Source organism: Triturus cristatus, chromosome 5_1 (assembly GCF_964204655.1).
Source record: "Triturus cristatus chromosome 5_1, aTriCri1.1, whole genome shotgun sequence".
Classification (NCBI taxonomy): domain Eukaryota; kingdom Metazoa; phylum Chordata; class Amphibia; order Caudata; family Salamandridae; genus Triturus; species Triturus cristatus.
Genome location: NC_140587.1, coordinates 24630637 through 24774815, shown reverse-complemented (window position 1 = coordinate 24774815; position 144179 = coordinate 24630637).

The following is a 144179-nucleotide window of genomic DNA, read 5'->3' as shown; positions in this document are numbered from 1 at the left end:
CATCAGCTCTACAACGTTGCATCATTAAAATTATATACTGTCCATATTTCTTTAAAAATGATAACATTTCTGATTTACATTGAGAACATTCCATGTTGTGATTTGCATCTTTAACTAATTTACTAAAAGTCACTGATTTACTCTCTGGTAATGTTAAATGTATGAACCTTTCAGAATCAACATTAGTGCTGCATGTGTTCATACAGTTTTCACAACAATGTTCCCATTTATAAGAGAAACCAAACATGTTTTCTATTTCTACCCCTTCATCTTCCAGTACCATAAGCATATACATTAAGAATTCCTGTGCATCTTGCTGGACATTTTGTGTAAACTGTCTACATCCAGAACATACATCTAAAAGATTTCTAACATCAGAAGAACTTTCTATTTTAGTTTTATCATTACTCAACTTCTCATAAAGGAAACTCAGCAGAGAACAAAATCTTTTTTCATGATTTAGTATTATCTGCTCTTGCAAACTTTCAAGATAGAATACAACATTCAGCACTACATTAGCGTAGCAGTTGACACCAGAGCTATTTTCAAAATGACAACCAACAACCTCTTCAAAATTGTACTTTTTCTTTTTGCTAGCAATCACATCACTCTCCTTTTGTTTTCTCTTCTGTACATCCTCATTACAGATATTCTCAATTCTCCTTTTCCGACAAACAAGAAGTTTTTCAAACACAGAATGCTGACCTAAATGAGGAGCATAGCTTCTTCTTAATCTATTATACTCCTTTACACAATTTGCATCAGCACTAACTTTTGAGTCATCAAAGTCTATCATGAATAAACCAGATACTTTTTTCACTTGTGACAAAGCAACATATGCCATACCTTCTTTAAACACACTAGATCCAATGTTTACAAAAGCACTATCTACAGTTAATCCTTGAGATTTGTGAATAGTTACAGCATATGCTAGAGAAAACGGAAACTGCTTCCTACGTACATATAAGTCTTTCACAAGCAAAAAACGAACTGAACAACGACTAATGTCTTTAACCTCTTCAATCTGATCAAATTTTATTTTTAAAAATTCAATTCCATCTTTTTTCTGGTTATTAACAAAACCCACAACTTTACCCATAGCTCCATTAACTAAACCTTTTTCTACATTCAAATTACGTCTTAAAATTACTCGACAGTTCATACATACATAAAGATTCTTTTCTAAACCAGCTGTTTTTGATATGTTTTTCTCTAGAGAATCCAATTTAGTTTTCAATTTGCCTGTCAATATAATAGTTATTCCTTCATGCTGTATTTTATCCACGGCTTCCATTTTCATAATCTCTTCATTTTCCAATTTCAAAAGTTCTTCATTGAATATAGAGCATTCATGTAGTGTTGGCATTAAGCAGATTACAGTATTTTTTACTGCAATTTCCTTGTATATTTTCTCTGGAACTATTTGATCTGTTGGAAACAAATTACATAGCAATCGACTCTGTAAAGCTTTTCTGCCATGTTCTGTGAGTAGTCCAATTCTGATATCTTTGAGAATACTTGCATAATCATCATCATTTGCTTGCCGCATATTGGTAATGAGTTCTTTGTACTCAAAGTATGACCAAATATTGACATTACCTATACTTCCTAATGACTTTTTCGTGTCTTCATGTGCAAGAGTATTAAATACTGGTTGTCCTTTAACTGGAGTGAGCTGCAGTAGATCCCCAAAAACTATAACATGTTTTCCTCCAAATAACACGTCATAGTCTGTCATTAGAATTTGCTGCATTCTTAAATGCACAAAGGCAAGCATTAAGTTTGATACCATGCTTACCTCATCAATAATGAGAACTTTCATTTTCTTCAACACTCTTGAAACTTCAAAACATGTTTCTCCTGTTAGCTTGTGGTATTCTATTTTGTTCTCATGCTCTACTGGTAACATTAGCAAACGATGTAAGGTAATTCCTTTTATGTTATATGCTGCTAACCCAGTTGGAGCAGTAACAACACAAGACAAAGTTGAATCAGTTTTTTTCTGTAGGTAACTTCTAATTACTTTAATTAAGAAACTTTTTCCAGTTCCAGCTTGTCCACTCACATACATTCTGATTGGTTCAAATGATGTGCATGAGCACTCTTTATTTTCATGTAGTAATCCATGATCAATTTGTTTGGTGACTTCTTCATAAATTTGTTGTTGTTCATCATTCAGTTGTTGTTCCAAAAATGGTAAGTCTATTAAATCTTCCTGAGCTTGATTCATAGCTGTTTCCACTTCAGTCATGGCTATTGCAGCTTCATTTTCTACGATTGGTTGTCCTAGGGGATCTTGACTGAGCGTACCAGAACTTTGACTGTCTTGAGAACTGTCTCTAGCTACTTCAGCTGCAATTGTAGCTTCTTGTTCAATTTCTTCATTTAACATTTGTACATAATTTGTGAAAGTACTGCATTCTATGCTATCTTTACATGCATTAAAGGAATCTTCATAGCTCTGAAAATCTCCAAGTAATTCATCCTCTAAACGCCATGGTTTAAACAGCTGTAAAAGTGCTAAGTAGTAAAATTCCTTTTTGTCAGTAGTGTCGCAACTCAGCTTTCTGTGATTAATCAAACTTCCTTTTGTTTGTTTCACCAAACATCCTTCCTCACCAATGACTTTATATTTTCCATTGTTGATGTCTTCTGTGGCATTCCGTGTAAAAATGTAGTTCTGCAGCATTTCATAGAGACACATGTTCTCAAGATGATGACTTCTGTTTGGGTAATATGTGTCCAACATATTTGTTTTCAAAATGTCTGAACTTTCTGGTTCGTTCTCTGCTAAATATTCAATTTCTCGAATAGATTTCAGTACCCGATTTCGCATTCCTGCAAGGCCTAAACTTACCCAAATTGTTCTTCTGGATTTGGAGTACAGACTTGCAGATGATAACCTATCTGAGCATTCGTATGACCCGAATTCTCGATGCGATAACATCTTTAAACTGAAACTGTATAACTTTTTACTGACATTCTTCTCGTGAGAAATCTCTTCCCACATTTCTTTCAATTCCGTTTTCTCAGATTTAGTGATGTAAGATTTGACATACCGAGCAACAGCAATAGAATTGTCAGCTACATACTGAATATCCATGTTAGCATTCCACATGGATAAAATTACTGGGTTGTAGTCATTTATATATTTTGACTCTTCTTTTCTTCTTAGGTTGTAGGTATTTTTCGGAGATTTTCTTGTAATGGTATGTCGCACAGCTGACATAAAACTGTTTACTCTTCCTTTTGAAAGAACAGGTCGTGGAAATCCAAATCGACATTTTGTGTAGAATTTATCTTTACTCTTGTACTTTCGTTGACAGTATTTTCCACACTGAGGTTCTGGACTTTTAAGAGTCCAGAGGTGTCAGGGAAACAACACCCAAAGACCCCTGAGTTCCTCCTGTCTCGGTGCACAAATAAACAGAGACACGGGCTTCTCGATGGTGGCGTCAAAGACCAAGGTTTATTTACTGCAGGGACACAGAAGTCATAGGAACCACACAGAGGCAGAATCCACGAGACTGTTCAAATTGCATTAAGTGGGTTGTTCTTTAAATACACGAAAAATGTCTTTAGGCAACATTACACAAATATTTCTCATGCCCAACCCGGTATCCCAAACAAACAGTAAATAGACATCAAACAATAATTATTCGTAGGATTTCGGTATTCGATCAGATTCCCCTGACAGTTTTCCATTCTTTGTCCGAACCTCCCCATCATAAAAATCGTAACCTCCCCATTGTAAAAGCCCAGAAGGAGAGGAGCAGAGCCAGGTGCAAAGGATTGAAAAGTAGGATAAGAGGTGTTTATGGATCATAAACGGGCATGGCTACCGTCTTCGGCCTTTCAATCAGAACAACGGACACGAGAACCAGTATAGCAGGACTGGCCTCAGGCAGGGGAGGCAGCTTGATTCTGCCTAGTCATGCAGCGTCAGCCTTTCTCGGGGCTCGAGCTTACGTGTCCTTAACAAGGTGACTCTGCCGGGGTCATCGTCCGTTCATTGACTATGTGAGGGCAAGAAACAAAATGGATGCCGTAACTAAAATGGATGCCATGACTTTACAACAGCATGCCCTATTTCTCAGTGAATTCATGCTAGTTGCGTAGCGAAAACACTGTTATGCATATAATGGATCATTTGCGGTTCATTGGTACCAAAATCGTGTCAGTACTACGATACCGATTTCACGGGTTCGGATCGCTACAGAACCTCAACACCGATGACTTTGGAAACGTAAAACTTGCTCTTTTACGTTTTTTTCTTCTGTGCTTTTAGGCATAGCACATGTTGCATATTTTTCAATGAAAGATAAAACTGCATTATCAGAATCTGTTCCAAATTTTGGGGCATCCTTGATCCACAACAGCATATGAATATGAGGAGCACCTCTTGCTTGGTACTCTTTTCTCCAAAATAAATCCACAACTTCTCCAAGAGGTGGATTTTTTTTTATTGCAGATGAAGGACATCATAGCCTCAAATCTATGATTGAAATATCTGCTAACATTAACCGGATCCAATGAGCACAATTCTCCTGCTGTCTTGTATTGGATGTTTTCAATATTTGAATTTGCCTCTCGAAGAAAATCCAGTAAATCATCCCAAGCGTACTCACCACAGCTTAGGGTAAGGAACCATGTAGGAGTTCCTAAATTCCGTAACATACATTTCAATTCTCCATGGCGTTGGTACCAATATTCATTAGTTCCACGCTGACAAGCCATCAGGTTAATCAATTGAGATTCCAAATTATCATCTCGCTGTTGCACTTTGTTCATAAAATCCTTTGCAGACACATTATGTAGATGTACTCCAGATGTACTCCAGTTTTTAAAATGTGATTTACTGCATAGGACAAGTCACTTTCAAAGAAAAGATGGAACAAATAAGGAATACTTTGATGAAATCTTGGATCTTCTGCATATAATCTTATAGTCCGATACTCAGAAGCAGGAATCTGTACTGGACGTTCATCATATCGTCCACCTTTTCCTGTAGGAAACAGCTGGGGAAAACAACGAGCTTCCAAGCTCTCCTCCCATACACTCAAGGGAGTTCCTTTTGCTTTTTTCATCTGAAACAGATCAATAGTGTTTCTCATAACTTCTTTTGAATGAAGAGGATGTATGCTGAAATGTTCATAAATTTCTTCTTCTTTTGACTTATTCACTTTTTCAATTTGCCCAGTTGGTATTTCTGTGTCTGCTAGTAAAACTTCTTCATCTTCATCCATATAAATTGATTCATAGTACTTATTATTTCTTTTCAGATATAAATTTGCTCTTTGTACTTTTCGTACATCTACTAGCTCCTGCCAAATTTTCTTATTCTTTGTAGGTACACCATTAACCAGAATAACTAATGGTTCAGTTTCCAAACTATCTGCATCAATTGTTTCAATATTTTTTTTCAAATCTAATGGCAAATAGACAACTCTTCCTTTTAAACCTCTTTGTAAATCTGAAGGAGGTAATTTACCTGTTTTGTGCTCCATACAAACTATAGTCTGAAAAGGATGGACACATTGAATGAGTATAGACTCATACGTATTTAAATCACTAAGTTCTGCAGGAATATCAACCAATTCTAAATTATTATGTACAGCTCTAGCTGGCATTTTATTTTCTTCTAACTTGTTATAACAGTATTTACAAATACGCTGATCTTCACCCAAATCAAAACAATTTTCCAGATACAAATATGTAGCAAAATCCTTCCACTCATAATTATTTTCTTTTTCACTTTTTTTATAGAGATCAACATTCCTTCTTTGAGTTTTATAATGGCTTCTCCGGCAACAAATACAAGTAAAATTTGGTCTTTCATTGGAGAATATAGTAAATTTTGTCATTTGATCTTCAAAATATTTACTAACAGTGGGTTCTACATTCTCTTCCACATTTTCTTCAATAACTGTGTCATTTCCTGCACTTTCTTGTTCTGCACCAAAGTAACAAAACTCAATATCATCAGTAACCTTCTCTACATCTGATACAGATCCACGAAACAGAGCACTATTCAACTCATTTAACTTTAGTGCTGGACTTTTAGCAAAATACAATCTTCTCACAAACTTTCTCATTTCTGTATGATGTACTGCCAGCATCCTAAAATGGTGAAAAACACTTTGATAAATTTTCCTAGAAAGACAAGCCAGAGAATGTTCTTGCAAACCAGTATTCTTTCTCACTCTGCATGGATCTAGTCTTTGAAGCACCTTAATCTTCTGTTTAACACTTTATTTACTATATTCTCTTAGAAAGTCACGTAATTTATCAATAGATTCTTGTCGTACAGTACAAATACTACTACAATTCCAAGTGTACACTGGGGCTTCAGGACGTTTCCCCATAACCTCATCAGCCGACACTTCTTCCTCATTTCTTGGAACCATTTTCTCCTTTTCCATTACACAACCATCTTTAACTTCATAACTTCGACCACTGGTGTCAACTGCATGCAGCAAACTATTACTTTGAAGATAACTCTCTTCATTAAAAGATGGTTCAGTACTTGAACTATGCTTCCATTCTCCTAAGAACACATTACAAAAGTTATTTTTTTCACTACTTTTCTCCTTTTGCTTTTTGACTTCATTACATTGACTATTTTATCTAATGTACAGATCCTGTTCAATATTAAAATGAATAGTTTTCTTTTTAATTCCAAAGCCTTTGCAACAATTGATTCAATATGTTTCTTTTTCTTATAAAATATTGCTTTCTTCCTATATTTTTTCACATCCTTTAGCAAATTGAAACATTTTTTTACTAATGTTTTGAAATTCTGTTTTTCTTTTTAAGTCATTCTTTCTTGCTTTTGATTGTACATTAGCATTTAGTAATTTATTTCTATTGTCCTGTTGTTTTCTTCTTGAAACACTATTTGCAGTGGATATACTTTCTACATTTTTTCTATGTTTGAGGATATTTTTTAAAAATCCTTAGTCTACTTACTAGAAGACTTTTTCTTTTTTCCAACATGAGGTTCTTCAACTAATTTCTGTTGTCCAGTTGTCTTCAAATATGGATGTTTTTGCTGTTCTTTTCTCTTTCTTGATTTTATAGGCATGTTTAATTTATTTCTGTGTTGTTCAGCAATACCTAAAGGAAACTAAAAAAAAAAAAATACCTTTATGTAATTTAAATATATTACTATATTTTTTTTGAGCTTTTCAAATCCTATTATATGAGCTGCCCCTTTCCTACGAGTGCAAGTCTTACAGAACAAGAGCAACACAAATTAAATTTCTGACAACAATTCCTGTGTGCACACAGACTCATGGTGTGATTCTAGGCAGAAAACGATATTTGATTGGCAATTTCAAAGCACATTTACTACTGTGGTAGAGCAAGTGATAATTACTGTAACAGCCTGACACATTTTCCTTATAGTTTAGAGAGGCAGAAAAGAGCACATGTCCTAACAGCTACTTGAGACCATGAGCATGTGGAACCTGGGTGAGTGATTAGACTAGAGCAAAGGAAATGAGCCTTGGTGATGTTGAATGTGTTAGCGTTACACACTGCTATCTAAAATACCACACAGTGCTGAATAGTAAGAATGGGAATGCAGGAGAAGCAGCTGGCTGTGTGCTAAGAGTGTGTTTCTGGAGACTGTCTATTGTCAGGTGCAAGAGAGATCTGCATGGACGCTTGCACAACTGCATGAAGACTGCGGAGATGTATATAAGATCACCTGTGGTAAGGGTTAATTGGGCTTATGAACATGTAGGAACTACCTCACCCATAGCAGGAGTGGAAGGAAAAGCTACCCTGTTGTTTTCAAATGTGTTAGCATTTGCCTCTCATCTGTGAGATGGTGATGTGTGCTGTATGCTAACCATCACAGTTCAAGAAAACAAGCTGCCCCTTTCCTACGAGTGCAAGTCTTACAGAACAAGAGCAACACAAATTAAATCTCTGACAACAATTCCTGTGTGCACACAGACTCATGGTGTGATTCTAGGCAGAAAACGATATTTGATTGGCAATTTCAAAGCACAATTACTACTGTGGTAGAGCAAGTGATAATTACAATAACAGCCTGACACATTTTCCTTATACTTTAGAGAGGCAGAAAAGAGCACATGTCCTAACAGCTACGGGAGACCATGAGCATGTGGAACCTGGGTGAGTGATTAGACTAGAGCAAAGGAAATGAGCCTTGGTGACGTTGAATGTGTTAGCGTTACACACTGCTATCTGAAATACCACACAGTGCTGAATAGTAAGCATGGGAGTGCAGGAGAAAAAGCTGGCTGTGTGCTAAGAGTGTGTTTCTGGAGACTGTGTATTGTCAGGTGCAAGAGAGAACTGCATGAACGCTTGCACAACTGCATGAAGACTGCACAGATGTATGTAAGATCACCTGTGGTAATGGTTAATTGGAGTTTTGAACATGTAGGAACTACCTCACCCATTGCAGGAGTGGAAGGAAAATCTACCCTGTTGTTTTCAAATGTGTTAGAATTTGCCTCTCATCTGTGAGATGGTGATGTGTGCTGTATGCTAACCATCACAATTCAAGAAAACAAGCTGCCCCTTTCCTATGAGTGCAAGTCTTACAGAACAAGAGCAACACAAATTAAATCTCTGACAACAATTCCTGTGTGCACACAGACTCATGGTGTGATTCTAGGCAGAAAACGATATTTGATTGGCAATTTCAAAGCACATTTACTACTGTGGTAGAGCAAGTGATAATTACAGTAACAGCCTGACACATTTTCCTTATACTTTAGAGAGGCAGAAAAGAGCACATGTCCTAACAGCTACTTGAGACCATGAGCATGTGGAACCTGGGTGAGTGATTAGACTAGAGCAAAGGAAATGAGCCTTGGTGATGTTGAATGTGTTAGCGTTACACACTGCTATCTAAAATACCACACAGTGCTGAATAGTAAGCATGGGAATGCAGGAGAAGCAGCTGGCTGTGTGCTAAGAGTGTGTTTCTGGAGACTGTCTATTGTCAGGTGCAAGAGAGATCTGCATGAACGCTTGCACAACTGCATGAAGACTGCGGAGATTTATATAAGATCACCTGTGGTAAGGGTTAACTGGGCTTATGAACATGTAGGAACTACCTCACCCATAGCAGGAGTGGAAGGAAAATCTACCCTGTTGTTTTCAAATGTGTTAGAATTTGCCTCTCATCTGTGAGATGGTGATGTGTGCTGTATGCTAACCATCACAATTCAAGAAAACAAGCTGTCCCTTTCCTACGAGTGCAAGTCTTACAGAACAAGAGCAACACTGAATTAAATCTCTGACAACAATACCTGTGTGCACACAGACTCATGGTGTGATTCTAGGCAGAAAACAATATTTGATTGGCAATCTCAAAGCACATTTACTACTGTGGTAGAGCAAGTGATAAATACTGTAACAGCCTGACACATTTTCCTTCTAGTTTAGAGAGGCAGAAAAGAGCACATGTCCTAACAGCTACTTGAGACCATGAGCATGTGGAACCTGGGTGAGTGATTAGACTAGAGCAAAAGAAATGAGCCTTGGTGATGTTGAATGTGTTAGCGTTACACACTGCTATCTGAAATACCACACAGTGCTGAATAGTAAGCATGGGAGTGCAGGAGAAACAGCTGCCTGTGTGCTAAGAGTGTGTTTCTGGAGACTGTGTATTGTCAGGTGCAAGAGAGATCTGCATGGACGCTTACACAACTGCATGAAGACTGCAGAGATGTATGTAAGATTACCTGTGGTAAGGGTTAATTGGAATTTTGAACATGTAGGAACTACCTCACCCATTGCAGGAGTGGAAGGAAAATCTACCCTGTTGTTTTCAAATGTGTTACCAGTTGCCTCTCATCTGTGAGATAGTGATTTGTGCTGAATGCTAACCATCACAGTTCAAGAAAACAAGCTGCCCCTTTCCTATGAGTGCAAGTCTTACAGAACAAGAGCAACACAAATTAAATCTCTGACAACAATTCCTGTGTGCACACAGACTCATGGTGTGATTCTAGGCAGAAAACGATATTTGATTGGCAATTTCAAAGCACATTTACTACTGTGGTAGAGCAAGTGATAATTACTGTAACAGCCTGACACATTTTACTTATAGTTTAGAGAGGCAGAAAAGAGCACATGTCCTAACAGCTACTTGAGACCATGAGCATGTGGAACCTGGGTGAGTGATTAGACTAGAGCAAAGGAAATGAGCCTTGGTGATGTTGAATGTGTTAGCGTTACACACTGCTATCTAAAATACCACACAGTGCTGAATAGTAAGAATGGGAATGCAGGAGAAGCAGCTGGCTGTGTGCTAAGAGTGTGTTTCTGGAGACTGTCTATTGTCAGGTGCAAGAGAGATCTGCATGGACGCTTGCACAACTGCATGAAGACTGCGGAGATGTATATAAGATCACCTGTGGTAAGGGTTAATTGGGCTTATGAACATGTAGGAACTACCTCACCCATAGCAGGAGTGGAAGGAAAATCTACCCTGTTGTTTTCAAATGTGTTAGCATTTGCCTCTCATCTGTGAGATGGTGATGTGTGCTGTATGCTAACCATCACAGTTCAAGAAAACAAGCTGCCCCTTTCCTACGAGTGCAAGTCTTACAGAACAAGAGCAACTCAAATTAAATCTCTGACAACAATTCCTGTGTGCACACAGACTCATGGTGTGATTCTAGGCAGAAAACGATATTTGATTGGCAATTTCAAAGCACAATTACTACTGTGGTAGAGCAAGTGATAATTACAGTAACAGCCTGACACATTTTCCTTATACTTTAGAGAGGCAGAAAAGAGCACATGTCCTAACAGCTACTTGAGACCATGAGCATGTGGAACCTGGGTGAGTGATTAGACTAGAGCAAAGGAAATGAGCCTTGGTGACGTTGAATGTGTTAGCGTTACACACTGCTATCTGAAATACCACACAGTGCTGAATAGTAAGCATGGGAGTGCAGAAGAAAAAGCTGGCTGTGTGCTAAGAGTGTGTTTCTGGAGACTGTGTATTGTCAGGTGCAAGAGAGAACTGCATGAACGCTTGCACAACTGCATGAAGACTGCACAGATGTATGTAAGATCACCTGTGGTAATGGTTAATTGGAGTTTTGAACATGTAGGAACTACCTCACCCATTGCAGGAGTGGAAGGAAAATCTACCCTGTTGTTTTCAAATGTGTTAGAATTTGCCTCTCATCTGTGAGATGGTGATGTGTGCTGTATGCTAACCATCACAATTCAAGAAAACAAGCTGCCCCTTTCCTATGAGTGCAAGTCTTACAGAACAAGAGCAACACAAATTAAATCTCTGTCAACAATTCCTGTGTGCACACAGATTCATGGTGTGATTCTAGGGAGAAAACGATATTTGATTGGCAATTTCAAAGCACATTTACTACTGTGGTAGAGCAAGTGATAATTACAGTAACAGCCTGACACATTTTCCTTATACTTTAGAGAGGCAGAAAAGAGCACATGTCCTAACAGCTACTTGAGACCATGAGCATGTGGAACCTGGGTGAGTGATTAGACTAGAGCAAAGGAAATGAGCCTTGGTGATGTTGAATGTGTTAACGTTACACACTGCTATCTAAAATACCACACAGTGCTGAATAGTAAGCATGGGAATGCTGGAGAAGCAGCTGGCTGTGTGCTAAGAGTGTGTTTCTGGAGACTGTCTATTGTCAGGTGCAAGAGAGATCTGCATGAACGCTTGCACAACTGCATGAAGACTGCGGAGATGTATATAAGATCACCTGTGGTAAGGGTTAATTGGGCTTATGAACATGTAGGAACTACCTCACCCATAGCAGGAGTGGAAGGAAAATCTACCCTGTTGTTTTCAAATGTGTTAGAATTTGCCTCTCATCTGTGAGATGGTGATGTGTGCTGTATGCTAACCATCACAATTCAAGAAAGCAAGCTGCCCCTTTCCTACGAGTGCAAGTCTTACAGAACAAGAGCAACACTGAATTAAATCTCTGACAACAATTCCTGTGTGCACACAGACTCATGGTGTGATTCTAGGCAGAAAACAATATTTGATTGGCAATCTCAAAGCACATTTACTACTGTGGTAGAGCAAGTGATAAATACTGTAACAGCCTGACACATTTTCCTTCTAGTTTAGAGAGGCAGAAAAGAGCACATGTCCTAACAGCTACTTGAGACCATGAGAATGTGGAACCTGAGTGAGTGATTAGACTAGAGCAAAAGAAATGAGCCTTGGTGATGTTGAATGTGTTAGCGTTACACACTGCTATCTAAAATACCACACAGTGCTGAATAGTAAGCATGGGAATGCTGGAGAAGCAGCTGGCTGTGTGCTAAGAGTGTGTTTCTGGAGACTGTCTATTGTCAGGTGCAAGAGAGATCTGCATGGACGCTTGCACAACTGCATGAAGACTGCGGAGATGTATATAAGATCACCTGTGGTAAGGGTTAATTGGGCTTATGAACATGTAGGAACTACCTCACCCATAGCAGGAGTGGAAGGAAAAGCTACCCTGTTGTTTTCAAATGTGTTAGCATTTGCCTCTCATCTGTGAGATGGTGATGTGTGCTGTATGCTAACCATCACAGTTCAAGAAAACAAGCTGCCCCTTTCCTACGAGTGCAAGTCTTACAGAACAAGAGCAACACAAATTAAATCTCTGACAACAATTCCTGTGTGCACACAGACTCATGGTGTGATTCTAGGCAGAAAACGATATTTGATTGGCAATTTCAAAGCACAATTACTACTGTGGTAGAGCAAGTGATAATTACAATAACAGCCTGACACATTTTCCTTATACTTTAGAGAGGCAGAAAAGAGCACATGTCCTAACAGCTACTTGAGACCATGAGCATGTGGAACCTGGGTGAGTGATTAGACTAGAGCAAAGGAAATGAGCCTTGGTGACGTTGAATGTGTTAGCGTTACACACTGCTATCTGAAATACCACACAGTGCTGAATAGTAAGCATGGGAGTGCAGGAGAAAAAGCTGGCTGTGTGCTAAGAGTGTGTTTCTGGAGACTGTGTATTGTCAGGTGCAAGAGAGAACTGCATGAACGCTTGCACAACTGCATGAAGACTGCACAGATGTATGTAAGATCACCTGTGGTAATGGTTAATTGGAGTTTTGAACATGTAGGAACTACCTCACCCATTGCAGGAGTGGAAGGAAAATCTACCCTGTTGTTTTCAAATGTGTTAGAATTTGCCTCTCATCTGTGAGATGGTGATGTGTGCTGTATGCTAACCATCACAATTCAAGAAAACAAGCTGCCCCTTTCCTATGAGTGCAAGTCTTACAGAACAAGAGCAACACAAATTAAATCTCTGACAACAATTCCTGTGTGCACACAGACTCATGGTGTGATTCTAGGCAGAAAACGATATTTGATTGGCAATTTCAAAGCACATTTACTACTGTGGTAGAGCAAGTGATAATTACAGTAACAGCCTGACACATTTTCCTTATACTTTAGAGAGGCAGAAAAGAGCACATGTCCTAACAGCTACTTGAGACCATGAGCATGTGGAACCTGGGTGAGTGATTAGACTAGAGCAAAGGAAATGAGCCTTGGTGATGTTGAATGTGTTAGCGTTACACACTGCTATCTAAAATACCACACAGTGCTGAATAGTAAGCATGGGAATGCAGGAGAAGCAGCTGGCTGTGTGCTAAGAGTGTGTTTCTGGAGACTGTCTATTGTCAGGTGCAAGAGAGATCTGCATGAACGCTTGCACAACTGCATGAAGACTGCGGAGATTTATATAAGATCACCTGTGGTAAGGGTTAACTGGGCTTATGAACATGTAGGAACTACCTCACCCATAGCAGGAGTGGAAGGAAAATCTACCCTGTTGTTTTCAAATGTGTTAGAATTTGCCTCTCATCTGTGAGATGGTGATGTGTGCTGTATGCTAACCATCACAATTCAAGAAAACAAGCTGTCCCTTTCCTACGAGTGCAAGTCTTACAGAACAAGAGCAACACTGAATTAAATCTCTGACAACAATACCTGTGTGCACACAGACTCATGGTGTGATTCTAGGCAGAAAACAATATTTGATTGGCAATCTCAAAGCACATTTACTACTGTGGTAGAGCAAGTGATAAATACTGTAACAGCCTGACACATTTTCCTTCTAGTTTAGAGAGGCAGAAAAGAGCACATGTCCTAACAGCTACTTGAGACCATGAGCATGTGGAACCTGGGTGAGTGATTAGACTAGAGCAAAAGAAATGAGCCTTGGTGATGTTGAATGTGTTAGCGTTACACACTGCTATCTGAAATACCACACAGTGCTGAATAGTAAGCATGGGAGTGCAGGAGAAACAGCTGCCTGTGTGCTAAGAGTGTGTTTCTGGAGACTGTGTATTGTCAGGTGCAAGAGAGATCTGCATGGACGCTTACACAACTGCATGAAGACTGCAGAGATGTATGTAAGATTACCTGTGGTAAGGGTTAATTGGAATTTTGAACATGTAGGAACTACCTCACCCATTGCAGGAGTGGAAGGAAAATCTACCCTGTTGTTTTCAAATGTGTTACCAGTTGCCTCTCATCTGTGAGATAGTGATTTGTGCTGAATGCTAACCATCACAGTTCAAGAAAACAAGCTGCCCCTTTCCTATGAGTGCAAGTCTTACAGAACAAGAGCAACACAAATTAAATCTCTGACAACAATTCCTGTGTGCACACAGACTCATGGTGTGATTCTAGGCAGAAAACGATATTTGATTGGCAATTTCAAAGCACATTTACTACTGTGGTAGAGCAAGTGATAATTACTGTAACAGCCTGACACATTTTACTTATAGTTTAGAGAGGCAGAAAAGAGCACATGTCCTAACAGCTACTTGAGACCATGAGCATGTGGAACCTGGGTGAGTGATTAGACTAGAGCAAAGGAAATGAGCCTTGGTGATGTTGAATGTGTTAGCGTTACACACTGCTATCTAAAATACCACACAGTGCTGAATAGTAAGAATGGGAATGCAGGAGAAGCAGCTGGCTGTGTGCTAAGAGTGTGTTTCTGGAGACTGTCTATTGTCAGGTGCAAGAGAGATCTGCATGGACGCTTGCACAACTGCATGAAGACTGCGGAGATGTATATAAGATCACCTGTGGTAAGGGTTAATTGGGCTTATGAACATGTAGGAACTACCTCACCCATAGCAGGAGTGGAAGGAAAATCTACCCTGTTGTTTTCAAATGTGTTAGCATTTGCCTCTCATCTGTGAGATGGTGATGTGTGCTGTATGCTAACCATCACAGTTCAAGAAAACAAGCTGCCCCTTTCCTACGAGTGCAAGTCTTACAGAACAAGAGCAACACAAATTAAATCTCTGACAACAATTCCTGTGTGCACACAGACTCATGGTGTGATTCTAGGCAGAAAACGATATTTGATTGGCAATTTCAGAGCACAATTACTACTGTGGTAGAGCAAGTGATAATTACAGTAACAGCCTGACACATTTTCCTTATACTTTAGAGAGGCAGAAAAGAGCACATGTCCTAACAGCTACTTGAGACCATGAGCATGTGGAACCTGGGTGAGTGATTAGACTAGAGCAAAGGAAATGAGCCTTGGTGACGTTGAATGTGTTAGCGTTACACACTGCTATCTGAAATACCACACAGTGCTGAATAGTAAGCATGGGAGTGCAGAAGAAAAAGCTGGCTGTGTGCTAAGAGTGTGTTTCTGGAGACTGTGTATTGTCAGGTGCAAGAGAGAACTGCATGAACGCTTGCACAACTGCATGAAGACTGCACAGATGTATGTAAGATCACCTGTGGTAATGGTTAATTGGAGTTTTGAACATGTAGGAACTACCTCACCCATTGCAGGAGTGGAAGGAAAATCTACCCTGTTGTTTTCAAATGTGTTAGAATTTGCCTCTCATCTGTGAGATGGTGATGTGTGCTGTATGCTAACCATCACAATTCAAGAAAACAAGCTGCCCCGTTCCTATGAGTGCAAGTCTTACAGAACAAGAGCAACACAAATTAAATCTCTGACAACAATTCCTTTGTGCACACAGATTCATGGTGTGATTCTAGGGAGAAAACGATATTTGATTGGCAATTTCAAAGCACATTTACTACTGTGGTAGAGCAAGTGATAATTACAGTAACAGCCTGACACATTTTCCTTATACCTTAGAGAGGCAGAAAAGAGCACATGTCCTAACAGCTACTTGAGACCATGAGCATGTGGAACCTGGGTGAGTGATTAGACTAGAGCAAAGGAAATGAGCCTTGGTGATGTTGAATGTGTTAACGTTACACACTGCTATCTAAAATACCACACAGTGCTGAATAGTAAGCATGGGAATGCTGGAGAAGCAGCTGGCTGTGTGCTAAGAGTGTGTTTCTGGAGACTGTCTATTGTCAGGTGCAAGAGAGATCTGCATGAACGCTTGCACAACTGCATGAAGACTGCGGAGATGTATATAAGATCACCTGTGGTAAGGGTTAATTGGGCTTATGAACATGTAGGAACTACCTCACCCATAGCAGGAGTGGAAGGAAAATCTACCCTGTTGTTTTCAAATGTGTTAGAATTTGCCTCTCATCTGTGAGATGGTGATGTGTGCTGTATGCTAACCATCACAATTCAAGAAAGCAAGCTGCCCCTTTCCTACGAGTGCAAGTCTTACAGAACAAGAGCAACACTGAATTAAATCTCTGACAACAATTCCTGTGTGCACACAGACTCATGGTGTGATTCTAGGCAGAAAACAATATTTGATTGGCAATCTCAAAGCACATTTACTACTGTGGTAGAGCAAGTGATAAATACTGTAACAGCCTGACACATTGCCCTTCTAGTTTAGAGAGGCAGAAAAGAGCACATGTCCTAACAGCTACTTGAGACCATGAGAATGTGGAACCTGAGTGAGTGATTAGACTAGAGCAAAAGAAATGAGCCTTGGTGATGTTGAATGTGTTAGCGTTACACACTGCTATCTGAAATACCACACAGTGCTGAATAGTAAGCATGGGAGTGCAGGAGAAACAGCTGCCTGTGTGCTAAGAGTGTGTTTCTGGAGACTGTGTATTGTCAGGTGCAAGAGAGATCTGCATGGACGCTTGCACAACTGCATGAAGACTGCAGAGATGTATGTAAGATTACCTGTGGTAAGGGTTAATTGGAATTTTGAACATGTAGGAACTACCTCACCCATTGCAGGAGTAGAAGGAAAATCTACCCTGTTGTTTTCAAATGTGTTACCAGTTGCCTCTCATCTGTGAGATAGTGATTTGTGCTGAATGCTAACCATCACAGTTCAAGAAAACAAGCTGCCCCTTTCCTACGAGTGCAAGTCTTACAGAACAAGAGCAACACAAATTAAATCTCTGACAACAATTCCTGTGTGCACACAGACTCATGGTGTGATTCTAGGCAGAAAACGATATTTGATTGGCAATTTCAAAGCACATTTACTACTGTGGTAGAGCAAGTGATAATTACTGTAACAGCCTGACACATTTTCCTTATAGTTTAGAGAGGCAGAAAAGAGCACATGTCCTAACAGCTACTTGAGACCATGAGCATGTGGAACCTGGGTGAGTGATTAGACTAGAGCAAAGGAAATGAGCCTTGGTGATGTTGAATGTGTTAGCGTTACACACTGCTATCTGAAATACCACACAGTGCTGAATAGTAAGCGTGGGAGTGCAGGAGAAGCAGCTGGCTGTGTGCTAAGAGTGTGTTTCTGGAGACTGTGTATTGCCAGGTGCAAGAGAGATCTGCATGGACGCTTGCACAACTGCATGAAGACTGCAGAGATGTATGTAAGATCACCTGTGGTAAGGGTTAATTGGAGTTTTGAACATGTAGGAACTACCTCACCCATTGCAGGAGTGGAAGGAAAATCTACCCTGTTGTTTTCAAATGTGTTAGCATTTGTCTCTCATCTATGAGATAGTGATTTGTGCTGAATGCTAACCATCACAGTTTAAGAAAACAAGCTGCCCCTTTCCTACGAGTGCAAGTCTTACAGAACAAGAGCAACACGAATTCAATCTCTGACAACAATTCCTGTGTGCACACATACTCATGATGTGATTCTAGGCACAAAACAGTATTCCTGGGTGATACCAGTACACCTTAGCTTATGGTGAAGACATACTCCATAATATCTTACAAGTTCAAGGCAGTTAAATATCTTCCAAAACATAAAATGTAAAACACAACTGTAAAAGAAGAAACACATTTCTATTATTTATATCAAAATACACCACATACAACCACTCTCAAATTCATAACTCACATTTAAAAGTAGTTAGTTGAGAAAGAAATGTGCCACTCACACAGCAGATTATCAGAGCCAGAATCTCTGAGCTGGAGTCCAAAACCACTAAATGGCAACATTTCCCTTTCTTTTTTCACAGACATACATGTTAACTTCAAATCACATTGCTTCCCACATTTTTTTAAATGGAAACACACATTTCTGTTGGTTGCAAATTTCAACCCTTTCCAAATGATTCCTACCCCCAACATGACTTCTGCCTGCTACCATAGCAACAGATCATGGAACACTGGTGTGAGCAGAGAGGTCAGAAGTTCAGCACACAAAACTTCTAATCCAAAGAGCAAGAGTGCTTGACTTTTCAAACCTAACAGCATATCCAAAGTAATCTTCTGTGGGAACACATTTCTCTGAACCAAAACAAAACATGCTTTTAAAACATACAGCCTGGTTTTTAGTGTTGAATGGTCTGAAACAGCTAATGAGCTCTTTTTATTAAAAACAATGTATGTAAGCCTCCATTTTACAACTATCTTTCTTTTCATATTGCCATTCTACTGAAAGACACCTTCTGAGTGCATCCAGATCTCCTTGAAAGATGTTCACAGTGTGGATTGTAGGTCATAGCTATGTCTACTGGAGTGAAAAGTATGCAGAAAAAAGAGGTATTGTGAAAGACCTTGCTTTGCCAAATGTAGACATTAAATGGATTGGTCAGAGAGGGTTAAAGTGACACCAATTAATGCCTTTGGTGAAATCCTTTCTACATCTCCCACAGCCTGACCTTATAATTGTGCACTGTGGTGGAAATGACCTAGGCACTTTAACTGGGGTTGGTCTGGAAATGCTTGTTAAGGACACCTTTGTGCAATTGATGTCACTTTTCCCACAAACTACCTTTGTATATTCTAATATATGCCAAAGGCAAAAGTGGAACTGGTCCAACCAATATTGTCCGCAGTTTGAGAAAGCAAAAAAGCACGTCAATAAGTCTGTTTCTGCTTTCCTCAGAGACTATGGTATGGGTTCTATATACCAAAACAACTTGCGTTATAACATGCAAGGCATTTATAGAGGAGACGGTGTTCATTTCACAGATGAAGGGAACAGAGTCTTCCTCTTGAACTTTAGACTCTGCATCGGTACTTACTTGTAGGTACAAAAAATAAACACAACCGCTCTTTTTAAAGTCAACCAACATCTAAACACTTAAACTTGATTTTTGATTCTATTTTTTTAATGAATTTTTTGCCGTCGTGTGCGCATCGTGCAATATTTATATATTTTTTTTTTTGGGGACCTTAGGGGTCTTTCATGGTCCCCCTGAGAAGGCCTAGGGGGTCAGGGACTCTCTACCCTGCCCCCTTTTCACGTTCTCCACTTGTTTTTTTAGCTCTCTTCTGCCTCTAAAACTCAAAATGGCAGCCGCGATTTTTTGAAAAAAAAAAAAATGTTTTTTTCACCCTTCGGGGTCCTTCAGGGACCCCCTGACAAAGGCTAGGGGGTCAGAAACTCTCTAACCTGCCCCCTTTTCACGTTCTCCATCTTTCTTATTCACTGCCACACACAAAATGGCATCCGCCACTTCCTGATTTAAACCGATTCGAATGTTGACTGACATCTAACCACCAATCAGAATTACGCTCGCACACATTTGGTGCGTGCACTGTGCGAGCACGGTGCGCGCATGTAGATATTTAAGTTCTTTTAACTGCAATTTTCTCAGGAACTACTGAACAGATTGACACCATAAATGCAAAAGACACATGCCTGACCTGAGGACTACCTCTTTGCCAAATTTCAAGTAATTCTGTTCAGCCGTTCGGGCTGTACCTTCGACTAAAGGTCCTATGGGAAAATGCATGGGGAAAATGTGTTTTGGGACCCCCCTTTTTCTCAGTCCCCGCTTGACGAATCACCCCGAGACTTTTAGGGTAGGAGCTGAGTGGAGCACCCCATTAGTTTTGAAAATTTCACGAAGATAAGTCAACCGGCGCCAAAGTTATTCCCTATTTATAGTAAACATAATAAAACTTTACAGAAACAAATACTCACTGGATGACGTCATCAGTGATGTCATCAGTGATGTCATTTGAGATGTCATCAGTGATGTCATAAGTGATGTCACTGACCATGTCATGAGTGATGTAATATGTGACGTCATCAGCTGTGCATTGCGGGGGCGCGAGTTATAGTTAGCTGAACTAACTATAACAGGGGAATTTCTAGGGTTTTGTACGAGGGAAATGTCCAGCTAACTATAACACCCCTGAAACCTATAGTTTTTTCAGTGAATTTCTAAGGTTTTTTATATGCCATTTCCTAACTATAACGCCCCTGAAACCTTTGGTTTTTTCAGTGAATATCACACGTTTTTTAAATGCCAACTCCTAACTATAACGTGCATGAAACCTATGTTTTTTTCAGGGAATTTCAAAGGTTTTTTAAATGCTAATTCCTATCTATAACTTATCTCTGAAGATATCATGTTTAATGATTTTGATTGGATTTGTATATTTTTCAAATTCAGTGTGTCAATTTCATTAATTACAATTTTTTTTAAATACTTTTTTATCACCATTTTTTAAACTTATTTTTTCAATTAATTCTTTTAAAAATTAAAAAATATTATTTGAACTTAATGGGTTTTACAAACATATTTTTTTATATTTTTCAAAATATTTTTTTAACTATATGTGCAAAACTTTTTTTTATATATTTTTTCAATGTTTTTGGACCCGCGCACCCTAAGCGCACCATTCCTGATCCCTACACGCCAGCATCCACGCATGGTATGCGTCGGGTACGTGATTAGTGCGCGATCGCAATGCGACCGGTATGTGACTCCCAGCGTATACGTGACACGTTCGACGTACTTAACGCGACGTTTACGCACTTCCGCGATGCGTCATCTGCGTTTATGACGCGGTAGATGCGCGGAACCCGCAAAATATTTAACATTTAAAAAAAAATATATATGTATTACATGTGAATATTAATTGAAGACAAACTCTAAACTAGTCTTAAAACTAATATATTTTTACATCTAATCCAATAATTTTTTTTAATTCAATTTCACGGATGCGCGCTGGGTGCGTGCTGCGTAAGCGCAGGGTGCGCGGATTCCATGTGACCTGCAAAAAAAGACATTTGATTGGTTCATCACACTTCCTCTTCTAACTATTGAAAGACCCCACCCATTTCAATCATTCTTCTTTGACCTTCTTTAGAGCACCATCTCTTTGGAGAGAAGAAGATTTTTTAGACTAAGTTTACACTTAGCTCTAACTTTTTTCAACCAAAAATGGCTTCAGGGCAGCAGGCATCACCTGCATCACCTCATACTTCTGAGGATGAATTTTTGGCGGAGGCACCACGCAAAGAACGTTTTTCTTCAGTGGTGTGGACATATTTTACTTTTCCCAAGGGGCAGAATAAGACCAATGCCACCTTGGTCACGTGCAAGATTTGCAAAAGAGTCCTGTCGCGAGGGGATCCTAACAAGAAATACTCTTGTGGCACGGCAAGTATGATGAAGCACATGAGGACCCTTCATCCAAACAATCTTGCACGAGAAGAGTACCGACGGATGAAAAACACTCCTGCGCCATCCACCTCATCGCAGCCGAACACATCAAAAGTGCATCCATCAGCCCAAACCTTGGACATTCGTCCTCAATTTCATTTTTTAAAAGTGCTCTGCACTAGGTGCAATGCGACTTTGTGCTATGGTGAGCAGTCGATCGATCTGATCTGCCGCCGCCAAGAAAGTCACATTTGCTAGTTTTTTTTTTAATGTTCCCTGAAGTTCATTTTTTGGTTTCTCCTGTTTTGTTTTTTGTTTTGTTTTTTGCAGAAAAACCAAAAAAAATTAAAAATTGTTCAGAAAACCCCAAAAAAACTTATAAAAGAAGAAAGAAGAAAAAAAAAAGTTCTTGTGAGAACTAACTTACCTGGTTTAAAAAAAGAGCTACATTTCTTTTTTAGTGTTAGTTTAGATGAATGTATGTGTAGTACGTAATTGACTGAATGAATGCATTAGTAGCGTATGGTGAATGTATAAGTGCAGAAGTATGAGGAAGTGCTGCAGCATCACACAGTAACCTCTTTAACTGCAGTGTGCTGTAGTACTTCCGAAGCACAGGGATGCAACATATATACATAAATATGTTGCAAATCTATGCTTCTGTCTGCACGGCTGCTTAATCTGCAGCCATGTGGTGACACAGGCACCCTTGCACCATAGTGCAAGGATATCTGTGTCATGTGCTGTTTGTTTTTCTGCAGGAAGACACACCTTCCAGCACAAAAACAATGAGAAAATGCATTTTTCTCCTTCAATGTATGCTGAACATTTCAGCATGCACTGAAGATATAAAAATGTGGAGAAATGAAAACAATTCTCCTTGTTGTGCTTTCCTACACCAATTTTAGAATGGTGCACCATTCACATACATATCGAGATTAAATATTTCTGATAAATCTAGACATGTGTCTTGTTCTATGAGTATTAAGTGCAATCATGCACAACAACACTTATAGAACACCCTTTCAAAACAAAGTGGTGTGCATGATGAGGTTATATTTACATGGAGTATAAAAAGTGCACAGAGTGCCTTTTCCTCTCTTTGTAAATATGAAAGAGTGTCTTACACAATAACTATGTTACAAAAAGTGACATATTTCCGTTTTTAAAATTCCTTGTGAATGATAAAAGGTAAGCACAGAATTTTGTCTGTAAAGATGTTCAAAGAAGAATGATTGAAATAATTGCGGTCCTTCAATAGCTTAAATAGGAAATATTATGAACCCCTCAAATCTCTTTTTTTGCAGGTCACATGATATCTGATTACGGTCAGATTTCAAAACTACATAGGTATAAACAGAGTGTTTTTAGAAACATGTTTCCATTTTGTAGCTTCTTGCAGACCTCCTCATTCAGCATATTGAGACTTAGTTAAACTTACCTTCACAGTAATAGGAATAAAAAATGGTACACATTTTTTTCACATTTTCATTCCAATCTAAATTCTTAAAAAATGCTTATTTTAAAATTTGGATCTGTGAAAGAAAAGGAAAAAAAAATTATAACATGGATCAATACATTTTTTACAACACAGCATAATTTCCACAAAGTCATTTTTTTGCCTTATTTGCTGTTCTCAGAATATATTAAATTTCACTAAAAATAGTGATTTCAATCGTACTCATCATTTAACAGCGGGCAAAAAAAACACAATCTCAAAGATTGTTAAAAAAAAAATAACATGCTATTCTCAAAAAAATTAAAATAAGATACAAATCACAGATATATAAAGTGCACACAGCTAACAAAATGTTTTAACTTTAACTTACAAAAACTGTAAATGATGTCACTTTAAAATATTCACCGAATCTAAAGATGAATTTTTGGAGGATGCACCACACCGACAACGTTTTCCTTCAGTGATGTGGAAATTTTCTACTTTTCTCGAGGGGCAAACAAAGACCAATGCCACCTTTGTCACGCGCAAGATTTTCAAAAGAGTTCTGTTATGAGGGGATCCTAACAAAAAATACTCGTGCAGCACAGCAAGTATGATGAAACACCTAAGGACCCTTCATCCAAACAATCTTGCACGAGAAGAGTGCAAACAGATGAGAAACACTCCTGTTCTGTATCAATTCAATTCAAATAGCTTTATTTCGACAGTTTGTCATAAAAGCACAACCATACAACACATAACACATATATAAATAACACATAATACATTACAGTTACAGATTAAAAAAACCTATTAAATTCCATGTACTGTCGGGTATCTAAAAACTTTAAGAACATTAAAAATATAAGGAAAAGGAGAAGAGGCAGCAGCATAAACATGTCCTATTTAAAAGATACATCTTATCATAGGATAGCAGCAACATTTTTATTTAAAGTGCGAGTGCGAATAACCCAGGTCCAGCCCAGAAATTTGGCCATTGCTATAGCTGTACTAGGGCTACAATCAGACCCTAAAATTCTCAACGCAACGGCACATCTCCGAACACCCAACAGGTTACAAATCGGCCTCAACCATCTCCTCCGTGGGGCAGCATATAATGGACAAACAAAGAAAATATGGGGAATGGTCTCTGCCATTGTCACACAATAATGGCATTTATCATCAGTTCTAGAGGCCCATTTGCACGTAAAGGACTTTATAGGCAAACTACCTGCCCTAAACTGAAAATAAAGTTTTCGATCAAAGGGCCTCTCGATCAAATCCCAGTAAGCCTCACATACAGGCCATGACTTAAAATCCAAAAAACGACGTGTTAGGCTAGTTGCAGTACTGGAGTGACCTATAGATGTATAAACCATTTCCCAATATTTCTGTTTCAATTGTACCTTTGACGGAAAGACTGCCGTCTCAGGATTTTTCCAGAGTATCTCTAGATCCAGTTTAATAAGTAGGGACTTAACCTCCGTTAGCCAACCTACTCTGTGGAAACAATCCCGCAAGATCACATCCTTGAAACCCATAGCGTACTGCTCAAGTTCTGGGGTGACCCAAAGACGCCTCCAATAAAGGATTGGCCGTAGCTTTGCTGTGTCCACAATGTTCTTCCTCCCTAAGTCTAGATGGAGCGGGAGCATGGGAGTGCTTTGCGGGACACTTGCAAGGTTACGTAGAAATTTATTTTCTAGTCTTGCTAGTTGTTTTAAGTTGTTAAATCCCCAGAGCTCAGCTCCATAGAGGGCCGAGCTCACTGCTTTGGCGTTATAGATTTCTAGGGCAGGTGTAACTGGTTTGGTAAAGGAGGATTTATATTTCTTGGTCAGACACCCTATGTGTTGATGTAGTTTTAGAGCTGTTATGTCCAAGTGGTGTTTCCAACCCAAATCCTTTTGGAGAGAGATACCAAGGTACGTGAACGCACTCACCTGTTCTAGGGGCTCATTATTTAATAAAATTCTGCCTCTAAACGATTTGTGCTGGTTAAAAGCCATAAACTTGGTTTTCGAGATGTTTATTTCTAGCCCTCTTAGGGAACAAAAATCCACAAATGCATTAATGGCCTTCTGGAGGCCACTCGGGGTCCTGGAGATGAGCAAAGTATCGTCCGCAAACATGAGGACAGGGACATGGTTGCCAGCCAGAAGGGGGGCATCAGTAGAGGCCGCTGAGAGATACTCGACTACCCCGTTGATGTACAAAGAAAACAGGGTAGGAGCCAACACACACCCCTGTCGGACGCCCCGCCCAACAGGGAAAGAGTCGGTAACCTCTCCCTGTGCCCCCCATCTGACTTTTGCAAAATTGCCCTCATGTAAGCGGACGAGAAGTGTTAATAACTCTGGAGCCATAACCATATCACCGAGGACACCCCATAATTTCCTCCGAGGGACCAAATCAAACGCTGATTTGAGATCTACAAAGACAGCGTATAACGACCCCTCGTTCAGGAGCACGTTCCTCCAGTAGATAGTTATAAACCGAAAAATTTGGTCTATGGTGCTGGTACAAGAACGAAATCCCGCTTGAAGTGGGGACAAAATATTAGCATCCTCTACCCAAGTCTGTACTTTACCTAGCACTAAACGGCCCATAACCTTTTGAATTGAATCAATAAGACTTATGGGCCTGTAGTTACTGGGGAGGGATTTGTCACCTTTTTTAAAAACAGGTATTATCTCAGCACCTAACCATGAAGGGGGTACTAAAGCTCCGTTAGCCACTGCATTAGCAAGGAGAGCTATGTACTGACACCAAGTTGGCTTGTCACTTAAAAATATATCGGCCGGGATTCCATCCATACCTGGTGCTCTTCCCTTTGCCACACAGTCTAGTGCTGCCTCGACATCCTTAATAAAAAACACTGGACCAGAATAAAATTTTTCAGGGAGGGGTGGTGGGGTCTGTTCGTTAATTGCGCTACAAGCGTACTGGGGACCAAAGAATTCAATCCATTTTACCTGGGGAACATTATTCTGTGGGGGCTCTGGACGCCCTCCCCTATCCCAGTTGACAATGCTCCAAAAGGTTCTCGAATCCTTCGCAGCACATGCACTTTTTAAATCCTGCCACAATTGTTGATCCCAATCTTTTTTGGCTTTTTTCTGCACCTCCCTATATTGATCCCTTGCATCCCTAACCCCCATGTGATCTCTTAGCCTTAGCTCTTCACTAAGCCTTTGTCAAGCGATTCTACATGAATTATCAAACCAGCTAGCATCATTGATTTTCGCAACCTGTCTCCCTGGCTTCACATCCCTTAGGAAGTAGGATTTCAGGCTACCAAATAGGCTAGTATGGGCTTCTATTACAATTTGTGGGAAATCTTCCCTCGAAATTATTGACATAAGGTATTTGGTACTCTTAGTTACTTCAGCTTTAAGAGCTTCCAACTTCTCAGGATGTTCGATTAGTTTATTCCATTTTACACGGCGTTTGTCGTTTGAGATCACTACATCCGAGGTAACAGTTCCCTCAACATGGGTCGCGTCACCCTCTCTAGTCGTGGCCCAAAAATCCATACATAGAGGGTTGTGATCGCTTTCAAGCCGCCATATTACCTTCATGTCATCAAGTCTATGCCATATCCTGAGATCAATCAGTATGTAGTCGATACGGCTGGTGGAGCGCCCATTATCAAAAGTGAATTCCCCTTTTAGATCAGATCTTGTGCGCCCGTTTGCAGCCCTAAGGCCTCTTTCCAAACACAACGCCTTAAGCTGAATTGCAGCATTAGACCATTTTTTAACAGGCGGTAGGTCAAGCCTAGGGATTCCCCATCTAAGATCTTGTTCTAATGATAGCTCTTGTACCTCATTACCCAATGGTTCGAATGTAGTGTTGAAATCCCCTGATACAATAGGGGTGGTATAAATGGGAAGATTTTCTAACTGTAAGTCCAAGGACGATATGGTCTCAGAACTGAGACCTCCCCTCAACCCCCTAGCATACACGTTGAAAATAACAAGGGTACTCTCGTTAACCCTACTAAGTTTAAACGCTAGGATATCTATGTCAGAGGATTTCAACAATTCCACATTATAATCTAGTTTTTGACGAACCCAGGCCACAAGGCCTCCTACAGGGCGCCCTTTAGGATTTTTTTTTGCAGGGGTGTAAAAATTAAGATATCCAGCCCTGAAAACAGGATCAACAGCCCAGGACTCCTGGAATAGGCAGATATCATATTTATCAATAAAGTTGCCCCATTCAGGAGACAACAATTTCTGGGCAATACCTGCAATATTCCATGATACCAGAGATATTTTACTACCATCAATAGGGATTTTATGTAGTGAGCTACACCTATCGCTCGTCAAAGGGTTATTTGAGATATAACCGGGCTCAATCATTTGTTCAGGTGGGTTAGCGCAAGCAGCTACCACTGTTTGATGGTTACTCTTAGGGGTGTCGGATGATGTTAGTGTACTAATACAGCGGGTGGTTTCAGCCTGGGTTTTGTTTCCAATCAACTTATTGTCATGAGGGAACTTGTAGGCAGGGTAGATATCACTTTCCCTATGTCAATCGCATTCCTCTAAATTTGACAAGGCATTATATCTATTTTCTAGCCTAAGGTCAGTAGAGAAACTTAAAAGTGCCCTCCTCCCTGTAACTACATTTGGTACGTTTGATAATAATGGTATCATATTCCGTCTCAGAGGCCTAGGATTACCAATAAAAAAATCCAATGTGAGAGGAATTATATCAGAGTCCCTTTTCTGAGGTGGTAGTAAGTTAACAAGAACATTAGGTAGTACCTGCGCGGTAGCGAAATTAATGACAACACAATCTCCCCCAAACTTTTTAGTGTTATATCCAAGCCAAGGAACCCGTCTGGCCATTATAATTTCTCTTGCCAATTGTTGTTGACCACCCATTCCTCCAAAATACATATTCCTCCTAAGCCAATATAAGGCTTTGTCCATTAGTGCTGTTGTGGATTCTGCTTGACCTTGTCTTAGGTGGGGAACATTGGCAAGGACAAGAGCCAAAGGGATAGCCTCTCTAACAAATGGGAGTCCTTTCCCTGAATAAGTTTTATTAAGGTCCATGGTGTTGGTAGAGTCCGTGATAGGGAGTGTATTGTGATTAGCGTTGTCAGTCTGTGAGATTTGGGCAGGCAAGGTTGGTGTCGGAATCAAAATACGCGAAGAAGGGCCTGCCACCACTGGTGGAAGCAGAAGATCAACATTCGAGGGGGCTTCCTTCGTTGATATTGGCACCAAACACTGGGTATGATCTTGAATGCTTGATCCTGGCAACTCCACAATAGACGGTTGCACAACTGTAGACATAGCATTGAGCTTCGCTTCCAATGACGAGAATCGATCCTCAATAGATGTCAGTCTTTTATTAATAGGGGCCAGTATAACATCCAGTTTCCTCTTAATTGCTGCCCAAAGTTTATTAGGTAGAACCTCCACCTGGGGCAGATGACCCAAACCTGTTTTAGCTGATCGACCCACAGGCAGTTTCTTTGGTCGTCCTACTGGAGCCAAACCCCCTGCTCTCGTACGTCTTGTCTGAATTTGGATTGGGGGGGGGGGGAGACCTCTACTACCGGGGGCATTTGTGTAGGTGTTGAGGTAATGGACACACCCTGTTCGGTGATATATAGTGGAGATGGCGTATGATCTAGCTGGTCTACTAGATCCCTAGGAATGCCAGGTGATTGCTGTGATATGTTTGGCACTGAGGTATCAGGATGCTCGTGAATGAGGGCTGATATCTTGTTCCCTATCCCCATTGACAGGCGCCTTTCCGTTCTTTCTATTTCCTCCGTTAAAACATTGGCAGCTCTAACCAAATATGAGTCCAGGGTAGCTCCTCCCATCCCATTTGGTTTGATGCCTGAAGGCTTCTTTTTCACCATGATCACAATTTTCAAACACCACTACTCACGGTTTCTTATCTGTGTGCGGTTCGCAGAGGGTGTGCCCAGCCCGGCCTCCTCCGGCCCCGGACGGCCACAGACGGTCCCGCCCATGTCCCGGGCTTCTCCCGGCGCCGACCCGCGCGCGATCCCGCGTCGCGGGGGCTCCCGGTTAATTTATGCGCCTTCGAGCGCGATCTTGATGACGTGGGCGGGTGTCTCCCGCTAGGGTTGCTGGGATGTGTAGTCTGCACACTGCGGCCGCGAGGATTCAAACTGCGGCAGCGGCAGAGGAACACCGTAGCACGCTGGTGTGGACACTCCAAAAGACTGCTGCTAGGAGACCAAGGCACAGGTAGGACTGGTTAACAGCTACTGGCAAGAGCACGCCCGCTCTGCCGGGGCTCCCGGTTATTTTATGCGCCTTCGAGCGCGATCTTGATGACGTGGGCGGGTGTCTCCCGCTAGGGTTGCTGGGATGTGTAGTCTGCACACTGCGGCCGCGAGGATTCAAACCGCGGCAGCGGCAGAGGAACACCGTAGCACGCTGGTGTGGACACTCCAAAAGACTGCTGCTAGGAGACCAAGGCACAGGTAGGACTGGTTAACAGCTACTGGCAAGAGCACGCCCGCTCTGCCGGGGCTCCCGGTTAATTTATGCGCCTTCGAGCGCGATCTTGATGACGTGGGCGGGTGTCTCCCGCTAGGGTTGCTGGGATGTGTAGTCTGCACACTGCGGCCGCGAGGATTCAAACCGCGGCAGCGGTAGAGGAACACTGTAGCACGCTGGTGTGGACACTCCAAAAGACTGCTGCTAGGAGACCAAGGCACAGGTAGGACTGGTTAACAGCTACTGGCAAGAGCACGCCCGCTCTGCCGGGGCTCCCGGTTATTTTATGCGCCTTCGAGCGCGATCTTGATGACGTGGGCGGGTGTCTCCCGCTAGGGTTGCTGGGATGTGTAGTCTGCACACTGCGGCCGCGAGGATTCAAACCGCGGCAGCGGCAGAGGAACACCGTAGCACGCTGGTGTGGACACTCCAAAAGACTGCTGCTAGGAGACCAAGGCACAGGTAGGACTGGTTAACAGCTACTGGCAAGAGCACGCCCGCTCTGCCGGGGCTCCCGGTTATTTTATGCGCCTTCGAGCGCGATCTTGATGACGTGGGCGGGTGTCTCCCGCTAGGGTTGCTGGGATGTGTAGTCTGCACACTGCGGCCGCGAGGATTCAAACCGCGGCAGCGGCAGAGGAACACCGTAGCACGCTGGTGTGGACACTCCAAAAGACTGCTGCTAGGAGACCAAGGCACAGGTAGGACTGGTTAACAGCTACTGGCAAGAGCACGCCCGCTCTGCCGGGGCTCCCGGTTAATTTATGCGCCTTCGAGCGCGATCTTGATGACGTGGGCGGGTGTCTCCCGCTAGGGTTCCTGGGATGTGTAGTCTGCACACTGCGGCCGCGAGGATTCAAACCGCGGCAGCGGCAGAGGAACACCGTAGCACGCTGGTGTGGACACTCCAAAAGACTGCTGCTAGGAGACCAAGGCACAGGTAGGACTGGTTAACAGCTACTGGCAAGAGCACGCCCGCTCTGCCGGGGCTCCCGGTTATTTTATGCGCCTTCGAGCGCGATCTTGATGACGTGGGCGGGTGTCTCCCGCTAGGGTTGCTGGGATGTGTAGTCTGCACACTGCGGCCGCGAGGATTCAAACCGCGGCAGCGGCAGAGGAACACCGTAGCACGCTGGTGTGGACACTCCAAAAGACTGCTGCTAGGAGACCAAGGCACAGGTAGGACTGGTTAACAGCTACTGGCAAGAGCACGCCCGCTCTGCCGGGGCTCCCGGTTAATTTATGCGCCTTCGAGCGCGATCTTGATGACGTGGGCGGGTGTCTCCCGCTAGGGTTGCTGGGATGTGTAGTCTGCACACTGCGGCCGCGAGGATTCAAACCGCGGCAGCGGCAGAGGAACACCGTAGCACGCTGGTGTGGACACTCCAAAAGACTGCTGCTAGAAGACCAAGGCACAGGTAGGACTGGTTAACAGCTACTGGCAAGAGCACGCCCGCTCTGCCGGGGCTCCCGGTTAATTTATGCGCCTTCGAGCGCGATCTTGATGACGTGGGCGGGTGTCTCCCGCTAGGGTTGCTGGGATGTGTAGTCTGCACACTGCGGCCGCGAGGATTCAAACCGCGGCAGCGGCAGAGGAACACCGTAGCACGCTGGTGTGGACACTCCAAAAGACTGCTGCTAGGAGACCAAGGCACAGGTAGGACTGGTTAACAGCTACTGGCAAGAGCACGCCCCTCATATCGATTACTTCTATTCACAAAGACTACAAATGTAGTAAAAAGTAACTATTCGGTAAATACTGCTCAGATGAGGTTCTCATCGAGCATAGAATACGTTTGGACTGACGGCCATCTGTATCTGTATCTGTAAAAAAGAATTACAAATAAATTTATATTATTAACTTTCAAATTTATACTATTGCATTACTGTACAAACACATTTTATATAAATACTGACTAAGAAACTATAGCCCTGAACCACAAGTGTGATGATGGTTAAAACACTACATGCATAGTGCATACTACTTTGAAGCAGTTCATGCCCTAAAGCCTACCTCACTAAAACACTACATGCTAACTGACTAAATGATTACAGTACTATAAGGAGACATACTGGGTGAGTGACAGGGTGTTTGCTAGAAGTGTATGAATACTAACTAGGGAATTGAAGGTGTGAAACACAACTGTGTAGGTGATTAGAGGACTGCATCCATACTGCATAGGCATTTAAAACAGTCCATGTGCTAAGGCCTGGCTCACTGCATGACTACTTGGGTACTGAATGAATGATTAGAGTACAGCAAGGAGAGTGCCTAGGTGAATTTATAAGTGGTAGGCTTTTCGCACAGGGAATAAATTAGTACTTGGTACTGAATGGGTCTCTAGAGGAGTACAAAGGCAGTGACAGGATGTTTGCTTGACTGTATGGATACTGACTAGGGAATTGAAAGTGTGAAAGACAAGTGTCTAGGTAGTTAGAAGACTGCATACATAGTGGATAGGGGTTTGAAGTAGGCCTGGGCCAAAATTCCGTTCCGTTCGCGGAAATCGCGATATTTTGGCATTTTTGCGTTCCGCGGAAAGCGTGAAAATGTCAAAATTTCCGCATTCCGCAGTTTAGTGATAATTTGTTTCTTGCTCGCGCTGTAAAAAAATACATTCTTGCGTGCGCGCAATCGCCTTACCTGAATCCCCGCGTTCGCCGACAAGTTTTCCAGACCCGGTCGCGTTCTCCACGAGATGTTGGATTGTTGGAAGCCATTTTGCGCTGTCTCGCGACAGTTCGCGGCCGCATTAATGTAATTTGTCGCGCGATCACGTCATTTATCGCGCGATCACGTCTTTCTTCTCGCGATCATGCACCGCGCGAGTATGAGAAGATTGAGATCTCAAACACATCATTCTACATAGCGAGCGAGAAGGTGAGGACGCGGGCACGTCTAATCGAACGCGAACAGGAGAAAGAGACCCCGAACGTGTCATATCCAACGCGACAGGGACAAAGCGAACGCGATCATGTCATTTTCGACACGCCGGCGGAAGTAATGTGAAGCTCGCGATTTCGAACATGTAAATTTTCAATTTGGAGAGGAATATCAGCTCTAGCAGCATGAAACGTTCTGCAAATGCTGATTTTGGATGAAAACAACTCCTTACATTGACATTTGGCTGTCCTTTTTTGTACAAGGAGTCCTTTTTTTAAAAGGTGGAGGGAGGGAGGAAGTGACACAGAATCTCCAACTTCCTGTTCCTGTCCAGCAGGCTCCTCCCAGTGCTTTGTCCATCTCCTGCTCATTCTGCCTTTGGATTTGGAGCTGGAAAGATCACTCTTTTTGTCTGCTGCATCATTGCAATTGGATTTGAGGAAGTGGTTGTTGTGTCTGTTTGATTGTGGGCATTGCAGTTGTTGTAACTACAATTTATTTTTGATAATTATTATCATCATTCCTTTTTTTTTTTAATTTTGTGGGTAGTAGTAGTAGGCCCGAGCTAGCCATGGGCATGGCCTCATGGGTGTGTGCATGATGAAGCAACTGTTCCTTTTGTAGTTTTTTTAATGTATTTCAATTTCAAGCACATTTAGGGCATGGATGGCATAGGATTGAGTTGGCGAAGTGTGCTTTTTGGGGGTGGCATTTCTGATGTTGTTGGGCCTGGCCATGTGGCTGGTGGCCATTTTGAAGCCTAGGCCTGCAAGCTTGCCTGGCCTTGTCCGCCAACAGGCCTGCTTTCATCCACTAGGACCAGAGCAGGTAGCCACAGCTTTATTAATCTACTGTTTTCTGTGTGGTCTGTTGAATTTAGACTTCATTTAGGGCATGGATGGCATTGGATTGAGTTGGGGAAGTGTGCTTTTTTGGGTTGGCCTTTTCGGTTGTTGTTGGGCCTGGCCATGTGTCTGGTGGCCATTTTGAAGCCTAGGCCTGCAGGCTTGCCTGGCCTTGTCCGGCAACAGGCCTGCTTTCATCCACTAGGACCATTGCAGGTAGCCACAGCTTTATTAATCAACTGTTTTCTGTGTGGTCTCTTGAATTTATACTTCATTTAGGGCATGGATGGCATAGGATTGAGTTGGGGAAGTGTGCTTTTTGGGGGTGGCCTTTTCGGTTGTTGTTGGGCCTGGCCATGTGGCTGGTGGCCATTTTGAAGCCTAGGCCTGCAGGCTTGCCTGGCCTTGTCCGGCAACAGGCCTGCTTTCATCCACTAGGACCAGAGCAGGTAGCCACAGCTTTATTAATCAACTGTTTTCTGTGTGGTCTCTTGAATTTAGACTTAATTTAGGGCATGGATGGCATAGGATTGAGTTGGGGAAGTGTGTTTTTTGGGGGTGGTCATTCTGATGTTGTTGGGCCTGGCCATGTGGCTGGTGGCCATTTTGAAGCCTAGGCCTGCAAGCTTGCCTGGCCTTGTCCGCCAACAGGCCTGCTTTCATCCACTAGGACCAGAGCAGGTAGCCACAGCTTTATTAATCTACTGTTTTCTGTGTGGTCTGTTGAATTTAGACTTCATTTAGGGCATGGATGGCATTGGATTGAGTTGGGGAAGTGTGTTTTTTGGGGGTGGCCTTTCTGATGTTGTTGGGCCTGGCCATGTGGCTGGTGGCCATTTTGAAGCCTAGGCCTGCAAGCTTGCCTGGTCTTGTCCGCCAACAGGCCTGCTTTCATCCACTAGGACCAGAGCAGGTAGCCACAGCTTTATTAATCTACTGTTTTCTGTGTGGTCTGTTAAATTTAGACTTCATTTAGGGCATGGATGGCATTGGATTGAGTTGGGGAAGTGTGCTTTTTGGGGGTGGCCTTTCTGATGTTGTTGGGCCTGGCCATGTGGCTGGTGGCCATTTTGAAGCCTAGGCCTGCAAGCTTGCCTGGCCTTGTCCGCCAACAGGCCTGCTTTCATCTACTAGGACCAGAGCAGGTAGCCACAGCTTTATTAATCTACTGTTTTCTGTGTGGTCTCTTGAATTTAGACTTCATTTAGGGCATGGATGGCATTGGATTGAGTTGGGGAAGTGTGCTTTTTGGGGGTGGCCTTTCTGATGTTGTTGGGCCTGGCCATGTGGCTGGTGGCCATTTTGAAGCCTAGGCCTGCAAGCTTGCCTGGCCTTGTCCGCCAACAGGCCTGCTTTCATCCACTAGGACCAGAGCAGGTAGCCACAGCTTTATTAATCTACTGTTTTCTGTGTGGTCTGTTGAATTTAGACTTCATTTAGGGCATGGATGGAAATGGATTGAGTTGGGGAAGTGTGCTTTTTGGGGGTGGCCTTTTCGGTTGTTGTTGGGCCTGGCCATGTGGCTGGTGGCCATTTTGAAGCCTAGGCCTGCAGGCTTGCCTGGCCTTGTCCAGCAACAGGCCTGCTTTCATCCACTAGGACCAGAGCAGGTAGCCACAGCTTTATTAATCTACTGTTTTCTGTGTGGTCTGTTGAATTTATACTTCATTTAGGGCATGGATGGCATTGGATTGAGTTGGGGAAGTGTGCTTTTTGGGGGTGGCCTTTTCGGTTGTTGTTGGGCCTGGCCATGTGGCTGGTGGCCATTTTGAAGCCTAGGCCTGCAGGCTTGCCTGGCCTTGTCCGGCAACAGGCCTGCTTTCATCCACTAGGACCAGAGCAGGTAGCCACAGCTTTATTAATCTACTGTTTTCTGTGTGGTCTGTTGAATTTAGACTTCATTTAGGGCATGGATGGCATAGGATAGAGTTGGGGAAGTGTGCTTTTTGGGGGTGGCCTTTCTGATGTTGGTTGTCTTATGTGGTATGGGTTGGCCACTCCCTATTTACAACACTAAGTTAGCATAACCAAGCTAACTGTTAGAAAGCCAGCTTGCCGTTTCTGCTGTTGTTATATGTTATTCATTTTAGAAATGCTTACTTGACTTTGCCTTACAGGATAACAGTTTATTGTTTAACATTCTTAACAGTGTGCTGTGACCTTCATCTGTACATCATGTAAAGAACAAGTCTAGGACACTAGATGGTGCAGAGTGTTGTGTTCAGATTGATCGTACCACTTTTTAGACATATCATACATGCAGCTGCCAATATCTGAAAGACAAGTGCCTTTAATATTACAGTACAGAATGTTTTAGATTTCATTCGAACAGAAGAGCTGATGCATGAGCGAGCCTAGCTGATCGTGTGATGTGATTCTACTAAGCTGATCTATATGGTATGGGGTTCCCCCTGTTAGCCTAAGAGACCTTCTATTAGTATAATAAACCTATTAGTTACTAGAGAAAGGAGTGTGGCTGCTTACCACTGTCATTATTATTATGATTGCTCCTTTCATTGTGTATGGTATTGTAACAATGCTGATGGTTCTGATCGTAACCATTTGTCTGCTAGTGTTAGCCAAAGTACTGCATCTTAGGACACGAGGTTTATAAAATAAACTCTTTAAACTTTACCGTGTCTGTATTATTCTGTGGTGGACTGCTAAATAAGTACAAACAGGTATATCGGATGCCCACCACTCCTGAGAAATATCTAAGTCGCATGTTCTGGGTTGTTTATACATTGGGACCGCCTAGCTAGATCTAGGCTAACGAATGGGACACTAAGCTAGTCGGATATGGGGTTCTTGTTTCTGAGGGCAGTTTCTGGTACACCACAATTCTCTGAGGTCCTGGTTTCCTGCGCATAGTTCTGTGCATACGCAGAATCCCTGCAACATGGCGCCCAATGTGGTTAAGTTCTGATACGCCTTACTAGTACTTTTATTAGTCCATGACGCCCTCACTCTGGTTTACGGATCACGGGAGTGACGGCTTAATCTACCTGAGTTTCGACTAAAGGTTCGTTCAAGCTTGACAATTAAAAAGATTAGTTTTTACTGAACCCAAGTGCTACTGTAGAACTTGTCGTTATTCTTTAGCGTGTCCTGATGGCGGTCGATATAGCCGCGCATAGTAGGGCCCCTCTATGTCAACATTTGCACACGTATGGGGTGCCTGATGACGGGCTAGCTGTGGTCTTTGTTGTAGCTGCTGACACAGCACACCCTTATGTGTTGTTTTACTCTTGGGTCACTTTTCCAGAGGTGAATGCGGACGATGATACGTTCCACACCTACACTGCCACACAAGTACCTGCGGCTTATGCTCTGTATAGGACACTAGAAATACATATCTGCCTGGCAGCATACCATTTGGTTTAATGGCGCCCTTCCCCATACGGTGGCACTGCCAAGACTTGGCCCTTTGTCCAATGCAGGGGCTGATTGGCCGGTGCTGGTCAGTTTTACACCCCATCCCAACTACATGACAGTTGGGGTGGCAGACTTACGGGTACTACACACTGCCCTGATTGCGGTCCATAGGGCTTTAGTGCAGTACATGTCGCGTAACATGCAGGTGGGGGTACCTGCTGTTGCGGGTCAGACGAGTGAACACCGAGCCGTGGTCATTAGTCCCGTGATGGTTAATGTGGTTGTTGGCAAGCGCCCCCAGAGTAAGGATGAATTTCCTTACTGGCTTACTGGAAGCCGTGTTTCCAAACACTTCTCCTGTGGATATATGCTGGAACTTGTGGCTCCTGCCGACAGGCCCCGGGAATTTGCCAAAATTATTGCAAAAGCCTACAGAATGGTGGGACTTAGCGCCTTAGGCGTGAAACCCACCGTTAAGATTCCTGATGTAGTACAGCAGACTAAGGTGAGTTCGTCTACAAAAGACGAAAAGCCCAAGTTTCCGAAGGAAAGTTGGAGAACCAAAAAACAGGGAAAACAGCAACAGAAACGTAGGTCGCGTTCTGCTTCGCCAGTTCAGTCGTCTACTGAACGTAAATATGATTTGCGTGATCGTGCTAATATTAAGTCACCTGATAGATTTCAGGTTCCTGAACGCTCTCCTCGTTCTTCACAGGAAACATCAGCTTCACAATCCGGTGGCGGAGACCATGGAAGAGGAAGGGGTGCTCAAGGTCGTGAGCAACCCCGCCAGACTGACGTAAAAGGCAAGCAGGACGACACTGCACGGCAAAGACCTCCATTTCCATTTCACAGAACTTCAGACCAATTTCCCAGTTACCATTCTTGGCGAAGGTCCTGGAGCAGCATGTCCTTATCACCCTTTCAGAACATCTGGAAAGCAACACGCTGCTAGAGCCGAATCAAGCAGGCTTCCGTGCGAATCACAGCACGGAGCTGGTTATGTTGTCAATCGTAGACGAACTTAGGAACAGAGCAGACAAGAAAATCCCGGGGGCCCTGGTGCTGTTGGACCTCTCCGCGGCATTTGATACCGTGTGTCATGAACAACTACTGTCGCGGATGAGGGACTTCGGCATTCAGGGCATAGCACTGGCATGGTTCACATCCTTCCTTCAAGGGAGGACGCAGAAAGTGCAATTAGGTGACATGCTCTCTACCGCAACCTCGATCACTTGCGGAGTCCCACAAGGGTCTGCTCTGTCACCCCTATTGTTCAACATATACCTACAGCCTTTGATTCGAATGCTTAATCAAATGGACTGTCAGGTATATAACTACGCAGACGACACCCAGATCATTATCCAGCTGGAGGATAGCCAGAATGCCTTTACCAGACTGCAAAACATTCTGAGAAGTACAGCTAACTGGATGTCCGGCAACTCCCTAAAAATCAACCCGGACAAAACCGAGGTGTTGCCGATTACCATCGCTGGCAACCCTTGGTGTGACCGTTTCTGGCCTGGGGAGTTGGGCACGCCTCCAGAACCGGCTGAGGTGGTTAAGAGCCTGGTCATCCAGGTGGACAGCAAGCTGTCCATGAAAAAGCAAGTCACAGCTGTGGTGGGCTGCTGCGTCGGCCTCCTTCGCCAACTCAGGAAAGTTTCCCCGCTGCTCTCTTTTTCCACCCTAAGGAGCGCGGTTTCTGCAATGATTTTGGCTAGGCTGGACTATGGCAATTCATTGTATATAGGACTCCCACAGGGCCTCTTAAACAGAATGCAGACGGTCATGAACGATGCTGCCAGGCTCATTTTCAAGAAACCAAGGAGTACCCAGGCATCCCCCCTCCTGTGGGAACTCCATTGGTTGCCAGTTAGGCAGAGGCTAATGTTCAAGGGGCTCTGCATTGTACACAAAGCGCTTCATGGCAGAGCACCCACCTATCTGAAATCTCGCCTGTCCCTTTACAAACCAGGGAGGGTGCTTAGATCTGCTGATTCCATATATCTGGTTCAGCCACGCTGTAGACTGACCACTGTGGGTGGGCGTGCTTTCTCACATACTTTGCCAGCTATGTGGAATAAACTACCGCTGAAACTCCGCAATGAAAAGAAACTAATGCCCTTCCGCAAGCAATTAAAAACTGTGCTTTTCCAGCAAGCGTGGGGTGGCCGCTAAATTTTAATCTGATGCATCTTTTTATTGTATAGCTGATCCTAACAAAGCGCTTAGAGACCCCTGGGTTATAGTGCGCTATACAAGTCACAAGAAATAAATAAATAAATAAATTTCAGAAAAAGAAGGTTGCTGCTCTAACTGCGAGATATGCCTCAGATGGTACGGACACTGCTTCAGAACCGGACATGGGCTGTAACGGTGTTAGACAGCGCGGCGGAAGTTACAGTAATGCGGCAAGCACTGCGTCCGTATCTGGAGGTGACAGCAACTGATACATATGTGAGTGTTGAAACTGCTGATACTCGCGTAAACCCCCCTGAAAGGATGTTTGACATAATCCTTAAAATAGAGGGTGACATACATCGTAGAATTAGAGTAGTCTTTTGGGATAATTTGTCCTCCACATATGACATTCTGTTAGCGGAGGAAGATTGGCCTCCGGCTTTCATTTTAGATGTTCCTAGAGGGGAGGTGGTGATCCTCCCCGCCTTTGGGCACACAGTGCCTATGGAACATGCTAACAGGTTGGCCGGTGAGTGGGCACAGGCGCAAGCGCCTGCGTTGTATCGCAATCAAGTGGGCTGGGATCAAATTTCTCCCGATCATACGATTCCGTTGCGGTCCGATCCCCAGCCTCAACCCCAAAATCCCATGCGTCGCGAGGCTAGATCTCACGTCACGACTATCCTTGAACAATTGGAATATCAGGGTGTAATTGAAACTTGTGTGTCACCTATGAATAACCCTTTATTCACTGTGACGCAGCCTGACGGTTCGTACCGCCTAGTTTTGGATTACCGGCACTTAAACTCTCACTGCCGGACGTGCGCGGTACAGAATACTCACAGGTCGGATCTCGTCGATAGTCTTGTGAGAAAATGGTTTAAAACCACACTTGACATTTCCAATGGCTTTTACAGCCATAACCTGTCCCCTCAGAGTAGTGAGTGGACGGCTTTTACCTCGGGCGGTAAACAAAGAAAGTTTAAAAGGCTTCCGATGGGCTATAAGAACAGCGCCTGGGGTCTTTGCTGCTCGAGTGGTCTCGCTCCTAGAGTATATGGACCCGGATGCATACTCGTATGTTGATGACATCTATCTAACAGACGACGAGTTGCTTCCACACCTTGCTCGCGTGGATAGCATAATTACTATGTTTGCAGACTTCGGATACAAATTCAATTTTGCGAAGTGCCACATTGCCGAGCTCACAGTGTTGTTCTTGGGGTACGAACTCAACAGTGAGGGTCGCGGCTTGGCACTGCACTTCCTTGAGAAGTGCGCTCGCCTTTGTACTCCTACAACGCTGAAGAAATTACAATCATTGCTGGGTTTTCTGAATTTTGGTCGTACCTACATTCCTGATTATGCCCAGCGTATAAATACTCTTTATGCCTTGGTACAACCTACTTTTACCAAATCATGCTGGCTGCCAGAGCATACAGCTGCTTTGCAAACTTTGCAGTCTGATCTTCTTGCTTCAAAATACTTACACACTCGTGATAACCACACTAACCTGGTCATTAGAATTGTGCCAGGCCCAGTGGGTTTCACGTACTTAACGTTCAATGAGGGCGACACTGTTCCCATTGCTTTCAAATCTCATCTGTACACTTCGGCTGAGCTGCGCTTTTCCGCTGTCGAAAAAGTACTGACAGCAGTTCAGATGGCGATCCTGAAAGAACGAGTGCTATCACAAGGAAAGCACATGCTGGTGGTAACACTGTACCCTGCCCTCGAGGCAGTCACTAAAGCTAGTGTACCAAATTCTAAGGCTTTGCTTCCAAGGTGGATACAATGGGCAACTTCCTTGGCTTCTCAAGACGTCACATATATCTTTGACGCGGCGTTGCAGTCTCAGGAGTTCTTGGATTATGAATTCGTTCATCCGACTCCTTCGACATTGCGCCCACTTGAGGAGTAACGTTGTGTCATTTACACTGATGGGTCTGCCATACAAAATAGGGTAACCCCCTAATAAATTAATTTGAGGTCAGGGAACAGGGGGAACAAAAAAGGACAACTATGTCAAACAGTATCCCTCTAGACCTAAATTGCTTTACTTAGTGTAGGTATACATGGAGATAAATATCACAACTATATATGCATTTTTTTATCTTTTTTATTCATGGTGTATTCATTTTGTAATTAATTTTTAGTTATTTTTGCTTAATTGATTACTTCTTCACATGATTTTCTCATACAATAAAATGCATTTCTTATTAGTAAATGAACAGACTATACACAAATGGTTTTGTCTTATTTGTAAAATGCTAAATCAGAAAAATGTTTTTTTTTTTTTTTTTTGATTGTTGTCAAAGCATATAGATTTCAACAATGGTTCAAGAGATAGCCCCACACCAATCACACCTCTAAAATTACTCCATGCATATCGCTTTCATACAACACCTTTCATACTACACCCCAAAGATAAGGAACAGCGAGTGCAATGCTCGTCCGAACAAAGGTGAGCCGCTAGGTCCTCTGATAATATGTTAGACGTTGGGGTGTTTCATACAAGTTGGTCGATGCACGTTTCGGTGGCCTAATTTTCTTCAGATGCCACCTTCCTCAGGACCTGTTGCTACATGTATAAATCACGGGCAAAGGTGGGGGCCTGAATTTCTGTAAATCAATAGGAATCTGTTACAAAACATTTTTTTGTGTGATATCGTTTTACCATGTATAGATCCCACAGGAGAATATACAATTTATCTCCAAAACGTTAATTTTTATAAGCTCTATTCAGCTGTCAGGCCAGCAAAGGCGCTACTAAATTCATTGCCCTCAAAATGACATTACAAGTATTGCAATAACGAAAAAAAGAAAGGAAAGCAGGATAGATAGAAGGTAAGGAGAGTATATGATCTTGACAGCTGACTCAGCATCTATTCACATGTAATTCTGGGGAACATTGTCACATACTGCCATTGTAAAATATATGGTATAGAGTTTGATGCTAACAGTCTCCCTATTCTTTCCAAATCGAGTAAGAAAGGGGGATAAATAACTGAGTCTACCTGGTATAAGGTGACGGGGCTCACTGGTAGTAGTGTTTAAACATGTTGTTTTCTTTTTATTTGGAAAAGACTGCTTTGCTCTGGCTGTTACTGTAAAGAGTAATAACGATTGGCTAGTCTGGTTATAGTATCATTAATGCCTGCATACTAGTCCGATGTGTCACTATCTAACATACCTCGTATATATCCGAGTCACGCTGTATCTGTGGAGTAGAGCCGTAAGTTCACTACGTAATCAGTTATCGGGGTCTTTTTTGTTGGGAGAGACTGGTTACATTCAAAGTACACATGGTCCGTTGTTTGCCTGTATTTAGTAATGGGGACTACAAGTTATTAACTCATAAGTTGCTCACAGTGCGAGGTAAAATGGGTTATACCAATTGCAAAAGAGTCACTTTGTTTATAATGTGAGACCTACTTGCTTAAAACATGTCCCTGTCTTGTCTTTGCAGTTTGTTCTTAGTCCTTTTTCATTAGGGTCATGACTGCTGTGGGTGACTGCATCGAAGTCTGAAGTCTGTCTCTTCACACCCTGACCGACGATGATGGAAAAAATGGGATTAAGGAAAATTTAGCTAGTTTTGGTAACCACGGAGCCAGTTTATGTCAATATATTCTTAGGCTCTGATATGGTATCCATTCCCATTAGAGTATTTATGACACTCAGAAGTTTATTTTTAGAATCTATACCCTGCTGATGCTGCTTGCCCACTACGGCCTCTCAATAAACGTGAACTAGGGTTTAATACCATATTAGCTCTCCCCTACATTAGGTGGTTCCCTCCCCGGCATAAGGAACAGTTCTCTTTATCCCACTGCATCTGTTATAGTCCAATAGCCTACTATTGAGGGGGTTTATTTTAGGATAAGCTCGTACCCCGTTCACAATGCTTATTTAGAGCGAGAATTTAAAATTTAAGCGGTATCGTTGCAGGGTATCTCACCTATCGGTTCGTGACGCGTTTTGCCCTGCGAAAGTTCTTGGCGTGGTCCGGCTCCATATAGGTCAAAGGCGATACTATTGCCTTTTATATGTTTTCTACCCTATACTTATTTTAAATAATTGATTAATACGGGACACCTGCAGCTCGCTGTTGGCGGGCTGCATGTCATTTCTCCATACGTATCCTCTTCGTAAAATGTGTCCGCTAACATTGCTTCCATCTTGGAATGGTTTTAGGCAGAAAGTGCCCTATAGCGACTCTATCAAATCTCACGATTTTATGAAACATTCGTACTATTGTTTGCCACATGCTACTTTGAAACCAGAAACATAATATTATATCCGTTCATTTACTTAGCATAAAGCCATTATCTTGTGTTTTAGTAAGCCAAGAGTGATTATGTTGCTGTGTTATATGTCGCAATGTTTTTATCACAAAATATAGGCGCCATTTTGAATAGGGTTAATTCTGGTATACGTATAACAGGCAATGTAATTCTGATAATAGCGCGAATCAGGGATGAAATTTTGGATAGGGTAAAAACAGATAATGTATAACGGGCAGTATGACATTTGACAGTTATTGAAACAAATATCAATACGAAGTACTACCACCACTTTACATGCGACTAATCATGATATATATGTACTGGAATTGAGCAGATGGAACATTGAATACGATTCACTCGTGTATCTTACCAAAACAATGGCATAGTATATTAACAGACCCTAAGTGGTTGTAATACTGTGTACATATCACAAAGCATGGACGTCATTTTAAATACGGTAAGTATCGATACTATAGCTTCTTTTGGTTGCTGAGACAATATCTTATGCGGAACATAGCTGCAATTTTAAAAGGAGACTAATATGGATACACCTATGCTGAGGTAGAACGAATAGAAAAGGCGTCAGTGATGAATGATGTGTTAAGCCTGACACATCCAGAATGTGACCTCGGACTATCAGCTCATATTATGGATAGTCTTGAGGGACGTATATTAGCAATGGCATATGATGGTGTCTAGTTGCTACACCAAAATCGCACTATCTCCTTGTACAGCTTATAATAATCCATCTGCCTACAATGGGGAGATGGGACAATGTTAGTGGTTATGTGGCAGCTTATTTTGTACTATAACATCAGGTAGTTCATGGCATAATGGTCATCTGCATGGGATATGGAGATCCTTTATCTAGTATGCCACACTATTTCCTCGTTCAGACCGTTCTTGACTGTGTCTAGAGTATAAATCCAATAGGTCTCCCGTGTTTTTCTCACTCCTTGTGTATCCTTACCTGGGATGTTTTTTATCTTTTCAAGGATCAACCATCTTAGTTCCTTTTCATTGTGACGGAGATCGATGCAGTGTTGGACCATAGGACTAAGTAGTTTTTTTGGTTTTGATAGCAGATCTGTGCTCACTGTAGCGAGTTCTGAACTCACGTCCTGTCTCCCCTACGTATCCGAGAGCACAGGGACACAAAATGAGATACACTAGGTTGTGACTCCTACAATTAGTGAAGTCACGCAATCTGCCTGTCTTTCCTTGGTAGTTCCATGATTCAGTAACTAAAGCACTCTCACAGGCAAAGCATGAACCACATTTGTGGTTGCCTAGGATCGGGGGTCCTACTAACGTGGTTTGTGAATTGAATTGTCTCTGTTTGGGCCTTGTATTGACCAGACTGTCCTTGATATTGCGATTTCTGCGATATGCAAGGATGGGCTTTTGGATGTTCTCTTGTTCATCATCTACATTGAGAATATGCCAATTTTTGTTCAAGACCTTTTTTATTTTAAAGTTGAGAGTTGAATGATTAACAACACAAACTAGTTTATCGTTATTGGAATGAGTATTACCTGCTACAAGGGCCTCTCGGTTGTAGTAGCGTGCCCTTTTGTAAGCAGATCTGATCAGACGTCTGGGGTATCCTCGTACGAGCAATCTCTGTTTCAGCTCTTCCCCATGTTTGTCATAATCTTGGATGTTTGAACAGTTGCGTCTAATACGCAAGAACTCACCAAAGGGGATAGAGTTTTTTTGGCAATTCGGATGGTAACTAGAATGTGCCAAAATGGTGTTCTTAGAAGTAGGTTTCCTATAGAAGCTGACAGAGATCTTGCCATCCTCTGATTGTATAATTATATCAAGGAACTCTACTGATACCGTACTTCTATGACTGGTAAATTTCAAATTCTTGTCACTGGCATTTAACCAGTCTATGAATGTAGTTAGGGTTTCATCGTCTCCTCGCCAAATGAAAAAAATATCATCGATGAATCTATGCCATCTTTGGACATTCTCATAAAATGGAGCTATTTCATTGAAGATATGTCTCAATTCGTACTCGCCCATGTATATATTGGCCACACTGGGGGCACAAGATGCCCCCATGCTGGTCCCCTTTATCTGGTGAAAAAGGTCCCCTCTGAAGTCATTAAAGTTATTTTTCAGCACTATTTTCAAACATTCCAATATGAAGTCGTTTGGTCTCTCTCCCTGTGTTCTTTCTAGGAGAGTCTTGACTGCTTCCACTGCTTGTTGTTGTGGTATGTTCGTATATAGGGCTTCGATATCAAGCGTAACTAAGATCTCGTTATTGGGGTCATAGGGTACATGTTCAAGTTTGTTAATGATGTCCCGTGTGTCCTTGATGTAGGATTTATACTGGGTTGTGAGTGGGCATAGAAATGTGTCCACGTATTTAGATAGTGGTTCAGTTAAGGAATTAATAGAAGAGACTATTGGACGTAGTGGTGGGTCCAACACGTTCTTATGTGTTTTTGGAACACCATACAATGCTGGAATTATTGCATTGGTTTTGTTGAGAAATAGATATTCTTTTTCGCATATAGTTTCTTCTGCATAGGCCTTGCTCGTTGTACGATCAACAAGGTCCTTCAACTTGGTAAGAGCCCCTGCTTTAATGGGCCTATAGTGCTCAGCCACATTCAACATTTGATGAACTTTTTCTTCATACTTACAAGTGTCCATAAGGACAATGCCCCCACCTTTGTCACAAGGTTTTATGGTGAGTTCTGGTGTATTTTGAAGTTGTAAGAGAGCAGTTCTCTCTCCAGTTGTTAAATTGGGTTTACTCTGATGGTTGTATTTCATGAGTTTATTGATGTCATTAAGGACAGATTTTTCGAACATGGCAACCTCAGGGCCCACCATTTCCAGAGTGGGTGTAAATGTGGATTTTAATTTACATCCCGATAGATTAGTATCAGGATCACCATCATCTTTGCCTGCAAAAAATTTTTTTAGCCGAATTTTCCCGAAGAAGGAAAAAATGTCCTGCATGAGTTTAAACTTATTGCAGTATGTATTCGGTACAAAGGACAATCCTCTGCTCAGAATGGCTTCTTCATCAGGTTTTAGCATATGGGTGGAGATGTTAAAAATGGGTATAGTGTCTGTCTTTGCTACAGTATTCAGTTCCTCCAATATTGTTGGTTTCGGGTCCTCATATACATTTGAGGAGGTTGAGGGTCCATTTGCTGGTAACCTCTCCTGTCTGACTTCGTATATCGACTTCTGTTCCGGCCTCGACCTCTCCCTAAAAAAGGAGCGGGAGCCTGGTAGTAAGATTGATGGTCCCCACCTCTTCCTCTATAAGGTCGTTGACCTTGGTAAGTATCTTCGTAATTATTAGGCACATCACCTTCAGATTCCGATGAATTGGTGTCTGAAAAGGTGACCAATTTTCTCTTATTGCTGTTAGTATAGGTGTGTGACTCATTTTCATTTTGCCACTCCTGATAGTAGTTGCTTCTGAGATATGGGTATACCTTTTCCTGGGTGAACCATTTTATATCTTTTTTCAATTTTTCCGTTTTTTTCTTTACGATATATTCTTCGAAGTCATGTAGTTCAACATTCAGACTGTCTAACTTTACCTTTGCCTCGTCTACAGCTGTATTGGTTTTAAGCCTATCTTCTAATTCTTGAATTTCTACGTTGAGAGCTGCAACTAGTTCTTTTGCTGTTTCGATGATTAAGATCATCCAATCTATTGAGCACCTGTTACTAATGTGGGACCATCTCTCAAGAAATTTACGTAATTCTACAAACAGCATAGGGACATTACGGACTCGTAGGCCCGTCACGAACCGACAGGTGAGATACCCTGTAACGATACCGCTTAAATTTTTAAATTCTCGCTCTAAATAAGCATTGTGAACGGGGTACGAGCTTATCCTAAAATAAACCCCCTCAATAGTAGGCTATTGGACTATAACAGATGCAGTGGGATTAAGAGAACTGTTCCTTATGCCGGGGAGGGAACCACCTAATGTAGGGGAGAGCTAATATGGTATTAAACCCTAGTTCACGTTTATTGAGAGGCCGTAGTGGGCAAGCAGCATCAGCAGGGTATAGATTCTAAAAATAAACTTCTGAGTGTCATAAATACTCTAATGGGAAAGGATACCATATCAGAGCCTACGAATATATTCACATAAACTGGCTCCGTGGTTACCAAAACTAGCTAAATTTTCCTTAATCCCATTTTTTCCATCATCGTCGGTCAGGGTGTGAAGAGACAGACTTCAGACTTCGATGCAGTCACCCACAGCAGTCATGACCCTAATGAAAAAGGACTAAGAACAAACTGCAAAGACAAGACAGGGACATGTTTTAAGCAAGTAGGTCTCACATTATAAACAGAGTGACTCTTTTGCAATTGGTATAACCCATTTTACCTCGCACTGTGAGCAACTTATGAGTTAATAACTTGTAGTCCCCATTACTAAATACAGGCAAACAACGGACCATGTGTACTTCGAATGTAACCAGTCTCTCCCAACAAAAAGACCCCGATAACTGATTACGTGGTGAACTTACGGCTCTACTCCACAGATACAGCGTGACTCGGATATATACGAGGTATGTTAGATAGTGACACATCGGACTAGTATGCAGGCATTAATGATACTATAACCAGACTAGCCAATCGTTATTACTCTTTACAGTAACAGCCAGAGCAAAGCAGTCTTTTCCAAATAAAAAGGAAACAACATGTTTAAACACTACTACCAGTGAGCCCCGTCACCTTATACCAGGTAGACTCAGTTATTTCTCCCCCTTTCTTACTCGATTTGGAAAGAATAGGGAGACTGTTAGCATCAAACTCTATACCGTATATTTAACAATGGCAGTATGTGACAATGTTCCCCAGAATTACATGTGAATAGATGCTGAGTCAGCTGTCAAGATCATATACTCTCCTTACCTTCTATCTATCCTTTCTTTTTTTCGTTATTGCAATACTTGTAATGTCATTTTGAGGGCAATGAATTTAGTAGTGCCATTGCTGGCCTGACAGCTGAATAGAGCTTATAAAAATTAACGTTTTGGAGATAAATTGTATATTCTCTTGTGGGATCTATACCTGGTAAAACGATATAACACAAAAACATGTTTTGTAACATATTCCTATTGATTTCCAGAAATTCAGGCCCCCACCTTTGCCCTTGATTTATACACATAGCAACAGGTCCTGAGGAAGGTGGCATCTGAAGAAAATTAGGCCACCGAAACGTGCGTCGACCAACTTGTATGAAACACCCCAACGTCTAACATATTATCAGAGGACCTAGCGGCTCGCCTTTGTTTGGACGAGCATTGCACTCGCTGTTCCTTATCTTTGGGGTGTAGTATGAAAGGTGTTGTATGAAAGTGATATGCATGGAGTAATTTTAGAGGTGTGATTGGTGTGGGGTTATCTCTTGAACCATTGTTGAAATCTTTATGCTTTGACAACAATCAAAAAAAAAAAAAAAAAAAAACATTTTTTCTGATTTAGCATTTTACAAATAAGACAAAACCATTTGTGTATGTCTGTTCATTTACTAATAAGAAATGAATTTTATTGTATGAGAAAATCATGTGAAGAAGTAATCAATTAAGCAAAAAATAACTAAAAATTAATTACAAAATGAATACAACATGAATAAAAAAGATAAAAAAATGCATATATAGTTGTGATATTTATCTCCATGTATACCTACACTAAGTAAAGCAATTTAGGTCTAGAGGGATACTGTTTGACATAGTTGCACTGATGGGTCTGCGCAACCCGCTACTGGATCAAAGCACGCCTATTCAGCAGCTTGCGCAATTGTTGTGGGTACCTTCGTGAATGGAGAGTTCCAATCTGAAGCTGTGCATACACAGACATTGGGTGATTGTACCGCGCAGTTGGCTGAAGTTCGTGCTCTGGTGCTTGCACTGGAGTACGCTGATCTTCGAATCCCCACTCTAGTGGTGTGTGATTCGTTCTATTGTGTTCAATCTTACAATGACAATCTACATTTTTGGATTCAGAATGATTTTCATGATTCCAAAGGTAGCACAATAAAGCATAAAACGCTTTGGGTTCGAGTGGCAGCACTTAAAGAACTGCTGCCTCTCGTGAATGTAATTCACACTCTTGGTCACCAACGAGTTGGCGTCCATGCTGTCGGTAACAGTCTGGCTGACGAGGCAGCAAAAACAGCAGTGGCGACATATCTAGTAGCAGCAGTTACAAGATCAAAAAGTAAGATCGATGATGACATCTTGGCGGCTATTGCCGCTTCTGAGACCGGGAAAAACTTTCCAAAGGGTTTCCCTTCTCACTACCATTATCGCTTAAGTCCTGATAACGTCCAGTTAGTGAGGATTAACGACGTTGGTGACAGATTGATTCCCAACGCGGACTGCAGACCATCTTTGATATCAGCTGCCCACGAGGGTATTGCGTCTGCGCATGCCGGAGTGTCGGCTACTATATCTCTTTTGCAACAACATTATTGGTGGTACGGTTTGTACAAACAAGCGCGGGCATACGTTCTTAATTGTGACATTTGCCAGCAGATTAAACCTTCCTCTGCAGCGCGTCCACCGCAAACACAGTTGCATATATCTAATCAACCACTTGCGTGCGTTTATTTAGATCACTGCGGTCCTATTACCTCTGATACTGCGTACAGATATATCTTGGTTGCAGTAAATTCGTGCACACGTTTCCTGTGGGTATGGCCACAAAGGAGTGCTGATGCCAGAACTGTCATCAAGGATTTGCGTGTCTTTATAGGGAGTTTTGCATGTGGTACCCTTCATTCTGATCAGGGTCCTGCGTTCGCCTCTAAGGCGTACAAGGAGGCCATGAGAGAACTGGGGGTCCAAGTCAAATTTTCGTCTCCATACCGGCCTGAGGGCAACAGTGTTGCGGAGCGGATGAACCGTGACCTAAAGCAATCTTTGACAGCGAGGGTATTAGGTACAGGCCGGAACTGGCTCTCCCACTTGTATGACGTACAACGTGCACTTAATAATCTTCCTAGAAGGTCTCTGGGTGGGAGGACCCTGTACTTGATGCTCTTTGGAGTAAGAATGTTTGTCTCGGACCTTGATGGTCTAGACATGGCGGCAGCAGCCGCCCCTTTTGACCTAGATGACCACTATGCTGTATTGCGGAATCTACAAGAAGCCAGAGACACTCTAGCGAAAGGACACGTACCCTCTACATCCGAAGCTGTGCTCCAGATTCCGGTAGTCGGCTGGCTACCTCGAGTTGGTGACCTGGTCCGTGAGAAGGTGGAGAACAAGAAGGAGTTCGGCCCCTCTTATCGTGCACCGGTCCCGGTGCTTGGAGTCCTGGGTACGCGTACAGTTGTTTTACCTCCACTTCCTAGTCGCAAGGATAACAGGTACATCTCGATTGACAATGTCAAGCTACAGCGGGTGGCCGATTCTCCATAGTATGACACCTTCAGTTTCTTGCCCTTCGATGCTGAGAAACTCTGTTGTGGTGCCACCCTCTAACATCTTGCCTGAAGTTTCCATTGAGATGCTTGCAGTTACTGGTCCTTCTATGCCATCTAATGCTGGTGGTTTACCTGATGATCCTGAGTATGCTTATCCAACAAAAGTACCTTTGCCTCTATTAATTTCAACAACAATTGCCCAGTCACATTCTTCCTTTGAAACTGAATCATTGACTTCCACTGCCCCTTCCAAAATTTCTAAATTTTTTGCCTGGTTCAAGAGACATTTTTTGTTTGCACCTTGGACTTACATCTGGCTGGTGCTAATAAGTATTTTTTTGTTCATGTCCATTGGCTTTGTGGTAGTGTTTTTTAAATTGATCAATGGACACTACTTGAATGAACGATCTACAATTCGATTAATTGATGGAACTTTAGCCCCCCATTCCTCATCACACATCATGAAAAGGGACCAGACTTTTGTGAACATCACCGCCTGGCCTGTACGTGATTGAATTGCTTGGGATGCTGTGAACTTTCAAATTCATGGTCCCACCGAAGTGATTAATGTGCCAACTGTTTTTCGTGTTTCTATGGGTGATGTAGTTAAACAGAACATCCGATCAGATGATTGGCATGTGCAAGCGATAGAAACACTGTTTTTTGATTTGAAATATTATGCTGCATTTGATGCTGAGGATTTGTATTTAAATACTGCAAATTACGATGAACAATTTTGCTATCAACATTATGGCACAAATTTCCTACACAGGGCAAATACCTTTTGGAATTTTGTTAATTTCACTCAGTGGGAACATTGTCCTGTCCCTATGAGTGGCAGTTCTGCCACTTTAGTGAAAAATTCACATACTTTTCGTATTTTAGTGTGTCTGACCCTAACTCTTTTTATTTAAAGGTGGCGGTAGAACCAGCTTCTAAGGTTAGACTGACACACACCAAATTATTATATTCCAAATCCTTTATGGATGAATTGGCTATTGGAGGTTATGACCTCTGGAACGCTACTATCGATCTTAAATCGGTTTGGGGAACTAAACCATGGCAGGTACAAGGAACAGAAGCTTTGCATCGTGCCTGTCTTATCCCAAATCATATGTTATTTTTGAATTCAACTATTTTTCAGACCACCTGTTTTGGATTGGCTATATCTAAAAAGTTGAATTCCCCCACAATCCCGGATCTGAGTGCTTATCCTAATTGGGCGAATCACACAGATCTGTCCCTTACTATGTTGCAGTCCCTCGTCTCCAGCACCACCTTCAATATTTTAGCAATAGATCCCGAGGGATGGTTGGTATGGCAGACGGGTTCAGATTCCTGTCAACGTCGGTTTCTGAATTTGACACCAGGGTATACACAATTTAGGGTAGACCCTCGTTTTCCATCGTCACACACGGTAACTACCTACTCGGTAGGTAAGTTATGCCAGTCATGGTTGCAACATTCCACATTAGCTTCAGTTAAGCTTCATTTATCACGATTAAATGACAAAATAGATTTGAATGAATTTGTTAAGGGTCCTGCGAGTGGCAGGTCCAAGAGATGGGTTTATGCTATTTACAATGAAGTTTGGAAGTTATCGCAAATTGAAGCTGCTTCCAGGCTACGTGCTATTGACCAGGCCAATATGGAGAAAGTATTGGCTGTTATAGATAATAGTATTAACACCTTGTCTTCTAGAATTTATACATTAGATAATATTGTTTCATCTGTCGTAGACATTGTGCAAGATGAAGTGTCTGTGTTATATCATGGTCAAAATCAGTTGCGTTCAATTATGCAGTTTGCATGGACCTTGCAAACATTAAAAGCAGGGAAAGTCCCTTGGGATTACATGAATACGTCTTCGTTATTCCTTCCTTTTAATTTGACCGATAAACAGCAGTTCATGTCCATGAAAGACGCAACTTACGCATTACTGCACATTGAAAAACTAGAACCTTTACCTTTTTCTATTGCTGAGTTGAATTCGGCTGTGTGGCTTGTACACGGATTGATCACGTTGCCTTTTTCAAGGTTTAAGTTCAGTTCGTGCATGAAGCATTATGCCATAGGCAGATATAAACAGCTTGGTAATGCCTTCCTGCACGAAGTTTGGTCACTCCCTTTCACATATAGATGCGTGAGGGATGGCAAGGAAGTTTACTTGAAAGGTGAAGAATGCACTTCTGCTCCTGATCATTCTGTGGTTTGTAGACATATACAATTACATGGCGCTTGCAATATACACGCTCCTAATTTAGCTTGTGTCCTAAAAGGTATTCCGATGCCAGTTATAACGTCTTCTTTTAAGCTGCTTGCCAACGGTAGTTATTTGCTTTTAAATAATAAAGCTTGCTGTGGGATGCTAGTGGGTATTCCTTACATAGTCACCGTTTCAGAAAGGGTGGTTTGCTGTAATAATGTCCTTTTCCCACCCCCGCATGGCAGGCTCGATATATCCATCTGGCCGGCGATTCGAACCTTGAACACAGAGTTCAACAGGATGAGTATTTTTTCAAGTGTCTTCAGAGGGTTTCCCTTGCTACTAGCTCTTGGGGCCGGGATCCTCTTGTTGATCTGCGCCTTTCGTTATGGCTGCATGCCTGGGGTTACAAGACAGAATGCTCCGCCTGCTACATCTTCGTAGCCAGATGCTTGATTACTATGGCACTTTACCGCTGGCGACCTTAAGCGTCAAGTATGGATTGTCATTCCGGTTTGCTTATTTTACCTGTGTGCAGCCCGTCTTTCATTGCCTAGATTGTCCCTTCCAATGGGCTCTGGACTTGTGTCTGTCAAACTTGGTGTCACCTGACCCGGATTTTGATGAACTGATGTGTCCGTTACTGGATCATGAGTTTGCTTGTTCTGGAATTGGGTTCATGGCTTTGGGTGCTACACAAGGAGTCCTTGGTAACTGGGATATCGGAGAGGCCGCTATTGAATTCCTTGAACGAAGTTATCTCGAGGATGCTGACAGTTGTCCTGTTATGGTGCTGGATGCTCCGATAATTGAGGAACACGTGTGTTCCTTTCCCTTACTAAATTGGATGGCAGATACTTTTGTGGAACGCTCCAATGATTTCCTCTTGGAAGCTCTTGCAACTTATGGTACATATACCTTGATGGATTGACTGTTTCACATAGTCAAGACAGGATGCATCCATAGATGTCATTTTTTTATCGAAACATTTTTCATGGTTTTTTCTCTGGGACATCGTTTCTATTTTTTACACGATTTTTTCTTCTTTTTTTCTCGAACTTTACACTTACATTATATGGACTTAGAGTTCATGCTCTTGGTTCTGTTCTATATCACTTGAATTCTGCGTTCTTGATAAGTGCGCCCCTAGTGGTTAGTGATTCGATCAAGGGGGGTATGGTATGGGTTGGCCACTCCCTATTTACAACACTAAGTTAGCATAACAGAGCCAACTGTTAGAAAGCCAGCTTGCCGTTTCTGCTGCTTTGCACGCGACACTGTTGTTATATGTTATTCATTTTAGAAATGCTTACTTGACTTTGCCTTACAGGATAACAGTTTATTGTTTAATATTCTTAACAGTGTGCTGCGACCTTTGTCTGTACATCATGTAAAGAACAAGTCTAGGACACTAGACGGTGCAGAGTGTTGTGTTCAGATTGATCGTACCACTTTTTAGACATATCATACATGCAGCTGCCAATATCTGAAGGACAAGTGCCTTTAATATTACAGTACAGAATGTTTTAGATTTCATTCGAACAGAAGAGCTGATGCATGAGAGAGCCTAGCTGATCGTGTGATGTGATTCTACTAAGCTGATCTATACGGTATGGGGTTCCCCCAGTTAGCCTAAGAGACCTTCTATTAGTATAATAAACCTATTAGTTACTAGAGAAAGGAGTGTGGCTGTTTACCACTGTCATTATTATTATGATTGCTCCTTTCATTGTGTATGGTATTGTAACAATGCTGATGGTTCTGATCTTAACCATTTGTCTGCTAGTGTTAGCCAAAGTACTGCATCTTAGGACACGAGGTTTATAAAATAAACTCTTTAAACTTTACCATGTCTGTATTATTCTGTGGTGGACTGCTAAATAAGTACAAACAGGTATTTCGGATGCCCACCACTCCTGAGAAATATCTAAGTCGCATGTTCTGGGTTGCCTATACATTGGGACCGCCTAGCTATATCTAGGCTAACGAATGGGACACTAAGCTAGTCGGATATGGGGTTCTTGGTTCTGAGGGGAGTTTCTGGTACACCACAATTCTCTGAGGTCCTGGTTTCCTGCACATAGTTCTGTGCATAACCAGAATCCCTGCAACACTTAAAGGCATGCTTTTTTTATGTGTCTAGTCACTGGTGTGTTGGTGTGCAATGCATGCACCCTGCAGAGCTTTTTGGAGCCTGAGAATGTTCGTATTTACATTTTGTTGCATTAAAAAGGCAGAGCAGTGTGCTTTAGCAGGCATCCTTTACCTGGCTTTTATAGGACTTTTGTCAGCTCCTGGTGTTTCCCAGGCCCCCGGCTTGTATGTGATTTGTGTGTGTCCATGTGGGTGGTGGCCTTTTTTGGTGTTTGAACTGTGAGTTATTAGTGTCCTGCTTTTGCCATAGGCCTGCATTGTTTTCCTATTGGCTCTTTGGCTTACTGCTTCCATCCATCCACCCCCTTTGCCAGCAGCAGCTCCATGGATGCTGAGATGCTCAAACAATGCAATGGTCCACCCCACTTCCATTACATTTTTATTTTGTTGTTTATTATTAACTTTCCTATCCTTCCTGAGAGTGTAGTGTGTGGCTGTACACAGTACTAGTAGTATAACATAGCTCTAGTTAAAAAAAAGTCATAAATGGCTAGACTATCTTTTGTTTGCACTAGTACAGTACTAAGTAACTGAACCACAACAACAAATGCAACATTTCACCGATGTTCTTCTCCTGTCTTATTTGCTTTTAGGTGCACAAAAGACAGAGTAGGAGGTGTCATCAGCATCACCCGGCTACCCGTTGTACTGCCAGCCAGACAGAAGTCCTGCTGCGCATCACGTCCACGTGTGACCAGAACTTGTTGTGCATCTGCATCCTGCCTGACATCTGAAGAAGATGGCCCCAAAGAAAGGTACCAGGTCCAGTACCAAGAAAGTTGCCGGTGAGAAGAAGGAACAGAAAAAGGAAGTGCCATTAACCACGACTGGTGGTGTGCCGGCCAATGTTTTTTTTGGCACCAAAGCGTTGTCCGGGAACCAAGCTGGGAGCAGCACAGCGGTCCAACCCCACCAACCTAGGCCCAAGGGCTTTAGTGTCGCAGAGGTAGCCAGTCTACTAACGAGCAGCGATGTTGAAGAAATGTCATTACCGCAAAGTAGTACACAATCAAGTTCAACGCAGGCGCAAACTCAGCAGATCAGTGTCAATCCGCCGCAACAAGAACAGCAGCAGCCGCCGCAACAAGAACAGCAGCAGCCGCCGCAACAAGAACAGCAGCAGCCGCCGCAACAAGAACAGCAGCAGCAGCCGCAACAAGAACAGCAGCAGCCGCCGCAACAAGAACAGCAGCAGCCGCCGCAACAAGAACAGCAGTAGCTGCCGTAACAAGAACAGCAGCAGCCGCCGCAACAAGAACAGCAGCAGCCGCCGCAACAGCCCACCATAGTAGTTGTTGCTCCTGACGTAGGGGCATTTCTGGAAATCGAGCTTCCTGCAGACAAAGTGGAGCAAAGTCAAACCACTGTTTCAGAAGATCTATTGTCTTCCAGACCACCAGCAAGGAAAAGGAGGCTTAGTCCATCATATTCTTCTTCAAGCCCTGCTTCTGATGATCGTGATTACACTTGGGTCCCACCAGCTCGGTCTGAGAGTGATATACACCACAAGACAATGCTTCTGAAAAGGAAGGTCCCAGAAAAACTTAGAGTTATGGAGGTAGATGTAGAAGAGGGGGGTGATGATGTTGATGAAGACGAGCCAGTCATCACGCACATTACTCCCGCCCCAAAGGGATTGGAGACCGACATTCTCACCCTATCCAGAAAGGCTGCTACTGAGCGGGATGTAGCACGGATCTCACCAACACAGGTTACACCACCACTACCTCCAGCTGCCATATTTTCCAAGCCCCGGCAGGGACCTACATCCAGCACAACCATCTCAGTAGGTAGTGGTAGTAAAAGTCACAGTGTAGGTGGAAAGGGTCACATATTTTCAAGCACCCCCTCAAGTTCATCTGGTGTTGAAAGTGGCACATCCAGCAGTGCCAGAAAGTTCTCCCCCCCCAGTTTGGGACTTCTTTTCGGTTAGCGCCAAGGAGGAGAACATTGCTATATGGTCAATTTGTCGGCAAGGTGTTCGGTGTGGTAAGCTTGGTACAAACTATGGTACCGGAGGACAAGCAAGTCATCTCAGAATACACCACAATATCGTGTGGGAGGCTCACCTACTTAAGTTAAAAGAAAGTAGAAAAACTCAACCCATTGAAGTTGGTCAAGGTGAATCAGGGAGCGATATTATTGCGGTGGAAGGTGAAGAAGAGGGAGGCATTTCTAGCCCTGTTCCCAGTAGTGCAGTGGTAACGCCCACATCCTCCTCAGTAACATCAGAGTGGCGCCGCAGTAAGAGCCATACTCAGAGTCTGGGTGAGACACCAAGGCGACCGGCGAGTACCTCAATAAGACAATCTGTGTCGTTGAGCCTTAGTGGGTTAATGAAAACAGCACCACTAAGGAAAGTAAGCCAGCCTACCATTGAGAGCATGTTTAGTTTGGAGTGGCAGTTCCAACGCAGCCACCCAACAGCACGATTGTACAATGCGAAGCTGGCTAAAATGTTAGCGCTGGACCTTCTTCCTTTTTCATTTGTGGAAGGGGTGGGTTTCCTTGAATTTGTGTCTGCCATCTGCCCGAAATGGAAAGTTCCCAGCCGGTCCTATTTTGCAAGAATTGCTGTTCCGGCACTACATCATGATGTGCAGCAGAGTGCTGTGCACAATATCCACCTGACAACAGACATGTGGAGCAGTTGCCAAGCCACAGATTACATGTGCATCACTGCACACTGGATCTCTTTTGTGGGGGTTAGTGATAAACTATCTGCACGAGGTGTTGTTGACACAGCTGCGATTTTGAAGGTACTCGGAAACATGCAACTGTAGCCATGTTCGCCATGGAGAAATCTCATATGGCTGAAAACATTTTAGAAGAGTTTCGCACCAAGGTTTTGGTTTTGTTGCCACAGACAATGGCAGTAATGTACTTAAGGCCATGGAACTTGGTTCCTATTTCAGGGTTCCGTGTTTGGCGCACTGCATAAACATTATAGTTCAAGACTTTCTGAAAAAAGAACCCATAGTCAGCAATTTACTGGCCATCTGCCGAAGAATATGCACTCATTTCAGCCATTCTTTTAAAGCTCGGAAGCAGATGAGGATCATCCAACGTGAATTTAGGATGCCAGTCAAGGCACTCATCCAAGAGGTGGCAACACGTTGGAACTCAACGTATTACATGCTTGATCGTCTGTACGAACAGCACAGGTCACTACATGAATATGTCTGGTACAGAAGCAGGGATGCTAGTGTTAAAGGCATGACCCTTCAGAGGGAGCAATGGACCCTAATTAAATGCCTGACTGAGATGCTGTCTCCTTTTGAGGTCTTCACACGTGAAGTCAGCAAGGAGGACTGTACAATGGGCCAAGCTATCCCATTGTTGCAAATGCTAGAGCATGAGCTGAATAATGTGTCTAAATCATACAAAGGGGTAGAGGACAGAAGGCAAGCCCATAACTTGGTGGAGAGCTTATCCAGGCGCTTAACTGAAAATGTAAGGACACAAAATAAAATTTTGTCACAAGAACATTACATTTGTGCCACAATTCTGGATCCACGTGCAAAATTAGGACTAGTGAAGACATTCTTTGCTTTTTCCGACAATGATGTTGCCCGCTACAAAAGTTGTATAGCAGAAGCAGCCATTAAGTTTGAAAACGAAAGGCTGCTAATTAAAAGCCCGCAACATCAACCCACAACAAGTACTGATACTGAAGCAGGCCATGCAGAATCAAGTGCAACTTCGTCGGCTGAGGGCAGTGCGGTTGGCTCAGAGTCACAATCACAACACTCACCATCACTATCGACTACAGAAACAAAAACTGGATCATTAGGCCGAGTACAATCATCATCATTACAGGATTGGTATGTAAAGATGGGCTATTGCAAGCACAGTGCTGATGCACAGAAAAAACAGCACAAAAGCTTACCATCAGCAACCCTGAACATTGAGCGGATGGTCCAAGCCTATCTGGACGACCCAACAGAGGTGTACGTTGATCAAAACCCATTGCAGTATTGGTATAGGAAAAGGTCTGAATGGCCACAGCTCAGCAGGCTGGCGATAAGCTATCTGGCTTGCCCTGTTGCAAGTGTCTCTTACTAACGTGTTTTCAGTGCTGCTGGTTCCATTGTAACATAGAGAAGGACTAGTCTATCTCCAAAAAATGTGGAGAGGTTAACAATGATCAAAATGAATCAGCACTTCATACCACCGAATTACACAATACATGAATCAACAGAGGAAGATGAGGACAGCGGCTCAGGTGACAGAAGTATTGTGTCAGATGATTACCTACTACTGGAAGAACCCCCAGAGTTTGAGGACGAGCTATACTTCCCTGACAATAAGGCTCGCACTTACTGTCTTCCTCCCTTTTTTCCCCCTTTGTTTATGTGTCTGTCGTTCCGGTTATAAACTTGTGAATCACAACAAATCCATTACCACCGTCTTCTACTCTTCTAATTTAATATACAAGTTTCAGGTGTCTGCTATTTGACAGTACAGTCCTCCGAATCCAGCTCCTCCGCTCCATCATACTGAATCTCCTGCTCAATTCCATTTCCCTCATGAATGATGATTGGATGATGGTAACAACAAATTCAAACTTTCCTCGTCCTTCCAAAACAAGTGGACCATGAATCAGATGACTAATATAGATATCTTCCTTTCAGAGCCAAGAGAGACTGGCCATTAACTGAAAATAAGATGGAACAGGTAATGATTGATGCCATGCATTGGACGCCGAGTCGCAGACTGAATGATTTAGATTTTGTTGTGTTTGTTGTGCATGAATTTATGTAATTGTGCACTGCCACTAATCAACTTCCTACAGAACACACTAATTTTCCCCTTCTTGCAAATAAGAAATTTGTACTTCTCCTGCAGCTTGGTGATACATTGCTTTTAATTCAATACAGGAAGGGGACTCACTCAATCTGCGCAATGCGTATGACTGTGACACAAAAGCACCGTCCATGATGATGATGGCGAAATAGACGGCCCGTTAACTTAAGATGAGAAGGAACAGGTAATGATTGATGCCATGCATTGGCCGCAGAGTCGCAGACTGAATGATGTAGATTTTGTTGTGTTTGTTGCGCATGAATTTATGTAATTGTGTACTGCCACTAATCAACTTTACAGAACACACTAAACTTAACTCAAGGTGAATTCAATTCTCCCCTTCTTGCAAATAAGAAATTTGTACTTCTCCTGCATCTTGGTGATACATTGCTTTTAATTCAATACAGGAAGGGGACTCACTCAATCTGCGCAATGTGTATGACTGTGACACAACAGCACCGTCCATCATGATGATGGCGAAAGAGATGGCCCGTTAACTTAAGATGAGAAGGAACAGGTAATGAATGATGACAATTAATGGCATGCATTGGACACCTGACTCTGAGCTATTGGTCTTTGTGTTTGCGTTGTTTGTTTGTTGTGCACAAAGTGATGTCAAAGTGTACTAGTAGTAATCTATCTTTCTGTACACAATAAAGAATGACTCAAGTCAGTAATATTTATATTTCTACTCTTGTTGTGTCATAAAAATTTTACTTATACTGCAGGCCGATCTTCACAGTCAGTCAGTAAAAGTATCAGAGATGATGATGAAGTCAGGAGGATGTTTCAGGAGTGGCATAAAACAGAAAAGCCTAAAGGTAAACACGTCAACAACAACCACAGCAGACCCAAATGTCTGTGTAGAAGTTGAATAGAGTGCAGCGGTGGGATGACTGCACTGCATTGATTTTACTAACTTAAACTGTAAAATGCTATGTTTGGAATGGATAATGTGCTTTGCGTTTGTCAAACTCTTTGATAGAAAAAAAATAGGACTCTAAAGTGTTAACGTAGTATGTGCAAATGCTAAGCACTGTGGGCCTGCTCTCTCCTGTTACTGTTGAAGGTCAATGCTGGAAACAGACTAGAGTAGAGATGATGCATAAATGCCACCTCGGAAAGTGTTCTTGTTGCACTACACCATCACTTGTGCATTTGTTTTAACTTTCTTTCTCAATATCCCCTTTGGTTTTCCATCTACAATTACAGGCCGGGCCTTGCCCTAAGCTTTGTAAAACATTACAATGCATATTAATTACCTTACCAATCCATCACCTTTTTTTTCCAGCCGGGCAGTGGCGAGGCGACACACCCAAGATTGATGGACGAGAGGAGCAAGAGGAATGCCGAGATGCAAATCCAGTCCACATTTTTTACCAGGATAAGACAGTAACAGTATCCACTTTTATCTTCTTTTAAATAATTTGATTAATATCTTGTATACAATCTTTACAACAGTGTGTTCTTGGAGTTGTTATCCTCATTAGGTTTGCTCTGTGTTTACGTTTCTTCCCTACCAATATTTAAAATTTCTATTTGCTATCTGTTAAAGTATTAAGGCCGGAACAACAGAACAAGAACTAGAAGTGTATGTAATCCGGGTCTCTCATCATCATGCATGCATTGCCTTTTTCTCCCTTAACATACGGATATGGTAGTCTTCAATGATTGTCGTTTGTTTGTCTATGTATGCTTACTGTTTTTCTATGTCAAACCTTTCCCAAAAACCCCCTTCCCATCCATTCAACAAACCCTAACCCTCTTCCCCCGGGCTGTGTGACTTATTGTTGAGGTGTAACTAAATTAAATGTACACCAATACTTAATCACACACTTGATGTGGTGAAAGCAACACTACTTCAATTTCAAGGCAGAGCGATGATCTTCTTCTGCTTGGCCACCCATGAGTAGGATATTTCAGAGGTTATTTTTTTTAACAAAGGAACATGATCCTCAGCATGAATTGCCGGCATTGATTGGATTTGTTTGTTGTCATTCCTCATATACAGCACTAACTGTTAGATTGTAGGCATAGTCAAGTGACTCGACACAACTATAGTTTGTAACTCTGTCTAGTAGGCTATCCTCCTAACCACCATTCAGTTTTTTTGTCAAATATTTGAGCATATTATTGTTGCTTGGTAAGTTCTGTACTGTACTTCATTCAACTACTCCTCTAACAGTCTCTCAAAGGCGATTGACTGTCTCCTTTTCTTTTTTTGGAAATGCTACCGCCCTGCCAGTGTCTACTACTACTACTATACTACCACCACCACCACCCCAATCATGGCATGTATGAAAAAGGAAACCATCTTCACCATGCAGCCAGTGCTGTGACACAGTTGGACATAAACATCAAGCACCGGTAAGAGACAAGTTTGGGGGAGGCAGAATTAATAATGGACATGTCAATGATTTCGTTTTCACACACCAGTACAAAGAATGCATAGACTAGAGGACAGACTGAAAGTACTAGAAGGACCAGTCAATGAGTGAGGTGTGTCTCTCATCTATCTGTTTGTGTCTTATACAGTCAGCCAATTATTGAAATCAAACACAGGCTATGTGCGGCCATGCACCAGCAAGGAAACAGTGTGATGTTAAACAGTTACCCCACCTACAAAACATTAACAACATTGCCTGTAACATAGAAAAATATATTTAATTTACCCTAACAAAAATAAACTAAACCCACAAAAGCTGACCCATCCCCCTCCCTAACCCCAACCACTGTCCATAGTAGAAAAAAGTCTGTAACGCCCAAACGAGTTAAGAACAAGAATTAAAAAAGGGGCAGAACAGGATGACAGGGACTAACTGGTGGGGCGGGACTCGAGGAGGACACGCATCTGGCGCATCTCGCCCTCTAAACGGGCGACGCGGCGTCTAAGGGTGCGGCAGTTGCAGCCACAGTGGGGGGGCACCGGAGATGGCACGGTGGCAGTGGGTAGCCGCCAGACGGTGGCGCCGTACCGCTGGAGGGTGGTGGCTGGGGCCCGGGCCACGGGAGGAGGCTTCCACAATTGCAGCCGCAGTCTCCTCCTCAGCTAAGACCACCAGCCGCCGGTATTCTCGCTGGATTGCCTACAGCTTCCGGCGCCGTGCCTTGGCGGCCAACTCCCTTCGATTTAGTTTAGGAGTAGCTGTGTATCAAAAAGAAAAAAACAAGACAATTGTAAAATATACTCTTAGAAAAACAGTAAGACAAGTTAATTATTTATACACATAGTGGCATGGTAGAGTAGCACTATAAAGCACAGTAGTACATAACATTTTAAATCGCGCCCGTCCTTCTTCCTTCCACCCGTCTTTCACTTTTTAGTTGAACAGTGCACCAGGTGCTCTTCTCCATAAAACTTTCAAAGCTGAGTTGAAATCAGATAGATGAGGCCATTGGTTACTCAATACTCCGGCTCCTATGCCAATTAAATGGAATTCTAGTCTTCTAGTTTACTTTTCAAACGTCCCCAACAACTCATACTTACTTACGACATCGGATAGCGGGCGGACTTTGTCCACCCGCCATCCTCATGCTAAAAAGGGTGGGGGTCCCGTGGGGACAATTAATTAGGATTATGCGCCCGGCACAGTGGCGGGTGCATCCTGTTTTTTTTTACATTCTGGTTGGCTTTGCTGAAAGCAATGCTAAAATGTTGTGCTGCTTTTCCAAGCACAACATGACGGGCCCCGCACCGAGCCTGTCACGTTTTGCTTTGAAAGGCGGGGGGTACCAAAGCATAGGTAGGTACGCTCCATGGGGGCACCCAAGCATACTCTGCAATGTCTGCATGCCTTTCCGTGGCGGACGGCAATGCCGCCACGCAAAGGCATTCCAAAATGCAGATTATATGGCTGGCGGTGTGTTCAGAGAGACACCACCGGCATATTGAACCCTTTTCCGCCTGGTCAACATGTGGGGGGTCTGAATAATTTCTACAGGGATCGCGGAGGTTTGCCCCTGCGGTGTCGGCAGTGAATTCCAGCCGGCCCGGTGGGGGCAATACGCCCACCATCCTAATGGGGCCCTAAGTCACAACTGTACAGTATACATATACATACAGTACACCCTTGCAGTGAGTGTGCTTTCAAGTTCAACAATAGTTAAGAATTATGAATCTAACTTACCACCGCCTGCCACTGGTGCTGCCACTCCCCCTACTGCTCCATCGTCGGTATCGGCAGCAACTGCCGCATCCTCGCCCTCCGCGTCGCCTTGTTCGCTGGCCCCGGCACTGGTGTTCGGTAGTGCGCCTAGAAAACATTACACATTTATTAGGCGTCATATACACCTCCCCCCTATTGATCAGTTGCAAGGTTGAAAAATGAGTTAATACTAACATACATCACTAGTACAAATCAGGTAGTAGTAGAGTAGACACTAATAGTTATATATGATCATTGTAGCCTTTGCTTAATTAGCCCTAGCCATGCTACCATTTTACCTTTGTGGCTTTTATTTTTGCACATGTGACGTTACCTTTACCTTGCAGCTTCTTAAGACACCTTTGAGCCCACATGACCTGCCTCACACTGCTACTGTCTAGTCTACGCACTGCGTACAAGTGGTCAACAAACATCAACAAGCCACTTTTTAGGAAGTACTGGTGTACTACTGTTACTGTTAGTCCATATTGCTTATCCATAGATGCTACACTTTTTGGCACGGCTGAGAAATGCTTGCAAGTTGCAATATACTAACGCACACCATTTCTTTTTTCGCATTACAGACGCAAGATTCCCTTCTACGAACCAGAGCTTCCGAATGATGCAACAACTACCAGTACTAGGTTCTTCTAAGGTGAGGGGTCCCTTCACTCACATCTTCATTTATAAATTTGTATAAACTAAATTGCTATGGGATGGTGGTGCTTCCTTCCACCACTGTTCAGTTATCATGATTTAATTCCCAACTGTATAAGTGTAACAATGTATATTGTTTTAATGTTATTGATTTTCCGTTTGGTGCTGCTAAGAAAACAGTGTACAGACCTTCTCAAATTGAAATAAACATTTTGAACTTACATAGACTTGGTGGTATTTGGTGTGGACTAACTTACACGAGTGAGCAAATTAAAGTAAGGGTGTGCATGTGAATTGCTTCCACGACTGAGAGGTTGAGTGTGTTATGTTCTGGGTTGTCTACTTGTTGGGTATTATGGGGGGAGGGTTCTGAGACCTAATAGTTATGACAAGACTACTATATTCAAGCAGTGGAATTGTGGTGGGTGCGGAATTTCTGATTGAGGTGTGCAAGGAAGGTCCAACCTACCATCACCAACATCCTATTTTCTGGTGCAAATGTATGTGCAAGATCCCTACAACAGTAGTGTGTGCTATAGGGTATCATATCAAAATAGTAATAGATCTGGTAGGGCTGTTGTTGCTGTGAATTTTCAAAGCCTCAAGATCAATAAGAGTAAAAGTAGTACAAGACGACGACCCAACGGATTGGACTCAATGGCTCGAGCTACTGGTGAATATGAGTTTTATATTACAACCTTTCACAAAGAGTGGCACTGGCCAACTGGGCAAGACTAGCTACTACAGTACAGACAGACTAATAGTATGTAGTAGTAGTAGTACTCAGAGTCATCATAGCAGAGGCAGGGATAAGATTTTTGAAACCGTACAGGTCGAAGGATAATTGGTGGTAAAAAAATAGCATTTGGAAACAAACAATAGTTCGGGAAAAATATGGGGCAGTAAAAGTTATGGAATAAGAAATATTATTAAAAACAAGAAGACTTACTGGGGCCAGCAGAGGAGCCCTCAGCGGTGTTCTCCTGATGGTGTTCTTCCTGTCCCGCCAACTGCCCAGTCCCTGTCGGTCTGCCCCTGGGTGCTGATGAACAGGACAGATATAAGAAAGAGACAAACATTGATGGATGGTGTCAAACAAATACAATATTTTTCAACAACGGTCAAAAAACACTTATGTAAACAACAATTGCAATAACTACATTGACCGATCTCATCTGGTCAACATGTAATATCGGGGGATTCGCAGTTCGACTACTTAAGTTACTATTTATCAACAGTAATCCAGTCTTCCATTCTGATTCCAGAAAACTAAGTTACAACTAAGCCTAAGTACAATGTACCACCCAACCTAGCCCACCTATTCCAGGCATGCCAATTGTACATTAAGTATGGATTTCCACTGTATTCCTCAACAATGCGTATGGTCAAATCATGGAGGACACATGAATATGACTACATTTTTTGTATACACCAAATTTTGGTTTCATTGATGCTGATCTGCTACTGCTAAGTAACTGCTAAGCCTACCACCACTCATTGAACAAATTAGAAAAGGTTCTAAAGACTGCCGTACTAGCAGCACGTCACGTAACTGAGTGAGGGGGCATCACGCATACAACTAACAAATTAGAAGCTCATACAAAGTAGTGTACCTAAACATCAATCCGCGCCTATCTATTAGTGACGGGACAAAGTAAGGAGTGGACTAGAGTCACTGTAGCATTACGTAACTTAATTTCTCTAAAATAAACTCGTAAAGAATCACGCTAAGCAAACGCAAAGCTGCAAACAAGTAAGATTAGTAGTAGCGCAGAAGAGCACCATAATCACAGAAGACTTTTAAACGTTATTAACCTGGAATGTATTGTAAGCAGCAACATTCTAGCTGGTTGGAAGGAAAAAAAAATATTCGCAATATATAACACAGAGCAGAAGAACAGACACAAAGTTGTAGTAATTAAATATGTACTCACCAAGCCCCAGGACCTCCACTCCTAGCAGGTCCAGCAGGTCCTGCTCACGGTCCAGGATGTCGGACCACCGGTGCGTCAGCTGTGCCTGGGTGCGCCGGACCCCAGAGATGCGCGACACTGCCCGGCGCACCTTCCCCCACCGCTGCCGACGCTCCCGGAGGCCGTACCCGGACCCAGGCCTGCCACCTGCTGTCAGGGTTAGGGGAGGTGGCGCTGCACAAAGAAAATTAGTGCAGCCAACTCCACCACCCCAAATAAGGCCTGTGCCTGCACCCCTTGTGGGTGCCGCCTTCCGCAAGGAAGGCGGTCGAGGCTCTGGCTGCGCCAGCGAATAGCCCTACCCTTGGACATGGTTCTGGGGACGGGGCGGGAAAGAAAAGGTAAAATAAATAAAGGAGTAAAGGAAATAAATAGCAGGCAATAGAAAGAGAAAAAGTAGCTAAAAAACAAAAAAAAAGTAGTCAAAAACCAAAAATATAGAAGCAGGAAAATAGTTAGAGAAATAATAAGTAATAAAGATCCAAAAAAAGTGGCTATAAACAAAGTATTCAAAAGATTTTGGGAGGATTGAAAATCAGGCCCCACAACCATGCAATAGAGTGAAAAACAAGATGGCCGCACCCATTGCGACCACGTGCGCAAGTTCGCGCAATATTTTCTCCCCGAGCAAGCAAAAAGCAATGCGATCAAGTAAAAGCGGTCGCGAACAGGAAATATCGACCGCGAACGGGCGTGAACATGCATTGCGCGACCCGGAACAGGAAGTAAGGACTGCACTTTAGTGTCAAACCCTGACTCATTTTATCAATGCATAAGCAAAGAATAGCTTCTAAAGCTACTAAAACTTGACAACATGACCGATTTTAAAACAGTTATCTGTCATCAAATACACTATGTTACCAAATGCTTCTCTCACAATCCCAACCCAAATGTACACAGACTCACAGTGTGATTTTAGACAAGCAACACTATCCCTAACGGTTTACCAAAACTCATTCACTAGTCTAGAAGAGTTAATGGTACTGCACACAATTTACATATTTAAGTACAGCACATTAGTGTCAAAGCATGACTCATTCAATCAACGCATAAGCAAAGACTGGCTCCTAATCCTACTAAAACTTGACAACATGACAGGTTTTAAAACAGTTATCTGTCACCAAATACATAATGTTACCAAATGCTTCTCTCAAAGTGATCCCAAATACAATCTAACTCACAGTGTGATTCTAGACAAGCACCATTATCCCTAGAGGTTTACCAAAACTCATTCACTACAGTGTAAGTGGTAAGGGAACTACACACAATCTACATATTTCAGGACTGCACTTTTCTGTCAAAGCCTAACTCATTTAATCAAAGCGTAAGCCATAACTGTCTTCTAATGCTACTAAAACTTCACAACATGACAGGTTAAAACAGTTATATGTCAGCAAATACACAATGTTACCAAATGCTTCTCTCACAGTGGTTCCCAAATACACACTAACTCACAGTGTGATTCTAGACAAGCACCACTATCCCTAGGAGTTTACCAAAACTCATTCACTACAGTGCAAGTGGTAAGGGAACTGCACAGAATCTACATATGTCAGTACTGCACTTTAGTGTCAAAGCAAGAATCATTTTATCAATGTATAACCAAAGACTGGCTTCTAATGCTACTAAAACTTGACAACATGACAGGTTTTAAAAGAGTTATCTGCTAAAAAATACACAATGTTACCAAATGCTTCTCTCACAGTGGTTCCCAAATGCACACAGACTCACAGTGTGATTCTAGACAACAACCACTATAACTAGGACTTTACCCAAAAAAATTCACTACTGTGGAACTGATAAGGGAACTGCACACAATCTACATATTTCAGGACTGCACTTTTGTGTCAAAGCCTGACTCATTTAATAAAAGCATAAGCAAAACTGGCTTCTAATTCTACTAAAACTTGACAACAAGACAGGTTTTAAAACATTTATCTGTCAGCAAATACACAATGTTAACAAATGCTTCTCTCACAGTGGTTCCCAAATGTACACATACTCACTGTGTGATTTTAGACAAACAACACTATCCCTTGCACTATACCAAAACACATTTCTTCATCTAGGAGAAGTACTACATTTTAGTATAGAAACATAACATAACTCATTTCACAAATTCATAAACAATGACTGGTTTCTAATTCTACCAAAATATAAAAACAGCACAGTTATCTGTCTTCAAACACATGAAAAACACAAATGCTTATCACAGAATGGTTTCTACATGCACACACACTGTCAATAAGATTGTAGAGAAAAAAAAGCACTCCCTACACTTTAGCAGGAGAAATACATTAGCCTGATTAAAATCAAAATAGTCTACATACATCCCCACACAATTAAATACCTCATCTTTCAAGTTGTTTTGTAGATGAAGAAGTATATCATTCACTCACCATATTTTATTTTACATAATCTCTGCACTGTGCACCTCTCAGCAAAAAACAAAGAATGGAAAAGTTTCCCTTTCATTTTCCACACATATACATGTAAACATCAAATCACAATCCTTCACACATAAACTCAAAAGCAAACACACATTTCTATTGGTTAAACATTTCAACCCTTTCCAACTGAAATTCATTTCAACCCTTCCCCCAATCTGCCTTCTGCCTGTTACCATAGAAACAGGTCATGGAACACTGCACTGAGCACACAGGTCAGAAGTTCAGCACACAATGTTGCTAAACAAGAGAGGAAATGTGCTTCACTTTTCAACATATCAGCTTATCATATATAATGTTCCTTACAATCTGTTTTTGTTAACCAATACGAATCATACCTTTAAAAAACAGAAATATACACCCTACCTTTCAGTGTACAAAGTAATCATACAACCAATGATTTCTTGTCTTTTTAAAAAAAGAAATTCCGTGGATCCGCGCACCCAATGCGATAGAATGCACGCACCGTGCGTGCATTTCACCATTAGTTTTTTTTTTTTAAAGGGGGCCCCAGGGGGTCCTTCTGGGACCCCCTAAGCACCTCTAGAGGGTCAGAGTATTTCCACTCTGCCCCCTTTATATGTTTTACACACTTATTCCCCTTCGCTTCTACCAAGGCAGAAAATGGCCGCCAACAGTTCCTGGTTTCGAATGTAGACAGACACTCGACAGCCAATTAGCATTCAGAGCATGATCGGGAGGGTGCGCGCTCGGTTCGGGGAGGGTGCGCTTACGGTGCGTGTAGGGTCCGCGGATCCTCCCCGGCCATAGATATTTATGTACTTTTAACTCTAGTTTTCTCAGGAACTACTGAACGGATTCACACCATTTATGCAAAAGGCAAGAGTCTGAACTGAGGACTACCTCTTTGCCAAATTTGGTGTCATTCCGTTCAGGGGTTCGGTCTGTAGTGGCGACAACAGATCCTATGGGAAATTGCATGGGAAAAACGCGTTTTGGGACCCCCTTTTTTCTCAGGCCCCGCTTCACGAATCACCACGAAACTTTCAGGGTAGGAGCGGAGCGGAGCTGGCCAAAATTTTGGAAAAGTTTGCGAAGATATGTCAACCGGCGCCAGACTTATTGGGAATAGAATGTTGCGGAAAATAGGTCCTAACTATAACTATCTACTGGCGACCGCCAGTAGATAATATATATATATATATATATATATATATATATATATATATATATATATAGATATATATATATATATATATCAAGCACAATCCAGCGTCAATCCATCAAGAGACATAAGCAGGAATGGACCACCACTCAAACAAGTCTTATTCCAATCTTGAGTGCTTTATTCCATATTTTCAGCCAGCATGACACGTTTCGACCGGGGAACCCGGTCTTGATCACATGACATGCCCTGACCACCCACGTGTTTAAATACAGGTATGTTTGAAAACTGGCTCCTACCATTAATAAATATAAACAACAGACTTTAGACTTTTAGAAATTACTTTTTCCATGGTCGAAGATGCGTGCACATATTTAAACCAACACTAAATTGTTTCCAATTAAGGATTAATGTGTGAATAAATATAGAAATAAATATAAATATAATTTCATTTGGGAAATAGTGGGCTAGTGCCCATTCTTTAACATTGTGTGTTTGTTTTATACCCAAAAAGGAGCTTATATAACCATATACCAGTATTTAATTTTTGGTTTTTCTTAGTTTTATAAGTGATTTTCCAAAATTATATATTTATAAAAGAAAAACTAATTCAAAGAGCAGTTGTTCTATGATTAGATTCATAATTGATTAACCATTTTTTTAAACCATTTTTTTAGAACATTTCTTTATAAAAAAACATTTTATATTTAAGAGGTACATTGCATTGGTCCGCAAATGTATATTAATTCATTTGTTTCTGATATAAAGTGCTAAGTGCAAAAACAATCAGTGTCTTAGTGCAAAAAAAACGGGAGCTTCCCCATTTAAATTTAACATTAATAATTGGATACCAATAATCAAATTCATAACAATTTGTTTCAGCGAGTATCATATTTCTTACTCAGTTTTTTCAGTTCCTCTAAATCTGTTTACCAATACAGTACATAACAATAGTTTATAAATAAAGATAAAAAACCATGTGCAAACAGCAATCAACTGAGCCTCCCACCTCACGAACATCAGATAAAAACCAGTAAAACAGAGTAAAACTAGTTAAAATCCAATAAAATGAAGATCGTAGCCCACATAAAAAACCATCCGCACACGATTAAAACATAAATGCTAAAACCATTGTCATAAATAGTTATTGATAAACTTCTAATTGTTCGATCAAGGTTTTAGCAGCAAATTGGAGGTACAATATATATAAAATAATTTCTACACATTCACAAAATACTTGTAAAAATGCATAAAATTATCCATAAAATATCTATAAAAAGTTATGTAAATCTTCCCCAGTGTTTAAACCGTTCGGCATTTTAGTATCTAATTCAACAATATACTGGCTTTCTAGTTTTCATAATTGTTTCTCTCTATTACCACCTCTGATGGATTTTGGTACGGCATCTATTACAAAATATTTAAGGTCATTCAAATTATTCTGATGCACTAATTTAAAGTGTCGGGCCACAAGGTAGCTGGAATCAGAGTTAACAATAGCCCGTAGATGTTGAAGAATACGGTTAAATACTTGGAGTTTTGTACTGCCAATATATTTTAATTGACAAGTGCATTCTAAAACATAGACTGCATAGTCAGTTTTGCATGTAAACTGCCCTTTGATTTTACATGTGTTTGTGGAGAAAGCGTCTAAAAACTCAGTTTTGTTGATACCGAATTTACATGCCCTACAAGAGGTACACTTATAAAACCCTGCCTTGTTAGTTAACCAGTTTACTTTTTCTTGTATGTCTGTTTTTCTGAAAATTAAATATGATTTATATATGTATATCTCAAGGTCGATGGAAGAATAAATGGGTATATAAGTGTCTAAATGGATGATTTGTTTTTGAAAAATTGATTGTGTAACTGACTGATTAAGTGTATCATAGTGAATACATGGCTTAGTGAGTAATGTTTAAATATGTAAATATCTGTATCAGTCTCTCACTTTGTGTATAAGTGGCTGCATGGGTTGGTGAGTAGCTACATGGGTGTCTATATAGGTTATTAGTTGGTTTTTTGAGTATCAGTCTGAGTGTCTGCATGGTTCGGTGGGGGGTATTACGTAGTGCATAGGTGCACGAATGAGTGACTCACTGTTTGTATGTGTTGAAGACAGCATGTGTGTAGGACAGTATGGGTGGATAAGTATGTGTATGGGTGTGTTAGTGAGTGAATGACTGTCTAAATAGTGTCTTTATGAGTAACTACATATGTTTTAAACTAGTATATGTGACTATTGGTGTATATAAGTGAGTATATGTGAGAGTGAGAGATTGAAAGAGTTCCTGTATGAATAAGTATGTGTTTCTATAAGTGATTGTTTAAAAGACTAAGTATGTGTAAGTTTCCGTAGAAGTAAGTGTGGTGGTGTTTGTATAACTGTATATGCAAGTAAATGTATGTTTGATTCTTTATTAGCATGAGTGACTATGTGTGTGAGTAACTCTATGGATGAGTGGCATTGTGTAACAGGATGTATAGGTGTATGAGTACATATGATGAGTGAGTACATGTATGAGTGAGTGTATAGGACTGTTGGTGAATGAGTGGATGTGTATGTGGATCTTAGAATTACTGAAGAGGTTGTTGTAACTGGTATTGGTATGTCCATTGTTTTGAAAATGTTAGTCTCTATTTTTGAATGTGTGTATCAAAGGTTATATTAGGGTGAGAGGAGGTCTGCCACTCTATCACAAGGATGATGTCATCAGTGATGTCATCAGCGATGTCATTTGAGATGTCATCAGTGATGTCATGAGTGATGTCACTGACCATGTCATGAGTGATGTAATATGTGACGTCATCAGCAGTGCATTGCGGGCGCGCGAGTTATAGTTAGCTGAACTAACTATAACGGGGGAATTTCAATGGTTTTGTACAAGTGAAAAGTCCAGCTAACTATAACACCCCTGAAACCTATGGTTTTTTCAGTGAATTTCTGAGGTTTTTTAAATGCTAATTCCTAACTATAACGTGCCTGAAACCTATGGTTTTTTCTGTGAATTTCAAAGGTTGTTTAAATGCTAATTTCTTACTATGCCTACAGAGATAGGACATGTGAAGAAAGAAGAAAAAATGCACAGAAAGAAAAAAAAGAAGTGCAGAAAGAAGCAACAGAAGTCCTCAAAGACGAAGAAAAGTACAGGAAGAAGGATAATGTGCAGAAAGAACAAATGAAGAGCAGAAAGAATCCTTGTTGCAAAATCATCCTGTACCCTCAACTTTTTCAGACGGATACTAGTGGTAACTGAGTCTGACTAACCAGTCCTAGAGCCAGTGCTATGTTAAAAGACACTTAGAATACAGTGAAAACACTTACATACACTAGGGAACATTATGTGTTGGGGTCCCCCTAGTATATAATAGGGCAGGGGGATTAAAACTACCGCATAAAACAGGCCACAGGGCGTTTTTGCACACGTTAACTCAGGCCCCGTCCCCTCCTTTCGCCACTGTGTAAACACGCCCTGTGTCCGTTTTTAGTTGGGAGATTAAGTTCATTTGAATCCTGAGGGTCCCTAGGGTCCAACTAGCCCACTAGGTACCTCCAGTAAGTGCCACAGAGCTGCGTTGCAGAGAGGTGTAAAAAGTGGCACAGCCTGGAACACCTCTCTGCAATGCAGCTCAGTGGCGCTTACTGGAAGCACTTGGGCTAGTTAGCCCCCAGGGGCCCTCAGTATTGAAGGGAAATTATATCCCCAATTTAAAACGTGCCATAGTGCGTGTTTGCACACGTCACCTCAGGCCCCTTCACCTCCCTTCACCACTGTGTAAACGCGCCCTGTGGCTGTTCTAAGTTGAGAGATTAAGTCCCCTTGAATCCTAAGGGTCCCTAGGGTCAAACTAGACCACTAGGTACCTCCAGTAAGCGCCACAGAGCTGCGTTGCAGAGAGGTGTAAAAAGGGGCTTGGCCTCAGAACACCTGTCTGCAGCGCAGCTCCCTGGCGCATACTGGAGATGCCTGTTGGGCTAGTTGGCCCTCAGGGAACCTCAGTATTGAAGAGGAATTAATTCCCCAACATACAACTCGCCAGGGGGCGCGTTTGCAGAGTGCTGCAAGGAGGGGGCGTGGCCTCCGGCACGATGCCAGTCTTTTATTTATTTTAATTTTTTAAGAAGGGGGCTGTGTGGTTCCCCTTCTTATTCTAATTTATTGGCCCTGATGACCCCATCCCCCAGGGCCTGACTCCTAATCATATTTTTTTGACCCCCAATCCCCAGGGCCGGCCACTGTTTTTTATTATTTTTAAAAAATATATATTTATAGACACACCTAGGACATGCTGGACAAACCGTACGTACCTATCACCATGACGATTTGAGTGATATTCATTAAAAGGCGACTATGCATACAATGAATCCACGTGGAATGTATTTACACCACTAGTGAAGCTCTGACATATCTGATTCCCTACCGTGTCTAATCCCGGTAGACACCCTTGTCGTTTATTTATACAAACATGGGTAGCTATTGACGGGCACATTTAATACACATGCACACCAAGCCATTCAAAGGGGATTCGACAAAAATTCGACCAAAACTATGTAAGAAACCTCCCTCACGGTTAATAAAACACACATCCACTGCCGGATGTGTAATACTTTTTATTTTACTCTCTGGAAAGGGGACAAACATCACTTGAGAGTCACAGCGCGCTCCTGGCAGAGCCCAATGCTGTGTTACACCCACCATTGCCTGCCGAGTGCCACACACCTCTGTGTTGTATTCCACCAGCTAGTGCATATGCTATGACACTCTCTAGCCCATGTGCACTGTAACACCACCCCGTGAATATGTCATGCCACACTTGTCTTCGCACGGGTTATATTGCCCCATCTAACGTGCCTTCCTCGATGCCTATGTTATAACGCACAGTGCTATGCCATACATATTACAATCTGGGATCCATATCTTTGTCACAGTGCATATGCAACGTTACACTCCCCAGCACATGTTTTATATTACAACTTTATAGACTAGTTAGGTTACTACACAACACTGCCCTGTGCATATTACACTCCAAGGCGCACATCGCATAGCACACGCTAGTGCCTGTGCTATCTCGCGCTCTCCAATGAATCTGTCATTGCGCACAATGTATTGCATATTATATTTCACGCCCGGTTCATCTTATATCACACTTTTTGGTGCATAGTTTATACCATACACTATATCTAGTTTTCATTTTCAATCGTGCTCTCAGGACTATGTTCTATATAACACTGTGTTCACCTACACTTTTCACGGGCATTACATTTTGCGATAGGGGGTGGAGGGTCAGGGGGTGTTTCTGCCAAGTGAGCCCGGAGTCACAGTCACAAACGTCCTCTTCTTCCTGAATAAAAGTGAGATTATGCTGCATACTTGTTCATATTTTAAGTAGTTCGCACAGACACACGTTTTAAAAACAATAAAGTTCCTAATACCCGCCTTCTCTGAACAGTTAGCTTGCTGCCCCATCACCCTCCTCCCTATCCTCTGTTGTGTGAATCCATGGACTAGCCTCCTCCCTCCTGCCATGCATGGTCTGATGTGCTGCCACTGCCCTCAATTTAGTATGATGTACGAGTCCCCTCCTCCTGCCCTCCATTGCCCAATTCTGTGCCCCATCATTGACCTCCTGCTTAAACTCTGTGCTTAGCTTGCTGCCCCTATTCTCCTTCCCCCTGCCCTCCGATGTCTTTGTGCATGCCCCTGCTCCATCCTTTTTGCCCACCATGTTCCATGGACCTGCCACTCCTATCTACTCTGAGTGTTCTGTTGAGCTGCCACTCCCCTCCCACCTGCCTAGCATTGTCAGATGACTGTAACCTGTTCCTGACACCTCCACCCTGCCTGTCCACATGCCATGCCCCTATTCCCTTCCTCCTGTCCTCCATGGTCCATTTTACTGCCACACTCTTCTGCCCTCCCTGGTCTTTTGTGCTGCAACTGCTCCTCCTGCCTGCCCCGTGCGATCTGTTGTGAGGCCCCTTCCCTTGAACTTTCTTGTCTGTGCACAGGTCCTGACCCTCCCTTCTATCCTCCATCGTCCTTTGTGCATGCCCCTGCACCCTCCTTCTTGCCCATCGTGCTGCCACTAACCCTCCCACTTGCCATGCGTGGTCTTCAGTGGTGCCATGGCCCCTCCCACCTTCCCTGTGTGGTCAGTTAGCTGCCCCTGCCCTCTCCCACTTTCCCTCCATGGTCTGTGTGTATGCCATCACAGTCTCACTGTTGCTCTTCATGGTGTGTCTTGCTTCTAGTGCCCATCCTGCCTGACCTCCATGGCTATCTTGATGCTCCTGCCCTGCCCCCTTGCCCCCAGCCCTCTGTTTACATATGCAGACCCCTACTCCCTCCCTCCTGGCTTGTCTGTTCCATTGTAATGCCCCTGATCCGTCCCTCCGGCCCTTTATGGTCTGTTATGCTGCAACTTTCTCTCCTGTCTGTCCATTATGGTCAGCTAGCTACCATTGCCTCTTGCCCATCTGTTCTCTGTTGTCCATGTGCATGGTCCTGTCCCCTCCCTCTTGCTTTCTATGGATTGTTGTGCTGCACTCCCATCCCGCATGCCCAGTGTGGTGTATTGTGCTGCTGCAAACCCTGATGCCTGCCCTGCAGGGTCAGTTTGGTGCACCTCTCCATATCCCTCCTGTCCTCTGTTATCCAAGTCCATGTCCCTACCCCATTTCCTTACATTATCCAATGTACCATACTTGCGACCATTTTGAACTTGGTAAGAGGGAGATTTTGAAAAAAAACTGGGGTATTGATTTTCCCCTTTGAGTTACATTGAAAAAGAGGAGATTGTAGACAGGAGACAGATCAAATAAAGCCCATTTGAGCTTAAAAGCATTGGACGTTTCCTGGCTGAATCGGGTCTGTTGGCATGTATGGTTGTACTACCATTGCCTCTTCCTTCTGACCACAATGGTCTATTACATTGCCACAGCCTCTCTTGCAAGTCCTGTATTGTTGGTTTGTTGCCCCTGCCCCCCTTTCCACTGCCCTCCATAGTTTGTTTTGCTGCCACGGCCCTTCCTGCCTGCTCAGTGTGGTTAAATTGTTGCCTTTGCACCCTCCTACCTGCCTTCAATTTTCAGACTCCGTGCCCCTGGCCTCTGCCTCTCAACAGTATCCTAATGAACAACTAGATTGCTAACATTCTATTTTTATTACAAAAGTGTGGAACGCCTGAAGTCATCTTGATGTAATCAAAACTGTAATACCTAGGGCATTTCCTTTAGAAATTACATATATGAGAGGGTCTTATTGGCATCAAAATTATGGTTAGTGCTCTAAAAGACTAAAATAAGGACATATTTTCTGAGTTTTCAAATAGCGACAAAGCACTTTTAAATTATTTGTTACCTTTATGTTTTTTTATCCAGTTGACCACTTGATTAAATGTTGCACTTAGGGGAGAGGATGTGGTGTTACTTCCAGAACTGCAGACTTTGCAACTGGGGAACCAGGTTGGAGTTTCTGCTTCAGCTCGACATTCTGTGATTCTGGTCAAATCACTTAGTCTCCCCATTCTACAACCAAAATGAATTTGTTCTTGTGTGATGTAACCAATGCTCATGTAAAGCACTCCAATACCTGACAAGTCTGCACTATATCACACTGCAAAAACACAAAATAATAAGTGTTTTGCACACTTCTGTCATTGGGCTATATTTGGGCTACATCTGGGTGATTTTGGGCTACATTTGGGCTCTTTTGTCTCCGGTTTCCATCTTGGGAGATTTATTTGTTATGAAGTTTACTAATTTCCTCATGTACTGCAGTCTCCTCAGTAGGAAATGCTTTCAGTTTTTTACTTTGATTCCATCATGAAGGTATTCAGATATGTCACACCTTTGCCATAAATTCTGAAAGTTAGCACTCTAGTTGCTCATTAGATCACTGTAGTAAAACTACTGTTCACCATGGAAGTCTGCTCCTGGTATTAGAAGTGCATGTTTCAGTCTGCATGTCAGAATTTTTTTATGAAATAGAAGAGGATTTGAGAAGTCACTCAAAATGTGCCCTCATTTTCTTTCTTCAGCATTAATCATAATTTCTATGGCAAAATGAACCCCCTCATTGTGTTCCTTTTTAAATTAAATGTTTTAAGTGTTTTTTCACTGTTTATTCCAATCAAGATGGCTTCAGTTGTGCCATACTTTTGTCATAATGAAGACAGTAAGCGCTCTAGTTGTTTTTAAGAACACTCTGGGACATTCTGTCATTGGGCTATACTTGGGCTACATCTGGGTGATATTTGGGCTACATTTGGGCTCTTTTGTCTCTGGTGGCCATCTTGGGAGACTTATTTGTTATGAAGTTTCCTAATTTCCTCATTTACTGCAGTCTCCTCAGTAGGAAATACTTTCAGTTTTTTACTTTGATTCCATCAAGAAGGCATTCAGATGTGTCACACATTTGCCATAAATTCAGAATGTTAGCACTCGTTTTGCTCATTAGATCACTGTAGTAAAGCTACTGCTCACCAGGGAAAACTGCTGCTGGTATTGAAAGTGCATGTTTCAGTCTGCATGTCAGAATTTTTTAATGAAATAAAAGAGGATTTCAGAAGTCAAAATGTGCCCTAGTTTTTCTTTCTGCAGCACTAATCATACTTGTTATGGAAAAATTAACCCCCCCATTTTGTTCCTTTTTAAATTAAATGTTTTAAGAGTTACCACTTTAATCCAAGCATGATGGCTTCAGGTGTGCCATACGTTTATCATAAGTAGGACTGTTAGCGCTCTAGTTGTTCTTTGGAACACTCTGGGAAGCTGCAGTAGAACACAAAGGAATCAACTGACAGTCTCTGCCCTTGTTGGATGTACATGTTTTACCGAGAATGTCAGACTTCATTCTCACATGACTGAGAAAGATAATGTGAATTTACAGAAAATAAGCTCTCAGTTTAGCTTATAGATCACCTTCCAAACCTCTGTGGGAAAACCATGAGAAAATATTTTTCTCTCAATCATGATTCATGATATCACAGCAGAAGGCTTTTTCACATGGTGAAATCACCTTAGAACATACCACAATTCCTAAAATGAGTATGGTACCATCAACAAATGATTTATAATGTAACTAAAGTCTTAAAACCTTCTATTAACTGCAATTCTTTTTAATGAGGTGCTATCATGTATATTGGTCCCAAGATGGCTGCCAACACTTCTTGGATGAAGTGCTGACAGCCAATCAGATCTCAGGATGAGATGTGTGGTTAGGCTCCGCCCACATATATATATGATTTTACTTTTGATTTTCTCAGGAACTACTGAACATATTGACACCAGACCTGCAAAAGGCACTTCCCTGAGCTGAGGACTACCTCTCTGCCAAATTTCAAGTAATTCTGTTCAGCCGTTCGGGCTGTACCTTGGACTAAAGGTCCCTATGGAAAATTGCATGGGGAAAACGCGTTTTGGGACCCCCCTTTTTTGTCAGCCCCCGCTTGACGAATCTCCCCGAGACTTTCAGGGTAGGAGCGGAGCGGAGCGCTCCACCTATTTTAAAAATTTCGCGAGGATTCGTCAACCGGCGCCAAATTTATTCCAAATAGAATGTTGTGGATTTCCTATGGAAACACGGTCCTAACTATAACTATCTACTGGCGACCGCCAGTAGATAATATATATATATATATATATATTTAGTATACTATGTACACATGTGTAAATGTGTCGGTCCACCTGTTTACCTCGGTGGCACGGAAACAATGGGTGGAACTGACGTCAGCACACCGACGAGGTCCTCTTATGCCTCCTATGACGTCATATGGTGTTGCGAGCGGCGCTGTGCTATTATGACATCGTCTTCGACGTGGGAGAGCTAGGAAAGAATTTCCGTGGAATGCTGGCACAGGGGATTTTCACCTAAGTGTTCAGGCTAGTGCTAGTCCTTTGAGACCAACTGTTTATGTTGCGACTCCAGAAACCAAAACCAGTGATCCGAGGGCAGAGGCCCTGCAGATGTCACACGAGGTGGGGAGCCCAGTCATGTGCACCGGCGGGGCAGCGAAGTGACAAGCACCACTACCCACAGAAAAGGTAACGAGGGCACTGAATAACACAGGATCTTCTCTGTGTATTTGGCAGGAACAACAAGGTTAAAATGCCCTATTTCCAAATTGTAGAATTAGTGTTACAACGGTCTTGAAGAGGACCTGCAATGGATGCCGCTTCTGCCTTCCGTACACTGGAGGCGGCAAATGGGTCACGCAGTACGGTCATACTGCGGTTGAACTAACACTCGTTGACCTCTCATGGCACTGCTCCACACTTCGGTGACAACGCTTTCCATTAGCTGTGTTTTCTGATTACTTGTCGCACCGGCCCTGTCCAACAGCAGAACCCCTTTAGGTCCAAACAGACTCTTCCACTCTCTCACCGGAAGTGAAACTAGGCCACACGGACACTTTCACAATACAACAGCCGGAACTGCACTTTTTGGGAAAAAAATTGCATTCCTTCCTCCTAATTTATCAAATAAACGACTCACTGAAGAACAGGGGCCAGCTTTGATCGGTAAACAGCTGTTACAACGACTTTTTAACTTCACGATACCATTACAACGTATGCATTACCACCCATGCGTTGTACATCACAAAGTTATTACTAGGCCCACATGGTCCCTGGACGAGGCTGTAAGCTGTCCTCGCCCCTCGGGATCGCCACACAGCTTTGTGGATACCGCGTTTGGTTTGTGTTGTGGATCGTGGTATCTGGGGCCGAGACACAAAGAACAACTCTCGGACCCCAGGACAAAGCTGCTACTTAGCCCTGCCCCCTCAGGATCAGCGCATAATAACACAGATAGCGCGTTTATCTATTTAATTTCCTGCATGGAACAATGTAGCCATGGTGCTACTAACAAACAACAACACAGGTATCACGGTATCTATGGCAGCAAAACCCTTTGAAATAAGAATGAGGCACTGACGAAGCCCGCAGTTCGGCCCGGCTGGGTCATTTACGATCACAGCGTCAACACCGGGGATGCAGCCGCTATACTATGTGGCAGCGATCATTGCACCCCGTATAATCTCTTTAACAGATGTTGCTGAAGCCCACAACGCAGTTCTGGCTCCTCAGGCGTTACCCATAATTTTGAGGTGCCTCACACCTGCATCCCATGGGAATTCTTTTATTTTGACTTTTATTTTGACTTCTATTGTGCTGAGACTTCCCACTATGCTCTGTTGGTAACAGCCTTCAGACACAAACTTGCAAAATGGCCGTCCACACAAACTACATTGGTCAGGGGTCCGCCTCCAGATGGTGGTCACATTAAGCAGAGAGAATCATCGACCCCTGTGACAGCAAAGCACAATAAGTGAAAAAGGACTAGAAGCATCAACAGATTAATGGAAAGCGAAACAGGACTACCCCGGGCTCTGCACAGTTAATGGAAAAAGACATTGGACTACATGGCTGACTATGATGCCTTTGCCAAATGAGTCGGCCATATTGGATTGAAACCCCTCAGTGGTGTTGACCCTAATCTATTACCCTCGATCCCTCCATCTACTCTTTTCAGGTCAGAATTTCACTGGAAACTTCCATTAATCTATTCTATCTTATCTTTATTCATCTCTGACTACCTCGCCTGCCCCACACCCAACCCCCCATTTCTCGCCCAAGGCGCATTCAATATTGTACTAGAACCAACAGCCATTTCCCCCCTTGCCCAAAATCTGGCTACCACCACAGTTGCCCCTTCCCCCTCCCTGCTACCCACCACCCGCCCCAAGCCCATCACATTGCATTACACTGCCCCTCACTATGAGCCACACACACACATAACGCCCCATAAAATCACATCAACAGAGCCGGATCCATTATGGAACTCACAGGTATGCATACCTACACCATCATCTACCCCCCAACCTCTCAAGAAAATCAGCCAAAAGATTTAAGCACAATCTGATAAAATTTCACCCTAAAACACCCATTGCTGATCCCCACTTCTCAACAAACAACGGGCATATAACAACGGATATCATCTTTCAGACTAAATGAAGAGCACAATGCAGGAAAGCATTCCTAGCCTTATTTGTGATCTCCTCCACTAGAAAAAACTTGCATGGTCTAGTTAATTGTATCTCCCCCTCACATCTCATCCAGGCGACAGCAACCATCACCATCAATAATAACGGAACCATCCTCATGCAATTCACAGACCACAGTCTAAATCTCTTGGATAACATCTTCCCCATTATCAAGGAACAAGTTTAAAAACCCTAATCCCTCACCCAGACCACCCCCACCACCAATACACATCACATCACCAAACCTTTCCACCAACCAAGTTCCTCTACTACCCCGACTAATATCTACATCCAGGACAAATGCTACTCACCCTTCCCAAAGGGATCACCCAGAAGACCCCCATCCCCACTACACTAGCATGTATATCCCTTACAGATTCACACACTACAACTGTGATATCACGACCAATAACTACTACCATGTTCCCCGTGCCACCAGACCCACACATATTACACTCACCCCTCACAACTGTGGCAGCTTACGCACCCCCAACAGATATCGCATCCCCCGCTAACAAACATAGATCCCCTCCTTGTTACCTTTACCTCTAGCAACACCAACGCTCCCATTACCTCATCCTTGCTGCTCATTGATACGACTCACACAGCTCATCCCCCGATCAGGAGATGGCACAAAATATGATTGTACAATACCACATAGAAGACGGGCCGCCCATAGTCCACCCACGGGACCCAAACACATCTCTCACATCCATAACTCATCCATCATCATCCATAACACAGCCTCCAACCCCACTCATACCTGCACCAGACCCCAGACTTGATGAGATCATGATCTCACTATATTAAATCAAAAAAGAATTACAAGCATTAAAGGAGGTGATACTGAGACAACCGAAGTTCACCACAGCTACTAGGCAGTCTAAATCCAACGGGCACCTGAACCACCCAATAGACACTTCGAAATTTGCATCCCCCAGCTGGATATCAATTCCCTCTCATAATAATTCAACCCGCCCAAGCCGTAGCAACAATCTGCTGTCGGAGAAAGAGTTACTATCTCTTTTACAATCATATGAACTCTCTCACCGGAACCCTCTTATGCCTAGTATAGCGACAATCCCCCCCAACCCTCACAGGCCCACCAATCACAACACTAGAGGCATCATTGTCGACAACCTAAGGCAAGTGCCCCTCATTCAGGAACCTACCTCATCCCTCTGCACGCCCAGTCTTAAATGCATACTCCTAAATTGTAGATCTGCCTCTAGACACGCAGCTGACATAGCTGACCTCATCCTCACACAAGAACCGGACCTGATAATGTTAACCGAAACTTGGCGAAAAGAATCCTCTACACCAATCATTGATATACTAGTACCCCCGAATTATGACATCATCAGACTGGACAGAATTGATAAGACAGGTGGCGGTATTGCCTGCATACATCCTAACAATATCTCAGTTGACAGATCAATATCCCCTGCATTCCCTTCTTGCAAATACATATGCTTCAACATCACCAGTAATGTCAAACCAGTATGCTCTTTACACACCCTCGGCCATCCACCAGAGGACAACCTCACCTTTACCGAACACTTCATGGATATTGTCTCTTCTAACACTGGACATCAAAATATCCAAATATTCCTTGGAGACCTCAATCTCCATTGGAAGGACCACAATGATGCAGTGGTCAATAGCCTCAAAAACTACCTAGATGAACTAGACCTCAAGAGAAGAGGTGTGACGCTGCGGCCAGGACGACTGACTCTGGAATCTGGGGATCACGGTTCGATCCCCGGCGCTGGCAGCAGATCAGCCCAGCACCATGTGACTCTGGGCAATTGCTTACTTAATCTTTCTGACGGCCCCCAGCGCTAGAGACCCTTATGGGTGATTGTTTGCGCTTTACAAATGTGGATTATTATTATTATCCAAATTTGTAACAGCCCTACACACGATAAAGGCTCAGTCCTGGATATAATAATCTCTAAAAGCAACTTCATTCGACTAGAGTCGATCCAACCCTGTGACTGGTCAGACCATCATATTATCACCTTCTTTATCAAGGAAACAGTGAAACTTAACTTGGTTCAATCCACAAGACCTAAAGTATGGAAGAGGGATCTGAAAAACATTAACCCCAACATAATACCATCCTCCAGCTACAACCTACTTCTGCCCCCTGAAGGGATTTCCGAAGATCATGACCTCACCAATCACTACCTCAATTCCATGAACTTGATATTAAATGAGGTAGCCCCCCTTCAACTAAAGAGAGTCTCCAGCAAAGATTCTAAGCCCTGGTAAAATGGAATACTCAATGAGGATAGACGATCTCTCAGAACAACTGAATGCACATTAAGATCTGCTGCATCAGCCAATCACCTCAAGATTCTAAGGAAGAAGAGAAATGCTTACTAAAGGAAGATCAAGCGCACAGAAGCAGACTTCTTCAGCTACCAACTAGACCAGGCAAAAAATCGTCCCCAAAAACTTTTTGAATGAATCAAAACCCAATCTAAGGATACACCTCATTGTTTGCAAGATAAAGCATACCCACAACCCGACTGTGAAGAATTTGCTTCCTTCTTCAATCAGAAGACTGACAGCATCAAGAATGACCTTCTCAATGACCTAATCCTACACTCTGGATCACTGATGAAAACCTCCCTATCCCTCCCAACGGCTCCACACCAAATCCCATCAAAGTTTATCCTAAAATATGATGCATCCTGGTCATCCTTTACTACTTACAGTGAAGAATCTATTTGCAAAATCCTTAGTACACTGAATCCGGCCAATCATTTCACCTCTCTCTGCAAACGCTGTTACAGACTTAACCCCACTGCTTCTACCTTTCTGGACCAAGATCATGAATAGCTGACTACAACAAGGTTGCATCCTGGACACCATCAAAGCCGGGCAGGTTTCACCCATTTTAAAGAAACCCGGGGCCGACCCTACAGATCTAAACAACTACCGCCCTATAACCAACATTCCCACCTTGTTCAAACTATTAGAAAAATGTGTACATCTCCAGCTAATAAGACATATTGATCACTTTGATCTACTTAACAAATACTAATCAGGTTTCCGAGCAGGTCACAGCACTGAACCAGCCAAGACTCATATAATTGACGATGCTCTACAAATCCTTGACCAGAATGGAGCTTGCCTACTCATCTTGCTAGACCTCTCTTTAGCCTTTGTTACGGTCAAACACGAGAACCTGCTAGATCTTCTGAAACACAGAATGGGATTAGCGGGGTCAGTGCCTAACTGGTTTACCTCATTCCTCTAAAACAGGTCACAACAATTCAAGGTCAACAACTCCCTGTCCAAACTTGTCCCAGTAACTTTAGGGGTCCCACAAGGGTCCTCACTATCCCCAACACTGATCAATCACTTCATGGAACCACTCACCGAAATTCTCCACACGTCTAACATTCAATATCACATGTACGCTGATGACACGCAGCTATGCCTTAAGATTCATTCCCTGGAAGACATCAAATCGCTTAACACAACACTTGGAAAAACCCAGACATGGTTGGTAGAAAACCATCTCAAATTGAATGTCCTAAAAACCGAATTCCTTCTAATCGCTCATCCTGCAAGACTGGATACAACATCTTACTGCACTCAACGGCCAACCAACCATCGTGGACTCAGCTAAATCACTGGGAATAGCACTTGACAGAAACCTCAATATGCAAAAACAGATCAGCAACGCAACAAAAGGAACATACTTTCAGATAAACACATTGAGGAAACTGAAACCTTTCCTGCCGGAAAACGACTTCAAGCAGACAGTACAAGCTCTAGTCATACCTAGCGTGGAGTACGGAAGTGTCTCTTCTGTGCCCAAAGCTACAACGGCCCCTCTAAGAGTCGCAATCAATACTGCAGCGAGACTCATTACTGGTTCTAAAAGAAGTTCTCACATTTCTCCGGACCTAAAATCCTTGAATTAGCTACCTTTTGAAGCCAGAATTCATTTGAAAATAGCACATATGACTCACAAAGCCATGCATCACAAGGCATCCAGGGGCATATTATCAAGCACCGCGTTAAAATTATCGCCGCTTTAGTGACAGAACACTGCTGCTAAAGCGGAGATTATGGGCTTGATAATATGCCTCAGAGAATTCCAATAGAAGCCCAGGTTCACATCAGAACATGGGCTTCTATGGGAATTCTCAAGGGCATATTATCAAGCCCATTATCGCTGCTTTAGCAGCAGTTTTCTGCAGCTAAAGTAGTGATAATTTTAACACCGTTTGTTGATAATAGGCCCCCCAGTTATTTGGCACAGAAACTGACTCTCTCTGGTGGGATCAGATCCTCAAGAAGTGCAGAAAACGTGTTACTGAAACCACAAAGATTCAACAAGAAGCAAACATATAACCGAACCTTTTCTGGGTTGGTCCCCAGAATCTGGAATGCTCTGCCCCTTGAAACCAGACTTAATTCCTCTACTGCATCTTTAAAAAAAGAAGTAAAATCGATTCTCATGGCTAAATTCATCTGAGCATGGATTAAGAAACTTTGAAAACAAACGTTCCCTCGCTATTGAACTTTATTATACCAACGGACCATCCATGCATTCTAGACAGTATTTCTACCTTTAGCTAGACTCACCGGGAAAGTCATGTGATGTACCTTACAACTTTGTATTTACGAGATGTTATGTATATGCGCTCTGACCTACATTTAACCAATGTGTACAGAAAGGTATGTTGCAACCTAGACACTCACCTGTAAAGCACTCTGATATCCGCAAAGGTCTTGTTTGTGCTGTATAAAACTTTCAAATAAATAATAAATAAATAAACATTTTTTTCGAACGCGTGGTCATTTACCACGCACGCCTTTACAACAAATTTTGTTGTAGAGATATGTATGGTAAATTACCATGAGTTCTAAAGAAATGTGGATGATCCACGTCTTAGTAAGGAAACAAAGGCTGTTCCGTTTCCTCACAATGGCGTGCACCGCCCCTCAGAGACAACATGAAGCGGGAACCACAAGGAGAGGAAACCATGAGGAGTGAAAGGTAAGGGGGATTGGGCATGGGGTGGTGGTTACTTTTCTATGGTTTAGGGTACTGCAGTTGTGTTTGTGTAGTGTAGGGGGTTGTGCTGGGGTAGTGTTTTAGGGTTTAGGGTAGTGCAATGGTGTTTGTGTAGTGTAGGGGGTCATTATGGGGGTAGTGTTTTAGGGTTTAGGGAAGTGCAGTGGTGTTTGTGTGGTGTAGGGGGTCATGCTGGTGGTAGTGTTTTAGGGTTTAGGGAAGTGCAGTGATGTTTCTGTAGTTTAGGGGGTCATGCTTGGAGTAGATTTAGGGTTTATGGTAGTGCAGTGGTGTTTGTGTAGTGTAGGGGGTCGTGCTGGGGGTAGTGTTTTACTGTTTAGGGTAGTGCAGTGGTGTTTGGGTAGTGTAGGGGGTCGTGCTGGGGGTACTGTTTTAGGTAGTGCAGTGGTGTTTGGGTAGTGTAGGGGGTCGTGCTGGGGTAGTGTTTTAGGGTATAGGGTAGTGCAGTGGTGTTTGGGTAGTGTAGGGGGTCGTGATGAGGGTAGATTTCGGGTTTAGGGTAGTGCAGAGGTGTTTGGGTAGTGTAGGGGGTCTTGCTGGGGTAGATTTAGGGTTTAGGGTAGTGCAGCGGTGTTTGGTGTATGAAGTTGTGCTGGGGGAGTGTTTTACAGTTTAGGGTAGTGCAGTGGTGTTTAGGTAGTATAGGGGGTCATGCTGGGGGTATTGTTTTAGGGTTTAGATTAGTGCAGTGGTGTTTGGGTAGTGTAGGGGTTTGTGCTGGGGTAGTGGTTTCGGGTTTAGGGTAGTGCAGTGGTGTTTGGGTAGTGTAGGGGGTACTGCTGGTGGTAGTGTTTTAGGGTTTAGGGTAGTGCAGTGGTGTTTGGGTAGTATAGTGGGTTGTGCTGGGGGTAGTGGTTTAGGGTTTAGGTGTGTGCAGTGGTGTTTGGGTAGTGTAGGGGGTACTGCTGGGGGTAGTGTTTTAAGATTTAGAGTAGTGCAATGGTGTTTGGGTAGTGTAGGGGGTACAACTGTGGGTAGTGTTTTAGGGTTTAGGGTAGTGCAGTGGTGTTTGGGTAGTGTAGGGTGTTGTACTGGGGTAGTGTTTTAGGGTTTAGGGAAGCGTAGTGGTGTTTGTGTAGTGTAGGGGTAGTGTTTTAGGGTTTAGGGTAGTGCAGTGATGTTTGTGTAGTATAGTGGGTTGTGCTGGGGGTAGTGGTTTAGGGTTTAGGTGTGTGCAGTGGTGTTTGGGTAGTGTAGGGGGTACTGCTGGGGGTAGTGTTTTAAGATTTAGAGTAGTGCAATGGTGTTTGGGTAGTGTAGGGGGTACAACTGGGGGTAGTGTTTTAAGATTTAGAGTAGTGCAGTGGTGTTTGGGTAGTGTAGGGGGTTGTACTGGGGTAGTGTTTTAGGGTTTAGGGAAGTGTAGTGGTGTTTGTGTAGTATAGGGGTAGTGTTTTAGGGTTTAGGGTAGTGCAGTGATGTTTGTGTAGTGTAGGGGGTCGTGCGGGGAGTAGTGTTTTAGGGATTAGCATAGTGCAGAGGTGTTTGTGTAGTGTAGGGGGTCGTGTTTTAGGGATTAGGGTAGTGCAGTGGTCTTTGGGTAGTGTAGGGGGTCGTGCGGGGGCAGTGTTTTAGGGTTTATGGTAGTGCAGTGGTATTTGGGTAGTGTAGGGGGTGTGGTAAGTTGGCCTGATATATGCTGTGCACTCATTATAGTGGGCACCTTGTATCAGTCCAAACAGCCCCTTATGGTGATAGGTTAAAGACAACCTTTATTGAAAGCTATCCTACTGGTAGCTATGGAGAGCAGCCTTCAGCCTAAGTCTTGAAGGAATGTAAAGCAGCTTGTTTTACCATTCTATAATCTCTTGAAAGAACAAATGAAAGGACAACCACACCAGGTATATATTTAAAATATATGTATTTAAGATAAAACACACCCCTCTAGTCTCTTTATGAGACTGGAGTTCGAAGTACTTAAGTTACAAGTTAGCAATCAACAGTATTAGCACAAATACACGTTTGGGCCCTAGGGGCGTACCAAACCAAATACCAAAAAAGTGGTATAAGAACCACGACTGAATTAGACACAAGGCCTAGAGCCTGTAGAATCACTGGGACCCCAAGAAACCACCCAAGGTAGTGACACAGGGGACCCACTGGAACCATGTGCAGTGTGGGAACACAGCCGTGGGTTCCTGTTGGCTTCTATGGTCAATGTCACGGTTGGAAATGTAAAGATTAGGGACACTTAGAAATGAGTCAGGACCAAACCCTTTTGGAAGTTCTAGGGCAAGCACCCACGGGAGCACCGGAGTACTCTTGTTACCTCACACAGGAAAGCCGGGTGCATAGGTGTCTTTTGGTGTCCGGTCGCATTGTCGATTTCAATGGAAGCTGGCGAAGAAATACTGCGGCCGTGAAGAGGAGAAGAGTCCGAAGCGATCCAAGCCTGGATCTAGGATCAAAGGAATCTGAAAGCAGAGGGGATAGAGTCTGGGTCACTTAGCAGTGACCAAGGGCACGATATATCAATGCCCACAGATGTTGGGTGCATCAGGTGAGTGGACAGGTGCCTTGACTCTTCAGCCACGAGGTCCAGGAGGTGCCGATGACAACCAGGAGCTGGATTCAAGCTGTCCCATACAGTTTGTCGAGTGCTGTAGTGTCGGAAACCAAATTGGATCCAACAAGCCTTGGCAACGGCAAGTCACTTGGAATCAGAGAATGGACGGCGGTGCAGACCGGCAAGGTCTGGGGGACTCACCCAGTGAAGATAAGTCACAGCGCATCTGGAGCAACCAGGAAAGCCCAATCAAAAGAGGAGTTGCCTTCGTGGGGACCCACTAGCCCATGGGCTAGCGATCGCGAAGGAGCCTCAAGAGGTCGCAATGGAAATTGACCCACGGGTCACTCGTGGATTGGAGGCCAGCAATCTTCGGAGCAGGAGGTGCTCAAGGCTGGGGCTACTCAGAGCCCAAAGCACAGCTTCAAAGAAGACCAGGAAGATGATGGTGCTGCAAAAGATCACGGTGTCCAGGGGTCACAGTTTCACATCACCCACGATAGCCACAGGCCTCAGCTTTACTGCGGACTCAGGGTAGCCTCGGGGAAGATGGGAAATCTACCTCTGATGATGCAAAGACTTCGGCGGCCGGCAGGAGCTTCAGTGATGCAGACCTGACAGTTGCTTCTTTGGGGCCTGCCAAGCAGGTGAGTCACTCCTTGACCCCAAGGGAGATTTCTTCAGTCTTCTAGTTGAAATAGAACGTCGAAGGGCCAGGATATATATTGCAGAGTTTCGTCCAGGGTAATCTAAAGTTGCAAGGACTGGGTTCCCATACTTATACTAAGATTGGGGGTTGGACATACTCTAGAGACCCACCTATGGGAGGGTTTGGAAAGAGGGTTGGTTACACCCATTTCCTTTGTCCAGCTTCGCACCAGAGCAGGACCAGGTAAGCCCTGCAACCAGTTTGAACTGGACTATGCACAGTTACACCAAGTGTGCCCCCAGTGCAGGACTTCAAAGCACCAGAGAGTGCTCCCGCCCAGCCCCAATACACAGCTGCCTGTCTGGGGTGGTGGTTACACCTCCCTGGGACAGGAAACCTATTGTCCAGGCCCCCCCTGCCAGAGTTTTGGTCAGCAGCAGGAGGCCAAACCCGTGTCTGTGGCAGTGGCATCCATTTTGTGATGCCCAAGCTTCAGAAAGTCCTACCGGTTAGACCAGTGTGAACATGTCTCTCCCTCTAGAAGGGTGGAATGCTACCCGCGCCATCAGAACTGGCGGGGAAGGGGTAGTATTCCAAAGCATTTGACACCAAACATGACATGTTTCCGTGCAGTCATCCTAAAGTTAGCATTTACCGTGAGGTTATAATGCACTTAAGTGTATATGGTCAGGCTGCACCACAAACAGCATCAGAGGAGGTACTCCGAACGCTGCTGAGGGGCTCTGCTCATGCAGGGGCACCCTCTCACATAAAGACCAAGCCCTCTGCCTTCAAGACTGTTAAGGCCTGCCATAGGAGTGACTTATAGGTTTTAGATGTGTGTACAATTTTAGTGATATAGGTAACCTACACCACAGTAAGGGGTGCAAGCACTACCTTACCCAGGCTGCAGTAGCAGACCTGTGGTGTCATTTCGGAGTGCTTCCCAAGGGTGGCATAATACATGCTTTAGCCCCTGGTAGGCCTCTGAGGTACCAATGCCCTAGGTACATAGTATGCCATATACTAGGGTCTTATAAGGCACTCCAGAATCCAATTAGAAATGTACCTAATGTACATGGACACCATTTTACAGAGAAAGCAGATTGACTGGGGCCCTGAATAGAAGGATCCCAGTCCAACTAAGTCATAAACCAGCAAAACACCAGGCAAAAAGTGAAGGCAACCATATAGTCAGATTCCATCTTCCTACAGGGGATTGTGCTGGGGGTAGTGTTTTAGGGTTTAGGGTAGTGCAGTGGTGGTTGGTTAGTTTAGGCGGTCATGCTGGGGTAGTGTTTTAGGGTTTAGGGCAGTGCAGTGGTGTTCGGTTAGTGAAGGGGGTCGTGCTGGGGGTGGTGTTTTAGGCTTTAGGGCAATGCAGTGGTGTTCGGGCAGCTTAGGGGGTCATTCTGGGTGTGGTGTTTTAGGGTTTAGGGCAGTGCAGTGGTGTTCGGTCAATGTAGGGGTTCGTGCTGGGACTGTTGTTTTAGGGTTTAGGGCAGAGCAGTGGTGTTCGGGCAGTGTTGGGGGTCGTGCTGGGGGTGGTGTTTTAGGGTTTAGGGTAGTGCAGTGGTGTTCGGGCATTGTAGGGGGTCATGCTGGGGGTAGTGTTTTAGGGTTTGGGGCAGTGCAGTGGTGTTCGGGCAATGTAGGGGTTTGTGCTGAGATAGAGTTTTAGGGTTTAGGGTAGTGCAGTGGTGTTCAGCAGTGTAGGGGGTCGTGCGGGGTGGTGTTTCAGAGTGTAGGGCAGTGCAGTGGTGTTCGGGCAGTGTAGGGGGTCATGTGGGTGGTGGTGTTGCAGGGTTTAGGGCAGTGCAGTGGTGTACGGGCAGAGTAGGGGGTCATGCAGGGGGGGTGTTTCAGGGTTTAGGGCAGTGCAGTGGTGTTCGGGCAGTGTAGGGGGTCGTGCAGGGGGGTGGTGTTTCAGGGTTTAGGGCAGTGCAGTGGTGTTCGGGCAATGTAGGGGGTCATGCAGGGGCTGGTGTTTCAGGGTTTAGGGCCGAGCAGTGGTGTTCGGGCAGTGTAGGGGGACATGCTGGGGCTGGTGTTTCAGGGTTTAGGGCAGTGCAGTGGTGTTTGGGCAGTGTAGGGGGTCGCGCTGGGGCTGCAGTTTTAGGGTTTAGGGCAGAGCAGTGGTGTTCGGGCAGTGTAGGGGTCTTGCTTGGGGTGGTGTTTCAGGGTTTAGGGCAGTGACGTGGTGTTCGGGCAATGTAGGGGGTCATGCAGGGGGCTGGTGCTTCAGGGTTTAGGGCCGTGCAGTGGTGTTCGGGCTGATTAGGGGGTTGTGCAGGGGCTGGTGTTTCAGGGTTTAGGGCCGAGCAGTGGTGTTCGGGCAGTGTAGGGGGACATGCTGGGGCTGGTGTTTCAGGGTTTAGGGCAGTGCAGTGGTGTTCGGGCAGTGTAGGGGGTCGTGCTGGGGCTAGTTTTTCAAGTTTTAGGGCAGTGCAGTGGTGTTTGGGCAGTGTAGGTGGTCGTGCGGGGGTGGTATTATTTGGCCCAATTCACAGAACTAACTTAAGACAAAATCCTAAACTTACTACCATTTTGGTATTCACAGAATGCACTTATTCATTTTGGTATTCACAGAATGCACTTACTCATTTCGGTATTCACAGAAGTTAACTGAGAAAAAGTTAGGACTCCTAACTTCTGTGAATACCGAAGTGAGTAAGTGTCTTCTGTGAATACCAAAATGAGTAAGTGCCTTCTGTGAATACCAAAATGGTAGTAAGTTTAGGATTTTGTCTTAAGTTAGTTCTGTGAATCGGGCCCTTAGGGTTTAGGGCAGAGCAGTGGTGTTCGGGCAGTGTAGGTATCTTGCTGGGGGTGGTGTTTCAGGGTTTAGTGTAGTGCAGTGGTGTTTGGGTAGTGTAGGGGGTCGTGCTGGGGTAGTGTTTTATGGTGTAGGGTAGTGCAGTGGTGTTTGGGTAGTGTAGGCAGTCGTGCTGAAGGTAGATATAGGGTTTAGGGTAGTGCAGTGGTGTTTGGGTAATGTAAGGGGTCGTGCTAGGGGAGTATTTTAAGGTTTAGGGTAGAGCAGTGGTGTTTGGGTAGTGTGGTGGGTCGTGCTGGGGGTAGTGTTTTAGGGTTTAGGGTAGTGCAGTAGTGTTTGGGTGGTGTAGTGGGTCGTGCTGGGGGTAGTGGTTTAAGGTTTTGGGGAGTGCAGTGGTGTTTGGGTAAGTAGTTTAGGGTTTAGGGGAGTGCGGTGGTGTTTGGGTAGTGCAGGGGATACTGCTGAGGGTAATGTTTTAGGATCTAGGGTAGTGAAATGGTGTTTGGGTAGTGTAGGGGGGACTGCTAGGGGTAGTGTTTTAGAGTTTAGGGTAGTGCAGTGGTATTTGGGTAGTGTAGGGGGTCGTGCTGGGGGTAGTGTTTTAGGGTTTAGGGTAGAGCACTGGGGTTTGTGTAGTGTAGGGGTTAGTGTTTTAGGGATTAGGGTAGTGCAGTGGTGTTTGTGTAGTGTAGGGGGTTGTGCTGGGGGTAGTGTTTTATGGTAGTGCAGCAGTGTTTGTGTAGTGTAGGGGGGTTGTGTTTTTGGGATTAGGGTAGTGCAGTGGTCTTTGGTTAGTGTAGGGGGTCATGCAGGGGTAGTGTTTTAGGGTTTATGGTAGTGCAGTGGTGTTTGGGTAGTCTAGGGGGTCATGCTGGGGGTAGTGTTTTAGGGTTTAGGGTGGTGCAGTGGTCTTTGGGTAGTGTATGGGTCGTGCTGAGGGTAGTGTTTTAGGGTAATGCAGTGGTGTTTGGGTAGTGTAGTGAGTCACGCTGGGTATAGTGGTTTAGGGTTTAGGGGAGTGCAGTGGTGTTTGGGTAGTGTAGGGGATACTGCTGGGGGTAGTGTTTTAGGGTTTAGGGTAGTACAGTAGTGTTTGGGTAGTGTAGGGGGTACTGCTGGGGGTAGTGTTTTATAGTTTAGGGTAGTGCAGTGGTGTTTGGGTAGTGTAGGGGGGTCATGCTGGGGGTAGGGTTTTAGGGTTTAGGGTAGTGCACTGGGGTTTTTGTAGTGTAGGGGTAGTGTGTTAGGGTTTAGGGTAGTGCAGTGGTGTTTTTGAAGTTTAGGGGGTTGTGGTTAAGGGTGGGCGTAGTTCGCGAAGTAGCACTTCGCGAAGCTACGCAAAGTGAAGTTCGCACTACGCGAGCTACGCGTAGCACTTCGCGAACTGCGAAGTAACATGTTCGCACTGTGCAAGATGTTGTTTTCAATGATTGCACAGTGCGGACAAGCAACCGGCACTGTGCATTCATTGAAAATGGCATCTTGCACAGTGCGAGCTGTAGTTTTCTGCTGCTCGAGAAGATTTTTACTCGAGCTGCAGTTTTCTCAACGCGAACTGGTAGTTTCTCATCGCGAGCGGTCGCGAGCATACGCGACCCCTCGCAATGAGAAACCTGACCTTCTCGCGTTGGGAATCTCGCCGGGAGGTTTATTTTCCATGCTCGCGATCGCGAACAAGGAAAAAGTCTCGCCAGGATGTCATTTTGCTTGCTCGCGGTCGCCAACTTGACGTTGAGGACCGCGAGCAAGCAAAAAATGACCGCAGCACTACGCAACACTACGCTACGCGTGTTCGCACTGTGCTACGTGCAGTTCGCGTAGCGCGAAGTAGCGCGAACTTCGCAAACTACGCGAGCGTAGCGTAGTGCTTCGCCCAGGCCTAGTTGTGGTGGGGGTAGTGTGTTAGGTTTTAGGGCAGTGCAGTGGTCTTTGGGTAGTGTAGGGGGTCATGCTGCGAGTGGTGTTTTAGGGTTTAGGGCAGTGCAGTGGTGTTCGGGTAGTGAAGGGGTCATACTGGGGTTGGTGTTTTAGGGTTTAGGGCAGTGCAGTGGTGTTCGGGCAGTGTACGGGGTCATGCTGGGGTAGTGTTTTAGGGTTTAGGGTAGTACAGTGGTGTTGGTGTAGTGTAGGGGGTCGTGCTGGGGGTAGTGTTTTATGGTTTAGGGTAGTGCAGTGGTGTTTGGGTAGTGCAGGTGGTCATGCTGAAGATAGATTTAGGGTTTAGGGTAGTGCAGTGGTGTTTGGGTAGTGTAGGGTGTTGTGCTGGGAGAGTGTTTTAGGGTTTAGGGTAGAGCAGTGTTTTTTCCTAATGTAGGGGGTCGTGCTGGTGGTGGGGTTTTTTAGGGTTTAGGGTAGTGCAGTGGTGTTTGGGTAGTGTAGTGGGTCATGCGGGGGGTAGTGGTTTAGGGTCTAGGGAAGAGCAGTGGTCTTTGGGTAGTGTTGGGGGTCGTACGGGGTAGTGTTTTTGGGTTCATGGTAGTGCAGTGGTGTATGTGTAGTGTAGGGGGTCATGCTGAGGGTAGTGTTTTAGGGTTTAGGGTAGTGCACTGGGGATTGTGTAGTGAAGGGGGTAGCGTTTTAGGTTTTAGGGTAGTGTAGTGGTGTTTGTGTAGTGAAGGGGGTTGTACTGGGGGTAGTGTTTTAGGTTTTAGGGTAGTGCAGCAGTGTTTGTGTAGTGTAGGGGGTTGTGCTGGGGGTAGTGTTTAAGGGTTTAGGGTAGTGCAGTGGTCTTTGGGTAGTGTATGGGGTCGTGCTGGGGTAGTGTTTCAGGGTTTAGGGCAGTGCAGTGGTGTTCTGGCAGTGTAGGGGGTCATGCTGAGGGTGGTGTTTCAGGGTTTAGGGCAGTGCAGTGGTGTTCTGGCAGTGTAGGGGGTCATGCCGGGGGTGGTGTTTCAGGGTTTAGGGCAGTGCAGTGGTGTTCGGGTAGTGTAGGTGGCCGTGCTGGGGCTGGTGTTTCAGGGTTTAGGGTATTGGTGTTCGGGCAGTGAAGGGGGTCTTGCTGGGGGTGGTGTTTCAGTGTTTAGGGCAGTGCAGTGGTGTTCGGGCAGAGTAGGGGTTGTGCGGGGGGTGGTTTTTCAAGGTTTAGGGCAGTGCAGTGGTGTTCGGGCAGTGTAGGGGGTCATGCTGGGGTAGTGTTTCAAGGTTTAAGGCAGTGCAGTGGTGTTCGGGTATTGTGTGGGGTAGTGCGGGGGTGATGTTTCAGGGTTTAGGGCAGTGCAGTTTTGTTCGGGCAGTGTAGGGGTTTTGCTGGGAGTGGTGTTTCAGGGTTTAGGGCAGTGCAGTGGTGTTCGGGCAGTGTAGGGGGTCTTGCTGGGGGAGATGTTTCAGGGTTTAGGGCAATGAAGTTGTGTTCGAGTAGTGTAGGGGGTCGTGCTGGGTCTAGACTTTCAGGGTTTAGGGCAGATCAGTTGTGTTTGGGCAGTTTAGGGGGTCATGCTAGGGCTAGTGTTTCAGGGTTTAGGGCAGTGGTGTAAGGGCAGTGTAGGGGGTCGTGCTGGAGCTAGTATTTCAGGGTTTAGGGCAGTGCATTGGTGTTCGGGCACTGTAGGGGGACAAGCTGGGGGTATTGTTTCAGGGTTTGGGGCAGAGCAGTATTGTTTGGGCAGTGTAGGGGTCATGCTGGGGGTAGTGTTTTAGGGTTTAGGGCAGTGCAGTGGTGTTCGGGCAGTGTAGGGGGTCTTGGTGGGGGTGGTGTTTCAGGGTTTAGGGCAGTGCAGCGGTGTTCGGGCAGTGTAGGGGGTCATGCTGGGGGTGGTGTTTCAAGGTTTAGGGCAGTGCTGTGGTGTTCGGGCAGTATAGGGGATCATGTAGGGGGTGGTGTTTCAGGGTTTGTGGCAATGATGTTTGGGCAGTGTAGGGGGTCTTGCTGGGGCAGGTGTTTCAGGGTTTATGGCAGTGCAGTGGTGTTCGGGCAGTGTAGGGGGTCTTGATGGGCTGGTGTTTCAGGGTTTAGGGCAGTGCAGTGGTGTTCGGGCAGTGTAGGGGGTTGTGCTGGGGCTGGTGTTTCAGGGTTTAGGGCAGTACAGTGGTGTTTGGGAAGTTTAGGGGGTCGTGCTGGAGTTTCAGGGATGAGGGCAGTGCAGTGTTGTTCGGGCAGTGTAGGGGGTCATACTGGGGCTGGTGTTTCAGGGTTTAGGGCTGTGCAGTGGTGTTCAGGCAGTGTAGGGGGTTGTGCTGGGGCTGGTGTTTCAGGGTTTGGAGCAGAGCAGCGGTGTTCGGGAAGTGTACGGGGTCATGCTGGGGCTGGTGTTTCAGGGTTTACGGCAGTACAGTGGTGTTCAGGCAGTGTAGAGGGTCTTGCTGGGGGTGGTGTTTCAGGATTTAGGGCAGTGGTGTTCGGGCAGTATAGGGGGTCTTGATGGGAGTAGTGTTTCAGGGTTTAGGGCAGTGCAGTGGTGTTCAGGCAGTGTAGCGGGTTGTGCTGGGGGTGGTGTTTTAGGGTTTAGGGCAGTGAAGTTGTGTTCGGGCAGTGTAGGGGGTTGTGCTGAGGGTGGTGTTTCAGGGTTTAGGGCAGTGCAGTGGTGTTCGGGAAGTATAGGGGGTGGTGCTGGGGGTGGTGTTTAGGGTTTAGGGCAGTGCACTGGTGTTCGGGCAGTGTAGGGGGTCGTGCTGTGGGTGGTGTTTCAGCATTTAGGGCAGTGTTGTTCAGGCAGTATAGGGGGTCTTGCTGGGTGTGGTGTTTCAGGGTTAAGGGCAGTGCAGTGGTGTTCGGGCAGTGTAGGGGGTCTTGATGGGAGTAGTGTTTCAGGGTTTAGGGCAGTGCAGTGGTGTTCAGGCAGTGTAGCGGGTTGTGCTGGGGGTGGTGTTTTAGGGTTTAGGGCAGTGAAGTTGTGTTCGGGCAGTGTAGGGGGTTGTGCTGAGGGTGGTGTTTCAGGGTTTAGGGCAGTGCAGTGGTGTTCGGGAAGTATAGGGGGTGGTGCTGGGGGTGGTGTTTAGGGTTTAGGGCAGTGCACTGGTGTTCGGGCAGTGTAGGGGGTCGTGCTGTGGGTGGTGTTTCAGCATTTAGGGCAGTGTTGTTCAGGCAGTATAGGGGGTCTTGCTGGGTGTGGTGTTTCAGGGTTAAGGGCAGTGCAGTGGTGTTCGGTCAGTGTAGGGGGTCTTGCTCGGAGTAGTGTTTCAGGGTTTAGGGCAGTGCAGTGGTGTTCGGGCAGTGTAGCGGGTTGTGCTGGAGTGGTGTTTTAGGGTTTAGGGCAGTGAAGTTGTGTTTGGGCAGTGTAGGGGGTTGTGCTGAGGGTGGTGTTTCAGGGTTTAGGGCAGTGCAGTGGTGTTTGGGCAGTGTAGAGGTTTGTGCTGGGGCTGGTGTTTCAGGGTTTAGGGCAGTACAGTGGTGATTGGGAAGTTTAGGGGGTCGTGCTGGGGCTGGAGTTTCAGGGATGAGGGCAGTGCAGTGTTGTTCGGGCAGTGTAGGGGGTCATAATGGGGCTGGTGTTTCAGGGTTTAGGGCAGTGCAGTGGTGTTCGGGAAATATAGGGGTGGTGCTGGGGCTGGTGTTTCAGGGTTTACGGCAGTGCAGTGGTGTTCGGGCAGTATAGGGGGTCTTGCTGGGAGTGGTGTTTCAGGATTTAGGGCAGTGGTTTTCGGCCAGTATAGGGGGTCTTGCTGGGGGTGGTGTTTCAGGGTTAAGGGCAGTGCAGTGGTGTTCGGGCAGTGTAGGGGGTCTTGATGGGAGTAGTGTTTCAGGGTTTAGGGCAGTGCAGTGGTGTCCGGGCAGTGTAGCGGGTTGTGCTGGGGTGGTGTTTTAGGGTTTAGGGCAGTGAAGTTGTGTTCGGGCATTGTAGGGGGTTGTGCTGAGGGTGGTGTTTCAGGGTTTAAGGCAGTGCAGTGGTGTTCGTGAAGTATAGGGGGTGGTGCTGGGGGTATTGTTTAGGGTTTAGGGCAGTGTAGGGGGTCGTGTTTGGGGTGGTGTTTCTGGGTTTAGTGCAGTGCAGTGGTGTTCGGGCAGTGTAGGGGGTCATGCTGGGGGTAGTGTTTCAGGGTTTAGGGCAGTGCACTGGTGTTCGTGCAGTATAGGGGTCGTGCTGGGGTAGTGTTTTAGGGTTTAGGGCAGTCCAGTGGTGTTTGTGTTGCATGCAGCGCATGTGCGGTGTTGCTATGCGATACCTAAAAAGCATTGCACCAAGATGGCTGCCAACACTTCCTGGATTAAAGTGTTGGCAGCCAATTAGAGCCAAGCTTGTGCTTGTGTAGTTAGGTCCCTCACAGATATAGATTTTTTTCCTTTAATATCTCAAAAACTACTGAACGGATTTACACCATTTAAAAAAAAGTAGTTCGCTTTATGAACCAAGCACTTCCTTTTTGTCAAATTTGTTGTAATTCCGTTCAGCAGTTTCAGCTGTAACCGTGTCTAAAGATTCCTATGGGAAATTGATTTTTTTACCTCTATTTTTTTAATTTTTCAGGAACTACTGACCGATTTACACAATTTGAAAAAAATGTCTCTTTATGAACCAAGGGCTACCTTCTTGCCAAATTTGGTGTAATTCCGTTCAGTTGTTCGTGCTATAGTCGTGTCTAAAGTTTCCAATGGGAAATAACATGGAGAAAACGCATTTTGGTACCCCCCTTTTTTCTCGGCTCCCACTTGGCAAATCACCCCAAAACTTTCAGGATAGGAGCTGACCGGAGCGGGACCAAAGTTTTGAAAATTTAGCGAAGATTCGTCAACCGACGCCAAAGTTATTGGGAAAAAAAATGTTTTTGAGTAGAAACAAGGTCCTAGCTATAACTACCTACTGGTGACCGCCAGTAGGTAATATATATATATATATATATATATATATATATATATATATATATATATATATATATGTCGCTCCTCCGCACCGACAAATGGTGGCACCCTAAATGCGGCGGTGCCCCGCAATATCCATTATTGCTCCCAAATTCCTCTTAGTTATACACAAGGAATCTCAAGCACTCGCGGGGGGGGTAGCTTTTGCAGCCTAATTTTTTTCGGCAAAAACAACAAACGAACTAGTCCTTCCTCAGTAACAACACTGAGTAAGAACTAGTTCCGAAACGCGTTTCTTGTTTTTCCCGAAATAAATCAGGCTGGGAAAACTACCCCCCGCGTGAGTGCTTGAGATTCCTTGTGAATAACTAAGAGGAATTTGGTAGCGATAATATATATATATATATTATATATATATATATATATATATATAATATATATATATATATAATATATATATATACACATATATTATCTACTGGCGGTCGCCAGTAGATAGTTATAGTTAGGACCTATTTTCCATTGGAAATCCGCAACATTCTATTCCCAATAAGTCTGGCGCCGGTTGACAAATCTTCACGAAATTTTCCAAACTTTTGGCCAGCTCCGCTCCGCTCCTACCCTGAAAGTTTCGTGGTCATTCATCAAGCAGGGGTTGAGAAAAAAGGGGGGTCCCAAAACGCGTTTTCCCCATGCAATTTCCCATAGGATCTGTTGTCGCAGCTACAGCCCGAACTGCTGAACGGAATTACACCAAATTTGGCAAAGAGGTATTCCTAAGATTAGACTCATGCCTTTTGCATAAATGGTCTGAATCAGTTCAGTAGTTCCTAAGAAAATTAGAGTTAAAAGTACATACTTGCTGTCTTGATTAGCAACATTGTGTGCTGAACTTGTGACCTGTGTGCTCAGTACAGTGTTCCATGACCTGTTTCTATGGTAACGAGCAGAAGGCAGATTGGGGGAAGGGTTCAAATGTATGTCATTTGGAGAGGGTTGAAATGTTTAACCAATAGAAATGTGTGTTTGCTTTTGAATTTATTTGGGAAGGAATGTGATTTGATGTTTACATGTATATGTGTGGAAAATGAGAGGGAAACTTTGAAATTCTTTGGTTCTGCTGACAGGTGTACAGTGCAGAGATTCCGTAAAAGAAAATCTGGTGTGTGACTGATATCTGGTGTGTGACTGATATACTTCTTAATCTACAAACCAACTTGAAAGGTGAGTTATTTTATTGTGAGGGGGTGTATGTAGACTATTTTGATTTTAATCAGACTAATGTATTTCTCCTGCTAAAGTGTAGGGAGTACTTTTTTTCTCTACAATCTTATTGACAGTGTGTGTGCATGTAGAAATCATTCTGTGATAAGCATTTGTGTTTTTCATGTGTTTGCACACAGATAACTGTGCTGTTTTTATATTTTGGTAGAATTAGAAACCAGGAATTGTTTATGAATTTGTGAAATTAGTTATGTTTCTACACTACAATGTAGTACTCCTTCTAGATGGAGAAATGTGTTTTGGTATAGTGCAAGGGATAGTGTTGCTTGTCTAGAATCACACAGTGAATCTGTGTGCATTTGGGAACCACTGTGAGAGAAGCATTTGGTAACATCGTGTATTTTCTGACAGATAACTCTTTTAAAACCTGTCATGTTGTCAAGTTTTAGTAGCATTAGAAGCCAGTCTTTGCTTATGCATTGATAAAATGAGTCATGCTTTGTCACTAATGTGTTGTACTTTAATATGTAGATTTGTGTAGTCTCCTTATCCCTTGCACAGTAGTGAATGAGTTTTGGTATAGTGCAAGGGATAGTGTTGCTTGTCTAGAATCACACAGTGAATCTGTGTGCATTTGGGAACCACTGTGAGAGAAGCATTTGGTAACATCGTGTATTTGCTGACAGATAGCTGTTTTAAAACCTGTCATGTTGTCAAGTTTTAGTAGCATTAGAAGACAGTTATGGCTTATGCTTTGATTAAATGAGTCAGGCATTGACACTAAAGTGCAGTCCTGAAATATGTAGATTGTGTAGTGAATGAGTTTTGGTAAACTCCCAGGGATAGTGGTGCTTGTCTAAAATCACACTGTGAGTGTGTGTGCATTTGGGAACCACTGTGAGAGAAGCATTTGGTAACATTGTGTATTTTCTGACAGATAACTCTTTTAAAACCGGTCATATTGTCAAGTTTTAGTAGCATTAGAAGCCAGTCTTTGCTTATGCATTGATAAAATTAGTCAGGGTTTGACACTAAGGTGCAGTACAATGTACTATTCTCTTCACTGCGCCAGAAGTGAAAATTTAAAAGTTTTACCCAGGCACTGTCCTAGCAGTAGTCTGATGATTTTGTCAGTTTCTAAGTACTTATGTTGTGAACCATACATTACCACATAGACTGCTTCAAATGTCTATGCAGTATGCATGCAGTCTTCTAACATACTTTACACTTGTCTTTCACACCTTCAATTCCCTAGTCAGTATCCATACACTTCCAGGAAACAGCCTGTCACTCCCTTTGCACTACTCTAGTGACCCATTCAGTACCAAGTACTAATCCATTCACCGAGCCAAAAGCCAACCACTTATAAATTCACCCAGGCACTCTCCTTGCTGTACTCTAATCATTCAGTCAGTACCCAAGTACTCATGCAGTGAGCCAGGCCTTAGCACATGGACTGCTTCAAATGCCTATCCAGTATGCATGCAGTCCTCTAATCACCTACACAGTTGTCTTTCACACCTTCAATTCCCCAGTTAGTATTCATACACTTCTAGCAAACACCCTGTTACTCACCCAGTGTTTTCCTTAAAGTACTGTACTGTTACTCACCCAGTGTTTTCCTTAAAGTACTGTAATCATTCAGTCAGTTAGCATGTAGTCTTTTAGTAAAGCCTGGGCGTTGAACTACGCTCCGTTCGCGGAGCGTGCGAAGTTTAGGCAACTTTGCGATTCGTGTAGAGCGCGAAGTTGTAGATTACTACACTATCTAGCATGTAGCGTAGTACTTTTGCTTCCACGCGCACTCAATATTCATTCGCGCACGTGCTGTAATGTCTTACCCTGATTCTGCGATCGCCAACTTGCTTTTCTGTCCGTTCACGAGTGCCACGAGATTTGTAATATGGCTGCCCAAGCCCGCGAGAGGGTGCGATCGCGAACACGTCATTCGGGCGCGCGAGCTGACTTCCGGCGGCTGTCTTGGTAAGATCGCGATCCCGAACATGCAAAAACTACAATCTGGCGAAGAATATCTCGCGAGCTTCATAAAACCTTCTCTAAAATGATCATTTTGCTCAGAAAAACTCCTCAGATTGTGATTTTGCTGTAGTCTTTTGTGTAAGGAGGAGTCCTTTAATTTTTTAAACTATTTTTTTCAAGAGGAAGGAAGTGCCCCTGAGTCTAAAACTTCCTGTTCCTGTCCAGCAGGCTCCTCCCAGTGCTTTGTGCATGTGCTGTTCACTTTCATTTGGATTTGGAGCTGGAAGGTTCACTTTTGTGTTTGTCTGCTGCATCATACCATTGGATTGGATTTATTTGAGGACTTTTTGATTTGAGATTTAATTTACTACAAGTAAGTTGGATAATTGGTGTGTTTGTTTCATTGGGGCTTGTCTGTACCTACATTTTTCTGGGATTTTCATTGTTTTTTAAAATTATTGTTGTGGCGGGTGGCCTGTACTTTCAATAGGGGCCTATTTGTTTTTCTCTGCAATTTCTGCCAGTAGGGTACCCATGGGTCCATGTTTCGTGGTGTCTGTAGAATTTTCAACATCATGTAGGGCATGGATGGCAAAGGACTGAAATGCTAAATGTGGCTGTGGTGTATTTGACTGTTGGTGTGTGTGTGAAACACCTTTGTTGGATGTGTGTGCTTGATGTGTAACTTCTTTCCGATCCTTTCGTAGCCCTGTTGATTTTCATTTTTTGGATTAAAGCTGTGTTGTTTAGCAGGCCTCCTTTGTCTCGTCATCTATTAAAGGCCTGCTTCAGTTCATTTTTTTCCATGGCCTGTTGTGACTGTGAGTGCCCATGTGGCTTGTGGCAATTTTGTGGTGGTAGTTTAGTAGTGTGTGCCTCTTTTTCCATAAAGGCCTGCATTTCTTTTCTTTGTTCCCCTTGGCTTATGCTTGTTGTTGTTGTGTCCTCCTGGCCATGTGTGTGGCGGCCATTTTGTGAAGGCAGGCATTGTGCTTTTGCCATAGGCTTACATTGACTGTTCCAAGCTTGTGGCCTATTCTGCCAGTAGGCCTAGAGTTAGTCAGCCTCAAATCTTTGGTGCGTTATTTAAATTTACAGTTTGTGTTGTCTATTGATTTTTTTTTACACCTTGTACGGCTTTGGGTTTAATTGCAAAAGGTTTTTTTTGGGGTGGGATAGCAGGTTTTGGGTGTGTGTTAAATAAATAGGGCTTTTCAGCCAGTAGGTAACCCTAGAGATTCAGCTTGTGTACTTTCGGTAACTCTGCACAGCGCGACAACGTGGACTTACAGTTTTCGGCATTTTCGCGCTCTCAATATGCGTGTTCGCGCACGCGATAAAGCATTTTTGTACAGTTCGCGATCCTGAACACGCAGCATTTGCAATCTGGCAAACAATATCTCGCGAGCAACATAAATCCATCTCGAAAACGCTGATTTTGTGCATTTTGCTAAAAAAACTCCTCAGGTTGTCATTCAGCTGTAGTTTTGGAGTACGGAGAAGCATTTATTTTTTTAAAAATATTTTTTATGAGAGTAAGTAAGTTCCACAGACACTACAACTTCCTGTTCCTGTCCTTTGTAATCACTTTTTGGTTATTATTGTGGTGGGTGGCCTGAGCATGTGTGCGGCGGCCATTTTAGGAAGGCAGGCATTGTGCTTTTGCCATAGGCGTGCATTGACTGTCTTCCATTTCTTGTTGTTGTGGGTGTGTGGCGGCCATTTTGTGGAGCCATCCAAGCAGTGTGCTTGCTTTTGCCATTCTGTTCCAAGCTTGTGGCCAAGTCTGCCAGTACGCCCAGAGGTAGTCATCCTCAAATCTTTGGTGCATTATTTAAATTTACATTTTGTGTTGTGTGTTGAATTATTTTTTTACACCGTGTATGGCTTTGGGTTTCATTGCAAAATGTTTTTTTGGGGTGGGATAGCAGTTTTTAGGTGTGTGTTAAATAAATAGGCGCTTTTCAGCCAGTAGGTAACCCTAGGGATTCAGCTCGCGTACTTTCGGTAACTCTGCACAGCACAACAACGCGGACTTAAAGTTTTTGGCATTTTCGCGCTCTCAATATGCGTGTTCGTGCACGCGATAAAGCATTTTTGTACAGTTTGCGATCCTGAACACGCAGCATTTGCAATCTGGCAAACAATATCTCGCGAGCAACATAAATCCATCTCGAAACCGCTGATTTTGTGCATTTTGCTAAAAAAACTCCACAGGTTGTCATTCAGCTGTAGTTTTGGAGCACGGAGAAGCTTTTATTTAAAAAAAAAAAATTATGACAGTAAGTAAGTTTCACAGACACTACAACTTCCTGTTCCTGTCCTCTGTAATCACTTTTTGGTTATTATTGTGGTGGGTGGCCTGAGCATGTGTGTGGCAGCCATTTTAGGAAGGCAGGCATTGTGCTTTTGCCATAGGTGTACATTGACTGTCTTCCATTTCTTGTTGTTGTGGGTGTGTGGCGGCCATTTTGTGGAGCCATCCAAGCAGTGTGCTTGCTTTTGCCATTCTGTTCCAAGCTTGTGGCCTAATCTGCCAGTACGCCCAGAGGTAGTCATCCTCAAATCTTTGGTGCATTATTTAAATTTACATTTTGTGTTGTGTGTTGAATTATTTTTTTACACCGTGTATGGCTTTGGGTTTCATTGTAAAAGGTTTTTTTGGGGTGGGATAGCAGTTTTTGGGTGTGTGTTAAATAAATAGGGCTTTTCAGCCAGTAGGTAACCCTAGGGATTCAGCTCGCGTACTTTCGGTAACTCTACACAGCGCGACAACGCAGACTTACAGTTTTCGGCATTATCGTGCTCTCAATATGCGTGATCACGCACGCGATAAAGCATTTTTGTGCAGTTCGCAATCCCGAACACGCAGCATTTGCAGTCTGGCAAAAATATCTCGCGAGCAACATAAATCTGTCTCGAAAACGCTGATTTTGTGCATTTTGCTAAATAAACTCCTCAGGTTGTCATTCAGCTGTAGTTTTGGAGCACGGAGAAGCTTTTATTTTTTTAAAAATTTTTTTTACGAGAGTAAGTAAGTTCCACAGACACTACAACTTCCTGTTCCTGTCCTTTGTAATCACTTATTGGTTATTATTGTGGTGGTTGGCCTGAGCATGTGTGTGTCGGCCATTTTAGGAAGGAAGGCATTGTGCTTTTGCCATAGGCGTACATTGACTGTCTTCCATTTCTTGTTGTTGTGGGTGTGTGGCGGCCATTTTGTGCAGCCATCCAAGCAGTGTGCTTGCTTTTGCCATTCTGTTCCAAGCTTGTGGCCAAGTCTGCCAGTACGCCCAGAGGTAATCATCCTCAAATCTTTGGTGCATTATTTAAATTTACATTTTGTGTTGTGTGTTAAATAATTTTTTTACACCGTGTATGGCTTTGGGTTTCATTGCAAAAGGTTTTTTTTGGGGTGGGATAGCAGTTTTTGGGTGTGTGTTAAATAAATAGGGCTTTTCAGCCAGTAGGGAACCCTAGGGATTCAGCTCGTGTACTTTCGGTAACTCTGCACAGCGCGACAACGCGGACTTACAGTTTTCGGCATTTTCACGCTCTCAATATGCGTGTTCGCGCACGTGATAAAGCATTTTTGTACAGTTCGCGATCCCGAACACGCAGCATTTGCAATCTGGCAAACAATATCTCGCGAGCAACATAAATCCATCTCGAAAACGCTGATTTTGTGCATTTTGCTAAAAAAACTCCTCAGATTGTCATTCAGCTGTAGTTTTTGAGCACGGAGAAGCTTTTATTTTTTTTTAAATATTTTTTATGAGAGTAAGTAAGTTCCACAGACACTACAACTTCCTGTTCCTGTCCTTTGTAATCACTTTTTGGTTATTATTGTGGTGGGTGGCCTGAGCATGTGTGGCGGCCATTTTGTGGAGGCAGGCATTGTGCTTTTACAATAGGCCTGCATTGTCTGTCTTGTATTCCTGACCTTTTCTTGTTTTTGTGAGTGGCCTGGCCATGTGGTGGCAGCCATTTTGTGGTTCCAACCACTGTGCTTTTTCCATAGGCCTCCAAGCTTGTGGCCTAGTTGTACAGTAGGCTCAGGGGTACTACTCATCAATCATCACGGGTGCATGGAATTTAAACAACTGTTTTTGTGTTGTGCGTTAAATTTCAACATCATGTATGGCTTTGGATGGAATTGTAAAATGTGGCCTTTTCTTTTTTTCGGGGGTAGATTTCACTTTTTGGGTGTTGTAAATAAATGCCTTTAGTTTTTATGTGTATATATTCGTTGTTGTTGCTCCCTGATGCTGCATCCATCCCATAAGATTCACAAATTTTTATTTAGGGCAAACAGGCTAGACTACATTTATGTTTTTGTTCTTTGCTATTCTTCTCCCTGAGTGTACACAGTACAAATGCACCAGGATCCCTGGCCTTGTCAGTCTCTTTAATGGCTGGCTATACTGTTGTTTTTCACTGACTTCATAAAATTTAATAATTGTGACCACCCACCAGACACTAAGAAGTTATACATTATATTATTGATCTTTTGACTGATGTTCTTCTGGCTTTTTTGCTTTTAGGTGCACAAAAGACAGAGGAGGTGTGTCATCATCATCGACCGTTGTGGTGCCAGACCGACGCCCTGCTGCTGTACATGACTTGACGTGTGAGTGACCTCACCAGGCATCTCTGCAACTTGTGCAACTGAGTGCTGTTTTGACATCTGAAGAAGATGCCCCCAGAGAAAGCAGGTAGCAGGTCCTCCGGTACCAAGAAAGTTGCCATGGAGAAGAAGGAACAGAAGAAGAAGGAAGTGTTACTTAGGTCTGGTGTGCCTCCCAAAACCTTTTTTTGGAACACCAAAAATGACGCCTGCAGCAGTGGTGTCGGGGGGCAAAGCTGGGGGCAGCACCTCCACATCAGTGGGCCCAACCCACCAACCCAGGCCCAAGCAGATGAGTGTGGAAGAGGTAACCAGCCTTATGGTGGAAAGCAGTGATGTTGAGCCTGAACTAAACTTATCGCTATCTCAAAGTAGTACACAATCAACACAGGAGGGAACACAGCAGATAAGTGGTCTACAGCCACAACCACCGCCTGCAATAGTACCTGTAGTTCCTCCCGAAGTAGGGGCAGTTCAGGAAATTGAGCCTCATGCAGAGGAAGAAGAGGAAGCCACTCCTTTAGAAGTTCCATTGGCTTCCAATTCCCCAGCAAGGAAAAGGAGGGTTAGTACATCAAGTTCTTCACCAAGCCCCCCTTCTGATGATCTAGATGCCACTTGGAAGCCACAAACTGAGTCTGAGAGGATAACACATCACAAGAGCAGGCATGGGAAAAGGAAGGTTCCAGAAAGCCTTACACTTATGGAGGTTGATGTAGAAGAGCAGGAGGATGATGATGATGATGATGGTGAGCCAGTCATCACGAACATCTCTCCCGGGCCTGAGGAGATGGAGACCAACATTTTTACACTATCCAAAATGGCTGCGAGGGATGTAGCATGCATACCTCCAACACAGGTAACACCAACACGACCTCCAGCTTCCATATTTACATTAGCAAAGGGCCGTCAGCGTCCGACATCCAGCACAAGCACCACCTCAGCAGAAGTAGGTAGTGGTACTGCACAGAGTCAAATTCAACACACATCCTCCAGTTCATCCGGCATTGGAAGTGGGAGTGGCACCTCCAGCAGGAGACAAACGTTAAGCTCCCCAGAGTGGGATTTCTATACGGTTAGCGGAAAGGAGGAGAACATTGCTATATGCTCCGTTTGTCATACCTCTGTTAGTCATGGTAAGCTTGGTACAAACTATGGTACCAGAGGCCAAATGACCCATCTGAAAAAACACCACGCAATCCAGTGGGAGGAGCACCTTAGTCGCATGAAAAAAACTGGAACCATTGATGTTGGGCATAAACGAGTAGAAAGTCCGCTCACTGTGGAACAGGAAGAAGAGGGAGACATTCTCTGTGCTAGTGGTACACAAAGTAGCCTTGTCCCCAGCACTGCAGTGGTAACGCCCACATCCTCAGCCACATCTCATTGGCACAAGAGTAAGAGTCAGCCTGAGACACCAAAGAGTACTGCTGGCCCAAAAAGTGCGACGTTGACCACAGGAAGGAATAACATGCAGCCTACCATTCTTAGCATGTTTAGTAGGCTGGAGGGGCAGTACGAACGCAACCACCAAATAGCACGTTTGTACAATGCGAAGCTGGCTAAAATGTTAGCACTGGACCTTCTCCCTTTTTCTTTTGTTGAAGGGGTGGGTTTTCATGAATTTGTGACCACCATCTGCCCAAAATGGAAAGTTCCCAGCCGCTACTATTTCGCAAGAGTTGCTGTTCCAGCACTACATCACGACGTGCTGGAATTGCTTGGAAAAGCCTTAAAACAGAGTGCTGTTCAGAGTATACACCTGACAACAGACATGTGGACCAGTTGCCAAGCCACTGATTACATGTGCATCACTGCACACTGGGTCTCTTTTTCGGGTGTTAAAGATAAGATATCTGACGGTCTTGTTGACACCGCTGAGATTTTTAAAGACACTCGCAAACATGCAACTGTAGCCATGTTTGCTATGGAGAAATCTCATACTGCTGCAAACATTTTGGATGAGTTTAACAACAAGGCGTTTGAGTGGCTCCGACCAAGAGGGCTTACCATTGGTTTTGTTGCCACAAACAATGGCAGTAATGTGGTTAGGGCCATGAAAGATGGTGGATATTTCAGGGTCCCATGTTTGGCACACTGCATTAACATTGTTGTTCAAGACTTTCTGAAAAATGAAAGCAAAGTCAGCAGCTTACTGACCACCTGCAAAAGAATATGCACACATTTCAACCATTCTTTTAAAGCCCGGAAGCAGCTGGGGGTCATTCAACGTGAGCATAAAATGCCAGTCAAAGCACTCATCCAGGAGGTGCCAACACGTTGGAACTCAACGTATTACATGCTTGAGCGTCTGTTTGAGCAGTACATACCACTTAATAAAGGTCAGGGGATCCTACTGTGAAAGGCATGAGAGTTGAGATGGCTCAATGGGACCTCGTCTAATGCCTGACAGAAATGCTACTTCCTTTTGAGGTCTTCACACATGAAGTGAGCAGGGAGGACTGTACTATGGGCCAAGCTATCCCATTGTTGTACATGCTAGAGCAAGAGCTGAAGGAGGTGTCAGAAATGTACGCAGGTGTGGATTACAAAGTAGATGCATATTATTTGGCAGACACCTTAGTCGCTCGCTTATCTGACAATACAAGGATTCAAAATAACATTGTGTCTCATCCATATTACATTACTGCCTCAATTTTGGATCCACGTTACAAATTATTGCTGCGCAGTAATGAAGTAATTCCTTTTTCAGAAGTGGATGTTGCCCAGTACAAAACTTTGATAGCTGAGGAAGCCACTGACTTTGAAAACGAAAGGATCTTAATTAGAGGCCCGCCCCCCCAGGGCAGAAAAAGTACTGCAGGGCACCCAGAGTCAAGTTCTACTTCAGAGGCCGAGAGCAGTGCGTTTGCCTCCCAGCAGTCAACAACACTGCCAGCAATAAAATCAACAGTACCAACAGGATCATCAGGCACATTTAAAAAAACGGCAGGTGATTGGTTTCTATGGAAAGGGTTTTGTACATCCATGACTGATGCAAAGGCAAAAGAGGCCAAGCAAATCGGAGCACCCCTGAACATTGAGCGGATGGTTCAGGCCTATCTAGATGACACAACAGAGGTCTTCATGGAGCAAAGTCCATTGGTGTATTGGTATGGGAACAGAAGCCAATGGCCAATGCTCAGCAGGCTGGCGATAAAGTATGTGGCTTGCCCTGTTGCAAGTGTCTCTTCAGAGCGTGTTTTCAGTGCTGCTGGTGCCATTGTTACTGTCAAAAGGACCAGTCTCTCGCCCAAAAGCGTTGAGAGGTTAACCATGATCAAAATGAATCAACACTTTATACCACCGGAGTACAAAATACTTGAATCACAGCAGGAAGAGGAGAGCGACTTCGATGACCTAAGTAGTGGGTTGTTAGACGTACTTATGTCTGAACCACCAGAGTTTGAGGACGAGCTCCTCTTCCCTGACAACTAGCCTTCAAATTTTTCTCCCTTCCTTTATGTGTGTGTGACTGTGTATCTGTTTTTCTGGTTCAAAATCTAATCACAACAAATCCATCAACAGTCTCCTCTTTTTATTTCCCTATTGGAGTTGCACGTCTGTGCATAACTGTCCACTCCACTCCTCAGGGTCCTGTTCCATCTTCCTTACTCTCCCTAAGTACATTTCAAGCAAGCCAGACATTGGATGGAGATGGAGAATAGTACAATACATCTTGCCTCTAACAGTCCCTCCATAAGAAGTGAAACGTGACTCCAGCTATATTCCGTTTTGTTTCCAAGCCGAAAGAAACTCATCACTGTCTATCAGAAGGCTAGGCAGGCATCAGATCTGACAGCCAAAGAGAACAGCAAGGCAGGTAATGAGTGATTAATATTGTGAATGATGGCATGCATTGCATTGAATGCTGGGGTACGAATAATTGTGCATGCCATGAAGTAGAACTATACTAGTTTATCAACAAAGTAAAAGTGACTCAGGTGTGTTGACAATTAATGTTTCCTTGTTGTTTAATAATAACCACATTGTACTCCTACCACTGCAGGTGCCGGTCAATATCCGTTGCAATTTTGTAATATGGAATATATTATACTTAATCAGTCACTACAGACTGAGTTGGTGTTGGAGAATACGTACCACACGGTCATCATCATGATGCTGCTGAGCATACTATCTTTGCACACAGTCAGTTGGATCGGAGAAAATTGATGGAATAACTGTGTTTCATGGGCTGACTTAAAAGGTAAACAGTTTGAACAAGAACCACAGCAGACCTAGGCTAGATGTCCGTGTAGTGGTGTGGACTGGAATAGAGTGTAGTGGTATGAGGGACAGTGGCGAATTGATTTAGTCACTTCATTTGGAAAATGCTAGGTTGCTGCAGTGCATATGACATTTCTCTGGCTCGGTCAAAATGTAAGTAAGGGGTAGGGTGCCTGGCCTGTGCAGCGGTTCTCCTGTTCTGTGGCTGTGCTGGCTCCTGAGTCCTGTCCCATTGTTGTTGTAGCTTAATGCTGTAGAGTAGACACTATGTATCCTATCCAAGCTGCCTCAGTCTGAAAGTGTTCTCTCCAGAGTCTTGTCTTCTCGTCTTGCACTCCACTGTAATTGAGTTTATTGTTTTAAATGCAGTAATTTTTCAATACCTCGTTTGTTTTTCCATCTACACTTACAGGCTGGCCTTTAACCTGTGCTATAGTGGGAGAAATGACTCACACTTACCTTACCAATCCGTATCAGGCAGGCAGTGGTACCCAAGATTGATGTGCGGAGTGTCCATGGAAGGGAGGACCAAGAGGAATGACGAGAATGATGCAACTCCACATTTGGACCAGGATAATACAGTAACTTTAGTATCATTCATCATTCGTCTTTAAATTAATTTGATTGATTTTTTCTCTTCAATCATTACAACTGTGTGTTGTGGTTTGTTTGTTAATTGCTCCCTACAACTAATTTTTAATTTGCTTTGCTAGCTCGAAAAATAAAAGTAAGCCCGGTACAGCATGTAATTTGGTTCGGTCTGAGCTCTGAGGGCAGCAGACAGGCAAGGCAAATTTCAAATTAATAATTCCTTACCTGTACTGTCTCATTGGGTAATAGTAGTTATAGTAAGTACAACTCATTATCATTAACCATCAGGTTCTCTTCCTCAGCATGTATGCATTTGCTTTTTCTCACTTTATACTTTGATTTCTTTGATAATGGATCATGGTCGTCTTACAAGATTGTATTTTACATTTGTTGTGTCCATGCATACTGTCTGTTTTTCTTTCTCAAACCTTTCCCAAAACCCCACTTCCCATCCATTCATCAATCCCTAACCCTCTTCCCCCAGGCTGTGTGATTTATATCGAAGTGTGATGTGATGACTACATTAAATGTACACTAACAATTGATCACACGCTTGCTGGGGCAGATGTGGTGAAAGCAACACTAATTGGATTTCAATTAAGGCAGGGCAAGGATCTTCTTCTGCTTGCCCAGCCATGCTGTAGTTTACTTTGTGTTCTGTTCTACTACTCCTCCCACAGTCTCTCAGTCAAGTGACTTTCTCTTTCTTTTTTCAAATGCTATTGCCAGTGTCTACTACTACCACCACAATAATGGCATCTTCTCCGTTAATTTGGGAAACCAACCATGCAGCCATCAGTGTGCCGAACTTCATCATCAATCACATGTAAGATAAGTTTGGTGGGAGGTATGGACTAGGAGGAGAGACTGACAGTACTATTATGACAATTAAAAATAACTCAGTGAAGGGTACTGCATCTATCGGTTTGTGTGTTAGAAAATCGACAGATCTTTTAAATCAAACACTGGCTGTGGGAATGTAGCAGCACAGAAACAAAGTAACAAACCATGTAACTTAGATTGAATTCTGAAAACTGTAACCCACCACAAAACATTAACATCGTATAAGTAAATAGAATAAAATGTAATATCCCCTAAAAAAAATAAACTATCCCACTCTGACCTGAACCACCCCCCTCCCTAACCCCAACCAATGTCCAAAACGAAACGAAAGTCCAAGATTCCCAATGTCCGAACGAATCCCCAATGCTCAAAAACCCACCCACCAACAAAAGGAATTAAAAAAGGGGCAAATGACAAGGTCCTCTATTGTCGGCGGGCCTGTAGGTGTTTGTCCACCAGGATTTTTACCCGCTCCTCCAGGTTCTCCTAAGCGGGCCATCCGGCGGAGCAGCTGGCGGCGAAATGCCCTGCAGTTACATGCAGGGTGGGGGGCAGCAGTGCTTGAAATGGAGGCGCGGCAGCAGGCGGTTGCCAGACCACGGCACCGTGAAACTGGAGCCAGGGCCTAACTGGGGCCCGGGGCATTGGAGGAGGCTGCAGCTGCAGCCGCCTCCTCCTCCTGCTCCGCCTGAGCCACCAGCCGGCGATAATGTTCGCAGATGGCCTCCAGTTTACGGCGCCGGGCCCTAGTGGCCAACTTCTTCCGAGATGGTTTTGTTGATGTGGAAGGAGTATCTATATCAAGAAAGAAAAAGAACATGTTGTAGCCAATACTCTTAGCAAAACAGAAACACTAAAATCATTCAACACATAGTGTCACAGTATCACTAGCAAGCACAGTTCATAACATTTGTGATTTGGTGGTAAGTATCTCTACTCCTACTTCCTTGGACTCTAACATTTGTGGGAGTTTCCAACATTATAAATATAATCGTACTATGTACTCCGGTACACCAGTCGTGTTGTTCTTATCTGTAGTTTAGCCCAATTACATAACCTTGTTGTAGCCGGCATGCCAGCTCAGTCAGCTAAGCTTGCACCCAAGAGAAACAGATATGAGCCACATGATGCAGACTCACGTTAGTTTTATTTACTACTACTGTCTGCAGGTGGGGAAGCTCATATTTTTGTATGACGCCTTACGGCCGGTGGCACTGGCCATACTCTGACTGTTACATGAGGGCAATGCACAATTTCACTTACACCCTGCCCTGGGTACTACAAAAAGGCTGATTATTAATCTGATCCAATGATCATTGCTTATATTCATATTATAGATGCTAATACGATACGACATCAGGTCAGTAGCGGTCGGTGGTGGGAGTGCTGCCGGGCGGTGACGTGGGAAGGTGCAGGGTGGGGATAGTAAAATATGGATTAAGGACAATCACAGGTAATTAAACAATACATTAAAATTTGCACGCACTGTATCGCATTCGGCGGTGCAGTGTGCACATTGAAAATAATTTTATTTATTTTTATGTTGATTACCTGTATTTGGCCATAATACACAGTTTACTCGCCAGTGCCACCCACCCGTCCCATCCCCATGTCACCGCCTGCCAGCACTCCCACCACCAACCGCTACTGCAGAGGGTACTTTGCTTTCATTGATTGTGTAACCAACCATAAACAACAGATAGGCCACCCTTTGCAGGCTGGCTGACCCAATCGAAAATACATAAATAATAATAGGTAGGGAGTGGTACCCAGAGTGGGAGGAAGGGGCTTCCGCTTGATAATATATATATATATATATATATATATATATATATATATATATATATATATATATATATATATATAGGCCACTTGATAAGGCGGTTCCTCTGTACACGCGCTACTGGCCAGCGCGCGATAATATGCAGACAAAATCCCTTCAGAGAAAAGATCAGAGGACACAGCGTGGATTCTCTTGGCAGTCCTTTATTCACGGTGATGGGCATGATGCATTTCGGCGCATTCGCCTTCCTCAGATGCCTGGTTTCACCTGATTACACCACCTCCCTCCTTTGTATGTTCCACCGCACTCCCATTGGCTGGAGAGCGGCAGGCTCCAATTGCTTGCAGCTGCAGTTCGATGCTGAAAAACACCAAATCCCAGCATGCATTTCTCCGGCAAGTATCGGATGTGGAGCTATGTTGTACTTCTGTGAGCGCTGTTATATCCATCAAGGGAGGGAGAAAACTAATGTTTATCGAGTGTATCTTGCAATGTCGGTGTTCAAGGCTGCCTAGAATCCACAACGCCTCAACCCCAAGCGCAAAGTCCAAACCAGGCCGTGGCAAGCAGGTACAATGATCCTGTGTCCCCGTACAATGACGGACTGCAATCCGCAGCAGCCTCTTGTTTGGCAAGTTTTCAGGGTGTGCCCGCACAGTCCAATACCTTGGAAATGAAAAGCCACGTTGCCAATATTATGTGTAGGCCACTTGATAAGGCGGTTCCTCTGTACACGCGCTACTGGCCAGCGCGCGATAATATGCAGACAAAATCCCTTCAGAGAAAAGATCAGAGGACACAGCGTGGATTCTCTTGGCAGTCCTTTATTCACGGTGATGGGCATGATGCATTTCGGCGCATTCGCCTTCCTCAGATGCCTGGTTTCACCTGATTACACCACCTCCCTCCTTTGTATGTTCCACCGCACTCCCATTGGCTGGAGAGCGGCAGGCTCCAATTGCTTGCAGCTGCAGTTCGATGCTGAAAAACACCAAATCCCAGCATGCATTTCTCCGGCAAGTATCGGATGTGGAGCTATGTTGTACTTCTGTGAGCGCTGTTATATCTATCAAGGGAGGGAGAAAACTAATGTTTATCGAGTGTATCTTGCAATGTCGGTGTTCAAGGCTGCCTAGAATCCACAACGCCTCAACCCCAAGCGCAAAGTCCAAACCAGGCCGTGGCAAGCAGGTACAATGATCCTGTGTCCCCGTACAATGACGGACTGCAATCCGCAGCAGCCTCTTGTTTGGCAAGTTTTCAGGGTGTGCCCGCACAGTCCAATACCTTGGAAATGAAAAGCCACGTTGCCAATATTATGTGTAGGCCACTTGATAAGGCGGTTCCTCTGTACACGCGCTACTGGCCAGCGCGCGATAATATGCAGACAAAATCCCTTCAGAGAAAAGATCAGAGGACACAGCGTGGATTCTCTTGGCAGTCCTTTATTCACGGTGATGGGCATGATGCATTTCGGCGCATTCGCCTTCCTCAGATGCCTGGTTTCACCTGATTACACCACCTCCCTCCTTTGTATGTTCCACCGCACTCCCATTGGCTGGAGAGCGGCAGGCTCCAATTGCTTGCAGCTGCAGTTCGATGCTGAAAAACACCAAATCCCAGCATGCATTTCTCCGGCAAGTATCGGATGTGGAGCTATGTTGTACTTCTGTGAGCGCTGTTATATCCATCAAGGGAGGGAGAAAACTAATGTTTATCGAGTGTATCTTGCAATGTCGGTGTTCAAGGCTGCCTAGAATCCACAACGCCTCAACCCCAAGCGCAAAGTCCAAACCAGGCCGTGGCAAGCAGGTACAATGATCCTGTGTCCCCGTACAATGACGGACTGCAATCCGCAGCAGCCTCTTGTTTGGCAAGTTTTCAGGGTGTGCCCGCACAGTCCAATACCTTGGAAATGAAAAGCCACGTTGCCAATATTATGTGTAGGCCACTTGATAAGGCGGTTCCTCTGTACACGCGCTACTGGCCAGCGCGCGATAATATGCAGACAAAATCCCTTCAGAGAAAAGATCAGAGGACACAGCGTGGATTCTCTTGGCAGTCCTTTATTCACGGTGATGGGCATGATGCATTTCGGCGCATTCGCCTTCCTCAGATGCCTGGTTTCACCTGATTACACCACCTCCCTCCTTTGTATGTTCCACCGCACTCCCATTGGCTGGAGAGCGGCAGGCTCCAATTGCTTGCAGCTGCAGTTCGATGCTGAAAAACACCAAATCCCAGCATGCATTTCTCCGGCAAGTATCGGATGTGGAGCTATGTTGTACTTCTGTGAGCGCTGTTATATCCATCAAGGGAGGGAGAAAACTAATGTTTATCGAGTGTATCTTGCAATGTCGGTGTTCAAGGCTGCCTAGAATCCACAACGCCTCAACCCCAAGCGCAAAGTCCAAACCAGGCCGTGGCAAGCAGGTACAATGATCCTGTGTCCCCGTACAATGACGGACTGCAATCCGCAGCAGCCTCTTGTTTGGCAAGTTTTCAGGGTGTGCCCGCACAGTCCAATACCTTGGAAATGAAAAGCCACGTTGCCAATATTATGTGTAGGCCACTTGATAAGGCGGTTCCTCTGTACATGCGCTACTGGCCAGCGCGCGATAATATGCAGACAAAATCCCTTCAGAGAAAAGATCAGAGGACACAGCGTGGATTCTCTTGGCAGTCCTTTATTCACGGTGATGGGCATGATGCATTTCGGCGCATTCGCCTTCCTCAGATGCCTGGTTTCACCTGATTACACCACCTCCCTCCTTTGTATGTTCCACCGCACTCCCATTGGCTGGAGAGCGGCAGGCTCCAATTGCTTGCAGCTGCAGTTCGATGCTGAAAAACACCAAATCCCAGCATGCATTTCTCCGGCAAGTATCGGATGTGGAGCTATGTTGTACTTCTGTGAGCGCTGTTATATCCATCAAGGGAGGGAGAAAACTAATGTTTATCGAGTGTATCTTGCAATGTCGGTGTTCAAGGCTGCCTAGAATCCACAACGCCTCAACCCCAAGCGCAAAGTCCAAACCAGGCCGTGGCAAGCAGGTACAATGATCCTGTGTCCCCGTACAATGACGGACTGCAATCCGCAGCAGCCTCTTGTTTGGCAAGTTTTCAGGGTGTGCCCGCACAGTCCAATACCTTGGAAATGAAAAGCCACGTTGCCAATATTATGTGTAGGCCACTTGATAAGGCGGTTCCTCTGTACACGCGCTACTGGCCAGCGCGCGATAATATGCAGACAAAATCCCTTCAGAGAAAAGATCAGAGGACACAGCGTGGATTCTCTTGGCAGTCCTTTATTCACGGTGATGGGCATGATGCATTTCGGCGCATTCGCCTTCCTCAGATGCCTGGTTTCACCTGATTACACCACCTCCCTCCTTTGTATGTTCCACCGCACTCCCATTGGCTGGAGAGCGGCAGGCTCCAATTGCTTGCAGCTGCAGTTCGATGCTGAAAAACACCAAATCCCAGCATGCATTTCTCCGGCAAGTATCGGATGTGGAGCTATGTTGTACTTCTGTGAGCGCTGTTATATCCATCAAGGGAGGGAGAAAACTAATGTTTATCGAGTGTATCTTGCAATGTCGGTGTTCAAGGCTGCCTAGAATCCACAACGCCTCAACCCCAAGCGCAAAGTCCAAACCAGGCCATGGCAAGCAGGTACAATGATCCTGTGTCCCCGTACAATGACGGACTGCAATCCGCAGCAGCCTCTTGTTTGGCAAGTTTTCAGGGTGTGCCCGCACAGTCCAATACCTTGGAAATGAAAAGCCACGTTGCCAATATTATGTGTAGGCCACTTGATAAGGCGGTTCCTCTGTACACGCGCTACTGGCCAGCGCGCGATAATATGCAGACAAAATCCCTTCAGAGAAAAGATCAGAGGACACAGCGTGGATTCTCTTGGCAGTCCTTTATTCACGGTGATGGGCATGATGCATTTCGGCGCATTCGCCTTCCTCAGATGCCTGGTTTCACCTGATTACACCACCTCCCTCCTTTGTATGTTCCACCGCACTCCCATTGGCTGGAGAGCGGCAGGCTCCAATTGCTTGCAGCTGCAGTTCGATGCTGAAAAACACCAAATCCCAGCATGCATTTCTCCGGCAAGTATCGGATGTGGAGCTATGTTGTACTTCTGTGAGCGCTGTTATATCCATCAAGGGAGGGAGAAAACTAATGTTTATCGAGTGTATCTTGCAATGTCGGTGTTCAAGGCTGCCTAGAATCCACAACGCCTCAACCCCAAGCGCAAAGTCCAAACCAGGCCGTGGCAAGCAGGTACAATGATCCTGTGTCCCCGTACAATGACGGACTGCAATCCGCAGCAGCCTCTTGTTTGGCAAGTTTTCAGGGTGTGCCCGCACAGTCCAATACCTTGGAAATGAAAAGCCACGTTGCCAATATTATGTGTAGGCCACTTGATAAGGCGGTTCCTCTGTACACGCGCTACTGGCCAGCGCGCGATAATATGCAGACAAAATCCCTTCAGAGAAAAGATCAGAGGACACAGCGTGGATTCTCTTGGCAGTCCTTTATTCACGGTGATGGGCATGATGCATTTCGGCGCATTCGCCTTCCTCAGATGCCTGGTTTCACCTGATTACACCACCTCCCTCCTTTGTATGTTCCACCGCACTCCCATTGGCTGGAGAGCGGCAGGCTCCAATTGCTTGCAGCTGCAGTTCGATGCTGAAAAACACCAAATCCCAGCATGCATTTCTCCGGCAAGTATCGGATGTGGAGCTATGTTGTACTTCTGTGAGCGCTGTTATATCCATCAAGGGAGGGAGAAAACTAATGTTTATCGAGTGTATCTTGCAATGTCGGTGTTCAAGGCTGCCTAGAATCCACAACGCCTCAACCCCAAGCGCAAAGTCCAAACCAGGCCGTGGCAAGCAGGTACAATGATCCTGTGTCCCCGTACAATGACGGACTGCAATCCGCAGCAGCCTCTTGTTTGGCAAGTTTTCAGGGTGTGCCCGCACAGTCCAATACCTTGGAAATGAAAAGCCACGTTGCCAATATTATGTGTAGGCCACTTGATAAGGCGGTTCCTCTGTACACGCGCTACTGGCCAGCGCGCGATAATATGCAGACAAAATCCCTTCAGAGAAAAGATCAGAGGACACAGCGTGGATTCTCTTGGCAGTCCTTTATTCACGGTGATGGGCATGATGCATTTCGGCGCATTCGCCTTCCTCAGATGCCTGGTTTCACCTGATTACACCACCTCCCTCCTTTGTATGTTCCACCGCACTCCCATTGGCTGGAGAGCGGCAGGCTCCAATTGCTTGCAGCTGCAGTTCGATGCTGAAAAACACCAAATCCCAGCATGCATTTCTCCGGCAAGTATCGGATGTGGAGCTATGTTGTACTTCTGTGAGCGCTGTTATATCCATCAAGGGAGGGAGAAAACTAATGTTTATCGAGTGTATCTTGCAATGTCGGTGTTCAAGGCTGCCTAGAATCCACAACGCCTCAACCCCAAGCGCAAAGTCCAAACCAGGCCGTGGCAAGCAGGTACAATGATCCTGTGTCCCCGTACAATGACGGACTGCAATCCGCAGCAGCCTCTTGTTTGGCAAGTTTTCAGGGTGTGCCCGCACAGTCCAATACCTTGGAAATGAAAAGCCACGTTGCCAATATTATGTGTAGGCCACTTGATAAGGCGGTTCCTCTGTACACGCGCTACTGGCCAGCGCGCGATAATATGCAGACAAAATCCCTTCAGAGAAAAGATCAGAGGACACAGCGTGGATTCTCTTGGCAGTCCTTTATTCACGGTGATGGGCATGATGCATTTCGGCGCATTCGCCTTCCTCAGATGCCTGGTTTCACCTGATTACACCACCTCCCTCCTTTGTATGTTCCACCGCACTCCCATTGGCTGGAGAGCGGCAGGCTCCAATTGCTTGCAGCTGCAGTTCGATGCTGAAAAACACCAAATCCCAGCATGCATTTCTCCGGCAAGTATCGGATGTGGAGCTATGTTGTACTTCTGTGAGCGCTGTTATATCCATCAAGGGAGGGAGAAAACTAATGTTTATCGAGTGTATCTTGCAATGTCGGTGTTCAAGGCTGCCTAGAATCCACAACGCCTCAACCCCAAGCGCAAAGTCCAAACCAGGCCGTGGCAAGCAGGTACAATGATCCTGTGTCCCCGTACAATGACGGACTGCAATCCGCAGCAGCCTCTTGTTTGGCAAGTTTTCAGGGTGTGCCCGCACAGTCCAATACCTTGGAAATGAAAAGCCACGTTGCCAATATTATGTGTAGGCCACTTGATAAGGCGGTTCCTCTGTACACGCGCTACTGGCCAGCGCGCGATAATATGCAGACAAAATCCCTTCAGAGAAAAGATCAGAGGACACAGCGTGGATTCTCTTGGCAGTCCTTTATTCACGGTGATGGGCATGATGCATTTCGGCGCATTCGCCTTCCTCAGATGCCTGGTTTCACCTGATTACACCACCTCCCTCCTTTGTATGTTCCACCGCACTCCCATTGGCTGGAGAGCGGCAGGCTCCAATTGCTTGCAGCTGCAGTTCGATGCTGAAAAACACCAAATCCCAAATTGGATCATTGTACCTGCTTGCCACGGCCTGGTTTGGACTTTGCGCTTGGGGTTGAGGCGTTGTGGATTCTAGGCAGCCTTGAACACCGACATTGCAAGATACACTCGATAAACATTAGTTTTCTCCCTCCCTTGATGGATATAACAGCGCTCACAGAAGTACAACATAGCTCCACATCCGATACTTGCCGGAGAAATGCATGCTGGGATTTGGTGTTTTTCAGCATCGAACTGCAGCTGCAAGCAATTGGAGCCTGCCGCTCTCCAGCCAATGGGAGTGCGGTGGAACATACAAAGGAGGGAGGTGGTGTAATCAGGTGAAACCAGGCATCTGAGGAAGGCGAATGCGCCGAAATGCATCATGCCCATCACCGTGAATAAAGGACTGCCAAGAGAATCCACGCTGTGTCCTCTGATCTTTTCTCTGAAGGGATTTTGTCTGCATATTATCGCGCGCTGGCCAGTAGCGCGTGTACAGAGGAACCGCCTTATCAAGTGGCCTACACATAATATTGGCAACGTGGCTTTTCTTTTCCAAGGTATTGGACTGTGCGGGCACACCCTGAAAACTTGCCAAACAAGAGGCTGCTGCGGATTGCAGTCCGTCATTGTACGGGGACACAGGATCATTGTACCTGCTTGCCACGGCCTGGTTTGGACTTTGCGCTTGGGGTTGAGGCGTTGTGGATTCTAGGCAGCCTTGAACACCGACATTGCAAGATACACTCGATAAACATTAGTTTTCTCCCTCCCTTGATGGATATAACAGCGCTCACAGAAGTACAACATAGCTCCACATCCGATACTTGCCGGAGAAATGCATGCTGGGATTTGGTGTTTTTCAGCATCGAACTGCAGCTGCAAGCAATTGGAGCCTGCCGCTCTCCAGCCAATGGGAGTGCGGTGGAACATACAAAGGAGGGAGGTGGTGTAATCAGGTGAAACCAGGCATCTGAGGAAGGCGAATGCGCCGAAATGCATCATGCCCATCACCGTGAATAAAGGACTGCCAAGAGAATCCACGCTGTGTCCTCTGATCTTTTCTCTGAAGGGATTTTGTCTGCATATTATCGCGCGCTGGCCAGTAGCGCGTGTACAGAGGAACCGCCTTATCAAGTGGCCTACACATAATATTGGCAACGTGGCTTTTCATTTCCAAGGTATTGGACTGTGCGGGCACACCCTGAAAACTTGCCAAACAAGAGGCTGCTGCGGATTGCAGTCCGTCATTGTACGGGGACACAGGATCATTGTACCTGCTTGCCACGGCCTGGTTTGGACTTTGCGCTTGGGGTTGAGGCGTTGTGGATTCTAGGCAGCCTTGAACACCGACATTGCAAGATACACTCGATAAACATTAGTTTTCTCCCTCCCTTGATGGATATAACAGCGCTCACAGAAGTACAACATAGCTCCACATCCGATACTTGCCGGAGAAATGCATGCTGGGATTTGGTGTTTTTCAGCATCGAACTGCAGCTGCAAGCAATTGGAGCCTGCCGCTCTCCAGCCAATGGGAGTGCGGTGGAACATACAAAGGAGGGAGGTGGTGTAATCAGGTGAAACCAGGCATCTGAGGAAGGCGAATGCGCCGAAATGCATCATGCCCATCACCGTGAATAAAGGACTGCCAAGAGAATCCACGCTGTGTCCTCTGATCTTTTCTCTGAAGGGATTTTGTCTGCATATTATCGCGCGCTGGCCAGTAGCGCGTGTACAGAGGAACCGCCTTATCAAGTGGCCTACACATAATATTGGCAACGTGGCTTTTCATTTCCAAGGTATTGGACTGTGCGGGCACACCCTGAAAACTTGCCAAACAAGAGGCTGCTGCGGATTGCAGTCCGTCATTGTACGGGGACACAGGATCATTGTACCTGCTTGCCACGGCCTGGTTTGGACTTTGCGCTTGGGGTTGAGGCGTTGTGGATTCTAGGCAGCCTTGAACACCGACATTGCAAGATACACTCGATAAACATTAGTTTTCTCCCTCCCTTGATGGATATAACAGCGCTCACAGAAGTACAACATAGCTCCACATCCGATACTTGCCGGAGAAATGCATGCTGGGATTTGGTGTTTTTCAGCATCGAACTGCAGCTGCAAGCAATTGGAGCCTGCCGCTCTCCAGCCAATGGGAGTGCGGTGGAACATACAAAGGAGGGAGGTGGTGTAATCAGGTGAAACCAGGCATCTGAGGAAGGCGAATGCGCCGAAATGCATCATGCCCATCACCGTGAATAAAGGACTGCCAAGAGAATCCACGCTGTGTCCTCTGATCTTTTCTCTGAAGGGATTTTGTCTGCATATTATCGCGCGCTGGCCAGTAGCGCGTGTACAGAGGAACCGCCTTATCAAGTGGCCTACACATAATATTGGCAACGTGGCTTTTCATTTCCAAGGTATTGGACTGTGCGGGCACACCCTGAAAACTTGCCAAACAAGAGGCTGCTGCGGATTGCAGTCCGTCATTGTACGGGGACACAGGATCATTGTACCTGCTTGCCACGGCCTGGTTTGGACTTTGCGCTTGGGGTTGAGGCGTTGTGGATTCTAGGCAGCCTTGAACACCGACATTGCAAGATACACTCGATAAACATTAGTTTTCTCCCTCCCTTGATGGATATAACAGCGCTCACAGAAGTACAACATAGCTCCACATCCGATACTTGCCGGAGAAATGCATGCTGGGATTTGGTGTTTTTCAGCATCGAACTGCAGCTGCAAGCAATTGGAGCCTGCCGCTCTCCAGCCAATGGGAGTGCGGTGGAACATACAAAGGAGGGAGGTGGTGTAATCAGGTGAAACCAGGCATCTGAGGAAGGCGAATGCGCCGAAATGCATCATGCCCATCACCGTGAATAAAGGACTGCCAAGAGAATCCACGCTGTGTCCTCTGATCTTTTCTCTGAAGGGATTTTGTCTGCATATTATCGCGCGCTGGCCAGTAGCGCGTGTACAGAGGAACCGCCTTATCAAGTGGCCTACACATAATATTGGCAACGTGGCTTTTCATTTCCAAGGTATTGGACTGTGCGGGCACACCCTGAAAACTTGCCAAACAAGAGGCTGCTGCGGATTGCAGTCCGTCATTGTACGGGGACACAGGATCATTGTACCTGCTTGCCACGGCCTGGTTTGGACTTTGCGCTTGGGGTTGAGGCGTTGTGGATTCTAGGCAGCCTTGAACACCGACATTGCAAGATACACTCGATAAACATTAGTTTTCTCCCTCCCTTGATGGATATAACAGCGCTCACAGAAGTACAACATAGCTCCACATCCGATACTTGCCGGAGAAATGCATGCTGGGATTTGGTGTTTTTCAGCATCGAACTGCAGCTGCAAGCAATTGGAGCCTGCCGCTCTCCAGCCAATGGGAGTGCGGTGGAACATACAAAGGAGGGAGGTGGTGTAATCAGGTGAAACCAGGCATCTGAGGAAGGCGAATGCGCCGAAATGCATCATGCCCATCACCGTGAATAAAGGACTGCCAAGAGAATCCACGCTGTGTCCTCTGATCTTTTCTCTGAAGGGATTTTGTCTGCATATTATCGCGCGCTGGCCAGTAGCGCGTGTACAGAGGAACCGCCTTATCAAGTGGCCTACACATAATATTGGCAACGTGGCTTTTCATTTCCAAGGTATTGGACTGTGCGGGCACACCCTGAAAACTTGCCAAACAAGAGGCTGCTGCGGATTGCAGTCCGTCATTGTACGGGGACACAGGATCATTGTACCTGCTTGCCACGGCCTGGTTTGGACTTTGCGCTTGGGGTTGAGGCGTTGTGGATTCTAGGCAGCCTTGAACACCGACATTGCAAGATACACTCGATAAACATTAGTTTTCTCCCTCCCTTGATGGATATAACAGCGCTCACAGAAGTACAACATAGCTCCACATCCGATACTTGCCGGAGAAATGCATGCTGGGATTTGGTGTTTTTCAGCATCGAACTGCAGCTGCAAGCAATTGGAGCCTGCCGCTCTCCAGCCAATGGGAGTGCGGTGGAACATACAAAGGAGGGAGGTGGTGTAATCAGGTGAAACCAGGCATCTGAGGAAGGCGAATGCGCCGAAATGCATCATGCCCATCACCGTGAATAAAGGACTGCCAAGAGAATCCACGCTGTGTCCTCTGATCTTTTCTCTGAAGGGATTTTGTCTGCATATTATCGCGCGCTGGCCAGTAGCGCGTGTACAGAGGAACCGCCTTATCAAGTGGCCTACACATAATATTGGCAACGTGGCTTTTCATTTCCAAGGTATTGGACTGTGCGGGCACACCCTGAAAACTTGCCAAACAAGAGGCTGCTGCGGATTGCAGTCCGTCATTGTACGGGGACACAGGATCATTGTACCTGCTTGCCACGGCCTGGTTTGGACTTTGCGCTTGGGGTTGAGGCGTTGTGGATTCTAGGCAGCCTTGAACACCGACATTGCAAGATACACTCGATAAACATTAGTTTTCTCCCTCCCTTGATGGATATAACAGCGCTCACAGAAGTACAACATAGCTCCACATCCGATACTTGCCGGAGAAATGCATGCTGGGATTTGGTGTTTTTCAGCATCGAACTGCAGCTGCAAGCAATTGGAGCCTGCCGCTCTCCAGCCAATGGGAGTGCGGTGGAACATACAAAGGAGGGAGGTGGTGTAATCAGGTGAAACCAGGCATCTGAGGAAGGCGAATGCGCCGAAATGCATCATGCCCATCACCGTGAATAAAGGACTGCCAAGAGAATCCACGCTGTGTCCTCTGATCTTTTCTCTGAAGGGATTTTGTCTGCATATATATATATATATATATATATATATATATATATATATATATATATATATATATATATATATATGTATATATATATATATATATATATATATATATATATAATATATATGACGTGCTTGCAAACTACTGCAAGTCTACTGTATTCTTCTGATAATACTACCTATATTCCCCTACGCTTTGCTACTGTTGCGCAGTTTCTTTTACATTTTCTTCAAAGTAAGAATCTCCAGTGACACTTTCCACCTATACTGTCTATTGGTGATGATTGTAGTAGTAGTACATCCAGGCATACATCCATTAAAGTAAACGTTTATCCTTCTTTTTTATATATCTCATACTTAGTTGGTTTCACCAACAACCACCCATGCTTCCGCTCCTTCCTTGCTTGCCTTTGCTTTGAAAACCAAACAACGCTGATTCTTGCTATCTAGCACTATCCACCCATACTGTGTCGCCCACCCAGGCAGGCATTCTCTTTCACCTTCCACCCATCCTTCAACAACCCATGCATCTGATCTGATTACTATCAGCCACCTATGCATGCTTCCAACAACATATCCTTCTCTGCCAGTCAGTCATATTATTTATCTCGCCCGTCCTTCCACCCTTAGTTCTTTCCCTCTTTGTTCAACACATCCATCAAGGTCATCTGATCTGAGTTTGTCTTCTCCATAAAACCTTCACAGCTGATTTTGGAGTCAAATACAAGAGGCCATTGGTTACTCAACTCACGCTGCTAATGCCAAATAAAAGGTGTCTTCTTCAACCATTGTATAATGTTCACTACAACTTAATAAGTCGCACAGTACAGTGAAATAGTGAACACAATTCCATCTAGTAGTAATGTCAAGAAGTAATGAATATAAATTACCGCCTCCGGCCACTGCTGCTGGCTCCCCCCCTGTCTCTCCTGCAGGTGCCGCCAGTTCTCCTGCCCCCTCCGGAATGGCCGCATCGCCGCTGGCCCCGCCGGCACTGGCGGATGGTAGTGTGCCTAGAAAAAAACAACACAAATTTTTAGATGCCTGGAAACCTCCCCCTATTTTAAGTGTTGACTTGGAACATTGAAAAAAAAGTTAATACAACATATATCAGCACTAGACAGTAAGTACAGTCAGTAGACAAACACTAGTAGTGATATGGTTCCTAGGGTCATCTAGTCCTACTCTACTCTTTTGCAAGTTAGCCTGAGCCATGTGTAACCCTTTTAGATTCATCATGTCGACTACTACTCTTTTGGCGCATATTTAATTATACCTGCCAGCTTCCTGACATGTGCAGTAGATGCCTTTGAGGCCACTTGAGTGTTGCGTACAAGTGAAGAGGTCAAAAAACAACCCACTTTATTGAGTTTGTTTAGCCCATATTGCTTAGCCATCACATACATGTTACACTTTTTGCCATGACTGCAAAATGCCTGCATTCCCCAGTATACTATCTAACGGCTAACGCGCAGCATTTTTCTCATATAATAGGCGGAAGATTCCCTTCTACAAACCAGAGATTTACAGAGCATATTGGATGCAAGATGATGTAACCAGTATTTCTACGTTCTACGGTGAGGGGTCTTCCAGGATTCAAAAGATCTTGGCTCTTGTTCTTGTTGTCAATCATGCACTTGTAAATGTTTACTGTTTTAATGTTAGGCTTTTTGCTGGCTTATTGACTATGGCTGTAGTAAATTAAATGTCATATTAACGATGTACAGAGTTTGATACTTGTTTAAAATAAACCTTTTGAACTTACACATAGACTTTGTGGTATTTGGTGTGGTGGGGTGGACTTACACAAGTGTTATTAATTATTTTGTTGTGCATAGTTCTGTATGTGGCTCTGCAGAATCACTAGACAATAGTAGCATCATGTACTATCCGATCCAAAATACTAGTCAAATATCTGGTTGGGCATTTTGTTTGTGGTAATTGTCAAAGCCTCAACATTGAGAAGACTTGAAGAGGACAACCCAAAGGACAGGACACAGTGGCTAGAGCTATTGGTCAATCAGAGTTTTATTATTCCAAAGAAAACCTTCTATAAAGAGTGGGCAACTGTGCAAGTTTCGCTACAGACAGAGTAATAATAGTAATAGTAGTAGTAGTATTAGTAGTAGTAGTACAGAGAGTCATAGCAGAGGCAGTTAGAAGCAACTTAGTTAGAGTCAGGGATAAACAGAGTTTGGAAACAGATAGTCAAGGTCAAAGAAGTAAGCTTTTGTAAAAAATAGAATTAGAAAGTGGAACCATAATTTATAGTTCGGAAAAAAAAGATGCCGTAAAAGTTAGGGAAATATAAATGTCAATATAACCACTGGAGGACTTACTGGGGCCAGCAGCAGGAGCCTCGGTAGAGGAGCGGTCCTGTGGTTCCCCCGCCGACTCCGACCCCGTCTTCTTGCCCCTGGGTGGTGCTGATGATCATGTAAAATATAATAAAGAAAGACAAACATTAAGGAGTGCTGTGAAACAAATAATAATAAATCATTTTGAAAAATAAGTCAAACAACATTTTAGGAAACAACAATTGCAATAATATCAGATGGATCGACTACTGGCTTCTTCCTGCATTCACGGATCGTCTACTTATTTATGAACACTCCAGTGTTCCATAATCATTCTGATTACAATACGAAGCCTAGTAAGTACCACCTGATCTACACCACCTATTCCAGACGGGCCAATTGTTCACTAAGTCTGCATTTCCATTTTTTTCAGCCATCAAATGCATAGATGAGATGGAGGACACATGCATACATTAGTGCATACATACATACAACAAATTGTGGGTTGGTTGCATGATTCTGATCCAGTTCTGCTACTGACAGACCATGCTAAGCCTACCACTCACTAAACAATGTACAAAAGGTTTGACGGAGGACTGGGGTAAGCAGCAATCAGTGAGAGAGGAGGCGTCACGCAGACCGCATAAAACAATTATTAACTAATACTAACAAACTAAACCTAGTATCCAATATCCATCCACCACTATTTCACAGTAGGACAATGGAAGGACTAGAGTCTCTCTAGCAAATCGCATTACCTAACTTCAGTTCTGTAAAATAAACTTACATAATCAGCATCAGCAGCACAAGCTAGCGCAAACTAACTTGCAAACAAGTAAGAGTACCACCGAGCACCTGGGTCCTTGGCTTAAATCAAAGAACATTTTGCTTTTTGGAACGTAATTTACCAGCAATGCTTGGCACGCAGCAGTAATCTTGTTGTTCATCAAATTTAATATACACAATCAGTTACTCACCAAGCCCGACGACCTCGACACCTAGCAGGTCCAACAGGTCCTGCTCCTGGTCCAGGATGTCAGACCACTTGTGGGCTAGCTGATTGTGGGTGTGCCAGACCCCAGAGCACCGGAACACGGCCCGGCGCACCTTCGCTCACCGACGGAGCCGCTCCTGGGTAGCGTACCCAGAGCCGGGCCTGCTGCCTGCTGCCAAGGTCAAGCGGAGGAGGCGCTGGATGAAAAAAACAAGGGCGGCCCCCTCCTCCTCCCCAAACAGTTGCCGGGCCTGCACCCCTGCAGGACGCATTCTGCCGCAAGGCAGGTGGCCCTTCTCTGCTCCTGCAGGTCCCTTGCCCTTGGCACTCGGACTTGGTGTGCCCTTGGCCATGGTTCTGGGGTGGGTGGGAGGCGGAAAAGAAAAGTTAGAACGGGAAAAAAGTTAGGGGGAAGAAGATAGAAAGAACTTTATAAAAGTAACAAAAACACAGTAAAAGTAGAAATAAAATGCAAAATATAAACTTAGGCAAAGAGAGAGAGAGATAATAACAACAAAAGTCAGGAAAAATGCTTTAAAGCCAAAGGATTGCAAAGATAAAGGGTAGATACAAAAGTAGGCCCAGAACCATAGCATAGAGTGAAAAACAAGATGGCCGCGCCCATTCTTGATCGCGTGGGTAAGTTCGCACGATATTTCTCGCGAACATGCACTATTCATCGCGAACAATTAAAATGCGCTCCCGAACACGTCAATGCACATCCGCGACCCGGAACAGGAAATAGGCATCGCGAGCGGGCGGGACAATTGAAAAACAAGATGGCGCATGGGTAAGATTGCAAGATATATCCCCCGAGCATGCAAACAGCTCCCCGAACACGCTCACCGCGCTCCCGAACAAGAAAAAGCCATCGCGAAGGGGCGCCCCAAGCAACAACGCAAGCTCACGAAGGTCACGTAGTGCAAGTACATCTTCACGAAGCTTTGCGAAGCTTTGCGAAGCACGGCTACGCGAACTACGCCCAGGGTTACTTTTAGTGAGGTAGGCTTTAAGGCATGAACTGCTTCAAAGTAGTATGCACTATGCATGTAGTGTTTTAACCATCGTCACACTTGTGGTTCAGGGCTATAGTTTCTTAGTCAGTTTTTATATAAAATGTGTTTGTACATGAATGGTATAGTATAAATTTGAAAGTTATTAATATACATTTATTTATGATTCTTTTTTACAGATACTGTTTTTCAACGTTAAAATAGAGAAATCATGCCAGAAAAAAAAAGAAAAAGAACAGAACAGAGACAGGAGGATTATTTGAAGAAACATCAACCACAAGTATTGAATGTACAAGATAATGTGGCTAAAAGGAAAAAATCTTCTGGTAAGATCACGATGCAATTTAAAAAAAATGTTTGTAGGAGCAAACAGAATGTAGATAATGCTGGAACTACTGAGAATTCTTCAAGTAAGAAAAAAATTCAAAATAAGAAGAAAAGTAAAAAAGCAAATGTCAGTCAAAGGAGATAAAGTATGGTAAAAGAAGGCAAAATCAGTATAAGTAATTACGCAAAAAAATATTTTACAAGAGAGTAGTGCATAATTTGCTGAAAGATGTGAAGAAATATGAAAAGAGAGCTTTATTTTATAAAAAGAAGAAGCATATTGAAAACATTGTGGAAAAGGCTTTTGAAGTAAAAAGGAAACTGTTTATGTTAGTGTTAAACAGAATTCGATTACTAGATAAACCAATGCAGGTAATGAAGGCCAAAAGTAGGAGGAAAAGAGTTATTAAAAAAAAAAAAAATTGCGATGTTTTTTTGGGAGAATGGAAACACAGTTCCAGTTCAGAGCCTTTTTTTAATGAAGAGAGAGTTATTCACTGAGCGAAAAATTATTGTATGCAGTTGACACCAGTGGTAGAGGTTATGAAGTTAGCGACGGTTGTCCAATTGAGAAAGAGAAAATGGTTGAAAGAAATGCAGGAGAAGTGAAATCTGATGAAGTTTTAGGGAGACGTGCTAAAAACCCTGTGTACACTTGGGATTGCAGTAGTGTTTGCAGTGTACGACAGGAATCTATTGAAAAATTATGTGGTTTTTTAAGAGCTTATACCAAAAAAAAGTGTAAAACAAAAGATTTAGCTGTTGCAAGGACTAGACCCTTGCAGTGTGAGAAAACATACTGGTTTGCAAGGTCATTCTCTGGCTTGTCTTTCTAGGAAAATTTGTTAAAGTGTTTTTCACCATTTCAGAATGCTGGCAGTACATCATACTCAAATGCGGAAGTTAGTAAGAAGGTTGTATTATGCAAAAAGTCCAGCACTGAAGTTAAGTGAGTTGAACAGTGCTCTTTTCCATGATCCGTATCAGATGTGAAGCAGCTCTGTGATGATATTGAGTTGTGTTACTTTGGTCCTCAGCAAGAGAGTGAAGAAACTGACACATTAGTAGAACAAAATGTTAAAGACAATGTACAACCCGTAATTACAGAAAAATTTGAGGATGGAGCCCCAAAGTTTAAGGTAATTTCAGGTGAAAGACCAAATGTTTCTTGTATTTGTTGTCGGCGAAGTCACTATAAAAATCAGACTAGGGGTGTCAATCTGTATTTAAAAAGTGAAATAGAAGATAATGATAAGTGGATGGAATTTGCAACTTATTTGCTAGTAGAGGATTGTTTTGATTTGGGATGTGAGCAGCGTATTTGCAAATATTGTTATAAAAAATTAGATGACAATAAAATGCCTGCTAGAGCTGTAGATAATCTAGAGTTGGTTGCTATTCCTCCAGAGCTGATAGATTTAAATACGTATGAGTCTATTCTCATACAATGTGTTCACCCGATTCAGGCTATTGTTCGTATGGAGCCCAAAACAGGTAAATTACCTCCATCAGAGTTGCAAAGAGGATTGAAAGGAAGAGTTGTGTACGTACCGTTAGATTTAAGGAAAAATATTGAAACTATTGGTGTAGATCATGCAGAAACTGAGCCACTAGTCATTCTAGTTAATGGTGTTCCTACTAAGAATAAGAAAATCTGGCAAGAGTTAGTGGATGTTAGAAAAGTGTACAAGGCATCATTGTATCTGATAAAAAATAATGAGTACTATAGAAATGTGTTTGTAGGAGAAGAAGAAATAGATTTAGCAGAAGATACTGAAACATTAAGTGGACAAATTGAAAACGTGGACATGTCCAGATGTGAAGAAATCTATGAACATTACAGTGTACATCCAATTAATTCCAAAGAGGTGATGGGGAATACAATTGAGTTGTTTCAAATGAAAAAAACAACAAGAAGTCCCATGAGTGTATGGGAAGAGAGCTTGGAAGCTCGTTGTTTCCCGCAATTGTTTCCAGAAGGAAAAGGTGGACGATATGATGAACGTCCTGTGCAGATTCCTGCATCTGAATATCGGACAACAAGATTATATGCAGAAGATCCAAGATTTCGACAATGTATCACTTATATGTTTCATCTTCTGTTTGAAAGTGACTTGTCTGGACTTTCATATGCAGTAAATCATATTTTAAAAACTGGAATGCATCTTAAAAATGTAACTGCAAAGGATTTTATGGCTAAAGTGCATCAGAGAGATGATCATTTAGAATCTCAGTTGATTAATCTGATGGCTTCTCAGCGTGGGACTAATGAATATTGGTACCTTCGACATGGAGAACTGAAATGTATGCTACGGAACTTGGGAACTCCTACATGGTTTGTTACACTAAGCTGTGCTGAGTATGCTTGGGATGATTTACTTGAATTTCTTCGAGAGGCAAATTCCAAAATAAAAAATATTGAATACCAGACACCTGGAGAATTGTGCTCTTTGGATCCTGTCAATGTATGCAGATATTTCAATCATAGATTTGAAGCTATGATGTCTTTCATCTGCAATAAAAAGAATCCTCCTCTTGGAGAAGTTGTGGATTTATTTTGGAGAAAGGAGTATCAAGCAAGAGGTGCTCCTCACATACATATGTTGTTATGGGTCAAGGACGCCCCCAAATTCGGAACAGCTTCAGATGAAACTGTTTTGTCTTTCATTGAAGATTATGCTACATGTGCTCTTCCAAATAGCAGAGAAGACAAAAACTTAAAACAACAAGTCTTACAATTTCAAAGCCACAGGTGCGGAAAATACTGTCGATGAAAGTACAAGTCAAAGGATAAGTTATATAACAAATGTCGTTTTGGATTTCCACGTCCTGTATTATCCAAAGGAAGAGTGAACAGTTTTATGTCAGCTATGTGACATACCATCACAAGAAAGTCACCGAAAAACACCTACAACTTAAGAAGAAGCGAAGAATCAAAATACATAAATGACTACAATCCAGTTATTTTATCCATGTGGAACGCTAACATGGATATTCAGTATGTTGCGGACAATTCCATTGCTGTTGCTCGATATGTAACGTCTTACATTACTAAATCAGAAAAGACTAAATTGAAAGAAATGTGGGATGAGATTTCTCACGAGAAGACTCTAAGTAAGAAATTATACAGTTTCAGTTTGAAGATGTTATCGCATCGTGAAATTGGAGCATATGAATGTTCAGATCAGTCATCATCTGCAAATCTATATTCCAAAAGTAGAAGAATCATTCGGGTGAGTCTAGGTCTTGCATGAATGCGAGATCGGGTACTGAAATCTGTTCAAGAAATTGAATATTTAGCAGAAAATGACCCAGAAAGTACAGATATTTTGAAAATGAATATGTTGGACACATACTATCCAAATAGAAGTCATCATCTTGAGAACATGTGTCTCTACACTTTTGAACGGAATACTACAGAGAACATCAACGATGGAAAATATGGAGTGATTGATTCCGAAGGATGTCTGGTGAAACAAAGGAAAGGAAATTTAATTAAACACAGGAAACTGAGTTGCGACACTGCTGACAAAAGGGAATTTTACTATTTAGCCCTTTTGCAAATGTTCAAACCATGGCGATCAGAACTGGAATTACTTGGAGATTTTCCCAGGTATGAAGATTAATTTAATGCTTCTAAAGATAGCATACATTGCAGTGCTTTCGCAAATTATGTCAAAATGTTGAATGATGAAATTGATCAAGAAGCTACAATTGCAGCTGAGATTGTTAGAGACATTTCTCAAGACAGTCAAAGTTCTGCTGCACTGAGTCAAGATCCACTAGGACAACCAATTGTTGAAAATGAAGCAGCGATTGCAATGAATGAGGTGGAAACAGCAATGTATCAAGCACAAGAAGATGCAATACAGTTAGGAAACTTGGAAGAGCAACTAAATGTTAAACAGAAACAAATATATCAGCAAGTGAAAGAGCAGATTGACCATGGATTACTTCATGAAAATAGAGGGTGCTCATGTAGATCATTTCAACCTATCCGAATGTATGTGAGTGGTCAAGCTGGAACAGGAAAACGTTTTTTAATTGAAGTAAATACAAGTTATCTGCAGAAAACAACTGACTCGCATTTTTCTTGTGTTGTCACTGCTCCAACTGGGTTGGCAGCACATAACATTAAAGGAATTACTTTACATAGTTTACTAATGCTGCCAGTAGAGCATGAGAACACATTGGAATACCACAAGCTATCTGGAGAAGCTTGTTGTGAAGTTTAAAGAGTCCTGAAGAAAATGAAACTTCTCATTATTGATGAGGTGAGCATGGTCTCAAACTTGATGCTTGCCTTTGCGCATTTAAGAATGCAGCAAATTCTTAAAACAGAGTATGACGTGTGATTTGGAGGAAAACACGTCATAGTTTTTGGAGATCTACTGCAACTGACTCCGGTAAAAGGACAACCGGCATTTAAAACACTAGCCCATGAAGATACCAGAAAGTCTCTCGGCAGTGTTGGTAATGTGAACATTTGGAGTAATTTTGAATACAAAGAACTGACAACAAATATGCGACAGGCAAATGATGCTGAATATGGAAGTATTCTTCAAGATATAAGAATTGGAATTCTTTCAAAACAAGGGAAAGAAGCTTTGGAGAGTCGATTACTTTGCAATGTGTTTCCAAATGAAAATGCAGTTTCTGCAAAAGTGTACGTGGAAATTGCTAAAAATAATTCCGTGATTTGCTTAATGCCAACACTGCGCGAGTGTTCAATATTCAACGAAGAATTATTGAAACTGGAAAATGAAGAAATTGTAAAAATGGAAGCCATTGATAAAATACTGCATGAAGGAATCACTATTATTTTGACGGGAAAGTTGAGATCAAAACTGGATTGTTTAGAAAAAAAAATATCTAAAACTGCTGGTTTAGAAAAGACACTATATGCATGTGTAAACTGTCAGGTAATTTTAAGGCGTAATTTGGATGTAGAGAAAGGTTATTTAATGGTGCAATGGGCAAAGTGGTGGATTTTGTGAATTATCAGAAAAAAGAAGGAATTTAATTTTTAAAAATTACATTTGATCAGATTGATGAAGTTAAAGAAATTGGTCGTTGGTCAGTTCGTGTTTTGCTTGTTAAAGATTTATATGTCCGTAGGAAACAATTTCCATTTTCTCTGGCATATGCAGTGACTATTCATAAATCTCAAGGATTAAGTGTAGACAGTGCATTGGTGAACATTGGATCTACCGTATTTAAAGAGGGTATGGCATATGTTGCTTTGTCGCGAGTCAGAACATTATCTGGTTTGTTTTTGATTGATTTTGATGAGACAAAGGTTACTGCAGATGCAAACTGTCTAAAACAGTATATTAGGTTAAGAAGGGTGTATGCTCCAAATTTAGGTCAATATCCTGTATTTGAAAAGTGTGTGTTTGGTCTAAAAAGAAGGTTAGAGAATATCTGGTCTGAAGGTGTCAAGAAGGGAAAAGAACTAGATAATGTTGTGATTGCAGATAAAAAGAAATTGGACACTGTTGGAGAGATTGTTGGTTATCAGTTTGAAAATAGTTCTGGTCTCAACTGCTATGCTAATGTAGTGGTCAATGTTGTTTTTTATCTTGAAGGTTTGCAAGAACAAATTATGCAGAATCGGCAGATAGATGTAAAATACAATCTGTTTCAGATGTTCGTAGTCTTTTGGATGTATGTTCTGGTTCTACACAATTTACATAAAATATCCAACAAGATGCTCAGGAATTTTGAATGTATATGCTTACCATTTTTGAAAATGAAGGTGTAGAAATAGAAAATATTTTTGGCCTTTCTTACAAATGGGACCATTATTGTGAAAATTGCATGTATACATGTAGCACCAATGTAGACACTGAGAGATTCCTGTATTTAACATTACCAGACTGTAAATGAGTGTCTTTCAATAAATTAGTTAAAGGTGCAATTCAAAACAAGGAATGTAGCCAATGTAAATCAGAAATCACATTAGGTTATCCACAAAATATGGAAAATACATAATTTTAATGATGCAACGCTGTACAGCTGACGGAAGAAAATTGGATTCTTCAATAAAGCAATTTGTAGCAGCACAACTATCAATATCAGGAAGGACTCTTGTAGCAATTGCATTAATTGTCCATGATGGTCCTTCCACAACATCTGGACATTACACTGCCTATCTAAAATGTGACAAAGGCTGGACACTTTGTAATGATGCCCAGTTGGTTTGCAAACAACGTTTGCCTAGTGAATTACCAAATTCCTACCTAATATTTTAGCCAAAGTTTTAGGAAAATAATTCACTCTCTGAGGATTTTATTATTATAATTTATTAGGACTACCATTGGACAATTTACATAAAGAAGGAGTGCAAAAATACCATTTGGCCTCAAAGAAAGGTATATTTCTGAATTATGGACTTTTTGGTGGTCATTGATTTGGTGATTATTTGAATGCAGCAATATTTACAGTTTTTATAAGTTAAAGTTATAAAATTTTGTAAGCTGTAAGCATTTCATATATGTGTGATTTGTATTTTCTGGTATTTTACTGAGAATAGTATGTTGTTGTTTTTTTAACAATCTTTCTTATTGTTTTTTTTTTGCCCGCTGTTAAGTGATGAGTACAATTGAAATCACTATTTCTAGTGAAATTCAATATATTCTGAGAACAGCAAAAAAAGGCAAACAAAATATTCTGTGTTGTAAAAAATGTATTATTACATGTTATATATATTTTTTTCTTTTCTTTCACAGATCCAAATTTTAAAATAAGCGATTTATAAGCGATTTATATGAATTTAGATTGCAATGAAAATCTGAAAAAAATGTATACCATTTTTTATTCCAATTATTGTGAAGGTAAGTTTAACTAAGTCTCAATATGCAGAATGAGGAGGTCTGCAAGAAGCTAAAAAGTTGAAATACATTTCTAAAAACACTCTGTTTATACCTATGTAGTTTTGAAATCTGACCAAAATCAGATATCATGTGACCTGCAAAAAAAGAGTTTTGAGGGGTTCGTAATATTTCCCACTGTACCTATTGAAGGACCGCAATAATTTCAATCATTCTTCTTTGAGCATCTTTGCAGACAAAACTCTGTGCTTACCCTCTATCATTTGCAAGGAATTTTAAAACCGGAAATATGTCACTTTTTGTAACATAGTTATTGCGCAAGACACTCTTTTATATTTACAAAGAGAGGAAAAGGCACTCTGTGTACTTTTTCTCCTCCATGTAAATACAACCTCATCATACACACCACTTTGCGTTGAAAGGGTGTTCTATACGGGTTGTTGTGCATGATTGCACTGAATACTCATTGAACAAGATACATCTCTAGATTTATCAGAAATCATAAATCTCGATATGTGTGTGAATGCTGCACCATTCTAAAATTGGTGTAGGAAAAAACAATAAGGAAAATGATTTTTATTTCTCCACATTTTTAAATCTTCAATGCATGCTAAAATGTTCAGCATACATTAAAGGAGAACAATGCATGTTCTCATTGTTTTTGTGCAGGAAGGTGTGTCTTCCTGCAGAAAAACAAACAGCACATGACACAGATATCCTTGCACTATGGTGCAAGGGTGCCTGTGACAACACATTGCTGCAGTTTAAGCAGCCGTGCAGAGAGAAGCATAGATTTGCAACATATTTATGTCCATATGTTGTATCCCTGTGCTTCCGAAGTACTACAGCACACTGTAGTTAAAGAGGTTACTGTGTAATGCTGCAGCACTTCCTCATAGTTCAACACATATACATTCACCATACGCTACTAATGCATTAATTCACTCATTTACGTACTACACATACATTAATCTAAACTTTCACACACTAACAAAGAAATGTAGCTCTTTTTTTAAACCAGGAAAGTTAGTTCTTATAAGAACTTTTTTTTTTCTTCTTTCTTCCTTTATATATTTTTTTGTTTGTTTTTCTAACAATTTTATGTTTTTTTTTGGTTTTTCTGGAAAAAAACCCAAAACAAAAACAGGAGGAACCAAACAATGAACTTCAGGGAACAAAAAAATAACTAAAAAAAAAACTTGCAAATGTGACTTTCTTGCCGGCGGCAGATCAGATCGATCGACTGCTCACCGTAGCACAAAGTCGCATTCCACTTAGTGCAGAGCACTTTTAAATATTGAAATTGAGGACGGATGTCCAAGTTTTGGGTTGATGGATGCACTCTTGAAGTGCTCGGCTGCGATGAGGTGGAAGGCGCAGGAGCAGGAGTGTTTCTCATCCGTCTGCACCCTTCTCGTGCAAGATTGTTCGGATGAAGGGTCCTCAGGTGCTTCATCATACTTGCCGTGCCGCACGAGTATTTCTTGTTAGGATCCCCTTGCGACAGCACTCTTTTGCAAATCTTGCACGTGACCAAGGTGGCATTGGTCTTATTCTGCCCCTCGGGAAAAGAAAAAAATTTTCCACACCACTGAAGAAAACCTTCTTTGCGTGGTGCCTCCTCCAAAAATTCATCCTAAGATGTATGAGGAGATGCAGGTGATGCCTGCTGCCCTGAAGCCATTTTTAGTTAAAAAAAGTTAGAGCTAAGTGTAAACTTAGTCTAAAAAATCTTCTTCTCTGCAAAGAGATGCTCCTCCAAAGAAGGTCAAAGAAGAATGATTGAATTGGGTGGGGTCTTTCAATAATTAGAACAGGAAGTGTAATGAACCAATCAAATCTCTTTTTTTGCAGGTCACATGGGATCCACGCACCCTTCGCTTACGCAGCGAAATTGAATTAAAAAGAATTATAGGATTAGATGTTAGATGTTTAGAGTTTGTCTTCAATTAATATTCACATGAAATACATATATATATGTTTTTTAAAATGTTAAATATTTTGCGGGATCCGCGCTCCTACCGCATCATAGACGCACATGACGCATCGAGGTAGCGCGTAAACGTCGCATTACGTACATCGAACATGTCGCATATAGGCTGGGAGTCGCGTACCAGTCGCATTGCGATCGCGCACTACACACGTACCCAACTCGTACCATGTGCGGATGCTAAGTCCTCGGGAACGAGAATGGTGCGCATAGGGTGCGCGGATCCAAAAACATGGAAAAAATATATATAAAATAAAGTTTTGAACATATAGTTAAAAAAAATATTTTAAAAAATATAAAAAAATATGTTTGAAAAACCCATTAAATTCAAATAATATTTTTTAATTTTTAAAAGAGTTAATTGAAAAAATAAGTTTAAAAAATGGTGATAAAAAAGTATTTAAAAAAAAACATAATTAATGAAATTGACACACTGAATTTGAAAAATCTAGAAATCCAATCAAAATCATTAAACATAATATCTTTAGAGATAAGTTATAGATAGAAATTAGCATTTAAAAAACCTTTGAAATTCACTGAAAAAACCATAGGTTTCATGCACGTCATAGTTAGGAATTGGCATTTAAAAAACCTTTGAAATTCACTGAAAAAACCAAAGGTTTCAGTGGCGTTATAGTTAGGAATTGGCATTTAAAAAACCTTAGAAATTCACTGAAAAAACCATAGGTTTCAGGGGCGTTATATTTAGCTGGACATTTCCCTCGTACAAAACCCTAGAAATTCCCCTGTTATAGTTAGTTCAGCTAACTATAACTCGCGCCCCCGCAATGCACTGCTGATGACGTCACATATTACATCACGCATGACATGGTCAGTGACATCACTGATGACATCACTGATGACATCTCAAATGACATCACTGATGACATCACTGATGACGTCATCCAGTGAGTATGTGTTTCTGTACAGTTTTAATATGTTTAATATATATAGGGAAAGGTCTGTTGAAGAATGGGTGGGTGTACAAGTGAAAATTGAACGGTTAAAAGAAATAAGTGTTATTTCTTTTAACTGTTCAATTTTCACGAAGGATTAATTTTGACTACAATTCGAATTTAGTATCTGGTTCTCTACAAATGATTCCTATAAATAATATACACTAATAAGATGGTTTTCGATAGAATACAAAGAATGTAGATGACGCTCCGTTTTCCCGCCTAAAAAATCAATACGGTAATTAGGGGAGGAGTATATAAAGCAGAAACAAACAACATTGCGTTACCTGCGATACTTGACGGAGACACTGACAGAAGGACGCTGTTTGCCTAGCGGTAAGAAGTATACTTTAGTACAAGGATTTTGATCTTATCAGATCCGTTGCAGAACTGCATATTAGTTTCCTGAATGTTAGACTTATCTTTAATTTTAGACTGATACTTTATTTTTGACTACAAATCCGATAACCTAGAGACAAGAGGATTGCCTCTATATGAGGATGGATTTTTGTGAAGTATCAATGAAAAGAAGTATATTTGATATTGACTTATGAATTTCTGCTCTAAAATATAGAAAGGTTTTATGAGTAATATGAGAATTATCGTCATTAGATATAGAAACTATATTGGTAATGAAATCGATCCTTAAACCGGAGTTCTATTGTTAAAAGACCAACAAAAATCAACCCAAAGTGTAGAATTAATCTGAGGTATCCTCCTGGTAATCTTGATTCTGGGAAAATTATACTAAATTATACTAAATCATGAACAAATATTTACTTTAAGGACCAGTCTAGCATTGTGGAACATATGTAATATTAAGGTGAGACGACACAAAAATTCAATCTAGTGGGAACATTAATAGTGAAAACCTTGTAATGAATATATAGTCAAATAATTTGGGTCTAAAATAGTACATGTTATTGTAGAAATTCGTGTCAATCAAGGGGAATCAACATCTTTACGGAGGATTTTCTTTAAGAAATATATCAAGAAGTGGGACTGACAACAGATTTGAGGTAAAATTGCTCCAGTCCTAATTAAAACTGTAATTTTGTAATTTTATAATTTCAATTTTGAACCACTGATATGGAACTATGGAAAGGTTACATAAACCAAAGATCAAATGTATCATAACTATGCAACCCCATTTCTCTCTGTGTGGAGATTCGATTGATTAATTTGTCTAAAGTAATAATTTTTTATTTATATACAAAGAAGAGTAACCTATACACAATGATGTTAAGAATGATGTTTTTGGTGTTGAATAAGGAATAAAATGTTTAGACTCATGTAGCTGTAAATTGGGATAAGAATATAATAGCAATATGTATATGTCTAATCACAATAAATTGTTTGAACTTTTTCTATGATTTTAAAGTAAATCAACTTTTGTTTATATGACAGCCCTGAAGATTCGCAGTGTGCGCGAAACACGTGTTGGCATTACTGTGATATCTCTTTGTAAACTTGACTTCAAAGAAAATAAGAATAAAACATCAAAAGATGAATGAATAAGAAGATGAATCTTTTTTTCATTACCAAGACTATGAAGATGTGATGTTCTCAGATCTCTTTGTGTTGATTATATATAAATAACACTGGTGGGGACCAGTGTCTGAGACTGTGGGGCGCCGGGCAATTTACCTGTAACCCTTCTTGTATTATAATATATATATATATATACATATACAAACTTGAAGCATTCATGAACCTCCAGCGTGCAGCGCGTAGCGAAAATGAATGCACAAACTCCTCTTTGTCGGTGCTTGAGGTAATTCTTTATATACTCCCTTCTGTCTGCCATGACGCGTTTCGGCCGGTAAAACGGCCTTGATCACATGAAGCTGGCTTTACAAGAGGTGTTTTTTAAGTTGATAGCACCCATGTCACGTGATTCATAGACATGGAAAATATACTATGTTTACAGAGAATGCTTTCCGAAAATGAAAAACAGACTAGGTTACATATGCCAAATCGAATTGCAGAAGCAACATGAAATGTTTGCAAGTCAATATTTAAATCAGATACTTAATTAATTAATATTAGTCCCATAAATTCATTTGCTCATGATATCATAAAAACATAAATGCCGTTCATAATGATGCCTAGTCATCAGATGCAATATCATAACTGATGCAGAGTAGAAGATCACATCGTTTACAAAATAAATGCATAAATGCCGTTTTTTGAAGTGATCATCTATCAAATGCAACATATGCTGATGGTATTAATGGATAAGTTGAGGCTATCCAATCATGAGCCTAAATATAGGGTAAAAAGCTGCAAATAAAAACATATTGGTGTATTCCATGTTATCCATCTAATGAATAATATCACATCCGGTTGATCCCAATAGAAAAAATTGCATATGTGCAAAAAGTGCAAATATAGCTATAAAGTGCTGAGAGCAAATAATGTGCAAAATATTGCTAAGTTATCCTAGACATTTATATACATGATTAAATGAATTAAATATAAAAACTTTATATAAAAAACATGCTGTTTATAAAGTTATCATATTCAAAATATTTGGGAAGTGCTATCATAAAAATTAAAAAACATATACGATGTGTGAGGCAAAGCTGAATGCCAACATGATGGTAAAGGTGTGGTTAATCATGATTGAAGGACTATCCTGATGTTAACAAAATGTATAATTCAGGGGTTGCATCTTATAGAAAGTTATGTAAGTCTTTGGTGGTGTTTAGTCCAAGTAGGGTCTTGCTAACTAATTCCATTATGAATCGTGTCTCTAGTTGTCTCAACATGCGTTCTCTGTTTGAGTTTGGGGATGGCATCAATAACAAAATATGTAAGGCAGCTAAGATCATTGTGATGTACCAATTTAAAATGCCGTGCCACCGGATAGGTGGCGTTGTTATTATTGATGGCTCTTAGGTGCTGCAAAATTCGAGCATGTACCTGAAGTTTAGTGCTGCCTATGTAGTTGAGGCCACAACTGCAAGTGAGTACATAAACTGCATATTCTGTGCGGCAGTTATAGTGACCACCTATTTGGATTGGTACAGAGCTGAATGGAGTGCTATAATGAGTCCTATTGACTCCAAATCTGCATGCCCTGCACGACGTACATTTGAAGAACTCCTTGACAGGTTGCAACCAA